Source organism: Microcebus murinus, unplaced genomic scaffold, assembly GCF_040939455.1.
Source record: "Microcebus murinus isolate Inina unplaced genomic scaffold, M.murinus_Inina_mat1.0 scaf009_hap2_Mmur4.0, whole genome shotgun sequence".
Lineage (NCBI taxonomy): Eukaryota > Metazoa > Chordata > Mammalia > Primates > Cheirogaleidae > Microcebus > Microcebus murinus.
The window spans coordinates 840,004-976,836 of NW_027438955.1; the positions used below are offsets into that span (position 1 = coordinate 840,004).

Sequence of the window (136,833 nt, forward strand, 5' to 3'; positions counted from 1 at the left end):
CGCCCCCCCTGCCCAGCAGACCGCGTTGTCCAGCCAGCCCCCGGGCCTCCCTGGGGTGCCCAGCACAAAAGTGCAGACAACCACCGGACCCTCAATCTCAGTTTTCGGATGTTTTTGCCACTCTAAGGACCCGCAGGCCAGCTGGGCCTTCTGGCAGGACAGAGAGCCCCGGAATCCGACGTGGAGAGCTGGGTGTACGTCCCCACGAGGAGGCGGTCCCCACCTCCGCGGCTCTCCCCTTGCGGGGGGGAAAAGCAGCCACGGGGCCTCAGAGAAGACACCAGGCTGGGCGCCCGCCCCACAGTGGGGGCACGTCCCCCGCAGGCCACTTAGCGCCGGCCGCCGGCCGGCGGACGGTTGGGTGGCGCGAGACGCTGCGGCCGCCCTGCTACCGGGTCCCTGGGAGGGCGTCCTGGAACCAGCGTCCACACCAAGCCCTTGGAAGGCCCAGGCGACGGAGGAGCCCCGTCAGGCAGGGGCCGAGGACGGTGACGGCCCGGGCGGGGAGGAGCGTGTCAGGCAGGGGCAGAGGACGGTGACAGGTGACAGGCCGGGCGGGAAGGAGTCAGTCAGGCAGGGGCCGAGGAGGAGACGGGCTGGGTAAGGGTTAGGGTTAGAGTCAGGGCACAAGTCACAATCGCAAAGACCTGGAAGCGACCCGAGTGCCCATCGACCCACGAGTGCGTAAATGAAATGTGGCGCGTGGACACCACGGAGTGCTATTCAGCTAGGAGGAGCAGCGGTGAGAGGGCACCTCTCGTGGTTCTCCTGGCCAGAGCTGGAACCCGTTCCAGTAAGCCAGGTAGCCCAAGAATGGACACACGAGCACCACGTGCTCGCGCTCACCAGCAAATGGGTACGAACCGATGGACACCTAAGTGGACACAGAGGAATCACCTTCATCGGGTGGGTGTCGGGCGGGTGGGGGGAGGGGATGGGCATACACCTCCATTAGGAATGGGGTGGGTGCGCACCGACTGGGGGATGGGCGCACTTGAGGCTCTGACCCGAGGGGGGAGGCTGGGAGAGGGCAACGTACCCGACCTTAACATTGGTACCCCCACAATACGCTGGAACAACATCAGAGGTAAATGAATAAGAACACAGGGGGGAGGGGGGCACGGGCAACACATGTCACCTTAATACTTGGACTCCCATCATCTGCTTGAAAAGAGAGAGAAAAGAAAATGCAATCATAGAGATAAGAGACACTTTTTAAACATAATGAATCCGAAGAGAAAAGTAAAAGGAGGCCTGTGGAGCAGGTCTGGGTGTGACTCCGGATCCCCCAACATCAGGTGCCACCACCAAAGATTCCTACGTGTAGCCCATAGAACCCCAAAAGCAACGGGACGAGTTCTGGTCACATACTCCCTCAAAATGACATCCTGGCCTTCTTCTGGAACTCCCTCCCCTCTCAGACTCTCAAGGTTTCCTCCAGCGTGTCGGTTCCCACAGAGCAGACCTTTGGTCTGAGACCTGACAGTCCAGAAGCCACGCATGCTGCCGCGTGACGGCGGTGTCGCGGCTTGGGACAAGAGGAGGCCCCACGGTGCGGGCTGGGGCGCCAGGCACCGCGGCGGGCGCTGAGGGTGGGGGTGACCCCCACCCCGGGCCGCCGACTCGCTCCCAGAAAGGGGACAGAACAAGAGGCAAAACAAAAAAAAAAAAAAAAGAAGAAGCCTACGGCACCCGGTATTCCCAGGCGGTCTCCCATCCAAGTACTAACCAGGCCCGACCCTGCTTAGCTTCCGAGACCAGACGAGATCGGGCGCGTTCAGGGTGGTGTGGCCCTAGACGGCGGAGGGCGCCCCTGCCCCGCTCAAGAAGCCGAGCCTCTCTGCGCTTCCCCGCCGCCTCCTCCCCCCGCCCCAGGCCCCGCGCCGGCGCTGACCCGCACCGGGCCGGGCCTGTTGAGTTCACCGGCCGGGTCCGGCGGGCTCCGAGGGACGGGGGTGACAGGCGGGGCGGGGCGGGGCGGGGCGGGGCGGGCAGGGAGCGGCGGGCCGGGGTGGGGGGCTGTCTCTCTATACACACACACACACACACACACACACACTCACACTCACACTCACTCACTCACACTCACACAAGATGCGCCTCCACGGCTGGACTCGCCAAGGTGGAGACCTTCCAGCCCCCTTCCTCTCCTCGCCTGGCCCACCCCCAGCTCGTGGCCGCCGCCGCCGCCGCCGCCGCCGCCGCCGATTGCGCACGCGCGGGTCGCCCGCCCTTTGACCCCAGGCAGGGTCCGCCATCCCCGACAACCCCTTTCAGCTGCGCCCCCCACCCTGTGGGTGGGCTGCCGCCTATTCCCCCGGGCCCGGGCTGGGGCACAGCGCATGGGGGAGGGGAGCGAGTGTATGGGGCGTCTCTCTCTCTCTCTAGGGATGTGTCCCATGGGTGGGGTGGCGTGGTTTGTGGGGCGCTGAAGAAATCAGTCCCCTCCATCTCCTACCTCTGGAAAACGCCCAAGCCCTTGGAGAACTGCCGGCAACGCGACCGTGGGGGCCGGGACCCTCCTCTGTGTCCTCCTGTGGCCCAGTCCAAGGGGCCTGGGCCTGGCCGGGGCTGCATTGGACCCCGACCACCCTGGCGTGTGGACTCGCTAAAAATCGGCGATTAGATATTGGATTCCAGCTTCATTGAGGTCATTTCACTAATGAGTGCACCGGAAAGAGTTTCCTAATCCATCTGTGAGGGTGGCAACTGAAAGAGAATTTTAAAGCTGACAGAATAGGCGAGGAAAGGCATAGGAGATTTCCACACCCAGTAAGGAAGCCTTTCCCGAAATGGAAGAAAGAAATGAGCAAACAGAGACACCGGTAGCCCGCCAGGATCAGAGTCTGCCCCCGAGAGAAAGTACCCTGACCAGGTTCACCCGTGGGTGGGTGGCGAGCTAGCGGCATTCAGAAGAGCGAGGCCCGCAGTCTGTGCAGGAGACACCTGCACTCGGGTGTGTGCGGCGGCACGATTCACAAGCAGCTCCAGATGTTAAGCCAAGGAGAAGCCAGGGAGTTCCCAACGCCCCAGGTGTCCTCAGCCCACGACTGGCTGCTGGGGGAATGCGAAGCCCGGCTCCTTTTCTCAGAGCGGGAAACCAGGAGGTGTGACGTACACCCCGGGGTTCCCAGGAGGATCAGGCTGAAGCTGGGACTTGGCCTGAAAGTGTCCCCTCGCATGGCCACCCCCTTCCCCTTCCTGCTCCTCTACTCCTGGTGCCCCTCCATCCAGGGGCCAGACCTTAAAGAGTCACCCGCAAGAGAATCCTGGTCCCAAAGGAGCCTTCTGGGGGACCCGTGCTGAGAGAGGTTGTGGGCATGGCCCGCTGGGGCTCTGCCCGACCCAGGGCTGAGAGATGCAACCTCCCAGCTCTGGGTCCCTGCAGGGGAAGCGTTGGCAAGCACAGGGCCAGTCCTCCAAAGGCCCAGGTGCAGGGAGCCCAGGCCAAGCAGCCTGTGGAAGAAGCCACCCCGGGAACACGACTGCAGGCCACGGCCCTTCCCACCTCCTCCTCCTCCTCCTCTTGCTCCTCCACCCCCCCCCGACCTCCCACCCCCCCACCCCACCCCCCGACATGGCGCAGGGCTCAGAGACACCTCAGACACTTGCTACCCAAAGTGCAAAGGGCATCAGTTGCTCCTCCAAACCGCCCCCCCTGCCCAGCAGACCGCGTTGTCCAGCCAGCCCCCGGGCCTCCCTGGGGTGCCCAGCACAAAAGTGCAGACAACCACCGGACCCTCAATCTCAGTTTTCGGATGTTTTTGCCACTCTAAGGACCCGCAGGCCAGCTGGGCCTTCTGGCAGGACAGAGAGCCCCGGAATCCGACGTGGAGAGCTGGGTGTACGTCCCCACGAGGAGGCGGTCCCCACCTCCGCGGCTCTCCCCTTGCGGGGGGGAAAAGCAGCCACGGGGCCTCAGAGAAGACACCAGGCTGGGCGCCCGCCCCACAGTGGGGGCACGTCCCCCGCAGGCCACTTAGCGCCGGCCGCCGGCCGGCGGACGGTTGGGTGGCGCGAGACGCTGCGGCCGCCCTGCTACCGGGTCCCTGGGAGGGCGTCCTGGAACCAGCGTCCACACCAAGCCCTTGGAAGGCCCAGGCGACGGAGGAGCCCCGTCAGGCAGGGGCCGAGGACGGTGACGGCCCGGGCGGGGAGGAGCGTGTCAGGCAGGGGCAGAGGACGGTGACAGGTGACAGGCCGGGCGGGAAGGAGTCAGTCAGGCAGGGGCCGAGGAGGAGACGGGCTGGGTAAGGGTTAGGGTTAGAGTCAGGGCACAAGTCACAATCGCAAAGACCTGGAAGCGACCCGAGTGCCCATCGACCCACGAGTGCGTAAATGAAATGTGGCGCGTGGACACCACGGAGTGCTATTCAGCTAGGAGGAGCAGCGGTGAGAGGGCACCTCTCGTGGTTCTCCTGGCCAGAGCTGGAACCCGTTCCAGTAAGCCAGGTAGCCCAAGAATGGACACACGAGCACCACGTGCTCGCGCTCACCAGCAAATGGGTACGAACCGATGGACACCTAAGTGGACACAGAGGAATCACCTTCATCGGGTGGGTGTCGGGCGGGTGGGGGGAGGGGATGGGCATACACCTCCATTAGGAATGGGGTGGGTGCGCACCGACTGGGGGATGGGCGCACTTGAGGCTCTGACCCGAGGGGGGAGGCTGGGAGAGGGCAACGTACCCGACCTTAACATTGGTACCCCCACAATACGCTGGAACAACATCAGAGGTAAATGAATAAGAACACAGGGGGGAGGGGGGCACGGGCAACACATGTCACCTTAATACTTGGACTCCCATCATCTGCTTGAAAAGAGAGAGAAAAGAAAATGCAATCATAGAGATAAGAGACACTTTTTAAACATAATGAATCCGAAGAGAAAAGTAAAAGGAGGCCTGTGGAGCAGGTCTGGGTGTGACTCCGGATCCCCCAACATCAGGTGCCACCACCAAAGATTCCTACGTGTAGCCCATAGAACCCCAAAAGCAACGGGACGAGTTCTGGTCACATACTCCCTCAAAATGACATCCTGGCCTTCTTCTGGAACTCCCTCCCCTCTCAGACTCTCAAGGTTTTCCTCCAGCGTGTCGGTTCCCACAGAGCAGACCTTTGGTCTGAGACCTGACAGTCCAGAAGCCACGCATGCTGCCGCGTGACGGCGGTGTCGCGGCTTGGGACAAGAGGAGGCCCCACGGTGCGGGCTGGGGCGCCAGGCACCGCGGCGGGCGCTGAGGGTGGGGGTGACCCCCACCCCGGGCCGCCGACTCGCTCCCAGAAAGGGGACAGAACAAGAGGCAAAACAAAAAAAAAAAAAAGAAGAAGCCTACGGCACCCGGTATTCCCAGGCGGTCTCCCATCCAAGTACTAACCAGGCCCGACCCTGCTTAGCTTCCGAGACCAGACGAGATCGGGCGCGTTCAGGGTGGTGTGGCCCTAGACGGCGGAGGGCGCCCCTGCCCCGCTCAAGAAGCCGAGCCTCTCTGCGCTTCCCCGCCGCCTCCTCCCCCCGCCCCAGGCCCCGCGCCGGCGCTGACCCGCACCGGGCCGGGCCTGTTGAGTTCACCGGCCGGGTCCGGCGGGCTCCGAGGGACGGGGGTGACAGGCGGGGCGGGGCGGGGCGGGGCGGGGCGGGCAGGGAGCGGCGGGCCGGGGTGGGGGGCTGTCTCTCTATACACACACACACACACACACACACACTCACACTCACACTCACTCACTCACACTCACACAAGATGCGCCTCCACGGCTGGACTCGCCAAGGTGGAGACCTTCCAGCCCCCTTCCTCTCCTCGCCTGGCCCACCCCCAGCTCGTGGCCGCCGCCGCCGCCGCCGCCGCCGCCGATTGCGCACGCGCGGGTCGCCCGCCCTTTGACCCCAGGCAGGGTCCGCCATCCCCGACAACCCCTTTCAGCTGCGCCCCCCACCCTGTGGGTGGGCTGCCGCCTATTCCCCCGGGCCCGGGCTGGGGCACAGCGCATGGGGGAGGGGAGCGAGTGTATGGGGCGTCTCTCTCTCTCTCTAGGGATGTGTCCCATGGGTGGGGTGGCGTGGTTTGTGGGGCGCTGAAGAAATCAGTCCCCTCCATCTCCTACCTCTGGAAAACGCCCAAGCCCTTGGAGAACTGCCGGCAACGCGACCGTGGGGGCCGGGACCCTCCTCTGTGTCCTCCTGTGGCCCAGTCCAAGGGGCCTGGGCCTGGCCGGGGCTGCATTGGACCCCGACCACCCTGGCGTGTGGACTCGCTAAAAATCGGCGATTAGATATTGGATTCCAGCTTCATTGAGGTCATTTCACTAATGAGTGCACCGGAAAGAGTTTCCTAATCCATCTGTGAGGGTGGCAACTGAAAGAGAATTTTAAAGCTGACAGAATAGGCGAGGAAAGGCATAGGAGATTTCCACACCCAGTAAGGAAGCCTTTCCCGAAATGGAAGAAAGAAACGAGCAAACAGAAACACCGGTAGCCCGCCAGGATCAGAGTCTGCCCCCGAGAGAAAGTACCCTGACCAGGTTCACCCGTGGGTGGGTGGCGAGCTAGCGGCATTCAGAAGAGCGAGGCCCGCAGTCTGTGCAGAAGACACCTGCACTCGGGTGTGTGTGGCGGCACGATTCACAAGCAGCTCCAGATGTTAAGCCAAGGAGAAGCCAGGGAGTTCCCAACGCCCCAGGTGTCCTCAGCCCACGACTGGCTGCTGGGGGAATGCGCAGCCCGGCTCCTTGTCTCAGAGCCCTTGTCTCAGAGCGGGACAACCAGGAGGTGTGACGTACACCCCGGGGTTCCCAGGAGGATCAGGCTGAAGCTGGGACTTGGCCTGAAAGTGTCCCCTCGCATGGCCACCCCCTTCCCCTTCCTGCTCCTCTACTCCTGGTGCCCCTCCATCCAGGGGCCAGACCTTAAAGAGTCACCCGCAAGAGAATCCTGGTCCCAAAGGAGCCTTCTGGGGGACCCGTGCTGAGAGAGGTTGTGGGCATGGCCCGCTGGGGCTCTGCCCGACCCAGGGCTGAGAGATGCAACCTCCCAGCTCTGGGTCCCTGCAGGGGAAGCGTTGGCAAGCACAGGGCCAGTCCTCCAAAGGCCCAGGTGCAGGGAGCCCAGGCCAAGCAGCCTGTGGAAGAAGCCACCCCGGGAACACGACTGCAGGCCACGGCCCTTCCCACCTCCTCCTCCTCCTCCTCCTGCTCCTCCACCCCCCCCCGACCTCCCACCCCCCCACCCCACCCCCCGACATGGCGCAGGGCTCAGAGACACCTCAGACACTTGCTACCCAAAGTGCAAAGGGCATCAGTTGCTCCTCCAAACCGCCCCCCCTGCCCAGCAGACCGCGTTGTCCAGCTAGCCCCCGGGCCTCCCTGGGGTGCCCAGCACAAAAGTGCAGACAACCACCGGACCCTCAATCTCAGTTTTCGGATGTTTTTGCCACTCTAAGGACCCGCAGGCCAGCTGGGCCTTCTGGCAGGACAGAGAGCCCCGGAATCCGACGTGGAGAGCTGGGTGTACGTCCCCACGAGGAGGCGGTCCCCACCTCCGCGGCTCTCCCCTTGCGGGGGGGAAAAGCAGCCACGGGGCCTCAGAGAAGACACCAGGCTGGGCGCCCGCCCCACAGTGGGGGCACGTCCCCCGCAGGCCACTTAGCGCCGGCCGCCGGCCGGCGGACGGTTGGGTGGCGCGAGACGCTGCGGCCGCCCTGCTACCGGGTCCCTGGGAGGGCGTCCTGGAACCAGCGTCCACACCAAGCCCTTGGAAGGCCCAGGCGACGGAGGAGCCCCGTCAGGCAGGGGCCGAGGACGGTGACGGCCCGGGCGGGGAGGAGCGTGTCAGGCAGGGGCAGAGGACGGTGACAGGTGACAGGCCGGGCGGGAAGGAGTCAGTCAGGCAGGGGCCGAGGAGGAGACGGGCTGGGTAAGGGTTAGGGTTAGAGTCAGGGCACAAGTCACAATCGCAAAGACCTGGAAGCGACCCGAGTGCCCATCGACCCACGAGTGCGTAAATGAAATGTGGCGCGTGGACACCACGGAGTGCTATTCAGCTAGGAGGAGCAGCGGTGAGAGGGCACCTCTCGTGGTTCTCCTGGCCAGAGCTGGAACCCGTTCCAGTAAGCCAGGTAGCCCAAGAATGGACACACGAGCACCACGTGCTCGCGCTCACCAGCAAATGGGTACGAACCGATGGACACCTAAGTGGACACAGAGGAATCACCTTCATCGGGTGGGTGTCGGGCGGGTGGGGGGAGGGGATGGGCATACACCTCCATTAGGAATGGGGTGGGTGCGCACCGACTGGGGGATGGGCGCACTTGAGGCTCTGACCCGAGGGGGGAGGCTGGGAGAGGGCAACGTACCCGACCTTAACATTGGTACCCCCACAATACGCTGGAACAACATCAGAGGTAAATGAATAAGAACACAGGGGGGAGGGGGGCACGGGCAACACATGTCACCTTAATACTTGGACTCCCATCATCTGCTTGAAAAGAGAGAGAAAAGAAAATGCAATCATAGAGATAAGAGACACTTTTTAAACATAATGACGAAGAGAAAAGTAAAAGGAGGCCTGTGGAGCAGGTCTGGGTGTGACTCCGGATCCCCCAACATCAGGTGCCACCACCAAAGATTCCTACGTGTAGCCCATAGAACCCCAAAAGCAACGGGACGAGTTCTGGTCACATACTCCCTCAAAATGACATCCTGGCCTTCTTCTGGAACTCCCTCCCCTCTCAGACTCTCAAGGTTTCCTCCAGCGTGTCGGTTCCCACAGAGCAGACCTTTGGTCTGAGACCTGACAGTCCAGAAGCCACGCATGCTGCCGCGTGACGGCGGTGTCGCGGCTTGGGACAAGAGGAGGCCCCACGGTGCGGGCTGGGGCGCCAGGCACCGCGGCGGGCGCTGAGGGTGGGGGTGACCCCCACCCCGGGCCGCCGACTCGCTCCCAGAAAGGGGACAGAACAAGAGGCAAAACAAAAAAAAAAAAAAGAAGAAGCCTACGGCACCCGGTATTCCCAGGCGGTCTCCCATCCAAGTACTAACCAGGCCCGACCCTGCTTAGCTTCCGAGACCAGACGAGATCGGGCGCGTTCAGGGTGGTGTGGCCCTAGACGGCGGAGGGCGCCCCTGCCCCGCTCAAGAAGCCGAGCCTCTCTGCGCTTCCCCGCCGCCTCCTCCCCCCGCCCCAGGCCCCGCGCCGGCGCTGACCCGCACCGGGCCGGGCCTGTTGAGTTCACCGGCCGGGTCCGGCGGGCTCCGAGGGACGGGGGTGACAGGCGGGGCGGGGCGGGGCGGGGCGGGGCGGGCAGGGAGCGGCGGGCCGGGGTGGGGGGCTGTCTCTCTATACACACACACACACACACACACACACTCACACTCACACTCACTCACTCACACTCACACAAGATGCGCCTCCACGGCTGGACTCGCCAAGGTGGAGACCTTCCAGCCCCCTTCCTCTCCTCGCCTGGCCCACCCCCAGCTCGTGGCCGCCGCCGCCGCCGCCGCCGCCGCCGCCGATTGCGCACGCGCGGGTCGCCCGCCCTTTGACCCCAGGCAGGGTCCGCCATCCCCGACAACCCCTTTCAGCTGCGCCCCCCACCCTGTGGGTGGGCTGCCGCCTATTCCCCCGGGCCCGGGCTGGGGCACAGCGCATGGGGGAGGGGAGCGAGTGTATGGGGCGTCTCTCTCTCTCTCTAGGGATGTGTCCCATGGGTGGGGTGGCGTGGTTTGTGGGGCGCTGAAGAAATCAGTCCCCTCCATCTCCTACCTCTGGAAAACGCCCAAGCCCTTGGAGAACTGCCGGCAACGCGACCGTGGGGGCCGGGACCCTCCTCTGTGTCCTCCTGTGGCCCAGTCCAAGGGGCCTGGGCCTGGCCGGGGCTGCATTGGACCCCGACCACCCTGGCGTGTGGACTCGCTAAAAATCGGCGATTAGATATTGGATTCCAGCTTCATTGAGGTCATTTCACTAATGAGTGCACCGGAAAGAGTTTCCTAATCCATCTGTGAGGGTGGCAACTGAAAGAGAATTTTAAAGCTGACAGAATAGGCGAGGAAAGGCATAGGAGATTTCCACACCCAGTAAGGAAGCCTTTCCCGAAATGGAAGAAAGAAACGAGCAAACAGAAACACCGGTAGCCCGCCAGGATCAGAGTCTGCCCCCGAGAGAAAGTACCCTGACCAGGTTCACCCGTGGGTGGGTGGCGAGCTAGCGGCATTCAGAAGAGCGAGGCCCGCAGTCTGTGCAGAAGACACCTGCACTCGGGTGTGTGTGGCGGCACGATTCACAAGCAGCTCCAGATGTTAAGCCAAGGAGAAGCCAGGGAGTTCCCAACGCCCCAGGTGTCCTCAGCCCACGACTGGCTGCTGGGGGAATGCGCAGCCCGGCTCCTTGTCTCAGAGCCCTTGTCTCAGAGCGGGACAACCAGGAGGTGTGACGTACACCCCGGGGTTCCCAGGAGGATCAGGCTGAAGCTGGGACTTGGCCTGAAAGTGTCCCCTCGCATGGCCACCCCCTTCCCCTTCCTGCTCCTCTACTCCTGGTGCCCCTCCATCCAGGGGCCAGACCTTAAAGAGTCACCCGCAAGAGAATCCTGGTCCCAAAGGAGCCTTCTGGGGGACCCGTGCTGAGAGAGGTTGTGGGCATGGCCCGCTGGGGCTCTGCCCGACCCAGGGCTGAGAGATGCAACCTCCCAGCTCTGGGTCCCTGCAGGGGAAGCGTTGGCAAGCACAGGGCCAGTCCTCCAAAGGCCCAGGTGCAGGGAGCCCAGGCCAAGCAGCCTGTGGAAGAAGCCACCCCGGGAACACGACTGCAGGCCACGGCCCTTCCCACCTCCTCCTCCTCCTCCTCCTGCTCCTCCACCCCCCCCCGACCTCCCACCCCCCCACCCCACCCCCCGACATGGCGCAGGGCTCAGAGACACCTCAGACACTTGCTACCCAAAGTGCAAAGGGCATCAGTTGCTCCTCCAAACCGCCCCCCCTGCCCAGCAGACCGCGTTGTCCAGCTAGCCCCCGGGCCTCCCTGGGGTGCCCAGCACAAAAGTGCAGACAACCACCGGACCCTCAATCTCAGTTTTCGGATGTTTTTGCCACTCTAAGGACCCGCAGGCCAGCTGGGCCTTCTGGCAGGACAGAGAGCCCCGGAATCCGACGTGGAGAGCTGGGTGTACGTCCCCACGAGGAGGCGGTCCCCACCTCCGCGGCTCTCCCCTTGCGGGGGGGAAAAGCAGCCACGGGGCCTCAGAGAAGACACCAGGCTGGGCGCCCGCCCCACAGTGGGGGCACGTCCCCCGCAGGCCACTTAGCGCCGGCCGCCGGCCGGCGGACGGTTGGGTGGCGCGAGACGCTGCGGCCGCCCTGCTACCGGGTCCCTGGGAGGGCGTCCTGGAACCAGCGTCCACACCAAGCCCTTGGAAGGCCCAGGCGACGGAGGAGCCCCGTCAGGCAGGGGCCGAGGACGGTGACGGCCCGGGCGGGGAGGAGCGTGTCAGGCAGGGGCAGAGGACGGTGACAGGTGACAGGCCGGGCGGGAAGGAGTCAGTCAGGCAGGGGCCGAGGAGGAGACGGGCTGGGTAAGGGTTAGGGTTAGAGTCAGGGCACAAGTCACAATCGCAAAGACCTGGAAGCGACCCGAGTGCCCATCGACCCACGAGTGCGTAAATGAAATGTGGCGCGTGGACACCACGGAGTGCTATTCAGCTAGGAGGAGCAGCGGTGAGAGGGCACCTCTCGTGGTTCTCCTGGCCAGAGCTGGAACCCGTTCCAGTAAGCCAGGTAGCCCAAGAATGGACACACGAGCACCACGTGCTCGCGCTCACCAGCAAATGGGTACGAACCGATGGACACCTAAGTGGACACAGAGGAATCACCTTCATCGGGTGGGTGTCGGGCGGGTGGGGGGAGGGGATGGGCATACACCTCCATTAGGAATGGGGTGGGTGCGCACCGACTGGGGGATGGGCGCACTTGAGGCTCTGACCCGAGGGGGGAGGCTGGGAGAGGGCAACGTACCCGACCTTAACATTGGTACCCCCACAATACGCTGGAACAACATCAGAGGTAAATGAATAAGAACACAGGGGGGAGGGGGGCACGGGCAACACATGTCACCTTAATACTTGGACTCCCATCATCTGCTTGAAAAGAGAGAGAAAAGAAAATGCAATCATAGAGATAAGAGACACTTTTTAAACATAATGAATCCGAAGAGAAAAGTAAAAGGAGGCCTGTGGAGCAGGTCTGGGTGTGACTCCGGATCCCCCAACATCAGGTGCCACCACCAAAGATTCCTACGTGTAGCCCATAGAACCCCAAAAGCAACGGGACGAGTTCTGGTCACATACTCCCTCAAAATGACATCCTGGCCTTCTTCTGGAACTCCCTCCCCTCTCAGACTCTCAAGGTTTCCTCCAGCGTGTCGGTTCCCACAGAGCAGACCTTTGGTCTGAGACCTGACAGTCCAGAAGCCACGCATGCTGCCGCGTGACGGCGGTGTCGCGGCTTGGGACAAGAGGAGGCCCCACGGTGCGGGCTGGGGCGCCAGGCACCGCGGCGGGCGCTGAGGGTGGGGGTGACCCCCACCCCGGGCCGCCGACTCGCTCCCAGAAAGGGGACAGAACAAGAGGCAAAACAAAAAAAAAAAAAAGAAGAAGCCTACGGCACCCGGTATTCCCAGGCGGTCTCCCATCCAAGTACTAACCAGGCCCGACCCTGCTTAGCTTCCGAGACCAGACGAGATCGGGCGCGTTCAGGGTGGTGTGGCCCTAGACGGCGGAGGGCGCCCCTGCCCCGCTCAAGAAGCCGAGCCTCTCTGCGCTTCCCCGCCGCCTCCTCCCCCCGCCCCAGGCCCCGCGCCGGCGCTGACCCGCACCGGGCCGGGCCTGTTGAGTTCACCGGCCGGGTCCGGCGGGCTCCGAGGGACGGGGGTGACAGGCGGGGCGGGGCGGGGCGGGGCGGGGCGGGCAGGGAGCGGCGGGCCGGGGTGGGGGGCTGTCTCTCTATACACACACACACACACACACACTCACACTCACACTCACTCACTCACACTCACACAAGATGCGCCTCCACGGCTGGACTCGCCAAGGTGGAGACCTTCCAGCCCCCTTCCTCTCCTCGCCTGGCCCACCCCCAGCTCGTGGCCGCCGCCGCCGCCGCCGCCGCCGCCGATTGCGCACGCGCGGGTCGCCCGCCCTTTGACCCCAGGCAGGGTCCGCCATCCCCGACAACCCCTTTCAGCTGCGCCCCCCACCCTGTGGGTGGGCTGCCGCCTATTCCCCCGGGCCCGGGCTGGGGCACAGCGCATGGGGGAGGGGAGCGAGTGTATGGGGCGTCTCTCTCTCTCTCTAGGGATGTGTCCCATGGGTGGGGTGGCGTGGTTTGTGGGGCGCTGAAGAAATCAGTCCCCTCCATCTCCTACCTCTGGAAAACGCCCAAGCCCTTGGAGAACTGCCGGCAACGCGACCGTGGGGGCCGGGACCCTCCTCTGTGTCCTCCTGTGGCCCAGTCCAAGGGGCCTGGGCCTGGCCGGGGCTGCATTGGACCCCGACCACCCTGGCGTGTGGACTCGCTAAAAATCGGCGATTAGATATTGGATTCCAGCTTCATTGAGGTCATTTCACTAATGAGTGCACCGGAAAGAGTTTCCTAATCCATCTGTGAGGGTGGCAACTGAAAGAGAATTTTAAAGCTGACAGAATAGGCGAGGAAAGGCATAGGAGATTTCCACACCCAGTAAGGAAGCCTTTCCCGAAATGGAAGAAAGAAACGAGCAAACAGAAACACCGGTAGCCCGCCAGGATCAGAGTCTGCCCCCGAGAGAAAGTACCCTGACCAGGTTCACCCGTGGGTGGGTGGCGAGCTAGCGGCATTCAGAAGAGCGAGGCCCGCAGTCTGTGCAGAAGACACCTGCACTCGGGTGTGTGTGGCGGCACGATTCACAAGCAGCTCCAGATGTTAAGCCAAGGAGAAGCCAGGGAGTTCCCAACGCCCCAGGTGTCCTCAGCCCACGACTGGCTGCTGGGGGAATGCGCAGCCCGGCTCCTTGTCTCAGAGCCCTTGTCTCAGAGCGGGACAACCAGGAGGTGTGACGTACACCCCGGGGTTCCCAGGAGGATCAGGCTGAAGCTGGGACTTGGCCTGAAAGTGTCCCCTCGCATGGCCACCCCCTTCCCCTTCCTGCTCCTCTACTCCTGGTGCCCCTCCATCCAGGGGCCAGACCTTAAAGAGTCACCCGCAAGAGAATCCTGGTCCCAAAGGAGCCTTCTGGGGGACCCGTGCTGAGAGAGGTTGTGGGCATGGCCCGCTGGGGCTCTGCCCGACCCAGGGCTGAGAGATGCAACCTCCCAGCTCTGGGTCCCTGCAGGGGAAGCGTTGGCAAGCACAGGGCCAGTCCTCCAAAGGCCCAGGTGCAGGGAGCCCAGGCCAAGCAGCCTGTGGAAGAAGCCACCCCGGGAACACGACTGCAGGCCACGGCCCTTCCCACCTCCTCCTCCTCCTCCTCCTGCTCCTCCACCCCCCCCCCGACCTCCCACCCCCCCACCCCACCCCCCGACATGGCGCAGGGCTCAGAGACACCTCAGACACTTGCTACCCAAAGTGCAAAGGGCATCAGTTGCTCCTCCAAACCGCCCCCCCTGCCCAGCAGACCGCGTTGTCCAGCTAGCCCCCGGGCCTCCCTGGGGTGCCCAGCACAAAAGTGCAGACAACCACCGGACCCTCAATCTCAGTTTTCGGATGTTTTTGCCACTCTAAGGACCCGCAGGCCAGCTGGGCCTTCTGGCAGGACAGAGAGCCCCGGAATCCGACGTGGAGAGCTGGGTGTACGTCCCCACGAGGAGGCGGTCCCCACCTCCGCGGCTCTCCCCTTGCGGGGGGGAAAAGCAGCCACGGGGCCTCAGAGAAGACACCAGGCTGGGCGCCCGCCCCACAGTGGGGGCACGTCCCCCGCAGGCCACTTAGCGCCGGCCGCCGGCCGGCGGACGGTTGGGTGGCGCGAGACGCTGCGGCCGCCCTGCTACCGGGTCCCTGGGAGGGCGTCCTGGAACCAGCGTCCACACCAAGCCCTTGGAAGGCCCAGGCGACGGAGGAGCCCCGTCAGGCAGGGGCCGAGGACGGTGACGGCCCGGGCGGGGAGGAGCGTGTCAGGCAGGGGCAGAGGACGGTGACAGGTGACAGGCCGGGCGGGAAGGAGTCAGTCAGGCAGGGGCCGAGGAGGAGACGGGCTGGGTAAGGGTTAGGGTTAGAGTCAGGGCACAAGTCACAATCGCAAAGACCTGGAAGCGACCCGAGTGCCCATCGACCCACGAGTGCGTAAATGAAATGTGGCGCGTGGACACCACGGAGTGCTATTCAGCTAGGAGGAGCAGCGGTGAGAGGGCACCTCTCGTGGTTCTCCTGGCCAGAGCTGGAACCCGTTCCAGTAAGCCAGGTAGCCCAAGAATGGACACACGAGCACCACGTGCTCGCGCTCACCAGCAAATGGGTACGAACCGATGGACACCTAAGTGGACACAGAGGAATCACCTTCATCGGGTGGGTGTCGGGCGGGTGGGGGGAGGGGATGGGCATACACCTCCATTAGGAATGGGGTGGGTGCGCACCGACTGGGGGATGGGCGCACTTGAGGCTCTGACCCGAGGGGGGAGGCTGGGAGAGGGCAACGTACCCGACCTTAACATTGGTACCCCCACAATACGCTGGAACAACATCAGAGGTAAATGAATAAGAACACAGGGGGGAGGGGGGCACGGGCAACACATGTCACCTTAATACTTGGACTCCCATCATCTGCTTGAAAAGAGAGAGAAAAGAAAATGCAATCATAGAGATAAGAGACACTTTTTAAACATAATGAATCCGAAGAGAAAAGTAAAAGGAGGCCTGTGGAGCAGGTCTGGGTGTGACTCCGGATCCCCCAACATCAGGTGCCACCACCAAAGATTCCTACGTGTAGCCCATAGAACCCCAAAAGCAACGGGACGAGTTCTGGTCACATACTCCCTCAAAATGACATCCTGGCCTTCTTCTGGAACTCCCTCCCCTCTCAGACTCTCAAGGTTTCCTCCAGCGTGTCGGTTCCCACAGAGCAGACCTTTGGTCTGAGACCTGACAGTCCAGAAGCCACGCATGCTGCCGCGTGACGGCGGTGTCGCGGCTTGGGACAAGAGGAGGCCCCACGGTGCGGGCTGGGGCGCCAGGCACCGCGGCGGGCGCTGAGGGTGGGGGTGACCCCCACCCCGGGCCGCCGACTCGCTCCCAGAAAGGGGACAGAACAAGAGGCAAAACAAAAAAAAAAAAAAGAAGAAGCCTACGGCACCCGGTATTCCCAGGCGGTCTCCCATCCAAGTACTAACCAGGCCCGACCCTGCTTAGCTTCCGAGACCAGACGAGATCGGGCGCGTTCAGGGTGGTGTGGCCCTAGACGGCGGAGGGCGCCCCTGCCCCGCTCAAGAAGCCGAGCCTCTCTGCGCTTCCCCGCCGCCTCCTCCCCCCGCCCCAGGCCGCGCGCCGGCGCTGACCCGCACCGGGCCGGGCCTGTTGAGTTCACCGGCCGGGTCCGGCGGGCTCCGAGGGACGGGGGTGACAGGCGGGGCGGGGCGGGGCGGGGCGGGGCGGGCAGGGAGCGGCGGGCCGGGGTGGGGGGCTGTCTCTCTATACACACACACACACACACACACACACACACTCACACTCACACTCACTCACTCACACTCACACAAGATGCGCCTCCACGGCTGGACTCGCCAAGGTGGAGACCTTCCAGCCCCCTTCCTCTCCTCGCCTGGCCCACCCCCAGCTCGTGGCCGCCGCCGCCGCCGCCGCCGCCGCCGATTGCGCACGCGCGGGTCGCCCGCCCTTTGACCCCAGGCAGGGTCCGCCATCCCCGACAACCCCTTTCAGCTGCGCCCCCCACCCTGTGGGTGGGCTGCCGCCTATTCCCCCGGGCCCGGGCTGGGGCACAGCGCATGGGGGAGGGGAGCGAGTGTATGGGGCGTCTCTCTCTCTCTCTAGGGATGTGTCCCATGGGTGGGGTGGCGTGGTTTGTGGGGCGCTGAAGAAATCAGTCCCCTCCATCTCCTACCTCTGGAAAACGCCCAAGCCCTTGGAGAACTGCCGGCAACGCGACCGTGGGGGCCGGGACCCTCCTCTGTGTCCTCCTGTGGCCCAGTCCAAGGGGCCTGGGCCTGGCCGGGGCTGCATTGGACCCCGACCACCCTGGCGTGTGGACTCGCTAAAAATCGGCGATTAGATATTGGATTCCAGCTTCATTGAGGTCATTTCACTAATGAGTGCACCGGAAAGAGTTTCCTAATCCATCTGTGAGGGTGGCAACTGAAAGAGAATTTTAAAGCTGACAGAATAGGCGAGGAAAGGCATAGGAGATTTCCACACCCAGTAAGGAAGCCTTTCCGGAAATGGAAGAAAGAAACGAGCAAACAGAAACACCGGTAGCCCGCCAGGATCAGAGTCTGCCCCCGAGAGAAAGTACCCTGACCAGGTTCACCCGTGGGTGGGTGGCGAGCTAGCGGCATTCAGAAGAGCGAGGCCCGCAGTCTGTGCAGAAGACACCTGCACTCGGGTGTGTGTGGCGGCACGATTCACAAGCAGCTCCAGATGTTAAGCCAAGGAGAAGCCAGGGAGTTCCCAACGCCCCAGGTGTCCTCAGCCCACGACTGGCTGCTGGGGGAATGCGCAGCCCGGCTCCTTGTCTCAGAGCCCTTGTCTCAGAGCGGGACAACCAGGAGGTGTGACGTACACCCCGGGGTTCCCAGGAGGATCAGGCTGAAGCTGGGACTTGGCCTGAAAGTGTCCCCTCGCATGGCCACCCCCTTCCCCTTCCTGCTCCTCTACTCCTGGTGCCCCTCCATCCAGGGGCCAGACCTTAAAGAGTCACCCGCAAGAGAATCCTGGTCCCAAAGGAGCCTTCTGGGGGACCCGTGCTGAGAGAGGTTGTGGGCATGGCCCGCTGGGGCTCTGCCCGACCCAGGGCTGAGAGATGCAACCTCCCAGCTCTGGGTCCCTGCAGGGGAAGCGTTGGCAAGCACAGGGCCAGTCCTCCAAAGGCCCAGGTGCAGGGAGCCCAGGCCAAGCAGCCTGTGGAAGAAGCCACCCCGGGAACACGACTGCAGGCCACGGCCCTTCCCACCTCCTCCTCCTCCTCCTCCTGCTCCTCCACCCCCCCCCGACCTCCCACCCCCCCACCCCACCCCCCGACATGGCGCAGGGCTCAGAGACACCTCAGACACTTGCTACCCAAAGTGCAAAGGGCATCAGTTGCTCCTCCAAACCGCCCCCCCTGCCCAGCAGACCGCGTTGTCCAGCTAGCCCCCGGGCCTCCCTGGGGTGCCCAGCACAAAAGTGCAGACAACCACCGGACCCTCAATCTCAGTTTTCGGATGTTTTTGCCACTCTAAGGACCCGCAGGCCAGCTGGGCCTTCTGGCAGGACAGAGAGCCCCGGAATCCGACGTGGAGAGCTGGGTGTACGTCCCCACGAGGAGGCGGTCCCCACCTCCGCGGCTCTCCCCTTGCGGGGGGGAAAAGCAGCCACGGGGCCTCAGAGAAGACACCAGGCTGGGCGCCCGCCCCACAGTGGGGGCACGTCCCCCGCAGGCCACTTAGCGCCGGCCGCCGGCCGGCGGACGGTTGGGTGGCGCGAGACGCTGCGGCCGCCCTGCTACCGGGTCCCTGGGAGGGCGTCCTGGAACCAGCGTCCACACCAAGCCCTTGGAAGGCCCAGGCGACGGAGGAGCCCCGTCAGGCAGGGGCCGAGGACGGTGACGGCCCGGGCGGGGAGGAGCGTGTCAGGCAGGGGCAGAGGACGGTGACAGGTGACAGGCCGGGCGGGAAGGAGTCAGTCAGGCAGGGGCCGAGGAGGAGACGGGCTGGGTAAGGGTTAGGGTTAGAGTCAGGGCACAAGTCACAATCGCAAAGACCTGGAAGCGACCCGAGTGCCCATCGACCCACGAGTGCGTAAATGAAATGTGGCGCGTGGACACCACGGAGTGCTATTCAGCTAGGAGGAGCAGCGGTGAGAGGGCACCTCTCGTGGTTCTCCTGGCCAGAGCTGGAACCCGTTCCAGTAAGCCAGGTAGCCCAAGAATGGACACACGAGCACCACGTGCTCGCGCTCACCAGCAAATGGGTACGAACCGATGGACACCTAAGTGGACACAGAGGAATCACCTTCATCGGGTGGGTGTCGGGCGGGTGGGGGGAGGGGATGGGCATACACCTCCATTAGGAATGGGGTGGGTGCGCACCGACTGGGGGATGGGCGCACTTGAGGCTCTGACCCGAGGGGGGAGGCTGGGAGAGGGCAACGTACCCGACCTTAACATTGGTACCCCCACAATACGCTGGAACAACATCAGAGGTAAATGAATAAGAACACAGGGGGGAGGGGGGCACGGGCAACACATGTCACCTTAATACTTGGACTCCCATCATCTGCTTGAAAAGAGAGAGAAAAGAAAATGCAATCATAGAGATAAGAGACACTTTTTAAACATAATGAATCCGAAGAGAAAAGTAAAAGGAGGCCTGTGGAGCAGGTCTGGGTGTGACTCCGGATCCCCCAACATCAGGTGCCACCACCAAAGATTCCTACGTGTAGCCCATAGAACCCCAAAAGCAACGGGACGAGTTCTGGTCACATACTCCCTCAAAATGACATCCTGGCCTTCTTCTGGAACTCCCTCCCCTCTCAGACTCTCAAGGTTTCCTCCAGCGTGTCGGTTCCCACAGAGCAGACCTTTGGTCTGAGACCTGACAGTCCAGAAGCCACGCATGCTGCCGCGTGACGGCGGTGTCGCGGCTTGGGACAAGAGGAGGCCCCACGGTGCGGGCTGGGGCGCCAGGCACCGCGGCGGGCGCTGAGGGTGGGGGTGACCCCCACCCCGGGCCGCCGACTCGCTCCCAGAAAGGGGACAGAACAAGAGGCAAAACAAAAAAAAAAAAAAGAAGAAGCCTACGGCACCCGGTATTCCCAGGCGGTCTCCCATCCAAGTACTAACCAGGCCCGACCCTGCTTAGCTTCCGAGACCAGACGAGATCGGGCGCGTTCAGGGTGGTGTGGCCCTAGACGGCGGAGGGCGCCCCTGCCCCGCTCAAGAAGCCGAGCCTCTCTGCGCTTCCCCGCCGCCTCCTCCCCCCGCCCCAGGCCCCGCGCCGGCGCTGACCCGCACCGGGCCGGGCCTGTTGAGTTCACCGGCCGGGTCCGGCGGGCTCCGAGGGACGGGGGTGACAGGCGGGGCGGGGCGGGGCGGGGCGGGGCGGGCAGGGAGCGGCGGGCCGGGGTGGGGGGCTGTCTCTCTATACACACACACACACACACACACTCACACTCACACTCACTCACTCACACTCACACAAGATGCGCCTCCACGGCTGGACTCGCCAAGGTGGAGACCTTCCAGCCCCCTTCCTCTCCTCGCCTGGCCCACCCCCAGCTCGTGGCCGCCGCCGCCGCCGCCGCCGCCGCCGATTGCGCACGCGCGGGTCGCCCGCCCTTTGACCCCAGGCAGGGTCCGCCATCCCCGACAACCCCTTTCAGCTGCGCCCCCCACCCTGTGGGTGGGCTGCCGCCTATTCCCCCGGGCCCGGGCTGGGGCACAGCGCATGGGGGAGGGGAGCGAGTGTATGGGGCGTCTCTCTCTCTCTCTAGGGATGTGTCCCATGGGTGGGGTGGCGTGGTTTGTGGGGCGCTGAAGAAATCAGTCCCCTCCATCTCCTACCTCTGGAAAACGCCCAAGCCCTTGGAGAACTGCCGGCAACGCGACCGTGGGGGCCGGGACCCTCCTCTGTGTCCTCCTGTGGCCCAGTCCAAGGGGCCTGGGCCTGGCCGGGGCTGCATTGGACCCCGACCACCCTGGCGTGTGGACTCGCTAAAAATCGGCGATTAGATATTGGATTCCAGCTTCATTGAGGTCATTTCACTAATGAGTGCACCGGAAAGAGTTTCCTAATCCATCTGTGAGGGTGGCAACTGAAAGAGAATTTTAAAGCTGACAGAATAGGCGAGGAAAGGCATAGGAGATTTCCACACCCAGTAAGGAAGCCTTTCCCGAAATGGAAGAAAGAAACGAGCAAACAGAAACACCGGTAGCCCGCCAGGATCAGAGTCTGCCCCCGAGAGAAAGTACCCTGACCAGGTTCACCCGTGGGTGGGTGGCGAGCTAGCGGCATTCAGAAGAGCGAGGCCCGCAGTCTGTGCAGAAGACACCTGCACTCGGGTGTGTGTGGCGGCACGATTCACAAGCAGCTCCAGATGTTAAGCCAAGGAGAAGCCAGGGAGTTCCCAACGCCCCAGGTGTCCTCAGCCCACGACTGGCTGCTGGGGGAATGCGCAGCCCGGCTCCTTGTCTCAGAGCCCTTGTCTCAGAGCGGGACAACCAGGAGGTGTGACGTACACCCCGGGGTTCCCAGGAGGATCAGGCTGAAGCTGGGACTTGGCCTGAAAGTGTCCCCTCGCATGGCCACCCCCTTCCCCTTCCTGCTCCTCTACTCCTGGTGCCCCTCCATCCAGGGGCCAGACCTTAAAGAGTCACCCGCAAGAGAATCCTGGTCCCAAAGGAGCCTTCTGGGGGACCCGTGCTGAGAGAGGTTGTGGGCATGGCCCGCTGGGGCTCTGCCCGACCCAGGGCTGAGAGATGCAACCTCCCAGCTCTGGGTCCCTGCAGGGGAAGCGTTGGCAAGCACAGGGCCAGTCCTCCAAAGGCCCAGGTGCAGGGAGCCCAGGCCAAGCAGCCTGTGGAAGAAGCCACCCCGGGAACACGACTGCAGGCCACGGCCCTTCCCACCTCCTCCTCCTCCTCCTCCTGCTCCTCCACCCCCCCCCCGACCTCCCACCCCCCCACCCCACCCCCCGACATGGCGCAGGGCTCAGAGACACCTCAGACACTTGCTACCCAAAGTGCAAAGGGCATCAGTTGCTCCTCCAAACCGCCCCCCCTGCCCAGCAGACCGCGTTGTCCAGCTAGCCCCCGGGCCTCCCTGGGGTGCCCAGCACAAAAGTGCAGACAACCACCGGACCCTCAATCTCAGTTTTCGGATGTTTTTGCCACTCTAAGGACCCGCAGGCCAGCTGGGCCTTCTGGCAGGACAGAGAGCCCCGGAATCCGACGTGGAGAGCTGGGTGTACGTCCCCACGAGGAGGCGGTCCCCACCTCCGCGGCTCTCCCCTTGCGGGGGGGAAAAGCAGCCACGGGGCCTCAGAGAAGACACCAGGCTGGGCGCCCGCCCCACAGTGGGGGCACGTCCCCCGCAGGCCACTTAGCGCCGGCCGCCGGCCGGCGGACGGTTGGGTGGCGCGAGACGCTGCGGCCGCCCTGCTACCGGGTCCCTGGGAGGGCGTCCTGGAACCAGCGTCCACACCAAGCCCTTGGAAGGCCCAGGCGACGGAGGAGCCCCGTCAGGCAGGGGCCGAGGACGGTGACGGCCCGGGCGGGGAGGAGCGTGTCAGGCAGGGGCAGAGGACGGTGACAGGTGACAGGCCGGGCGGGAAGGAGTCAGTCAGGCAGGGGCCGAGGAGGAGACGGGCTGGGTAAGGGTTAGGGTTAGAGTCAGGGCACAAGTCACAATCGCAAAGACCTGGAAGCGACCCGAGTGCCCATCGACCCACGAGTGCGTAAATGAAATGTGGCGCGTGGACACCACGGAGTGCTATTCAGCTAGGAGGAGCAGCGGTGAGAGGGCACCTCTCGTGGTTCTCCTGGCCAGAGCTGGAACCCGTTCCAGTAAGCCAGGTAGCCCAAGAATGGACACACGAGCACCACGTGCTCGCGCTCACCAGCAAATGGGTACGAACCGATGGACACCTAAGTGGACACAGAGGAATCACCTTCATCGGGTGGGTGTCGGGCGGGTGGGGGGAGGGGATGGGCATACACCTCCATTAGGAATGGGGTGGGTGCGCACCGACTGGGGGATGGGCGCACTTGAGGCTCTGACCCGAGGGGGGAGGCTGGGAGAGGGCAACGTACCCGACCTTAACATTGGTACCCCCACAATACGCTGGAACAACATCAGAGGTAAATGAATAAGAACACAGGGGGGAGGGGGGCACGGGCAACACATGTCACCTTAATACTTGGACTCCCATCATCTGCTTGAAAAGAGAGAGAAAAGAAAATGCAATCATAGAGATAAGAGACACTTTTTAAACATAATGAATCCGAAGAGAAAAGTAAAAGGAGGCCTGTGGAGCAGGTCTGGGTGTGACTCCGGATCCCCCAACATCAGGTGCCACCACCAAAGATTCCTACGTGTAGCCCATAGAACCCCAAAAGCAACGGGACGAGTTCTGGTCACATACTCCCTCAAAATGACATCCTGGCCTTCTTCTGGAACTCCCTCCCCTCTCAGACTCTCAAGGTTTCCTCCAGCGTGTCGGTTCCCACAGAGCAGACCTTTGGTCTGAGACCTGACAGTCCAGAAGCCACGCATGCTGCCGCGTGACGGCGGTGTCGCGGCTTGGGACAAGAGGAGGCCCCACGGTGCGGGCTGGGGCGCCAGGCACCGCGGCGGGCGCTGAGGGTGGGGGTGACCCCCACCCCGGGCCGCCGACTCGCTCCCAGAAAGGGGACAGAACAAGAGGCAAAACAAAAAAAAAAAAAAGAAGAAGCCTACGGCACCCGGTATTCCCAGGCGGTCTCCCATCCAAGTACTAACCAGGCCCGACCCTGCTTAGCTTCCGAGACCAGACGAGATCGGGCGCGTTCAGGGTGGTGTGGCCCTAGACGGCGGAGGGCGCCCCTGCCCCGCTCAAGAAGCCGAGCCTCTCTGCGCTTCCCCGCCGCCTCCTCCCCCCGCCCCAGGCCGCGCGCCGGCGCTGACCCGCACCGGGCCGGGCCTGTTGAGTTCACCGGCCGGGTCCGGCGGGCTCCGAGGGACGGGGGTGACAGGCGGGGCGGGGCGGGGCGGGGCGGGGCGGGCAGGGAGCGGCGGGCCGGGGTGGGGGGCTGTCTCTCTATACACACACACACACACACACACACACACACTCACACTCACACTCACTCACTCACACTCACACAAGATGCGCCTCCACGGCTGGACTCGCCAAGGTGGAGACCTTCCAGCCCCCTTCCTCTCCTCGCCTGGCCCACCCCCAGCTCGTGGCCGCCGCCGCCGCCGCCGCCGCCGCCGATTGCGCACGCGCGGGTCGCCCGCCCTTTGACCCCAGGCAGGGTCCGCCATCCCCGACAACCCCTTTCAGCTGCGCCCCCCACCCTGTGGGTGGGCTGCCGCCTATTCCCCCGGGCCCGGGCTGGGGCACAGCGCATGGGGGAGGGGAGCGAGTGTATGGGGCGTCTCTCTCTCTCTCTAGGGATGTGTCCCATGGGTGGGGTGGCGTGGTTTGTGGGGCGCTGAAGAAATCAGTCCCCTCCATCTCCTACCTCTGGAAAACGCCCAAGCCCTTGGAGAACTGCCGGCAACGCGACCGTGGGGGCCGGGACCCTCCTCTGTGTCCTCCTGTGGCCCAGTCCAAGGGGCCTGGGCCTGGCCGGGGCTGCATTGGACCCCGACCACCCTGGCGTGTGGACTCGCTAAAAATCGGCGATTAGATATTGGATTCCAGCTTCATTGAGGTCATTTCACTAATGAGTGCACCGGAAAGAGTTTCCTAATCCATCTGTGAGGGTGGCAACTGAAAGAGAATTTTAAAGCTGACAGAATAGGCGAGGAAAGGCATAGGAGATTTCCACACCCAGTAAGGAAGCCTTTCCGGAAATGGAAGAAAGAAACGAGCAAACAGAAACACCGGTAGCCCGCCAGGATCAGAGTCTGCCCCCGAGAGAAAGTACCCTGACCAGGTTCACCCGTGGGTGGGTGGCGAGCTAGCGGCATTCAGAAGAGCGAGGCCCGCAGTCTGTGCAGAAGACACCTGCACTCGGGTGTGTGTGGCGGCACGATTCACAAGCAGCTCCAGATGTTAAGCCAAGGAGAAGCCAGGGAGTTCCCAACGCCCCAGGTGTCCTCAGCCCACGACTGGCTGCTGGGGGAATGCGCAGCCCGGCTCCTTGTCTCAGAGCCCTTGTCTCAGAGCGGGACAACCAGGAGGTGTGACGTACACCCCGGGGTTCCCAGGAGGATCAGGCTGAAGCTGGGACTTGGCCTGAAAGTGTCCCCTCGCATGGCCACCCCCTTCCCCTTCCTGCTCCTCTACTCCTGGTGCCCCTCCATCCAGGGGCCAGACCTTAAAGAGTCACCCGCAAGAGAATCCTGGTCCCAAAGGAGCCTTCTGGGGGACCCGTGCTGAGAGAGGTTGTGGGCATGGCCCGCTGGGGCTCTGCCCGACCCAGGGCTGAGAGATGCAACCTCCCAGCTCTGGGTCCCTGCAGGGGAAGCGTTGGCAAGCACAGGGCCAGTCCTCCAAAGGCCCAGGTGCAGGGAGCCCAGGCCAAGCAGCCTGTGGAAGAAGCCACCCCGGGAACACGACTGCAGGCCACGGCCCTTCCCACCTCCTCCTCCTCCTCCTCCTGCTCCTCCACCCCCCCCCGACCTCCCACCCCCCCACCCCACCCCCCGACATGGCGCAGGGCTCAGAGACACCTCAGACACTTGCTACCCAAAGTGCAAAGGGCATCAGTTGCTCCTCCAAACCGCCCCCCCTGCCCAGCAGACCGCGTTGTCCAGCTAGCCCCCGGGCCTCCCTGGGGTGCCCAGCACAAAAGTGCAGACAACCACCGGACCCTCAATCTCAGTTTTCGGATGTTTTTGCCACTCTAAGGACCCGCAGGCCAGCTGGGCCTTCTGGCAGGACAGAGAGCCCCGGAATCCGACGTGGAGAGCTGGGTGTACGTCCCCACGAGGAGGCGGTCCCCACCTCCGCGGCTCTCCCCTTGCGGGGGGGAAAAGCAGCCACGGGGCCTCAGAGAAGACACCAGGCTGGGCGCCCGCCCCACAGTGGGGGCACGTCCCCCGCAGGCCACTTAGCGCCGGCCGCCGGCCGGCGGACGGTTGGGTGGCGCGAGACGCTGCGGCCGCCCTGCTACCGGGTCCCTGGGAGGGCGTCCTGGAACCAGCGTCCACACCAAGCCCTTGGAAGGCCCAGGCGACGGAGGAGCCCCGTCAGGCAGGGGCCGAGGACGGTGACGGCCCGGGCGGGGAGGAGCGTGTCAGGCAGGGGCAGAGGACGGTGACAGGTGACAGGCCGGGCGGGAAGGAGTCAGTCAGGCAGGGGCCGAGGAGGAGACGGGCTGGGTAAGGGTTAGGGTTAGAGTCAGGGCACAAGTCACAATCGCAAAGACCTGGAAGCGACCCGAGTGCCCATCGACCCACGAGTGCGTAAATGAAATGTGGCGCGTGGACACCACGGAGTGCTATTCAGCTAGGAGGAGCAGCGGTGAGAGGGCACCTCTCGTGGTTCTCCTGGCCAGAGCTGGAACCCGTTCCAGTAAGCCAGGTAGCCCAAGAATGGACACACGAGCACCACGTGCTCGCGCTCACCAGCAAATGGGTACGAACCGATGGACACCTAAGTGGACACAGAGGAATCACCTTCATCGGGTGGGTGTCGGGCGGGTGGGGGGAGGGGATGGGCATACACCTCCATTAGGAATGGGGTGGGTGCGCACCGACTGGGGGATGGGCGCACTTGAGGCTCTGACCCGAGGGGGGAGGCTGGGAGAGGGCAACGTACCCGACCTTAACATTGGTACCCCCACAATACGCTGGAACAACATCAGAGGTAAATGAATAAGAACACAGGGGGGAGGGGGGCACGGGCAACACATGTCACCTTAATACTTGGACTCCCATCATCTGCTTGAAAAGAGAGAGAAAAGAAAATGCAATCATAGAGATAAGAGACACTTTTTAAACATAATGAATCCGAAGAGAAAAGTAAAAGGAGGCCTGTGGAGCAGGTCTGGGTGTGACTCCGGATCCCCCAACATCAGGTGCCACCACCAAAGATTCCTACGTGTAGCCCATAGAACCCCAAAAGCAACGGGACGAGTTCTGGTCACATACTCCCTCAAAATGACATCCTGGCCTTCTTCTGGAACTCCCTCCCCTCTCAGACTCTCAAGGTTTCCTCCAGCGTGTCGGTTCCCACAGAGCAGACCTTTGGTCTGAGACCTGACAGTCCAGAAGCCACGCATGCTGCCGCGTGACGGCGGTGTCGCGGCTTGGGACAAGAGGAGGCCCCACGGTGCGGGCTGGGGCGCCAGGCACCGCGGCGGGCGCTGAGGGTGGGGGTGACCCCCACCCCGGGCCGCCGACTCGCTCCCAGAAAGGGGACAGAACAAGAGGCAAAACAAAAAAAAAAAAAAGAAGAAGCCTACGGCACCCGGTATTCCCAGGCGGTCTCCCATCCAAGTACTAACCAGGCCCGACCCTGCTTAGCTTCCGAGACCAGACGAGATCGGGCGCGTTCAGGGTGGTGTGGCCCTAGACGGCGGAGGGCGCCCCTGCCCCGCTCAAGAAGCCGAGCCTCTCTGCGCTTCCCCGCCGCCTCCTCCCCCCGCCCCAGGCCCCGCGCCGGCGCTGACCCGCACCGGGCCGGGCCTGTTGAGTTCACCGGCCGGGTCCGGCGGGCTCCGAGGGACGGGGGTGACAGGCGGGGCGGGGCGGGGCGGGGCGGGGCGGGCAGGGAGCGGCGGGCCGGGGTGGGGGGCTGTCTCTCTATACACACACACACACACACACACACTCACACTCACTCACTCACACTCACACAAGATGCGCCTCCACGGCTGGACTCGCCAAGGTGGAGACCTTCCAGCCCCCTTCCTCTCCTCGCCTGGCCCACCCCCAGCTCGTGGCCGCCGCCGCCGCCGCCGCCGCCGCCGATTGCGCACGCGCGGGTCGCCCGCCCTTTGACCCCAGGCAGGGTCCGCCATCCCCGACAACCCCTTTCAGCTGCGCCCCCCACCCTGTGGGTGGGCTGCCGCCTATTCCCCCGGGCCCGGGCTGGGGCACAGCGCATGGGGGAGGGGAGCGAGTGTATGGGGCGTCTCTCTCTCTCTCTAGGGATGTGTCCCATGGGTGGGGTGGCGTGGTTTGTGGGGCGCTGAAGAAATCAGTCCCCTCCATCTCCTACCTCTGGAAAACGCCCAAGCCCTTGGAGAACTGCCGGCAACGCGACCGTGGGGGCCGGGACCCTCCTCTGTGTCCTCCTGTGGCCCAGTCCAAGGGGCCTGGGCCTGGCCGGGGCTGCATTGGACCCCGACCACCCTGGCGTGTGGACTCGCTAAAAATCGGCGATTAGATATTGGATTCCAGCTTCATTGAGGTCATTTCACTAATGAGTGCACCGGAAAGAGTTTCCTAATCCATCTGTGAGGGTGGCAACTGAAAGAGAATTTTAAAGCTGACAGAATAGGCGAGGAAAGGCATAGGAGATTTCCACACCCAGTAAGGAAGCCTTTCCGGAAATGGAAGAAAGAAACGAGCAAACAGAAACACCGGTAGCCCGCCAGGATCAGAGTCTGCCCCCGAGAGAAAGTACCCTGACCAGGTTCACCCGTGGGTGGGTGGCGAGCTAGCGGCATTCAGAAGAGCGAGGCCCGCAGTCTGTGCAGAAGACACCTGCACTCGGGTGTGTGTGGCGGCACGATTCACAAGCAGCTCCAGATGTTAAGCCAAGGAGAAGCCAGGGAGTTCCCAACGCCCCAGGTGTCCTCAGCCCACGACTGGCTGCTGGGGGAATGCGCAGCCCGGCTCCTTGTCTCAGAGCCCTTGTCTCAGAGCGGGACAACCAGGAGGTGTGACGTACACCCCGGGGTTCCCAGGAGGATCAGGCTGAAGCTGGGACTTGGCCTGAAAGTGTCCCCTCGCATGGCCACCCCCTTCCCCTTCCTGCTCCTCTACTCCTGGTGCCCCTCCATCCAGGGGCCAGACCTTAAAGAGTCACCCGCAAGAGAATCCTGGTCCCAAAGGAGCCTTCTGGGGGACCCGTGCTGAGAGAGGTTGTGGGCATGGCCCGCTGGGGCTCTGCCCGACCCAGGGCTGAGAGATGCAACCTCCCAGCTCTGGGTCCCTGCAGGGGAAGCGTTGGCAAGCACAGGGCCAGTCCTCCAAAGGCCCAGGTGCAGGGAGCCCAGGCCAAGCAGCCTGTGGAAGAAGCCACCCCGGGAACACGACTGCAGGCCACGGCCCTTCCCACCTCCTCCTCCTCCTCCTCCTGCTCCTCCACCCCCCCCCCGACCTCCCACCCCCCCACCCCACCCCCCGACATGGCGCAGGGCTCAGAGACACCTCAGACACTTGCTACCCAAAGTGCAAAGGGCATCAGTTGCTCCTCCAAACCGCCCCCCCTGCCCAGCAGACCGCGTTGTCCAGCTAGCCCCCGGGCCTCCCTGGGGTGCCCAGCACAAAAGTGCAGACAACCACCGGACCCTCAATCTCAGTTTTCGGATGTTTTTGCCACTCTAAGGACCCGCAGGCCAGCTGGGCCTTCTGGCAGGACAGAGAGCCCCGGAATCCGACGTGGAGAGCTGGGTGTACGTCCCCACGAGGAGGCGGTCCCCACCTCCGCGGCTCTCCCCTTGCGGGGGGGAAAAGCAGCCACGGGGCCTCAGAGAAGACACCAGGCTGGGCGCCCGCCCCACAGTGGGGGCACGTCCCCCGCAGGCCACTTAGCGCCGGCCGCCGGCCGGCGGACGGTTGGGTGGCGCGAGACGCTGCGGCCGCCCTGCTACCGGGTCCCTGGGAGGGCGTCCTGGAACCAGCGTCCACACCAAGCCCTTGGAAGGCCCAGGCGACGGAGGAGCCCCGTCAGGCAGGGGCCGAGGACGGTGACGGCCCGGGCGGGGAGGAGCGTGTCAGGCAGGGGCAGAGGACGGTGACAGGTGACAGGCCGGGCGGGAAGGAGTCAGTCAGGCAGGGGCCGAGGAGGAGACGGGCTGGGTAAGGGTTAGGGTTAGAGTCAGGGCACAAGTCACAATCGCAAAGACCTGGAAGCGACCCGAGTGCCCATCGACCCACGAGTGCGTAAATGAAATGTGGCGCGTGGACACCACGGAGTGCTATTCAGCTAGGAGGAGCAGCGGTGAGAGGGCACCTCTCGTGGTTCTCCTGGCCAGAGCTGGAACCCGTTCCAGTAAGCCAGCAGTAAGCCAGGTAGCCCAAGAATGGACACACGAGCACCACGTGCTCGCGCTCACCAGCAAATGGGTACGAACCGATGGACACCTAAGTGGACACAGAGGAATCACCTTCATCGGGTGGGTGTCGGGCGGGTGGGGGGAGGGGATGGGCATACACCTCCATTAGGAATGGGGTGGGTGCGCACCGACTGGGGGATGGGCGCACTTGAGGCTCTGACCCGAGGGGGGAGGCTGGGAGAGGGCAACGTACCCGACCTTAACATTGGTACCCCCACAATACGCTGGAACAACATCAGAGGTAAATGAATAAGAACACAGGGGGGAGGGGGGCACGGGCAACACATGTCACCTTAATACTTGGACTCCCATCATCTGCTTGAAAAGAGAGAGAAAAGAAAATGCAATCATAGAGATAAGAGACACTTTTTAAACATAATGAATCCGAAGAGAAAAGTAAAAGGAGGCCTGTGGAGCAGGTCTGGGTGTGACTCCGGATCCCCCAACATCAGGTGCCACCACCAAAGATTCCTACGTGTAGCCCATAGAACCCCAAAAGCAACGGGACGAGTTCTGGTCACATACTCCCTCAAAATGACATCCTGGCCTTCTTCTGGAACTCCCTCCCCTCTCAGACTCTCAAGGTTTCCTCCAGCGTGTCGGTTCCCACAGAGCAGACCTTTGGTCTGAGACCTGACAGTCCAGAAGCCACGCATGCTGCCGCGTGACGGCGGTGTCGCGGCTTGGGACAAGAGGAGGCCCCACGGTGCGGGCTGGGGCGCCAGGCACCGCGGCGGGCGCTGAGGGTGGGGGTGACCCCCACCCCGGGCCGCCGACTCGCTCCCAGAAAGGGGACAGAACAAGAGGCAAAACAAAAAAAAAAAAAAGAAGAAGCCTACGGCACCCGGTATTCCCAGGCGGTCTCCCATCCAAGTACTAACCAGGCCCGACCCTGCTTAGCTTCCGAGACCAGACGAGATCGGGCGCGTTCAGGGTGGTGTGGCCCTAGACGGCGGAGGGCGCCCCTGCCCCGCTCAAGAAGCCGAGCCTCTCTGCGCTTCCCCGCCGCCTCCTCCCCCCGCCCCAGGCCCCGCGCCGGCGCTGACCCGCACCGGGCCGGGCCTGTTGAGTTCACCGGCCGGGTCCGGCGGGCTCCGAGGGACGGGGGTGACAGGCGGGGCGGGGCGGGGCGGGGCGGGCAGGGAGCGGCGGGCCGGGGTGGGGGGCTGTCTCTCTATACACACACACACACACACACACTCACACTCACACTCACTCACTCACACTCACACAAGATGCGCCTCCACGGCTGGACTCGCCAAGGTGGAGACCTTCCAGCCCCCTTCCTCTCCTCGCCTGGCCCACCCCCAGCTCGTGGCCGCCGCCGCCGCCGCCGCCGCCGCCGATTGCGCACGCGCGGGTCGCCCGCCCTTTGACCCCAGGCAGGGTCCGCCATCCCCGACAACCCCTTTCAGCTGCGCCCCCCACCCTGTGGGTGGGCTGCCGCCTATTCCCCCGGGCCCGGGCTGGGGCACAGCGCATGGGGGAGGGGAGCGAGTGTATGGGGCGTCTCTCTCTCTCTCTAGGGATGTGTCCCATGGGTGGGGTGGCGTGGTTTGTGGGGCGCTGAAGAAATCAGTCCCCTCCATCTCCTACCTCTGGAAAACGCCCAAGCCCTTGGAGAACTGCCGGCAACGCGACCGTGGGGGCCGGGACCCTCCTCTGTGTCCTCCTGTGGCCCAGTCCAAGGGGCCTGGGCCTGGCCGGGGCTGCATTGGACCCCGACCACCCTGGCGTGTGGACTCGCTAAAAATCGGCGATTAGATATTGGATTCCAGCTTCATTGAGGTCATTTCACTAATGAGTGCACCGGAAAGAGTTTCCTAATCCATCTGTGAGGGTGGCAACTGAAAGAGAATTTTAAAGCTGACAGAATAGGCGAGGAAAGGCATAGGAGATTTCCACACCCAGTAAGGAAGCCTTTCCCGAAATGGAAGAAAGAAACGAGCAAACAGAAACACCGGTAGCCCGCCAGGATCAGAGTCTGCCCCCGAGAGAAAGTACCCTGACCAGGTTCACCCGTGGGTGGGTGGCGAGCTAGCGGCATTCAGAAGAGCGAGGCCCGCAGTCTGTGCAGAAGACACCTGCACTCGGGTGTGTGTGGCGGCACGATTCACAAGCAGCTCCAGATGTTAAGCCAAGGAGAAGCCAGGGAGTTCCCAACGCCCCAGGTGTCCTCAGCCCACGACTGGCTGCTGGGGGAATGCGCAGCCCGGCTCCTTGTCTCAGAGCCCTTGTCTCAGAGCGGGACAACCAGGAGGTGTGACGTACACCCCGGGGTTCCCAGGAGGATCAGGCTGAAGCTGGGACTTGGCCTGAAAGTGTCCCCTCGCATGGCCACCCCCTTCCCCTTCCTGCTCCTCTACTCCTGGTGCCCCTCCATCCAGGGGCCAGACCTTAAAGAGTCACCCGCAAGAGAATCCTGGTCCCAAAGGAGCCTTCTGGGGGACCCGTGCTGAGAGAGGTTGTGGGCATGGCCCGCTGGGGCTCTGCCCGACCCAGGGCTGAGAGATGCAACCTCCCAGCTCTGGGTCCCTGCAGGGGAAGCGTTGGCAAGCACAGGGCCAGTCCTCCAAAGGCCCAGGTGCAGGGAGCCCAGGCCAAGCAGCCTGTGGAAGAAGCCACCCCGGGAACACGACTGCAGGCCACGGCCCTTCCCACCTCCTCCTCCTCCTCCTCCTGCTCCTCCACCCCCCCCCGACCTCCCACCCCCCCACCCCACCCCCCGACATGGCGCAGGGCTCAGAGACACCTCAGACACTTGCTACCCAAAGTGCAAAGGGCATCAGTTGCTCCTCCAAACCGCCCCCCCTGCCCAGCAGACCGCGTTGTCCAGCCAGCCCCCGGGCCTCCCTGGGGTGCCCAGCACAAAAGTGCAGACAACCACCGGACCCTCAATCTCAGTTTTCGGATGTTTTTGCCACTCTAAGGACCCGCAGGCCAGCTGGGCCTTCTGGCAGGACAGAGAGCCCCGGAATCCGACGTGGAGAGCTGGGTGTACGTCCCCACGAGGAGGCGGTCCCCACCTCCGCGGCTCTCCCCTTGCGGGGGGGAAAAGCAGCCACGGGGCCTCAGAGAAGACACCAGGCTGGGCGAAGCAGCCACGGGGCCTCAGAGAAGACACCAGGCTGGGCGCCCGCCCCACAGTGGGGGCACGTCCCCCGCAGGCCACTTAGCGCCGGCCGCCGGCCGGCGGACGGTTGGGTGGCGCGAGACGCTGCGGCCGCCCTGCTACCGGGTCCCTGGGAGGGCGTCCTGGAACCAGCGTCCACACCAAGCCCTTGGAAGGCCCAGGCGACGGAGGAGCCCCGTCAGGCAGGGGCCGAGGACGGTGACGGCCCGGGCGGGGAGGAGCGTGTCAGGCAGGGGCAGAGGACGGTGACAGGTGACAGGCCGGGCGGGAAGGAGTCAGTCAGGCAGGGGCCGAGGAGGAGACGGGCTGGGTAAGGGTTAGGGTTAGAGTCAGGGCACAAGTCACAATCGCAAAGACCTGGAAGCGACCCGAGTGCCCATCGACCCACGAGTGCGTAAATGAAATGTGGCGCGTGGACACCACGGAGTGCTATTCAGCTAGGAGGAGCAGCGGTGAGAGGGCACCTCTCGTGGTTCTCCTGGCCAGAGCTGGAACCCGTTCCAGTAAGCCAGGTAGCCCAAGAATGGACACACGAGCACCACGTGCTCGCGCTCACCAGCAAATGGGTACGAACCGATGGACACCTAAGTGGACACAGAGGAATCACCTTCATCGGGTGGGTGTCGGGCGGGTGGGGGGAGGGGATGGGCATACACCTCCATTAGGAATGGGGTGGGTGCGCACCGACTGGGGGATGGGCGCACTTGAGGCTCTGACCCGAGGGGGGAGGCTGGGAGAGGGCAACGTACCCGACCTTAACATTGGTACCCCCACAATACGCTGGAACAACATCAGAGGTAAATGAATAAGAACACAGGGGGGAGGGGGGCACGGGCAACACATGTCACCTTAATACTTGGACTCCCATCATCTGCTTGAAAAGAGAGAGAAAAGAAAATGCAATCATAGAGATAAGAGACACTTTTTAAACATAATGAATCCGAAGAGAGAAGTAAAAGGAGGCCTGTGGAGCAGGTCTGGGTGTGACTCCGGATCCCCCAACATCAGGTGCCACCACCAAAGATTCCTACGTGTAGCCCATAGAACCCCAAAAGCAACGGGACGAGTTCTGGTCACATACTCCCTCAAAATGACATCCTGGCCTTCTTCTGGAACTCCCTCCCCTCTCAGACTCTCAAGGTTTCCTCCAGCGTGTCGGTTCCCACAGAGCAGACCTTTGGTCTGAGACCTGACAGTCCAGAAGCCACGCATGCTGCCGCGTGACGGCGGTGTCGCGGCTTGGGACAAGAGGAGGCCCCACGGTGCGGGCTGGGGCGCCAGGCACCGCGGCGGGCGCTGAGGGTGGGGGTGACCCCCACCCCGGGCCGCCGACTCGCTCCCAGAAAGGGGACAGAACAAGAGGCAAAACAAAAAAAAAAAAAAGAAGAAGCCTACGGCACCCGGTATTCCCAGGCGGTCTCCCATCCAAGTACTAACCAGGCCCGACCCTGCTTAGCTTCCGAGACCAGACGAGATCGGGCGCGTTCAGGGTGGTGTGGCCCTAGACGGCGGAGGGCGCCCCTGCCCCGCTCAAGAAGCCGAGCCTCTCTGCGCTTCCCCGCCGCCTCCTCCCCCCGCCCCAGGCCCCGCGCCGGCGCTGACCCGCACCGGGCCGGGCCTGTTGAGTTCACCGGCCGGGTCCGGCGGGCTCCGAGGGACGGGGGTGACAGGCGGGGCGGGGCGGGGCGGGGCGGGGCGGGCAGGGAGCGGCGGGCCGGGGTGGGGGGCTGTCTCTCTATACACACACACACACACACACACACACACACTCACACTCACACTCACTCACTCACACTCACACAAGATGCGCCTCCACGGCTGGACTCGCCAAGGTGGAGACCTTCCAGCCCCCTTCCTCTCCTCGCCTGGCCCACCCCCAGCTCGTGGCCGCCGCCGCCGCCGCCGCCGCCGCCGATTGCGCACGCGCGGGTCGCCCGCCCTTTGACCCCAGGCAGGGTCCGCCATCCCCGACAACCCCTTTCAGCTGCGCCCCCCACCCTGTGGGTGGGCTGCCGCCTATTCCCCCGGGCCCGGGCTGGGGCACAGCGCATGGGGGAGGGGAGCGAGTGTATGGGGCGTCTCTCTCTCTCTCTAGGGATGTGTCCCATGGGTGGGGTGGCGTGGTTTGTGGGGCGCTGAAGAAATCAGTCCCCTCCATCTCCTACCTCTGGAAAACGCCCAAGCCCTTGGAGAACTGCCGGCAACGCGACCGTGGGGGCCGGGACCCTCCTCTGTGTCCTCCTGTGGCCCAGTCCAAGGGGCCTGGGCCTGGCCGGGGCTGCATTGGACCCCGACCACCCTGGCGTGTGGACTCGCTAAAAATCGGCGATTAGATATTGGATTCCAGCTTCATTGAGGTCATTTCACTAATGAGTGCACCGGAAAGAGTTTCCTAATCCATCTGTGAGGGTGGCAACTGAAAGAGAATTTTAAAGCTGACAGAATAGGCGAGGAAAGGCATAGGAGATTTCCACACCCAGTAAGGAAGCCTTTCCCGAAATGGAAGAAAGAAACGAGCAAACAGAAACACCGGTAGCCCGCCAGGATCAGAGTCTGCCCCCGAGAGAAAGTACCCTGACCAGGTTCACCCGTGGGTGGGTGGCGAGCTAGCGGCATTCAGAAGAGCGAGGCCCGCAGTCTGTGCAGAAGACACCTGCACTCGGGTGTGTGTGGCGGCACGATTCACAAGCAGCTCCAGATGTTAAGCCAAGGAGAAGCCAGGGAGTTCCCAACGCCCCAGGTGTCCTCAGCCCACGACTGGCTGCTGGGGGAATGCGCAGCCCGGCTCCTTGTCTCAGAGCCCTTGTCTCAGAGCGGGACAACCAGGAGGTGTGACGTACACCCCGGGGTTCCCAGGAGGATCAGGCTGAAGCTGGGACTTGGCCTGAAAGTGTCCCCTCGCATGGCCACCCCCTTCCCCTTCCTGCTCCTCTACTCCTGGTGCCCCTCCATCCAGGGGCCAGACCTTAAAGAGTCACCCGCAAGAGAATCCTGGTCCCAAAGGAGCCTTCTGGGGGACCCGTGCTGAGAGAGGTTGTGGGCATGGCCCGCTGGGGCTCTGCCCGACCCAGGGCTGAGAGATGCAACCTCCCAGCTCTGGGTCCCTGCAGGGGAAGCGTTGGCAAGCACAGGGCCAGTCCTCCAAAGGCCCAGGTGCAGGGAGCCCAGGCCAAGCAGCCTGTGGAAGAAGCCACCCCGGGAACACGACTGCAGGCCACGGCCCTTCCCACCTCCTCCTCCTCCTCCTCCTGCTCCTCCACCCCCCCCCGACCTCCCACCCCCCCACCCCACCCCCCGACATGGCGCAGGGCTCAGAGACACCTCAGACACTTGCTACCCAAAGTGCAAAGGGCATCAGTTGCTCCTCCAAACCGCCCCCCCTGCCCAGCAGACCGCGTTGTCCAGCTAGCCCCCGGGCCTCCCTGGGGTGCCCAGCACAAAAGTGCAGACAACCACCGGACCCTCAATCTCAGTTTTCGGATGTTTTTGCCACTCTAAGGACCCGCAGGCCAGCTGGGCCTTCTGGCAGGACAGAGAGCCCCGGAATCCGACGTGGAGAGCTGGGTGTACGTCCCCACGAGGAGGCGGTCCCCACCTCCGCGGCTCTCCCCTTGCGGGGGGGAAAAGCAGCCACGGGGCCTCAGAGAAGACACCAGGCTGGGCGCCCGCCCCACAGTGGGGGCACGTCCCCCGCAGGCCACTTAGCGCCGGCCGCCGGCCGGCGGACGGTTGGGTGGCGCGAGACGCTGCGGCCGCCCTGCTACCGGGTCCCTGGGAGGGCGTCCTGGAACCAGCGTCCACACCAAGCCCTTGGAAGGCCCAGGCGACGGAGGAGCCCCGTCAGGCAGGGGCCGAGGACGGTGACGGCCCGGGCGGGGAGGAGCGTGTCAGGCAGGGGCAGAGGACGGTGACAGGTGACAGGCCGGGCGGGAAGGAGTCAGTCAGGCAGGGGCCGAGGAGGAGACGGGCTGGGTAAGGGTTAGGGTTAGAGTCAGGGCACAAGTCACAATCGCAAAGACCTGGAAGCGACCCGAGTGCCCATCGACCCACGAGTGCGTAAATGAAATGTGGCGCGTGGACACCACGGAGTGCTATTCAGCTAGGAGGAGCAGCGGTGAGAGGGCACCTCTCGTGGTTCTCCTGGCCAGAGCTGGAACCCGTTCCAGTAAGCCAGGTAGCCCAAGAATGGACACACGAGCACCACGTGCTCGCGCTCACCAGCAAATGGGTACGAACCGATGGACACCTAAGTGGACACAGAGGAATCACCTTCATCGGGTGGGTGTCGGGCGGGTGGGGGGAGGGGATGGGCATACACCTCCATTAGGAATGGGGTGGGTGCGCACCGACTGGGGGATGGGCGCACTTGAGGCTCTGACCCGAGGGGGGAGGCTGGGAGAGGGCAACGTACCCGACCTTAACATTGGTACCCCCACAATACGCTGGAACAACATCAGAGGTAAATGAATAAGAACACAGGGGGGAGGGGGGCACGGGCAACACATGTCACCTTAATACTTGGACTCCCATCATCTGCTTGAAAAGAGAGAGAAAAGAAAATGCAATCATAGAGATAAGAGACACTTTTTAAACATAATGAATCCGAAGAGAAAAGTAAAAGGAGGCCTGTGGAGCAGGTCTGGGTGTGACTCCGGATCCCCCAACATCAGGTGCCACCACCAAAGATTCCTACGTGTAGCCCATAGAACCCCAAAAGCAACGGGACGAGTTCTGGTCACATACTCCCTCAAAATGACATCCTGGCCTTCTTCTGGAACTCCCTCCCCTCTCAGACTCTCAAGGTTTCCTCCAGCGTGTCGGTTCCCACAGAGCAGACCTTTGGTCTGAGACCTGACAGTCCAGAAGCCACGCATGCTGCCGCGTGACGGCGGTGTCGCGGCTTGGGACAAGAGGAGGCCCCACGGTGCGGGCTGGGGCGCCAGGCACCGCGGCGGGCGCTGAGGGTGGGGGTGACCCCCACCCCGGGCCGCCGACTCGCTCCCAGAAAGGGGACAGAACAAGAGGCAAAACAAAAAAAAAAAAAAGAAGAAGCCTACGGCACCCGGTATTCCCAGGCGGTCTCCCATCCAAGTACTAACCAGGCCCGACCCTGCTTAGCTTCCGAGACCAGACGAGATCGGGCGCCTTCAGGGTGGTGTGGCCCTAGACGGCGGAGGGCGCCCCTGCCCCGCTCAAGAAGCCGAGCCTCTCTGCGCTTCCCCGCCGCCTCCTCCCCCCGCCCCAGGCCCCGCGCCGGCGCTGACCCGCACCGGGCCGGGCCTGTTGAGTTCACCGGCCGGGTCCGGCGGGCTCCGAGGGACGGGGGTGACAGGCGGGGCGGGGCGGGGCGGGCAGGGAGCGGCGGGCCGGGGTGGGGGGCTGTCTCTCTATACACACACACACACACACACACACACTCACACTCACACTCACTCACTCACACTCACACAAGATGCGCCTCCACGGCTGGACTCGCCAAGGTGGAGACCTTCCAGCCCCCTTCCTCTCCTCGCCTGGCCCACCCCCAGCTCGTGGCCGCCGCCGCCGCCGCCGCCGCCCGCCGCCGATTGCGCACGCGCGGGTCGCCCGCCCTTTGACCCCAGGCAGGGTCCGCCATCCCCGACAACCCCTTTCAGCTGCGCCCCCCACCCTGTGGGTGGGCTGCCGCCTATTCCCCCGGGCCCGGGCTGGGGCACAGCGCATGGGGGAGGGGAGCGAGTGTATGGGGCGTCTCTCTCTCTCTCTAGGGATGTGTCCCATGGGTGGGGTGGCGTGGTTTGTGGGGCGCTGAAGAAATCAGTCCCCTCCATCTCCTACCTCTGGAAAACGCCCAAGCCCTTGGAGAACTGCCGGCAACGCGACCGTGGGGGCCGGGACCCTCCTCTGTGTCCTCCTGTGGCCCAGTCCAAGGGGCCTGGGCCTGGCCGGGGCTGCATTGGACCCCGACCACCCTGGCGTGTGGACTCGCTAAAAATCGGCGATTAGATATTGGATTCCAGCTTCATTGAGGTCATTTCACTAATGAGTGCACCGGAAAGAGTTTCCTAATCCATCTGTGAGGGTGGCAACTGAAAGAGAATTTTAAAGCTGACAGAATAGGCGAGGAAAGGCATAGGAGATTTCCACACCCAGTAAGGAAGCCTTTCCCGAAATGGAAGAAAGAAACGAGCAAACAGAAACACCGGTAGCCCGCCAGGATCAGAGTCTGCCCCCGAGAGAAAGTACCCTGACCAGGTTCACCCGTGGGTGGGTGGCGAGCTAGCGGCATTCAGAAGAGCGAGGCCCGCAGTCTGTGCAGAAGACACCTGCACTCGGGTGTGTGTGGCGGCACGATTCACAAGCAGCTCCAGATGTTAAGCCAAGGAGAAGCCAGGGAGTTCCCAACGCCCCAGGTGTCCTCAGCCCACGACTGGCTGCTGGGGGAATGCGCAGCCCGGCTCCTTGTCTCAGAGCCCTTGTCTCAGAGCGGGACAACCAGGAGGTGTGACGTACACCCCGGGGTTCCCAGGAGGATCAGGCTGAAGCTGGGACTTGGCCTGAAAGTGTCCCCTCGCATGGCCACCCCCTTCCCCTTCCTGCTCCTCTACTCCTGGTGCCCCTCCATCCAGGGGCCAGACCTTAAAGAGTCACCCGCAAGAGAATCCTGGTCCCAAAGGAGCCTTCTGGGGGACCCGTGCTGAGAGAGGTTGTGGGCATGGCCCGCTGGGGCTCTGCCCGACCCAGGGCTGAGAGATGCAACCTCCCAGCTCTGGGTCCCTGCAGGGGAAGCGTTGGCAAGCACAGGGCCAGTCCTCCAAAGGCCCAGGTGCAGGGAGCCCAGGCCAAGCAGCCTGTGGAAGAAGCCACCCCGGGAACACGACTGCAGGCCACGGCCCTTCCCACCTCCTCCTCCTCCTCCTCCTGCTCCTCCACCCCCCCCCCGACCTCCCACCCCCCCACCCCACCCCCCGACATGGCGCAGGGCTCAGAGACACCTCAGACACTTGCTACCCAAAGTGCAAAGGGCATCAGTTGCTCCTCCAAACCGCCCCCCCTGCCCAGCAGACCGCGTTGTCCAGCTAGCCCCCGGGCCTCCCTGGGGTGCCCAGCACAAAAGTGCAGACAACCACCGGACCCTCAATCTCAGTTTTCGGATGTTTTTGCCACTCTAAGGACCCGCAGGCCAGCTGGGCCTTCTGGCAGGACAGAGAGCCCCGGAATCCGACGTGGAGAGCTGGGTGTACGTCCCCACGAGGAGGCGGTCCCCACCTCCGCGGCTCTCCCCTTGCGGGGGGGAAAAGCAGCCACGGGGCCTCAGAGAAGACACCAGGCTGGGCGCCCGCCCCACAGTGGGGGCACGTCCCCCGCAGGCCACTTAGCGCCGGCCGCCGGCCGGCGGACGGTTGGGTGGCGCGAGACGCTGCGGCCGCCCTGCTACCGGGTCCCTGGGAGGGCGTCCTGGAACCAGCGTCCACACCAAGCCCTTGGAAGGCCCAGGCGACGGAGGAGCCCCGTCAGGCAGGGGCCGAGGACGGTGACGGCCCGGGCGGGGAGGAGCGTGTCAGGCAGGGGCAGAGGACGGTGACAGGTGACAGGCCGGGCGGGAAGGAGTCAGTCAGGCAGGGGCCGAGGAGGAGACGGGCTGGGTAAGGGTTAGGGTTAGAGTCAGGGCACAAGTCACAATCGCAAAGACCTGGAAGCGACCCGAGTGCCCATCGACCCACGAGTGCGTAAATGAAATGTGGCGCGTGGACACCACGGAGTGCTATTCAGCTAGGAGGAGCAGCGGTGAGAGGGCACCTCTCGTGGTTCTCCTGGCCAGAGCTGGAACCCGTTCCAGTAAGCCAGGTAGCCCAAGAATGGACACACGAGCACCACGTGCTCGCGCTCACCAGCAAATGGGTACGAACCGATGGACACCTAAGTGGACACAGAGGAATCACCTTCATCGGGTGGGTGTCGGGCGGGTGGGGGGAGGGGATGGGCATACACCTCCATTAGGAATGGGGTGGGTGCGCACCGACTGGGGGATGGGCGCACTTGAGGCTCTGACCCGAGGGGGGAGGCTGGGAGAGGGCAACGTACCCGACCTTAACATTGGTACCCCCACAATACGCTGGAACAACATCAGAGGTAAATGAATAAGAACACAGGGGGGAGGGGGGCACGGGCAACACATGTCACCTTAATACTTGGACTCCCATCATCTGCTTGAAAAGAGAGAGAAAAGAAAATGCAATCATAGAGATAAGAGACACTTTTTAAACATAATGAATCCGAAGAGAAAAGTAAAAGGAGGCCTGTGGAGCAGGTCTGGGTGTGACTCCGGATCCCCCAACATCAGGTGCCACCACCAAAGATTCCTACGTGTAGCCCATAGAACCCCAAAAGCAACGGGACGAGTTCTGGTCACATACTCCCTCAAAATGACATCCTGGCCTTCTTCTGGAACTCCCTCCCCTCTCAGACTCTCAAGGTTTCCTCCAGCGTGTCGGTTCCCACAGAGCAGACCTTTGGTCTGAGACCTGACAGTCCAGAAGCCACGCATGCTGCCGCGTGACGGCGGTGTCGCGGCTTGGGACAAGAGGAGGCCCCACGGTGCGGGCTGGGGCGCCAGGCACCGCGGCGGGCGCTGAGGGTGGGGGTGACCCCCACCCCGGGCCGCCGACTCGCTCCCAGAAAGGGGACAGAACAAGAGGCAAAACAAAAAAAAAAAAAAGAAGAAGCCTACGGCACCCGGTATTCCCAGGCGGTCTCCCATCCAAGTACTAACCAGGCCCGACCCTGCTTAGCTTCCGAGACCAGACGAGATCGGGCGCCTTCAGGGTGGTGTGGCCCTAGACGGCGGAGGGCGCCCCTGCCCCGCTCAAGAAGCCGAGCCTCTCTGCGCTTCCCCGCCGCCTCCTCCCCCCGCCCCAGGCCCCGCGCCGGCGCTGACCCGCACCGGGCCGGGCCTGTTGAGTTCACCGGCCGGGTCCGGCGGGCTCCGAGGGACGGGGGTGACAGGCGGGGCGGGGCGGGGCGGGCAGGGAGCGGCGGGCCGGGGTGGGGGGCTGTCTCTCTATACACACACACACACACACACACACACTCACACTCACACTCACTCACTCACACTCACACAAGATGCGCCTCCACGGCTGGACTCGCCAAGGTGGAGACCTTCCAGCCCCCTTCCTCTCCTCGCCTGGCCCACCCCCAGCTCGTGGCCGCCGCCGCCGCCGCCGCCGCCCGCCGCCGATTGCGCACGCGCGGGTCGCCCGCCCTTTGACCCCAGGCAGGGTCCGCCATCCCCGACAACCCCTTTCAGCTGCGCCCCCCACCCTGTGGGTGGGCTGCCGCCTATTCCCCCGGGCCCGGGCTGGGGCACAGCGCATGGGGGAGGGGAGCGAGTGTATGGGGCGTCTCTCTCTCTCTCTAGGGATGTGTCCCATGGGTGGGGTGGCGTGGTTTGTGGGGCGCTGAAGAAATCAGTCCCCTCCATCTCCTACCTCTGGAAAACGCCCAAGCCCTTGGAGAACTGCCGGCAACGCGACCGTGGGGGCCGGGACCCTCCTCTGTGTCCTCCTGTGGCCCAGTCCAAGGGGCCTGGGCCTGGCCGGGGCTGCATTGGACCCCGACCACCCTGGCGTGTGGACTCGCTAAAAATCGGCGATTAGATATTGGATTCCAGCTTCATTGAGGTCATTTCACTAATGAGTGCACCGGAAAGAGTTTCCTAATCCATCTGTGAGGGTGGCAACTGAAAGAGAATTTTAAAGCTGACAGAATAGGCGAGGAAAGGCATAGGAGATTTCCACACCCAGTAAGGAAGCCTTTCCCGAAATGGAAGAAAGAAACGAGCAAACAGAAACACCGGTAGCCCGCCAGGATCAGAGTCTGCCCCCGAGAGAAAGTACCCTGACCAGGTTCACCCGTGGGTGGGTGGCGAGCTAGCGGCATTCAGAAGAGCGAGGCCCGCAGTCTGTGCAGAAGACACCTGCACTCGGGTGTGTGTGGCGGCACGATTCACAAGCAGCTCCAGATGTTAAGCCAAGGAGAAGCCAGGGAGTTCCCAACGCCCCAGGTGTCCTCAGCCCACGACTGGCTGCTGGGGGAATGCGCAGCCCGGCTCCTTGTCTCAGAGCCCTTGTCTCAGAGCGGGACAACCAGGAGGTGTGACGTACACCCCGGGGTTCCCAGGAGGATCAGGCTGAAGCTGGGACTTGGCCTGAAAGTGTCCCCTCGCATGGCCACCCCCTTCCCCTTCCTGCTCCTCTACTCCTGGTGCCCCTCCATCCAGGGGCCAGACCTTAAAGAGTCACCCGCAAGAGAATCCTGGTCCCAAAGGAGCCTTCTGGGGGACCCGTGCTGAGAGAGGTTGTGGGCATGGCCCGCTGGGGCTCTGCCCGACCCAGGGCTGAGAGATGCAACCTCCCAGCTCTGGGTCCCTGCAGGGGAAGCGTTGGCAAGCACAGGGCCAGTCCTCCAAAGGCCCAGGTGCAGGGAGCCCAGGCCAAGCAGCCTGTGGAAGAAGCCACCCCGGGAACACGACTGCAGGCCACGGCCCTTCCCACCTCCTCCTCCTCCTCCTCCTGCTCCTCCACCCCCCCCCCGACCTCCCACCCCCCCACCCCACCCCCCGACATGGCGCAGGGCTCAGAGACACCTCAGACACTTGCTACCCAAAGTGCAAAGGGCATCAGTTGCTCCTCCAAACCGCCCCCCCTGCCCAGCAGACCGCGTTGTCCAGCTAGCCCCCGGGCCTCCCTGGGGTGCCCAGCACAAAAGTGCAGACAACCACCGGACCCTCAATCTCAGTTTTCGGATGTTTTTGCCACTCTAAGGACCCGCAGGCCAGCTGGGCCTTCTGGCAGGACAGAGAGCCCCGGAATCCGACGTGGAGAGCTGGGTGTACGTCCCCACGAGGAGGCGGTCCCCACCTCCGCGGCTCTCCCCTTGCGGGGGGGAAAAGCAGCCACGGGGCCTCAGAGAAGACACCAGGCTGGGCGCCCGCCCCACAGTGGGGGCACGTCCCCCGCAGGCCACTTAGCGCCGGCCGCCGGCCGGCGGACGGTTGGGTGGCGCGAGACGCTGCGGCCGCCCTGCTACCGGGTCCCTGGGAGGGCGTCCTGGAACCAGCGTCCACACCAAGCCCTTGGAAGGCCCAGGCGACGGAGGAGCCCCGTCAGGCAGGGGCCGAGGACGGTGACGGCCCGGGCGGGGAGGAGCGTGTCAGGCAGGGGCAGAGGACGGTGACAGGTGACAGGCCGGGCGGGAAGGAGTCAGTCAGGCAGGGGCCGAGGAGGAGACGGGCTGGGTAAGGGTTAGGGTTAGAGTCAGGGCACAAGTCACAATCGCAAAGACCTGGAAGCGACCCGAGTGCCCATCGACCCACGAGTGCGTAAATGAAATGTGGCGCGTGGACACCACGGAGTGCTATTCAGCTAGGAGGAGCAGCGGTGAGAGGGCACCTCTCGTGGTTCTCCTGGCCAGAGCTGGAACCCGTTCCAGTAAGCCAGGTAGCCCAAGAATGGACACACGAGCACCACGTGCTCGCGCTCACCAGCAAATGGGTACGAACCGATGGACACCTAAGTGGACACAGAGGAATCACCTTCATCGGGTGGGTGTCGGGCGGGTGGGGGGAGGGGATGGGCATACACCTCCATTAGGAATGGGGTGGGTGCGCACCGACTGGGGGATGGGCGCACTTGAGGCTCTGACCCGAGGGGGGAGGCTGGGAGAGGGCAACGTACCCGACCTTAACATTGGTACCCCCACAATACGCTGGAACAACATCAGAGGTAAATGAATAAGAACACAGGGGGGAGGGGGGCACGGGCAACACATGTCACCTTAATACTTGGACTCCCATCATCTGCTTGAAAAGAGAGAGAAAAGAAAATGCAATCATAGAGATAAGAGACACTTTTTAAACATAATGAATCCGAAGAGAAAAGTAAAAGGAGGCCTGTGGAGCAGGTCTGGGTGTGACTCCGGATCCCCCAACATCAGGTGCCACCACCAAAGATTCCTACGTGTAGCCCATAGAACCCCAAAAGCAACGGGACGAGTTCTGGTCACATACTCCCTCAAAATGACATCCTGGCCTTCTTCTGGAACTCCCTCCCCTCTCAGACTCTCAAGGTTTCCTCCAGCGTGTCGGTTCCCACAGAGCAGACCTTTGGTCTGAGACCTGACAGTCCAGAAGCCACGCATGCTGCCGCGTGACGGCGGTGTCGCGGCTTGGGACAAGAGGAGGCCCCACGGTGCGGGCTGGGGCGCCAGGCACCGCGGCGGGCGCTGAGGGTGGGGGTGACCCCCACCCCGGGCCGCCGACTCGCTCCCAGAAAGGGGACAGAACAAGAGGCAAAACAAAAAAAAAAAAAAGAAGAAGCCTACGGCACCCGGTATTCCCAGGCGGTCTCCCATCCAAGTACTAACCAGGCCCGACCCTGCTTAGCTTCCGAGACCAGACGAGATCGGGCGCGTTCAGGGTGGTGTGGCCCTAGACGGCGGAGGGCGCCCCTGCCCCGCTCAAGAAGCCGAGCCTCTCTGCGCTTCCCCGCCGCCTCCTCCCCCCGCCCCAGGCCCCGCGCCGGCGCTGACCCGCACCGGGCCGGGCCTGTTGAGTTCACCGGCCGGGTCCGGCGGGCTCCGAGGGACGGGGGTGACAGGCGGGGCGGGGCGGGGCGGGGCGGGGCGGGCAGGGAGCGGCGGGCCGGGGTGGGGGGCTGTCTCTCTATACACACACACACACACACACACACACTCACACTCACACTCACTCACTCACACTCACACAAGATGCGCCTCCACGGCTGGACTCGCCAAGGTGGAGACCTTCCAGCCCCCTTCCTCTCCTCGCCTGGCCCACCCCCAGCTCGTGGCCGCCGCCGCCGCCGCCGCCGCCGCCGATTGCGCACGCGCGGGTCGCCCGCCCTTTGACCCCAGGCAGGGTCCGCCATCCCCGACAACCCCTTTCAGCTGCGCCCCCCACCCTGTGGGTGGGCTGCCGCCTATTCCCCCGGGCCCGGGCTGGGGCACAGCGCATGGGGGAGGGGAGCGAGTGTATGGGGCGTCTCTCTCTCTCTCTAGGGATGTGTCCCATGGGTGGGGTGGCGTGGTTTGTGGGGCGCTGAAGAAATCAGTCCCCTCCATCTCCTACCTCTGGAAAACGCCCAAGCCCTTGGAGAACTGCCGGCAACGCGACCGTGGGGGCCGGGACCCTCCTCTGTGTCCTCCTGTGGCCCAGTCCAAGGGGCCTGGGCCTGGCCGGGGCTGCATTGGACCCCGACCACCCTGGCGTGTGGACTCGCTAAAAATCGGCGATTAGATATTGGATTCCAGCTTCATTGAGGTCATTTCACTAATGAGTGCACCGGAAAGAGTTTCCTAATCCATCTGTGAGGGTGGCAACTGAAAGAGAATTTTAAAGCTGACAGAATAGGCGAGGAAAGGCATAGGAGATTTCCACACCCAGTAAGGAAGCCTTTCCCGAAATGGAAGAAAGAAACGAGCAAACAGAAACACCGGTAGCCCGCCAGGATCAGAGTCTGCCCCCGAGAGAAAGTACCCTGACCAGGTTCACCCGTGGGTGGGTGGCGAGCTAGCGGCATTCAGAAGAGCGAGGCCCGCAGTCTGTGCAGAAGACACCTGCACTCGGGTGTGTGTGGCGGCACGATTCACAAGCAGCTCCAGATGTTAAGCCAAGGAGAAGCCAGGGAGTTCCCAACGCCCCAGGTGTCCTCAGCCCACGACTGGCTGCTGGGGGAATGCGCAGCCCGGCTCCTTGTCTCAGAGCCCTTGTCTCAGAGCGGGACAACCAGGAGGTGTGACGTACACCCCGGGGTTCCCAGGAGGATCAGGCTGAAGCTGGGACTTGGCCTGAAAGTGTCCCCTCGCATGGCCACCCCCTTCCCCTTCCTGCTCCTCTACTCCTGGTGCCCCTCCATCCAGGGGCCAGACCTTAAAGAGTCACCCGCAAGAGAATCCTGGTCCCAAAGGAGCCTTCTGGGGGACCCGTGCTGAGAGAGGTTGTGGGCATGGCCCGCTGGGGCTCTGCCCGACCCAGGGCTGAGAGATGCAACCTCCCAGCTCTGGGTCCCTGCAGGGGAAGCGTTGGCAAGCACAGGGCCAGTCCTCCAAAGGCCCAGGTGCAGGGAGCCCAGGCCAAGCAGCCTGTGGAAGAAGCCACCCCGGGAACACGACTGCAGGCCACGGCCCTTCCCACCTCCTCCTCCTCCTCCTCCTGCTCCTCCACCCCCCCCCGACCTCCCACCCCCCCACCCCACCCCCCGACATGGCGCAGGGCTCAGAGACACCTCAGACACTTGCTACCCAAAGTGCAAAGGGCATCAGTTGCTCCTCCAAACCGCCCCCCCTGCCCAGCAGACCGCGTTGTCCAGCTAGCCCCCGGGCCTCCCTGGGGTGCCCAGCACAAAAGTGCAGACAACCACCGGACCCTCAATCTCAGTTTTCGGATGTTTTTGCCACTCTAAGGACCCGCAGGCCAGCTGGGCCTTCTGGCAGGACAGAGAGCCCCGGAATCCGACGTGGAGAGCTGGGTGTACGTCCCCACGAGGAGGCGGTCCCCACCTCCGCGGCTCTCCCCTTGCGGGGGGGAAAAGCAGCCACGGGGCCTCAGAGAAGACACCAGGCTGGGCGCCCGCCCCACAGTGGGGGCACGTCCCCCGCAGGCCACTTAGCGCCGGCCGCCGGCCGGCGGACGGTTGGGTGGCGCGAGACGCTGCGGCCGCCCTGCTACCGGGTCCCTGGGAGGGCGTCCTGGAACCAGCGTCCACACCAAGCCCTTGGAAGGCCCAGGCGACGGAGGAGCCCCGTCAGGCAGGGGCCGAGGACGGTGACGGCCCGGGCGGGGAGGAGCGTGTCAGGCAGGGGCAGAGGACGGTGACAGGTGACAGGCCGGGCGGGAAGGAGTCAGTCAGGCAGGGGCCGAGGAGGAGACGGGCTGGGTAAGGGTTAGGGTTAGAGTCAGGGCACAAGTCACAATCGCAAAGACCTGGAAGCGACCCGAGTGCCCATCGACCCACGAGTGCGTAAATGAAATGTGGCGCGTGGACACCACGGAGTGCTATTCAGCTAGGAGGAGCAGCGGTGAGAGGGCACCTCTCGTGGTTCTCCTGGCCAGAGCTGGAACCCGTTCCAGTAAGCCAGGTAGCCCAAGAATGGACACACGAGCACCACGTGCTCGCGCTCACCAGCAAATGGGTACGAACCGATGGACACCTAAGTGGACACAGAGGAATCACCTTCATCGGGTGGGTGTCGGGCGGGTGGGGGGAGGGGATGGGCATACACCTCCATTAGGAATGGGGTGGGTGCGCACCGACTGGGGGATGGGCGCACTTGAGGCTCTGACCCGAGGGGGGAGGCTGGGAGAGGGCAACGTACCCGACCTTAACATTGGTACCCCCACAATACGCTGGAACAACATCAGAGGTAAATGAATAAGAACACAGGGGGGAGGGGGGCACGGGCAACACATGTCACCTTAATACTTGGACTCCCATCATCTGCTTGAAAAGAGAGAGAAAAGAAAATGCAATCATAGAGATAAGAGACACTTTTTAAACATAATGAATCCGAAGAGAAAAGTAAAAGGAGGCCTGTGGAGCAGGTCTGGGTGTGACTCCGGATCCCCCAACATCAGGTGCCACCACCAAAGATTCCTACGTGTAGCCCATAGAACCCCAAAAGCAACGGGACGAGTTCTGGTCACATACTCCCTCAAAATGACATCCTGGCCTTCTTCTGGAACTCCCTCCCCTCTCAGACTCTCAAGGTTTCCTCCAGCGTGTCGGTTCCCACAGAGCAGACCTTTGGTCTGAGACCTGACAGTCCAGAAGCCACGCATGCTGCCGCGTGACGGCGGTGTCGCGGCTTGGGACAAGAGGAGGCCCCACGGTGCGGGCTGGGGCGCCAGGCACCGCGGCGGGCGCTGAGGGTGGGGGTGACCCCCACCCCGGGCCGCCGACTCGCTCCCAGAAAGGGGACAGAACAAGAGGCAAAACAAAAAAAAAAAAAAGAAGAAGCCTACGGCACCCGGTATTCCCAGGCGGTCTCCCATCCAAGTACTAACCAGGCCCGACCCTGCTTAGCTTCCGAGACCAGACGAGATCGGGCGCGTTCAGGGTGGTGTGGCCCTAGACGGCGGAGGGCGCCCCTGCCCCGCTCAAGAAGCCGAGCCTCTCTGCGCTTCCCCGCCGCCTCCTCCCCCCGCCCCAGGCCCCGCGCCGGCGCTGACCCGCACCGGGCCGGGCCTGTTGAGTTCACCGGCCGGGTCCGGCGGGCTCCGAGGGACGGGGGTGACAGGCGGGGCGGGGCGGGGCGGGGCGGGGCGGGCAGGGAGCGGCGGGCCGGGGTGGGGGGCTGTCTCTCTATACACACACACACACACACACACACACTCACACTCACACTCACTCACTCACACTCACACAAGATGCGCCTCCACGGCTGGACTCGCCAAGGTGGAGACCTTCCAGCCCCCTTCCTCTCCTCGCCTGGCCCACCCCCAGCTCGTGGCCGCCGCCGCCGCCGCCGCCGCCGCCGATTGCGCACGCGCGGGTCGCCCGCCCTTTGACCCCAGGCAGGGTCCGCCATCCCCGACAACCCCTTTCAGCTGCGCCCCCCACCCTGTGGGTGGGCTGCCGCCTATTCCCCCGGGCCCGGGCTGGGGCACAGCGCATGGGGGAGGGGAGCGAGTGTATGGGGCGTCTCTCTCTCTCTCTAGGGATGTGTCCCATGGGTGGGGTGGCGTGGTTTGTGGGGCGCTGAAGAAATCAGTCCCCTCCATCTCCTACCTCTGGAAAACGCCCAAGCCCTTGGAGAACTGCCGGCAACGCGACCGTGGGGGCCGGGACCCTCCTCTGTGTCCTCCTGTGGCCCAGTCCAAGGGGCCTGGGCCTGGCCGGGGCTGCATTGGACCCCGACCACCCTGGCGTGTGGACTCGCTAAAAATCGGCGATTAGATATTGGATTCCAGCTTCATTGAGGTCATTTCACTAATGAGTGCACCGGAAAGAGTTTCCTAATCCATCTGTGAGGGTGGCAACTGAAAGAGAATTTTAAAGCTGACAGAATAGGCGAGGAAAGGCATAGGAGATTTCCACACCCAGTAAGGAAGCCTTTCCCGAAATGGAAGAAAGAAACGAGCAAACAGAAACACCGGTAGCCCGCCAGGATCAGAGTCTGCCCCCGAGAGAAAGTACCCTGACCAGGTTCACCCGTGGGTGGGTGGCGAGCTAGCGGCATTCAGAAGAGCGAGGCCCGCAGTCTGTGCAGAAGACACCTGCACTCGGGTGTGTGTGGCGGCACGATTCACAAGCAGCTCCAGATGTTAAGCCAAGGAGAAGCCAGGGAGTTCCCAACGCCCCAGGTGTCCTCAGCCCACGACTGGCTGCTGGGGGAATGCGCAGCCCGGCTCCTTGTCTCAGAGCCCTTGTCTCAGAGCGGGACAACCAGGAGGTGTGACGTACACCCCGGGGTTCCCAGGAGGATCAGGCTGAAGCTGGGACTTGGCCTGAAAGTGTCCCCTCGCATGGCCACCCCCTTCCCCTTCCTGCTCCTCTACTCCTGGTGCCCCTCCATCCAGGGGCCAGACCTTAAAGAGTCACCCGCAAGAGAATCCTGGTCCCAAAGGAGCCTTCTGGGGGACCCGTGCTGAGAGAGGTTGTGGGCATGGCCCGCTGGGGCTCTGCCCGACCCAGGGCTGAGAGATGCAACCTCCCAGCTCTGGGTCCCTGCAGGGGAAGCGTTGGCAAGCACAGGGCCAGTCCTCCAAAGGCCCAGGTGCAGGGAGCCCAGGCCAAGCAGCCTGTGGAAGAAGCCACCCCGGGAACACGACTGCAGGCCACGGCCCTTCCCACCTCCTCCTCCTCCTCCTCCTGCTCCTCCACCCCCCCCCGACCTCCCACCCCCCCACCCCACCCCCCGACATGGCGCAGGGCTCAGAGACACCTCAGACACTTGCTACCCAAAGTGCAAAGGGCATCAGTTGCTCCTCCAAACCGCCCCCCCTGCCCAGCAGACCGCGTTGTCCAGCTAGCCCCCGGGCCTCCCTGGGGTGCCCAGCACAAAAGTGCAGACAACCACCGGACCCTCAATCTCAGTTTTCGGATGTTTTTGCCACTCTAAGGACCCGCAGGCCAGCTGGGCCTTCTGGCAGGACAGAGAGCCCCGGAATCCGACGTGGAGAGCTGGGTGTACGTCCCCACGAGGAGGCGGTCCCCACCTCCGCGGCTCTCCCCTTGCGGGGGGGAAAAGCAGCCACGGGGCCTCAGAGAAGACACCAGGCTGGGCGCCCGCCCCACAGTGGGGGCACGTCCCCCGCAGGCCACTTAGCGCCGGCCGCCGGCCGGCGGACGGTTGGGTGGCGCGAGACGCTGCGGCCGCCCTGCTACCGGGTCCCTGGGAGGGCGTCCTGGAACCAGCGTCCACACCAAGCCCTTGGAAGGCCCAGGCGACGGAGGAGCCCCGTCAGGCAGGGGCCGAGGACGGTGACGGCCCGGGCGGGGAGGAGCGTGTCAGGCAGGGGCAGAGGACGGTGACAGGTGACAGGCCGGGCGGGAAGGAGTCAGTCAGGCAGGGGCCGAGGAGGAGACGGGCTGGGTAAGGGTTAGGGTTAGAGTCAGGGCACAAGTCACAATCGCAAAGACCTGGAAGCGACCCGAGTGCCCATCGACCCACGAGTGCGTAAATGAAATGTGGCGCGTGGACACCACGGAGTGCTATTCAGCTAGGAGGAGCAGCGGTGAGAGGGCACCTCTCGTGGTTCTCCTGGCCAGAGCTGGAACCCGTTCCAGTAAGCCAGGTAGCCCAAGAATGGACACACGAGCACCACGTGCTCGCGCTCACCAGCAAATGGGTACGAACCGATGGACACCTAAGTGGACACAGAGGAATCACCTTCATCGGGTGGGTGTCGGGCGGGTGGGGGGAGGGGATGGGCATACACCTCCATTAGGAATGGGGTGGGTGCGCACCGACTGGGGGATGGGCGCACTTGAGGCTCTGACCCGAGGGGGGAGGCTGGGAGAGGGCAACGTACCCGACCTTAACATTGGTACCCCCACAATACGCTGGAACAACATCAGAGGTAAATGAATAAGAACACAGGGGGGAGGGGGGCACGGGCAACACATGTCACCTTAATACTTGGACTCCCATCATCTGCTTGAAAAGAGAGAGAAAAGAAAATGCAATCATAGAGATAAGAGACACTTTTTAAACATAATGAATCCGAAGAGAAAAGTAAAAGGAGGCCTGTGGAGCAGGTCTGGGTGTGACTCCGGATCCCCCAACATCAGGTGCCACCACCAAAGATTCCTACGTGTAGCCCATAGAACCCCAAAAGCAACGGGACGAGTTCTGGTCACATACTCCCTCAAAATGACATCCTGGCCTTCTTCTGGAACTCCCTCCCCTCTCAGACTCTCAAGGTTTCCTCCAGCGTGTCGGTTCCCACAGAGCAGACCTTTGGTCTGAGACCTGACAGTCCAGAAGCCACGCATGCTGCCGCGTGACGGCGGTGTCGCGGCTTGGGACAAGAGGAGGCCCCACGGTGCGGGCTGGGGCGCCAGGCACCGCGGCGGGCGCTGAGGGTGGGGGTGACCCCCACCCCGGGCCGCCGACTCGCTCCCAGAAAGGGGACAGAACAAGAGGCAAAACAAAAAAAAAAAAAAGAAGAAGCCTACGGCACCCGGTATTCCCAGGCGGTCTCCCATCCAAGTACTAACCAGGCCCGACCCTGCTTAGCTTCCGAGACCAGACGAGATCGGGCGCGTTCAGGGTGGTGTGGCCCTAGACGGCGGAGGGCGCCCCTGCCCCGCTCAAGAAGCCGAGCCTCTCTGCGCTTCCCCGCCGCCTCCTCCCCCCGCCCCAGGCCCCGCGCCGGCGCTGACCCGCACCGGGCCGGGCCTGTTGAGTTCACCGGCCGGGTCCGGCGGGCTCCGAGGGACGGGGGTGACAGGCGGGGCGGGGCGGGGCGGGGCGGGGCGGGCAGGGAGCGGCGGGCCGGGGTGGGGGGCTGTCTCTCTATACACACACACACACACACACACACACTCACACTCACACTCACTCACTCACACTCACACAAGATGCGCCTCCACGGCTGGACTCGCCAAGGTGGAGACCTTCCAGCCCCCTTCCTCTCCTCGCCTGGCCCACCCCCAGCTCGTGGCCGCCGCCGCCGCCGCCGCCGCCGCCGCCGATTGCGCACGCGCGGGTCGCCCGCCCTTTGACCCCAGGCAGGGTCCGCCATCCCCGACAACCCCTTTCAGCTGCGCCCCCCACCCTGTGGGTGGGCTGCCGCCTATTCCCCCGGGCCCGGGCTGGGGCACAGCGCATGGGGGAGGGGAGCGAGTGTATGGGGCGTCTCTCTCTCTCTCTAGGGATGTGTCCCATGGGTGGGGTGGCGTGGTTTGTGGGGCGCTGAAGAAATCAGTCCCCTCCATCTCCTACCTCTGGAAAACGCCCAAGCCCTTGGAGAACTGCCGGCAACGCGACCGTGGGGGCCGGGACCCTCCTCTGTGTCCTCCTGTGGCCCAGTCCAAGGGGCCTGGGCCTGGCCGGGGCTGCATTGGACCCCGACCACCCTGGCGTGTGGACTCGCTAAAAATCGGCGATTAGATATTGGATTCCAGCTTCATTGAGGTCATTTCACTAATGAGTGCACCGGAAAGAGTTTCCTAATCCATCTGTGAGGGTGGCAACTGAAAGAGAATTTTAAAGCTGACAGAATAGGCGAGGAAAGGCATAGGAGATTTCCACACCCAGTAAGGAAGCCTTTCCCGAAATGGAAGAAAGAAACGAGCAAACAGAAACACCGGTAGCCCGCCAGGATCAGAGTCTGCCCCCGAGAGAAAGTACCCTGACCAGGTTCACCCGTGGGTGGGTGGCGAGCTAGCGGCATTCAGAAGAGCGAGGCCCGCAGTCTGTGCAGAAGACACCTGCACTCGGGTGTGTGTGGCGGCACGATTCACAAGCAGCTCCAGATGTTAAGCCAAGGAGAAGCCAGGGAGTTCCCAACGCCCCAGGTGTCCTCAGCCCACGACTGGCTGCTGGGGGAATGCGCAGCCCGGCTCCTTGTCTCAGAGCCCTTGTCTCAGAGCGGGACAACCAGGAGGTGTGACGTACACCCCGGGGTTCCCAGGAGGATCAGGCTGAAGCTGGGACTTGGCCTGAAAGTGTCCCCTCGCATGGCCACCCCCTTCCCCTTCCTGCTCCTCTACTCCTGGTGCCCCTCCATCCAGGGGCCAGACCTTAAAGAGTCACCCGCAAGAGAATCCTGGTCCCAAAGGAGCCTTCTGGGGGACCCGTGCTGAGAGAGGTTGTGGGCATGGCCCGCTGGGGCTCTGCCCGACCCAGGGCTGAGAGATGCAACCTCCCAGCTCTGGGTCCCTGCAGGGGAAGCGTTGGCAAGCACAGGGCCAGTCCTCCAAAGGCCCAGGTGCAGGGAGCCCAGGCCAAGCAGCCTGTGGAAGAAGCCACCCCGGGAACACGACTGCAGGCCACGGCCCTTCCCACCTCCTCCTCCTCCTCCTCCTGCTCCTCCACCCCCCCCCGACCTCCCACCCCCCCACCCCACCCCCCGACATGGCGCAGGGCTCAGAGACACCTCAGACACTTGCTACCCAAAGTGCAAAGGGCATCAGTTGCTCCTCCAAACCGCCCCCCCTGCCCAGCAGACCGCGTTGTCCAGCTAGCCCCCGGGCCTCCCTGGGGTGCCCAGCACAAAAGTGCAGACAACCACCGGACCCTCAATCTCAGTTTTCGGATGTTTTTGCCACTCTAAGGACCCGCAGGCCAGCTGGGCCTTCTGGCAGGACAGAGAGCCCCGGAATCCGACGTGGAGAGCTGGGTGTACGTCCCCACGAGGAGGCGGTCCCCACCTCCGCGGCTCTCCCCTTGCGGGGGGGAAAAGCAGCCACGGGGCCTCAGAGAAGACACCAGGCTGGGCGCCCGCCCCACAGTGGGGGCACGTCCCCCGCAGGCCACTTAGCGCCGGCCGCCGGCCGGCGGACGGTTGGGTGGCGCGAGACGCTGCGGCCGCCCTGCTACCGGGTCCCTGGGAGGGCGTCCTGGAACCAGCGTCCACACCAAGCCCTTGGAAGGCCCAGGCGACGGAGGAGCCCCGTCAGGCAGGGGCCGAGGACGGTGACGGCCCGGGCGGGGAGGAGCGTGTCAGGCAGGGGCAGAGGACGGTGACAGGTGACAGGCCGGGCGGGAAGGAGTCAGTCAGGCAGGGGCCGAGGAGGAGACGGGCTGGGTAAGGGTTAGGGTTAGAGTCAGGGCACAAGTCACAATCGCAAAGACCTGGAAGCGACCCGAGTGCCCATCGACCCACGAGTGCGTAAATGAAATGTGGCGCGTGGACACCACGGAGTGCTATTCAGCTAGGAGGAGCAGCGGTGAGAGGGCACCTCTCGTGGTTCTCCTGGCCAGAGCTGGAACCCGTTCCAGTAAGCCAGGTAGCCCAAGAATGGACACACGAGCACCACGTGCTCGCGCTCACCAGCAAATGGGTACGAACCGATGGACACCTAAGTGGACACAGAGGAATCACCTTCATCGGGTGGGTGTCGGGCGGGTGGGGGGAGGGGATGGGCATACACCTCCATTAGGAATGGGGTGGGTGCGCACCGACTGGGGGATGGGCGCACTTGAGGCTCTGACCCGAGGGGGGAGGCTGGGAGAGGGCAACGTACCCGACCTTAACATTGGTACCCCCACAATACGCTGGAACAACATCAGAGGTAAATGAATAAGAACACAGGGGGGAGGGGGGCACGGGCAACACATGTCACCTTAATACTTGGACTCCCATCATCTGCTTGAAAAGAGAGAGAAAAGAAAATGCAATCATAGAGATAAGAGACACTTTTTAAACATAATGAATCCGAAGAGAAAAGTAAAAGGAGGCCTGTGGAGCAGGTCTGGGTGTGACTCCGGATCCCCCAACATCAGGTGCCACCACCAAAGATTCCTACGTGTAGCCCATAGAACCCCAAAAGCAACGGGACGAGTTCTGGTCACATACTCCCTCAAAATGACATCCTGGCCTTCTTCTGGAACTCCCTCCCCTCTCAGACTCTCAAGGTTTCCTCCAGCGTGTCGGTTCCCACAGAGCAGACCTTTGGTCTGAGACCTGACAGTCCAGAAGCCACGCATGCTGCCGCGTGACGGCGGTGTCGCGGCTTGGGACAAGAGGAGGCCCCACGGTGCGGGCTGGGGCGCCAGGCACCGCGGCGGGCGCTGAGGGTGGGGGTGACCCCCACCCCGGGCCGCCGACTCGCTCCCAGAAAGGGGACAGAACAAGAGGCAAAACAAAAAAAAAAAAAAGAAGAAGCCTACGGCACCCGGTATTCCCAGGCGGTCTCCCATCCAAGTACTAACCAGGCCCGACCCTGCTTAGCTTCCGAGACCAGACGAGATCGGGCGCGTTCAGGGTGGTGTGGCCCTAGACGGCGGAGGGCGCCCCTGCCCCGCTCAAGAAGCCGAGCCTCTCTGCGCTTCCCCGCCGCCTCCTCCCCCCGCCCCAGGCCCCGCGCCGGCGCTGACCCGCACCGGGCCGGGCCTGTTGAGTTCACCGGCCGGGTCCGGCGGGCTCCGAGGGACGGGGGTGACAGGCGGGGCGGGGCGGGGCGGGGCGGGGCGGGCAGGGAGCGGCGGGCCGGGGTGGGGGGCTGTCTCTCTATACACACACACACACACACACACACACTCACACTCACACTCACTCACTCACACTCACACAAGATGCGCCTCCACGGCTGGACTCGCCAAGGTGGAGACCTTCCAGCCCCCTTCCTCTCCTCGCCTGGCCCACCCCCAGCTCGTGGCCGCCGCCGCCGCCGCCGCCGCCGCCGATTGCGCACGCGCGGGTCGCCCGCCCTTTGACCCCAGGCAGGGTCCGCCATCCCCGACAACCCCTTTCAGCTGCGCCCCCCACCCTGTGGGTGGGCTGCCGCCTATTCCCCCGGGCCCGGGCTGGGGCACAGCGCATGGGGGAGGGGAGCGAGTGTATGGGGCGTCTCTCTCTCTCTCTAGGGATGTGTCCCATGGGTGGGGTGGCGTGGTTTGTGGGGCGCTGAAGAAATCAGTCCCCTCCATCTCCTACCTCTGGAAAACGCCCAAGCCCTTGGAGAACTGCCGGCAACGCGACCGTGGGGGCCGGGACCCTCCTCTGTGTCCTCCTGTGGCCCAGTCCAAGGGGCCTGGGCCTGGCCGGGGCTGCATTGGACCCCGACCACCCTGGCGTGTGGACTCGCTAAAAATCGGCGATTAGATATTGGATTCCAGCTTCATTGAGGTCATTTCACTAATGAGTGCACCGGAAAGAGTTTCCTAATCCATCTGTGAGGGTGGCAACTGAAAGAGAATTTTAAAGCTGACAGAATAGGCGAGGAAAGGCATAGGAGATTTCCACACCCAGTAAGGAAGCCTTTCCCGAAATGGAAGAAAGAAACGAGCAAACAGAAACACCGGTAGCCCGCCAGGATCAGAGTCTGCCCCCGAGAGAAAGTACCCTGACCAGGTTCACCCGTGGGTGGGTGGCGAGCTAGCGGCATTCAGAAGAGCGAGGCCCGCAGTCTGTGCAGAAGACACCTGCACTCGGGTGTGTGTGGCGGCACGATTCACAAGCAGCTCCAGATGTTAAGCCAAGGAGAAGCCAGGGAGTTCCCAACGCCCCAGGTGTCCTCAGCCCACGACTGGCTGCTGGGGGAATGCGCAGCCCGGCTCCTTGTCTCAGAGCCCTTGTCTCAGAGCGGGACAACCAGGAGGTGTGACGTACACCCCGGGGTTCCCAGGAGGATCAGGCTGAAGCTGGGACTTGGCCTGAAAGTGTCCCCTCGCATGGCCACCCCCTTCCCCTTCCTGCTCCTCTACTCCTGGTGCCCCTCCATCCAGGGGCCAGACCTTAAAGAGTCACCCGCAAGAGAATCCTGGTCCCAAAGGAGCCTTCTGGGGGACCCGTGCTGAGAGAGGTTGTGGGCATGGCCCGCTGGGGCTCTGCCCGACCCAGGGCTGAGAGATGCAACCTCCCAGCTCTGGGTCCCTGCAGGGGAAGCGTTGGCAAGCACAGGGCCAGTCCTCCAAAGGCCCAGGTGCAGGGAGCCCAGGCCAAGCAGCCTGTGGAAGAAGCCACCCCGGGAACACGACTGCAGGCCACGGCCCTTCCCACCTCCTCCTCCTCCTCCTCCTGCTCCTCCACCCCCCCCCGACCTCCCACCCCCCCACCCCACCCCCCGACATGGCGCAGGGCTCAGAGACACCTCAGACACTTGCTACCCAAAGTGCAAAGGGCATCAGTTGCTCCTCCAAACCGCCCCCCCTGCCCAGCAGACCGCGTTGTCCAGCTAGCCCCCGGGCCTCCCTGGGGTGCCCAGCACAAAAGTGCAGACAACCACCGGACCCTCAATCTCAGTTTTCGGATGTTTTTGCCACTCTAAGGACCCGCAGGCCAGCTGGGCCTTCTGGCAGGACAGAGAGCCCCGGAATCCGACGTGGAGAGCTGGGTGTACGTCCCCACGAGGAGGCGGTCCCCACCTCCGCGGCTCTCCCCTTGCGGGGGGGAAAAGCAGCCACGGGGCCTCAGAGAAGACACCAGGCTGGGCGCCCGCCCCACAGTGGGGGCACGTCCCCCGCAGGCCACTTAGCGCCGGCCGCCGGCCGGCGGACGGTTGGGTGGCGCGAGACGCTGCGGCCGCCCTGCTACCGGGTCCCTGGGAGGGCGTCCTGGAACCAGCGTCCACACCAAGCCCTTGGAAGGCCCAGGCGACGGAGGAGCCCCGTCAGGCAGGGGCCGAGGACGGTGACGGCCCGGGCGGGGAGGAGCGTGTCAGGCAGGGGCAGAGGACGGTGACAGGTGACAGGCCGGGCGGGAAGGAGTCAGTCAGGCAGGGGCCGAGGAGGAGACGGGCTGGGTAAGGGTTAGGGTTAGAGTCAGGGCACAAGTCACAATCGCAAAGACCTGGAAGCGACCCGAGTGCCCATCGACCCACGAGTGCGTAAATGAAATGTGGCGCGTGGACACCACGGAGTGCTATTCAGCTAGGAGGAGCAGCGGTGAGAGGGCACCTCTCGTGGTTCTCCTGGCCAGAGCTGGAACCCGTTCCAGTAAGCCAGGTAGCCCAAGAATGGACACACGAGCACCACGTGCTCGCGCTCACCAGCAAATGGGTACGAACCGATGGACACCTAAGTGGACACAGAGGAATCACCTTCATCGGGTGGGTGTCGGGCGGGTGGGGGGAGGGGATGGGCATACACCTCCATTAGGAATGGGGTGGGTGCGCACCGACTGGGGGATGGGCGCACTTGAGGCTCTGACCCGAGGGGGGAGGCTGGGAGAGGGCAACGTACCCGACCTTAACATTGGTACCCCCACAATACGCTGGAACAACATCAGAGGTAAATGAATAAGAACACAGGGGGGAGGGGGGCACGGGCAACACATGTCACCTTAATACTTGGACTCCCATCATCTGCTTGAAAAGAGAGAGAAAAGAAAATGCAATCATAGAGATAAGAGACACTTTTTAAACATAATGAATCCGAAGAGAAAAGTAAAAGGAGGCCTGTGGAGCAGGTCTGGGTGTGACTCCGGATCCCCCAACATCAGGTGCCACCACCAAAGATTCCTACGTGTAGCCCATAGAACCCCAAAAGCAACGGGACGAGTTCTGGTCACATACTCCCTCAAAATGACATCCTGGCCTTCTTCTGGAACTCCCTCCCCTCTCAGACTCTCAAGGTTTCCTCCAGCGTGTCGGTTCCCACAGAGCAGACCTTTGGTCTGAGACCTGACAGTCCAGAAGCCACGCATGCTGCCGCGTGACGGCGGTGTCGCGGCTTGGGACAAGAGGAGGCCCCACGGTGCGGGCTGGGGCGCCAGGCACCGCGGCGGGCGCTGAGGGTGGGGGTGACCCCCACCCCGGGCCGCCGACTCGCTCCCAGAAAGGGGACAGAACAAGAGGCAAAACAAAAAAAAAAAAAAGAAGAAGCCTACGGCACCCGGTATTCCCAGGCGGTCTCCCATCCAAGTACTAACCAGGCCCGACCCTGCTTAGCTTCCGAGACCAGACGAGATCGGGCGCGTTCAGGGTGGTGTGGCCCTAGACGGCGGAGGGCGCCCCTGCCCCGCTCAAGAAGCCGAGCCTCTCTGCGCTTCCCCGCCGCCTCCTCCCCCCGCCCCAGGCCCCGCGCCGGCGCTGACCCGCACCGGGCCGGGCCTGTTGAGTTCACCGGCCGGGTCCGGCGGGCTCCGAGGGACGGGGGTGACAGGCGGGGCGGGGCGGGGCGGGGCGGGGCGGGCAGGGAGCGGCGGGCCGGGGTGGGGGGCTGTCTCTCTATACACACACACACACACACACACACACTCACACTCACACTCACTCACTCACACTCACACAAGATGCGCCTCCACGGCTGGACTCGCCAAGGTGGAGACCTTCCAGCCCCCTTCCTCTCCTCGCCTGGCCCACCCCCAGCTCGTGGCCGCCGCCGCCGCCGCCGCCGCCGCCGATTGCGCACGCGCGGGTCGCCCGCCCTTTGACCCCAGGCAGGGTCCGCCATCCCCGACAACCCCTTTCAGCTGCGCCCCCCACCCTGTGGGTGGGCTGCCGCCTATTCCCCCGGGCCCGGGCTGGGGCACAGCGCATGGGGGAGGGGAGCGAGTGTATGGGGCGTCTCTCTCTCTCTCTAGGGATGTGTCCCATGGGTGGGGTGGCGTGGTTTGTGGGGCGCTGAAGAAATCAGTCCCCTCCATCTCCTACCTCTGGAAAACGCCCAAGCCCTTGGAGAACTGCCGGCAACGCGACCGTGGGGGCCGGGACCCTCCTCTGTGTCCTCCTGTGGCCCAGTCCAAGGGGCCTGGGCCTGGCCGGGGCTGCATTGGACCCCGACCACCCTGGCGTGTGGACTCGCTAAAAATCGGCGATTAGATATTGGATTCCAGCTTCATTGAGGTCATTTCACTAATGAGTGCACCGGAAAGAGTTTCCTAATCCATCTGTGAGGGTGGCAACTGAAAGAGAATTTTAAAGCTGACAGAATAGGCGAGGAAAGGCATAGGAGATTTCCACACCCAGTAAGGAAGCCTTTCCCGAAATGGAAGAAAGAAACGAGCAAACAGAAACACCGGTAGCCCGCCAGGATCAGAGTCTGCCCCCGAGAGAAAGTACCCTGACCAGGTTCACCCGTGGGTGGGTGGCGAGCTAGCGGCATTCAGAAGAGCGAGGCCCGCAGTCTGTGCAGAAGACACCTGCACTCGGGTGTGTGTGGCGGCACGATTCACAAGCAGCTCCAGATGTTAAGCCAAGGAGAAGCCAGGGAGTTCCCAACGCCCCAGGTGTCCTCAGCCCACGACTGGCTGCTGGGGGAATGCGCAGCCCGGCTCCTTGTCTCAGAGCCCTTGTCTCAGAGCGGGACAACCAGGAGGTGTGACGTACACCCCGGGGTTCCCAGGAGGATCAGGCTGAAGCTGGGACTTGGCCTGAAAGTGTCCCCTCGCATGGCCACCCCCTTCCCCTTCCTGCTCCTCTACTCCTGGTGCCCCTCCATCCAGGGGCCAGACCTTAAAGAGTCACCCGCAAGAGAATCCTGGTCCCAAAGGAGCCTTCTGGGGGACCCGTGCTGAGAGAGGTTGTGGGCATGGCCCGCTGGGGCTCTGCCCGACCCAGGGCTGAGAGATGCAACCTCCCAGCTCTGGGTCCCTGCAGGGGAAGCGTTGGCAAGCACAGGGCCAGTCCTCCAAAGGCCCAGGTGCAGGGAGCCCAGGCCAAGCAGCCTGTGGAAGAAGCCACCCCGGGAACACGACTGCAGGCCACGGCCCTTCCCACCTCCTCCTCCTCCTCCTCCTGCTCCTCCACCCCCCCCGACCTCCCACCCCCCCACCCCACCCCCCGACATGGCGCAGGGCTCAGAGACACCTCAGACACTTGCTACCCAAAGTGCAAAGGGCATCAGTTGCTCCTCCAAACCCCCCCGCTGCCCAGCAGACCGCGTTGTCCAGCCAGCCCCCGGGCCTCCCTGGGGTGCCCAGCACAAAAGTGCAGACAACCACCGGACCCTCAATCTCAGTTTTCGGATGTTTTTGCCACTCTAAGGACCCGCAGGCCAGCTGGGCCTTCTGGCAGGACAGAGAGCCCCGGAATCCGACGTGGAGAGCTGGGTGTACGTCCCCACGAGGAGGCGGTCCCCACCTCCGCGGCTCTCCCCTTGCGGGGGGGAAAAGCAGCCACGGGGCCTCAGAGAAGACACCAGGCTGGGCGCCCGCCCCACAGTGGGGGCACGTCCCCCGCAGGCCACTTAGCGCCGGCCGCCGGCCGGCGGACGGTTGGGTGGCGCGAGACGCTGCGGCCGCCCTGCTACCGGGTCCCTGGGAGGGCGTCCTGGAACCAGCGTCCACACCAAGCCCTTGGAAGGCCCAGGCGACGGAGGAGCCCCGTCAGGCAGGGGCCGAGGACGGTGACGGCCCGGGCGGGGAGGAGCGTGTCAGGCAGGGGCAGAGGACGGTGACAGGTGACAGGCCGGGCGGGAAGGAGTCAGTCAGGCAGGGGCCGAGGAGGAGACGGGCTGGGTAAGGGTTAGGGTTAGAGTCAGGGCACAAGTCACAATCGCAAAGACCTGGAAGCGACCCGAGTGCCCATCGACCCACGAGTGCGTAAATGAAATGTGGCGCGTGGACACCACGGAGTGCTATTCAGCTAGGAGGAGCAGCGGTGAGAGGGCACCTCTCGTGGTTCTCCTGGCCAGAGCTGGAACCCGTTCCAGTAAGCCAGGTAGCCCAAGAATGGACACACGAGCACCACGTGCTCGCGCTCACCAGCAAATGGGTACGAACCGATGGACACCTAAGTGGACACAGAGGAATCACCTTCATCGGGTGGGTGTCGGGCGGGTGGGGGGAGGGGATGGGCATACACCTCCATTAGGAATGGGGTGGGTGCGCACCGACTGGGGGATGGGCGCACTTGAGGCTCTGACCCGAGGGGGGAGGCTGGGAGAGGGCAACGTACCCGACCTTAACATTGGTACCCCCACAATACGCTGGAACAACATCAGAGGTAAATGAATAAGAACACAGGGGGGAGGGGGGCACGGGCAACACATGTCACCTTAATACTTGGACTCCCATCATCTGCTTGAAAAGAGAGAGAAAAGAAAATGCAATCATAGAGATAAGAGACACTTTTTAAACATAATGAATCCGAAGAGAAAAGTAAAAGGAGGCCTGTGGAGCAGGTCTGGGTGTGACTCCGGATCCCCCAACATCAGGTGCCACCACCAAAGATTCCTACGTGTAGCCCATAGAACCCCAAAAGCAACGGGACGAGTTCTGGTCACATACTCCCTCAAAATGACATCCTGGCCTTCTTCTGGAACTCCCTCCCCTCTCAGACTCTCAAGGTTTCCTCCAGCGTGTCGGTTCCCACAGAGCAGACCTTTGGTCTGAGACCTGACAGTCCAGAAGCCACGCATGCTGCCGCGTGACGGCGGTGTCGCGGCTTGGGACAAGAGGAGGCCCCACGGTGCGGGCTGGGGCGCCAGGCACCGCGGCGGGCGCTGAGGGTGGGGGTGACCCCCACCCCGGGCCGCCGACTCGCTCCCAGAAAGGGGACAGAACAAGAGGCAAAACAAAAAAAAAAAAAAGAAGAAGCCTACGGCACCCGGTATTCCCAGGCGGTCTCCCATCCAAGTACTAACCAGGCCCGACCCTGCTTAGCTTCCGAGACCAGACGAGATCGGGCGCGTTCAGGGTGGTGTGGCCCTAGACGGCGGAGGGCGCCCCTGCCCCGCTCAAGAAGCCGAGCCTCTCTGCGCTTCCCCGCCGCCTCCTCCCCCCGCCCCAGGCCCCGCGCCGGCGCTGACCCGCACCGGGCCGGGCCTGTTGAGTTCACCGGCCGGGTCCGGCGGGCTCCGAGGGACGGGGGTGACAGGCGGGGCGGGGCGGGGCGGGGCGGGCAGGGAGCGGCGGGCCGGGGTGGGGGGCTGTCTCTCTATACACACACACACACACACACACTCACACTCACACTCACTCACTCACACTCACACAAGATGCGCCTCCACGGCTGGACTCGCCAAGGTGGAGACCTTCCAGCCCCCTTCCTCTCCTCGCCTGGCCCACCCCCAGCTCGTGGCCGCCGCCGCCGCCGCCGCCGCCGCCGCCGATTGCGCACGCGCGGGTCGCCCGCCCTTTGACCCCAGGCAGGGTCCGCCATCCCCGACAACCCCTTTCAGCTGCGCCCCCCACCCTGTGGGTGGGCTGCCGCCTATTCCCCCGGGCCCGGGCTGGGGCACAGCGCATGGGGGAGGGGAGCGAGTGTATGGGGCGTCTCTCTCTCTCTCTAGGGATGTGTCCCATGGGTGGGGTGGCGTGGTTTGTGGGGCGCTGAAGAAATCAGTCCCCTCCATCTCCTACCTCTGGAAAACGCCCAAGCCCTTGGAGAACTGCCGGCAACGCGACCGTGGGGGCCGGGACCCTCCTCTGTGTCCTCCTGTGGCCCAGTCCAAGGGGCCTGGGCCTGGCCGGGGCTGCATTGGACCCCGACCACCCTGGCGTGTGGACTCGCTAAAAATCGGCGATTAGATATTGGATTCCAGCTTCATTGAGGTCATTTCACTAATGAGTGCACCGGAAAGAGTTTCCTAATCCATCTGTGAGGGTGGCAACTGAAAGAGAATTTTAAAGCTGACAGAATAGGCGAGGAAAGGCATAGGAGATTTCCACACCCAGTAAGGAAGCCTTTCCGGAAATGGAAGAAAGAAACGAGCAAACAGAAACACCGGTAGCCCGCCAGGATCAGAGTCTGCCCCCGAGAGAAAGTACCCTGACCAGGTTCACCCGTGGGTGGGTGGCGAGCTAGCGGCATTCAGAAGAGCGAGGCCCGCAGTCTGTGCAGAAGACACCTGCACTCGGGTGTGTGTGGCGGCACGATTCACAAGCAGCTCCAGATGTTAAGCCAAGGAGAAGCCAGGGAGTTCCCAACGCCCCAGGTGTCCTCAGCCCACGACTGGCTGCTGGGGGAATGCGCAGCCCGGCTCCTTGTCTCAGAGCCCTTGTCTCAGAGCGGGACAACCAGGAGGTGTGACGTACACCCCGGGGTTCCCAGGAGGATCAGGCTGAAGCTGGGACTTGGCCTGAAAGTGTCCCCTCGCATGGCCACCCCCTTCCCCTTCCTGCTCCTCTACTCCTGGTGCCCCTCCATCCAGGGGCCAGACCTTAAAGAGTCACCCGCAAGAGAATCCTGGTCCCAAAGGAGCCTTCTGGGGGACCCGTGCTGAGAGAGGTTGTGGGCATGGCCCGCTGGGGCTCTGCCCGACCCAGGGCTGAGAGATGCAACCTCCCAGCTCTGGGTCCCTGCAGGGGAAGCGTTGGCAAGCACAGGGCCAGTCCTCCAAAGGCCCAGGTGCAGGGAGCCCAGGCCAAGCAGCCTGTGGAAGAAGCCACCCCGGGAACACGACTGCAGGCCACGGCCCTTCCCACCTCCTCCTCCTCCTCCTCCTGCTCCTCCACCCCCCCCCGACCTCCCACCCCCCCACCCCACCCCCCGACATGGCGCAGGGCTCAGAGACACCTCAGACACTTGCTACCCAAAGTGCAAAGGGCATCAGTTGCTCCTCCAAACCCCCCCGCTGCCCAGCAGACCGCGTTGTCCAGCCAGCCCCCGGGCCTCCCTGGGGTGCCCAGCACAAAAGTGCAGACAACCACCGGACCCTCAATCTCAGTTTTCGGATGTTTTTGCCACTCTAAGGACCCGCAGGCCAGCTGGGCCTTCTGGCAGGACAGAGAGCCCCGGAATCCGACGTGGAGAGCTGGGTGTACGTCCCCACGAGGAGGCGGTCCCCACCTCCGCGGCTCTCCCCTTGCGGGGGGGAAAAGCAGCCACGGGGCCTCAGAGAAGACACCAGGCTGGGCGCCCGCCCCACAGTGGGGGCACGTCCCCCGCAGGCCACTTAGCGCCGGCCGCCGGCCGGCGGACGGTTGGGTGGCGCGAGACGCTGCGGCCGCCCTGCTACCGGGTCCCTGGGAGGGCGTCCTGGAACCAGCGTCCACACCAAGCCCTTGGAAGGCCCAGGCGACGGAGGAGCCCCGTCAGGCAGGGGCCGAGGACGGTGACGGCCCGGGCGGGGAGGAGCGTGTCAGGCAGGGGCAGAGGACGGTGACAGGTGACAGGCCGGGCGGGAAGGAGTCAGTCAGGCAGGGGCCGAGGAGGAGACGGGCTGGGTAAGGGTTAGGGTTAGAGTCAGGGCACAAGTCACAATCGCAAAGACCTGGAAGCGACCCGAGTGCCCATCGACCCACGAGTGCGTAAATGAAATGTGGCGCGTGGACACCACGGAGTGCTATTCAGCTAGGAGGAGCAGCGGTGAGAGGGCACCTCTCGTGGTTCTCCTGGCCAGAGCTGGAACCCGTTCCAGTAAGCCAGGTAGCCCAAGAATGGACACACGAGCACCACGTGCTCGCGCTCACCAGCAAATGGGTACGAACCGATGGACACCTAAGTGGACACAGAGGAATCACCTTCATCGGGTGGGTGTCGGGCGGGTGGGGGGAGGGGATGGGCATACACCTCCATTAGGAATGGGGTGGGTGCGCACCGACTGGGGGATGGGCGCACTTGAGGCTCTGACCCGAGGGGGGAGGCTGGGAGAGGGCAACGTACCCGACCTTAACATTGGTACCCCCACAATACGCTGGAACAACATCAGAGGTAAATGAATAAGAACACAGGGGGGAGGGGGGCACGGGCAACACATGTCACCTTAATACTTGGACTCCCATCATCTGCTTGAAAAGAGAGAGAAAAGAAAATGCAATCATAGAGATAAGAGACACTTTTTAAACATAATGAATCCGAAGAGAAAAGTAAAAGGAGGCCTGTGGAGCAGGTCTGGGTGTGACTCCGGATCCCCCAACATCAGGTGCCACCACCAAAGATTCCTACGTGTAGCCCATAGAACCCCAAAAGCAACGGGACGAGTTCTGGTCACATACTCCCTCAAAATGACATCCTGGCCTTCTTCTGGAACTCCCTCCCCTCTCAGACTCTCAAGGTTTCCTCCAGCGTGTCGGTTCCCACAGAGCAGACCTTTGGTCTGAGACCTGACAGTCCAGAAGCCACGCATGCTGCCGCGTGACGGCGGTGTCGCGGCTTGGGACAAGAGGAGGCCCCACGGTGCGGGCTGGGGCGCCAGGCACCGCGGCGGGCGCTGAGGGTGGGGGTGACCCCCACCCCGGGCCGCCGACTCGCTCCCAGAAAGGGGACAGAACAAGAGGCAAAACAAAAAAAAAAAAAAGAAGAAGCCTACGGCACCCGGTATTCCCAGGCGGTCTCCCATCCAAGTACTAACCAGGCCCGACCCTGCTTAGCTTCCGAGACCAGACGAGATCGGGCGCGTTCAGGGTGGTGTGGCCCTAGACGGCGGAGGGCGCCCCTGCCCCGCTCAAGAAGCCGAGCCTCTCTGCGCTTCCCCGCCGCCTCCTCCCCCCGCCCCAGGCCCCGCGCCGGCGCTGACCCGCACCGGGCCGGGCCTGTTGAGTTCACCGGCCGGGTCCGGCGGGCTCCGAGGGACGGGGGTGACAGGCGGGGCGGGGCGGGGCGGGGCGGGCAGGGAGCGGCGGGCCGGGGTGGGGGGCTGTCTCTCTATACACACACACACACACACACACTCACACTCACACTCACTCACTCACACTCACACAAGATGCGCCTCCACGGCTGGACTCGCCAAGGTGGAGACCTTCCAGCCCCCTTCCTCTCCTCGCCTGGCCCACCCCCAGCTCGTGGCCGCCGCCGCCGCCGCCGCCGCCGCCGCCGATTGCGCACGCGCGGGTCGCCCGCCCTTTGACCCCAGGCAGGGTCCGCCATCCCCGACAACCCCTTTCAGCTGCGCCCCCCACCCTGTGGGTGGGCTGCCGCCTATTCCCCCGGGCCCGGGCTGGGGCACAGCGCATGGGGGAGGGGAGCGAGTGTATGGGGCGTCTCTCTCTCTCTCTAGGGATGTGTCCCATGGGTGGGGTGGCGTGGTTTGTGGGGCGCTGAAGAAATCAGTCCCCTCCATCTCCTACCTCTGGAAAACGCCCAAGCCCTTGGAGAACTGCCGGCAACGCGACCGTGGGGGCCGGGACCCTCCTCTGTGTCCTCCTGTGGCCCAGTCCAAGGGGCCTGGGCCTGGCCGGGGCTGCATTGGACCCCGACCACCCTGGCGTGTGGACTCGCTAAAAATCGGCGATTAGATATTGGATTCCAGCTTCATTGAGGTCATTTCACTAATGAGTGCACCGGAAAGAGTTTCCTAATCCATCTGTGAGGGTGGCAACTGAAAGAGAATTTTAAAGCTGACAGAATAGGCGAGGAAAGGCATAGGAGATTTCCACACCCAGTAAGGAAGCCTTTCCGGAAATGGAAGAAAGAAACGAGCAAACAGAAACACCGGTAGCCCGCCAGGATCAGAGTCTGCCCCCGAGAGAAAGTACCCTGACCAGGTTCACCCGTGGGTGGGTGGCGAGCTAGCGGCATTCAGAAGAGCGAGGCCCGCAGTCTGTGCAGAAGACACCTGCACTCGGGTGTGTGTGGCGGCACGATTCACAAGCAGCTCCAGATGTTAAGCCAAGGAGAAGCCAGGGAGTTCCCAACGCCCCAGGTGTCCTCAGCCCACGACTGGCTGCTGGGGGAATGCGCAGCCCGGCTCCTTGTCTCAGAGCCCTTGTCTCAGAGCGGGACAACCAGGAGGTGTGACGTACACCCCGGGGTTCCCAGGAGGATCAGGCTGAAGCTGGGACTTGGCCTGAAAGTGTCCCCTCGCATGGCCACCCCCTTCCCCTTCCTGCTCCTCTACTCCTGGTGCCCCTCCATCCAGGGGCCAGACCTTAAAGAGTCACCCGCAAGAGAATCCTGGTCCCAAAGGAGCCTTCTGGGGGACCCGTGCTGAGAGAGGTTGTGGGCATGGCCCGCTGGGGCTCTGCCCGACCCAGGGCTGAGAGATGCAACCTCCCAGCTCTGGGTCCCTGCAGGGGAAGCGTTGGCAAGCACAGGGCCAGTCCTCCAAAGGCCCAGGTGCAGGGAGCCCAGGCCAAGCAGCCTGTGGAAGAAGCCACCCCGGGAACACGACTGCAGGCCACGGCCCTTCCCACCTCCTCCTCCTCCTCCTCCTGCTCCTCCACCCCCCCCCGACCTCCCACCCCCCCACCCCACCCCCCGACATGGCGCAGGGCTCAGAGACACCTCAGACACTTGCTACCCAAAGTGCAAAGGGCATCAGTTGCTCCTCCAAACCCCCCCGCTGCCCAGCAGACCGCGTTGTCCAGCCAGCCCCCGGGCCTCCCTGGGGTGCCCAGCACAAAAGTGCAGACAACCACCGGACCCTCAATCTCAGTTTTCGGATGTTTTTGCCACTCTAAGGACCCGCAGGCCAGCTGGGCCTTCTGGCAGGACAGAGAGCCCCGGAATCCGACGTGGAGAGCTGGGTGTACGTCCCCACGAGGAGGCGGTCCCCACCTCCGCGGCTCTCCCCTTGCGGGGGGGAAAAGCAGCCACGGGGCCTCAGAGAAGACACCAGGCTGGGCGCCCGCCCCACAGTGGGGGCACGTCCCCCGCAGGCCACTTAGCGCCGGCCGCCGGCCGGCGGACGGTTGGGTGGCGCGAGACGCTGCGGCCGCCCTGCTACCGGGTCCCTGGGAGGGCGTCCTGGAACCAGCGTCCACACCAAGCCCTTGGAAGGCCCAGGCGACGGAGGAGCCCCGTCAGGCAGGGGCCGAGGACGGTGACGGCCCGGGCGGGGAGGAGCGTGTCAGGCAGGGGCAGAGGACGGTGACAGGTGACAGGCCGGGCGGGAAGGAGTCAGTCAGGCAGGGGCCGAGGAGGAGACGGGCTGGGTAAGGGTTAGGGTTAGAGTCAGGGCACAAGTCACAATCGCAAAGACCTGGAAGCGACCCGAGTGCCCATCGACCCACGAGTGCGTAAATGAAATGTGGCGCGTGGACACCACGGAGTGCTATTCAGCTAGGAGGAGCAGCGGTGAGAGGGCACCTCTCGTGGTTCTCCTGGCCAGAGCTGGAACCCGTTCCAGTAAGCCAGGTAGCCCAAGAATGGACACACGAGCACCACGTGCTCGCGCTCACCAGCAAATGGGTACGAACCGATGGACACCTAAGTGGACACAGAGGAATCACCTTCATCGGGTGGGTGTCGGGCGGGTGGGGGGAGGGGATGGGCATACACCTCCATTAGGAATGGGGTGGGTGCGCACCGACTGGGGGATGGGCGCACTTGAGGCTCTGACCCGAGGGGGGAGGCTGGGAGAGGGCAACGTACCCGACCTTAACATTGGTACCCCCACAATACGCTGGAACAACATCAGAGGTAAATGAATAAGAACACAGGGGGGAGGGGGGCACGGGCAACACATGTCACCTTAATACTTGGACTCCCATCATCTGCTTGAAAAGAGAGAGAAAAGAAAATGCAATCATAGAGATAAGAGACACTTTTTAAACATAATGAATCCGAAGAGAAAAGTAAAAGGAGGCCTGTGGAGCAGGTCTGGGTGTGACTCCGGATCCCCCAACATCAGGTGCCACCACCAAAGATTCCTACGTGTAGCCCATAGAACCCCAAAAGCAACGGGACGAGTTCTGGTCACATACTCCCTCAAAATGACATCCTGGCCTTCTTCTGGAACTCCCTCCCCTCTCAGACTCTCAAGGTTTCCTCCAGCGTGTCGGTTCCCACAGAGCAGACCTTTGGTCTGAGACCTGACAGTCCAGAAGCCACGCATGCTGCCGCGTGACGGCGGTGTCGCGGCTTGGGACAAGAGGAGGCCCCACGGTGCGGGCTGGGGCGCCAGGCACCGCGGCGGGCGCTGAGGGTGGGGGTGACCCCCACCCCGGGCCGCCGACTCGCTCCCAGAAAGGGGACAGAACAAGAGGCAAAACAAAAAAAAAAAAAAGAAGAAGCCTACGGCACCCGGTATTCCCAGGCGGTCTCCCATCCAAGTACTAACCAGGCCCGACCCTGCTTAGCTTCCGAGACCAGACGAGATCGGGCGCGTTCAGGGTGGTGTGGCCCTAGACGGCGGAGGGCGCCCCTGCCCCGCTCAAGAAGCCGAGCCTCTCTGCGCTTCCCCGCCGCCTCCTCCCCCCGCCCCAGGCCCCGCGCCGGCGCTGACCCGCACCGGGCCGGGCCTGTTGAGTTCACCGGCCGGGTCCGGCGGGCTCCGAGGGACGGGGGTGACAGGCGGGGCGGGGCGGGGCGGGGCGGGGCGGGCAGGGAGCGGCGGGCCGGGGTGGGGGGCTGTCTCTCTATACACACACACACACACACACACTCACACTCACACTCACTCACTCACACTCACACAAGATGCGCCTCCACGGCTGGACTCGCCAAGGTGGAGACCTTCCAGCCCCCTTCCTCTCCTCGCCTGGCCCACCCCCAGCTCGTGGCCGCCGCCGCCGCCGCCGCCGCCGCCGATTGCGCACGCGCGGGTCGCCCGCCCTTTGACCCCAGGCAGGGTCCGCCATCCCCGACAACCCCTTTCAGCTGCGCCCCCCACCCTGTGGGTGGGCTGCCGCCTATTCCCCCGGGCCCGGGCTGGGGCACAGCGCATGGGGGAGGGGAGCGAGTGTATGGGGCGTCTCTCTCTCTCTCTAGGGATGTGTCCCATGGGTGGGGTGGCGTGGTTTGTGGGGCGCTGAAGAAATCAGTCCCCTCCATCTCCTACCTCTGGAAAACGCCCAAGCCCTTGGAGAACTGCCGGCAACGCGACCGTGGGGGCCGGGACCCTCCTCTGTGTCCTCCTGTGGCCCAGTCCAAGGGGCCTGGGCCTGGCCGGGGCTGCATTGGACCCCGACCACCCTGGCGTGTGGACTCGCTAAAAATCGGCGATTAGATATTGGATTCCAGCTTCATTGAGGTCATTTCACTAATGAGTGCACCGGAAAGAGTTTCCTAATCCATCTGTGAGGGTGGCAACTGAAAGAGAATTTTAAAGCTGACAGAATAGGCGAGGAAAGGCATAGGAGATTTCCACACCCAGTAAGGAAGCCTTTCCGGAAATGGAAGAAAGAAACGAGCAAACAGAAACACCGGTAGCCCGCCAGGATCAGAGTCTGCCCCCGAGAGAAAGTACCCTGACCAGGTTCACCCGTGGGTGGGTGGCGAGCTAGCGGCATTCAGAAGAGCGAGGCCCGCAGTCTGTGCAGAAGACACCTGCACTCGGGTGTGTGTGGCGGCACGATTCACAAGCAGCTCCAGATGTTAAGCCAAGGAGAAGCCAGGGAGTTCCCAACGCCCCAGGTGTCCTCAGCCCACGACTGGCTGCTGGGGGAATGCGCAGCCCGGCTCCTTGTCTCAGAGCCCTTGTCTCAGAGCGGGACAACCAGGAGGTGTGACGTACACCCCGGGGTTCCCAGGAGGATCAGGCTGAAGCTGGGACTTGGCCTGAAAGTGTCCCCTCGCATGGCCACCCCCTTCCCCTTCCTGCTCCTCTACTCCTGGTGCCCCTCCATCCAGGGGCCAGACCTTAAAGAGTCACCCGCAAGAGAATCCTGGTCCCAAAGGAGCCTTCTGGGGGACCCGTGCTGAGAGAGGTTGTGGGCATGGCCCGCTGGGGCTCTGCCCGACCCAGGGCTGAGAGATGCAACCTCCCAGCTCTGGGTCCCTGCAGGGGAAGCGTTGGCAAGCACAGGGCCAGTCCTCCAAAGGCCCAGGTGCAGGGAGCCCAGGCCAAGCAGCCTGTGGAAGAAGCCACCCCGGGAACACGACTGCAGGCCACGGCCCTTCCCACCTCCTCCTCCTCCTCCTCCTGCTCCTCCACCCCCCCCCGACCTCCCACCCCCCCACCCCACCCCCCGACATGGCGCAGGGCTCAGAGACACCTCAGACACTTGCTACCCAAAGTGCAAAGGGCATCAGTTGCTCCTCCAAACCCCCCCGCTGCCCAGCAGACCGCGTTGTCCAGCCAGCCCCCGGGCCTCCCTGGGGTGCCCAGCACAAAAGTGCAGACAACCACCGGACCCTCAATCTCAGTTTTCGGATGTTTTTGCCACTCTAAGGACCCGCAGGCCAGCTGGGCCTTCTGGCAGGACAGAGAGCCCCGGAATCCGACGTGGAGAGCTGGGTGTACGTCCCCACGAGGAGGCGGTCCCCACCTCCGCGGCTCTCCCCTTGCGGGGGGGAAAAGCAGCCACGGGGCCTCAGAGAAGACACCAGGCTGGGCGCCCGCCCCACAGTGGGGGCACGTCCCCCGCAGGCCACTTAGCGCCGGCCGCCGGCCGGCGGACGGTTGGGTGGCGCGAGACGCTGCGGCCGCCCTGCTACCGGGTCCCTGGGAGGGCGTCCTGGAACCAGCGTCCACACCAAGCCCTTGGAAGGCCCAGGCGACGGAGGAGCCCCGTCAGGCAGGGGCCGAGGACGGTGACGGCCCGGGCGGGGAGGAGCGTGTCAGGCAGGGGCAGAGGACGGTGACAGGTGACAGGCCGGGCGGGAAGGAGTCAGTCAGGCAGGGGCCGAGGAGGAGACGGGCTGGGTAAGGGTTAGGGTTAGAGTCAGGGCACAAGTCACAATCGCAAAGACCTGGAAGCGACCCGAGTGCCCATCGACCCACGAGTGCGTAAATGAAATGTGGCGCGTGGACACCACGGAGTGCTATTCAGCTAGGAGGAGCAGCGGTGAGAGGGCACCTCTCGTGGTTCTCCTGGCCAGAGCTGGAACCCGTTCCAGTAAGCCAGGTAGCCCAAGAATGGACACACGAGCACCACGTGCTCGCGCTCACCAGCAAATGGGTACGAACCGATGGACACCTAAGTGGACACAGAGGAATCACCTTCATCGGGTGGGTGTCGGGCGGGTGGGGGGAGGGGATGGGCATACACCTCCATTAGGAATGGGGTGGGTGCGCACCGACTGGGGGATGGGCGCACTTGAGGCTCTGACCCGAGGGGGGAGGCTGGGAGAGGGCAACGTACCCGACCTTAACATTGGTACCCCCACAATACGCTGGAACAACATCAGAGGTAAATGAATAAGAACACAGGGGGGAGGGGGGCACGGGCAACACATGTCACCTTAATACTTGGACTCCCATCATCTGCTTGAAAAGAGAGAGAAAAGAAAATGCAATCATAGAGATAAGAGACACTTTTTAAACATAATGAATCCGAAGAGAAAAGTAAAAGGAGGCCTGTGGAGCAGGTCTGGGTGTGACTCCGGATCCCCCAACATCAGGTGCCACCACCAAAGATTCCTACGTGTAGCCCATAGAACCCCAAAAGCAACGGGACGAGTTCTGGTCACATACTCCCTCAAAATGACATCCTGGCCTTCTTCTGGAACTCCCTCCCCTCTCAGACTCTCAAGGTTTCCTCCAGCGTGTCGGTTCCCACAGAGCAGACCTTTGGTCTGAGACCTGACAGTCCAGAAGCCACGCATGCTGCCGCGTGACGGCGGTGTCGCGGCTTGGGACAAGAGGAGGCCCCACGGTGCGGGCTGGGGCGCCAGGCACCGCGGCGGGCGCTGAGGGTGGGGGTGACCCCCACCCCGGGCCGCCGACTCGCTCCCAGAAAGGGGACAGAACAAGAGGCAAAACAAAAAAAAAAAAAAGAAGAAGCCTACGGCACCCGGTATTCCCAGGCGGTCTCCCATCCAAGTACTAACCAGGCCCGACCCTGCTTAGCTTCCGAGACCAGACGAGATCGGGCGCGTTCAGGGTGGTGTGGCCCTAGACGGCGGAGGGCGCCCCTGCCCCGCTCAAGAAGCCGAGCCTCTCTGCGCTTCCCCGCCGCCTCCTCCCCCCGCCCCAGGCCCCGCGCCGGCGCTGACCCGCACCGGGCCGGGCCTGTTGAGTTCACCGGCCGGGTCCGGCGGGCTCCGAGGGACGGGGGTGACAGGCGGGGCGGGGCGGGGCGGGGCGGGCAGGGAGCGGCGGGCCGGGGTGGGGGGCTGTCTCTCTATACACACACACACACACACACACACACTCACACTCACACTCACTCACTCACACTCACACAAGATGCGCCTCCACGGCTGGACTCGCCAAGGTGGAGACCTTCCAGCCCCCTTCCTCTCCTCGCCTGGCCCACCCCCAGCTCGTGGCCGCCGCCGCCGCCGCCGCCGCCGCCGCCGATTGCGCACGCGCGGGTCGCCCGCCCTTTGACCCCAGGCAGGGTCCGCCATCCCCGACAACCCCTTTCAGCTGCGCCCCCCACCCTGTGGGTGGGCTGCCGCCTATTCCCCCGGGCCCGGGCTGGGGCACAGCGCATGGGGGAGGGGAGCGAGTGTATGGGGCGTCTCTCTCTCTCTCTAGGGATGTGTCCCATGGGTGGGGTGGCGTGGTTTGTGGGGCGCTGAAGAAATCAGTCCCCTCCATCTCCTACCTCTGGAAAACGCCCAAGCCCTTGGAGAACTGCCGGCAACGCGACCGTGGGGGCCGGGACCCTCCTCTGTGTCCTCCTGTGGCCCAGTCCAAGGGGCCTGGGCCTGGCCGGGGCTGCATTGGACCCCGACCACCCTGGCGTGTGGACTCGCTAAAAATCGGCGATTAGATATTGGATTCCAGCTTCATTGAGGTCATTTCACTAATGAGTGCACCGGAAAGAGTTTCCTAATCCATCTGTGAGGGTGGCAACTGAAAGAGAATTTTAAAGCTGACAGAATAGGCGAGGAAAGGCATAGGAGATTTCCACACCCAGTAAGGAAGCCTTTCCCGAAATGGAAGAAAGAAACGAGCAAACAGAAACACCGGTAGCCCGCCAGGATCAGAGTCTGCCCCCGAGAGAAAGTACCCTGACCAGGTTCACCCGTGGGTGGGTGGCGAGCTAGCGGCATTCAGAAGAGCGAGGCCCGCAGTCTGTGCAGAAGACACCTGCACTCGGGTGTGTGTGGCGGCACGATTCACAAGCAGCTCCAGATGTTAAGCCAAGGAGAAGCCAGGGAGTTCCCAACGCCCCAGGTGTCCTCAGCCCACGACTGGCTGCTGGGGGAATGCGCAGCCCGGCTCCTTGTCTCAGAGCCCTTGTCTCAGAGCGGGACAACCAGGAGGTGTGACGTACACCCCGGGGTTCCCAGGAGGATCAGGCTGAAGCTGGGACTTGGCCTGAAAGTGTCCCCTCGCATGGCCACCCCCTTCCCCTTCCTGCTCCTCTACTCCTGGTGCCCCTCCATCCAGGGGCCAGACCTTAAAGAGTCACCCGCAAGAGAATCCTGGTCCCAAAGGAGCCTTCTGGGGGACCCGTGCTGAGAGAGGTTGTGGGCATGGCCCGCTGGGGCTCTGCCCGACCCAGGGCTGAGAGATGCAACCTCCCAGCTCTGGGTCCCTGCAGGGGAAGCGTTGGCAAGCACAGGGCCAGTCCTCCAAAGGCCCAGGTGCAGGGAGCCCAGGCCAAGCAGCCTGTGGAAGAAGCCACCCCGGGAACACGACTGCAGGCCACGGCCCTTCCCACCTCCTCCTCCTCCTCCTCCTGCTCCTCCACCCCCCCCCGACCTCCCACCCCCCCACCCCACCCCCCGACATGGCGCAGGGCTCAGAGACACCTCAGACACTTGCTACCCAAAGTGCAAAGGGCATCAGTTGCTCCTCCAAACCGCCCCCCCTGCCCAGCAGACCGCGTTGTCCAGCCAGCCCCCGGGCCTCCCTGGGGTGCCCAGCACAAAAGTGCAGACAACCACCGGACCCTCAATCTCAGTTTTCGGATGTTTTTGCCACTCTAAGGACCCGCAGGCCAGCTGGGCCTTCTGGCAGGACAGAGAGCCCCGGAATCCGACGTGGAGAGCTGGGTGTACGTCCCCACGAGGAGGCGGTCCCCACCTCCGCGGCTCTCCCCTTGCGGGGGGGAAAAGCAGCCACGGGGCCTCAGAGAAGACACCAGGCTGGGCGCCCGCCCCACAGTGGGGGCACGTCCCCCGCAGGCCACTTAGCGCCGGCCGCCGGCCGGCGGACGGTTGGGTGGCGCGAGACGCTGCGGCCGCCCTGCTACCGGGTCCCTGGGAGGGCGTCCTGGAACCAGCGTCCACACCAAGCCCTTGGAAGGCCCAGGCGACGGAGGAGCCCCGTCAGGCAGGGGCCGAGGACGGTGACGGCCCGGGCGGGGAGGAGCGTGTCAGGCAGGGGCAGAGGACGGTGACAGGTGACAGGCCGGGCGGGAAGGAGTCAGTCAGGCAGGGGCCGAGGAGGAGACGGGCTGGGTAAGGGTTAGGGTTAGAGTCAGGGCACAAGTCACAATCGCAAAGACCTGGAAGCGACCCGAGTGCCCATCGACCCACGAGTGCGTAAATGAAATGTGGCGCGTGGACACCACGGAGTGCTATTCAGCTAGGAGGAGCAGCGGTGAGAGGGCACCTCTCGTGGTTCTCCTGGCCAGAGCTGGAACCCGTTCCAGTAAGCCAGGTAGCCCAAGAATGGACACACGAGCACCACGTGCTCGCGCTCACCAGCAAATGGGTACGAACCGATGGACACCTAAGTGGACACAGAGGAATCACCTTCATCGGGTGGGTGTCGGGCGGGTGGGGGGAGGGGATGGGCATACACCTCCATTAGGAATGGGGTGGGTGCGCACCGACTGGGGGATGGGCGCACTTGAGGCTCTGACCCGAGGGGGGAGGCTGGGAGAGGGCAACGTACCCGACCTTAACATTGGTACCCCCACAATACGCTGGAACAACATCAGAGGTAAATGAATAAGAACACAGGGGGGAGGGGGGCACGGGCAACACATGTCACCTTAATACTTGGACTCCCATCATCTGCTTGAAAAGAGAGAGAAAAGAAAATGCAATCATAGAGATAAGAGACACTTTTTAAACATAATGAATCCGAAGAGAAAAGTAAAAGGAGGCCTGTGGAGCAGGTCTGGGTGTGACTCCGGATCCCCCAACATCAGGTGCCACCACCAAAGATTCCTACGTGTAGCCCATAGAACCCCAAAAGCAACGGGACGAGTTCTGGTCACATACTCCCTCAAAATGACATCCTGGCCTTCTTCTGGAACTCCCTCCCCTCTCAGACTCTCAAGGTTTCCTCCAGCGTGTCGGTTCCCACAGAGCAGACCTTTGGTCTGAGACCTGACAGTCCAGAAGCCACGCATGCTGCCGCGTGACGGCGGTGTCGCGGCTTGGGACAAGAGGAGGCCCCACGGTGCGGGCTGGGGCGCCAGGCACCGCGGCGGGCGCTGAGGGTGGGGGTGACCCCCACCCCGGGCCGCCGACTCGCTCCCAGAAAGGGGACAGAACAAGAGGCAAAACAAAAAAAAAAAAAAGAAGAAGCCTACGGCACCCGGTATTCCCAGGCGGTCTCCCATCCAAGTACTAACCAGGCCCGACCCTGCTTAGCTTCCGAGACCAGACGAGATCGGGCGCGTTCAGGGTGGTGTGGCCCTAGACGGCGGAGGGCGCCCCTGCCCCGCTCAAGAAGCCGAGCCTCTCTGCGCTTCCCCGCCGCCTCCTCCCCCCGCCCCAGGCCCCGCGCCGGCGCTGACCCGCACCGGGCCGGGCCTGTTGAGTTCACCGGCCGGGTCCGGCGGGCTCCGAGGGACGGGGGTGACAGGCGGGGCGGGGCGGGGCGGGGCGGGGCGGGCAGGGAGCGGCGGGCCGGGGTGGGGGGCTGTCTCTCTATACACACACACACACACACACACACACACACTCACACTCACACTCACTCACTCACACTCACACAAGATGCGCCTCCACGGCTGGACTCGCCAAGGTGGAGACCTTCCAGCCCCCTTCCTCTCCTCGCCTGGCCCACCCCCAGCTCGTGGCCGCCGCCGCCGCCGCCGCCGCCGCCGATTGCGCACGCGCGGGTCGCCCGCCCTTTGACCCCAGGCAGGGTCCGCCATCCCCGACAACCCCTTTCAGCTGCGCCCCCCACCCTGTGGGTGGGCTGCCGCCTATTCCCCCGGGCCCGGGCTGGGGCACAGCGCATGGGGGAGGGGAGCGAGTGTATGGGGCGTCTCTCTCTCTCTCTAGGGATGTGTCCCATGGGTGGGGTGGCGTGGTTTGTGGGGCGCTGAAGAAATCAGTCCCCTCCATCTCCTACCTCTGGAAAACGCCCAAGCCCTTGGAGAACTGCCGGCAACGCGACCGTGGGGGCCGGGACCCTCCTCTGTGTCCTCCTGTGGCCCAGTCCAAGGGGCCTGGGCCTGGCCGGGGCTGCATTGGACCCCGACCACCCTGGCGTGTGGACTCGCTAAAAATCGGCGATTAGATATTGGATTCCAGCTTCATTGAGGTCATTTCACTAATGAGTGCACCGGAAAGAGTTTCCTAATCCATCTGTGAGGGTGGCAACTGAAAGAGAATTTTAAAGCTGACAGAATAGGCGAGGAAAGGCATAGGAGATTTCCACACCCAGTAAGGAAGCCTTTCCGGAAATGGAAGAAAGAAACGAGCAAACAGAAACACCGGTAGCCCGCCAGGATCAGAGTCTGCCCCCGAGAGAAAGTACCCTGACCAGGTTCACCCGTGGGTGGGTGGCGAGCTAGCGGCATTCAGAAGAGCGAGGCCCGCAGTCTGTGCAGAAGACACCTGCACTCGGGTGTGTGTGGCGGCACGATTCACAAGCAGCTCCAGATGTTAAGCCAAGGAGAAGCCAGGGAGTTCCCAACGCCCCAGGTGTCCTCAGCCCACGACTGGCTGCTGGGGGAATGCGCAGCCCGGCTCCTTGTCTCAGAGCCCTTGTCTCAGAGCGGGACAACCAGGAGGTGTGACGTACACCCCGGGGTTCCCAGGAGGATCAGGCTGAAGCTGGGACTTGGCCTGAAAGTGTCCCCTCGCATGGCCACCCCCTTCCCCTTCCTGCTCCTCTACTCCTGGTGCCCCTCCATCCAGGGGCCAGACCTTAAAGAGTCACCCGCAAGAGAATCCTGGTCCCAAAGGAGCCTTCTGGGGGACCCGTGCTGAGAGAGGTTGTGGGCATGGCCCGCTGGGGCTCTGCCCGACCCAGGGCTGAGAGATGCAACCTCCCAGCTCTGGGTCCCTGCAGGGGAAGCGTTGGCAAGCACAGGGCCAGTCCTCCAAAGGCCCAGGTGCAGGGAGCCCAGGCCAAGCAGCCTGTGGAAGAAGCCACCCCGGGAACACGACTGCAGGCCACGGCCCTTCCCACCTCCTCCTCCTCCTCCTCCTGCTCCTCCACCCCCCCCCGACCTCCCACCCCCCCACCCCACCCCCCGACATGGCGCAGGGCTCAGAGACACCTCAGACACTTGCTACCCAAAGTGCAAAGGGCATCAGTTGCTCCTCCAAACCGCCCCCCCTGCCCAGCAGACCGCGTTGTCCAGCCAGCCCCCGGGCCTCCCTGGGGTGCCCAGCACAAAAGTGCAGACAACCACCGGACCCTCAATCTCAGTTTTCGGATGTTTTTGCCACTCTAAGGACCCGCAGGCCAGCTGGGCCTTCTGGCAGGACAGAGAGCCCCGGAATCCGACGTGGAGAGCTGGGTGTACGTCCCCACGAGGAGGCGGTCCCCACCTCCGCGGCTCTCCCCTTGCGGGGGGGAAAAGCAGCCACGGGGCCTCAGAGAAGACACCAGGCTGGGCGCCCGCCCCACAGTGGGGGCACGTCCCCCGCAGGCCACTTAGCGCCGGCCGCCGGCCGGCGGACGGTTGGGTGGCGCGAGACGCTGCGGCCGCCCTGCTACCGGGTCCCTGGGAGGGCGTCCTGGAACCAGCGTCCACACCAAGCCCTTGGAAGGCCCAGGCGACGGAGGAGCCCCGTCAGGCAGGGGCCGAGGACGGTGACGGCCCGGGCGGGGAGGAGCGTGTCAGGCAGGGGCAGAGGACGGTGACAGGTGACAGGCCGGGCGGGAAGGAGTCAGTCAGGCAGGGGCCGAGGAGGAGACGGGCTGGGTAAGGGTTAGGGTTAGAGTCAGGGCACAAGTCACAATCGCAAAGACCTGGAAGCGACCCGAGTGCCCATCGACCCACGAGTGCGTAAATGAAATGTGGCGCGTGGACACCACGGAGTGCTATTCAGCTAGGAGGAGCAGCGGTGAGAGGGCACCTCTCGTGGTTCTCCTGGCCAGAGCTGGAACCCGTTCCAGTAAGCCAGGTAGCCCAAGAATGGACACACGAGCACCACGTGCTCGCGCTCACCAGCAAATGGGTACGAACCGATGGACACCTAAGTGGACACAGAGGAATCACCTTCATCGGGTGGGTGTCGGGCGGGTGGGGGGAGGGGATGGGCATACACCTCCATTAGGAATGGGGTGGGTGCGCACCGACTGGGGGATGGGCGCACTTGAGGCTCTGACCCGAGGGGGGAGGCTGGGAGAGGGCAACGTACCCGACCTTAACATTGGTACCCCCACAATACGCTGGAACAACATCAGAGGTAAATGAATAAGAACACAGGGGGGAGGGGGGCACGGGCAACACATGTCACCTTAATACTTGGACTCCCATCATCTGCTTGAAAAGAGAGAGAAAAGAAAATGCAATCATAGAGATAAGAGACACTTTTTAAACATAATGAATCCGAAGAGAAAAGTAAAAGGAGGCCTGTGGAGCAGGTCTGGGTGTGACTCCGGATCCCCCAACATCAGGTGCCACCACCAAAGATTCCTACGTGTAGCCCATAGAACCCCAAAAGCAACGGGACGAGTTCTGGTCACATACTCCCTCAAAATGACATCCTGGCCTTCTTCTGGAACTCCCTCCCCTCTCAGACTCTCAAGGTTTCCTCCAGCGTGTCGGTTCCCACAGAGCAGACCTTTGGTCTGAGACCTGACAGTCCAGAAGCCACGCATGCTGCCGCGTGACGGCGGTGTCGCGGCTTGGGACAAGAGGAGGCCCCACGGTGCGGGCTGGGGCGCCAGGCACCGCGGCGGGCGCTGAGGGTGGGGGTGACCCCCACCCCGGGCCGCCGACTCGCTCCCAGAAAGGGGACAGAACAAGAGGCAAAACAAAAAAAAAAAAAAGAAGAAGCCTACGGCACCCGGTATTCCCAGGCGGTCTCCCATCCAAGTACTAACCAGGCCCGACCCTGCTTAGCTTCCGAGACCAGACGAGATCGGGCGCGTTCAGGGTGGTGTGGCCCTAGACGGCGGAGGGCGCCCCTGCCCCGCTCAAGAAGCCGAGCCTCTCTGCGCTTCCCCGCCGCCTCCTCCCCCCGCCCCAGGCCCCGCGCCGGCGCTGACCCGCACCGGGCCGGGCCTGTTGAGTTCACCGGCCGGGTCCGGCGGGCTCCGAGGGACGGGGGTGACAGGCGGGGCGGGGCGGGGCGGGGCGGGCAGGGAGCGGCGGGCCGGGGTGGGGGGCTGTCTCTCTATACACACACACACACACACACACTCACACTCACACTCACTCACTCACACTCACACAAGATGCGCCTCCACGGCTGGACTCGCCAAGGTGGAGACCTTCCAGCCCCCTTCCTCTCCTCGCCTGGCCCACCCCCAGCTCGTGGCCGCCGCCGCCGCCGCCGCCGCCGATTGCGCACGCGCGGGTCGCCCGCCCTTTGACCCCAGGCAGGGTCCGCCATCCCCGACAACCCCTTTCAGCTGCGCCCCCCACCCTGTGGGTGGGCTGCCGCCTATTCCCCCGGGCCCGGGCTGGGGCACAGCGCATGGGGGAGGGGAGCGAGTGTATGGGGCGTCTCTCTCTCTCTCTAGGGATGTGTCCCATGGGTGGGGTGGCGTGGTTTGTGGGGCGCTGAAGAAATCAGTCCCCTCCATCTCCTACCTCTGGAAAACGCCCAAGCCCTTGGAGAACTGCCGGCAACGCGACCGTGGGGGCCGGGACCCTCCTCTGTGTCCTCCTGTGGCCCAGTCCAAGGGGCCTGGGCCTGGCCGGGGCTGCATTGGACCCCGACCACCCTGGCGTGTGGACTCGCTAAAAATCGGCGATTAGATATTGGATTCCAGCTTCATTGAGGTCATTTCACTAATGAGTGCACCGGAAAGAGTTTCCTAATCCATCTGTGAGGGTGGCAACTGAAAGAGAATTTTAAAGCTGACAGAATAGGCGAGGAAAGGCATAGGAGATTTCCACACCCAGTAAGGAAGCCTTTCCCGAAATGGAAGAAAGAAACGAGCAAACAGAAACACCGGTAGCCCGCCAGGATCAGAGTCTGCCCCCGAGAGAAAGTACCCTGACCAGGTTCACCCGTGGGTGGGTGGCGAGCTAGCGGCATTCAGAAGAGCGAGGCCCGCAGTCTGTGCAGAAGACACCTGCACTCGGGTGTGTGTGGCGGCACGATTCACAAGCAGCTCCAGATGTTAAGCCAAGGAGAAGCCAGGGAGTTCCCAACGCCCCAGGTGTCCTCAGCCCACGACTGGCTGCTGGGGGAATGCGCAGCCCGGCTCCTTGTCTCAGAGCCCTTGTCTCAGAGCGGGACAACCAGGAGGTGTGACGTACACCCCGGGGTTCCCAGGAGGATCAGGCTGAAGCTGGGACTTGGCCTGAAAGTGTCCCCTCGCATGGCCACCCCCTTCCCCTTCCTGCTCCTCTACTCCTGGTGCCCCTCCATCCAGGGGCCAGACCTTAAAGAGTCACCCGCAAGAGAATCCTGGTCCCAAAGGAGCCTTCTGGGGGACCCGTGCTGAGAGAGGTTGTGGGCATGGCCCGCTGGGGCTCTGCCCGACCCAGGGCTGAGAGATGCAACCTCCCAGCTCTGGGTCCCTGCAGGGGAAGCGTTGGCAAGCACAGGGCCAGTCCTCCAAAGGCCCAGGTGCAGGGAGCCCAGGCCAAGCAGCCTGTGGAAGAAGCCACCCCGGGAACACGACTGCAGGCCACGGCCCTTCCCACCTCCTCCTCCTCCTCCTCCTGCTCCTCCACCCCCCCCCGACCTCCCACCCCCCCACCCCACCCCCCGACATGGCGCAGGGCTCAGAGACACCTCAGACACTTGCTACCCAAAGTGCAAAGGGCATCAGTTGCTCCTCCAAACCGCCCCCCCTGCCCAGCAGACCGCGTTGTCCAGCCAGCCCCCGGGCCTCCCTGGGGTGCCCAGCACAAAAGTGCAGACAACCACCGGACCCTCAATCTCAGTTTTCGGATGTTTTTGCCACTCTAAGGACCCGCAGGCCAGCTGGGCCTTCTGGCAGGACAGAGAGCCCCGGAATCCGACGTGGAGAGCTGGGTGTACGTCCCCACGAGGAGGCGGTCCCCACCTCCGCGGCTCTCCCCTTGCGGGGGGGAAAAGCAGCCACGGGGCCTCAGAGAAGACACCAGGCTGGGCGCCCGCCCCACAGTGGGGGCACGTCCCCCGCAGGCCACTTAGCGCCGGCCGCCGGCCGGCGGACGGTTGGGTGGCGCGAGACGCTGCGGCCGCCCTGCTACCGGGTCCCTGGGAGGGCGTCCTGGAACCAGCGTCCACACCAAGCCCTTGGAAGGCCCAGGCGACGGAGGAGCCCCGTCAGGCAGGGGCCGAGGACGGTGACGGCCCGGGCGGGGAGGAGCGTGTCAGGCAGGGGCAGAGGACGGTGACAGGTGACAGGCCGGGCGGGAAGGAGTCAGTCAGGCAGGGGCCGAGGAGGAGACGGGCTGGGTAAGGGTTAGGGTTAGAGTCAGGGCACAAGTCACAATCGCAAAGACCTGGAAGCGACCCGAGTGCCCATCGACCCACGAGTGCGTAAATGAAATGTGGCGCGTGGACACCACGGAGTGCTATTCAGCTAGGAGGAGCAGCGGTGAGAGGGCACCTCTCGTGGTTCTCCTGGCCAGAGCTGGAACCCGTTCCAGTAAGCCAGGTAGCCCAAGAATGGACACACGAGCACCACGTGCTCGCGCTCACCAGCAAATGGGTACGAACCGATGGACACCTAAGTGGACACAGAGGAATCACCTTCATCGGGTGGGTGTCGGGCGGGTGGGGGGAGGGGATGGGCATACACCTCCATTAGGAATGGGGTGGGTGCGCACCGACTGGGGGATGGGCGCACTTGAGGCTCTGACCCGAGGGGGGAGGCTGGGAGAGGGCAACGTACCCGACCTTAACATTGGTACCCCCACAATACGCTGGAACAACATCAGAGGTAAATGAATAAGAACACAGGGGGGAGGGGGGCACGGGCAACACATGTCACCTTAATACTTGGACTCCCATCATCTGCTTGAAAAGAGAGAGAAAAGAAAATGCAATCATAGAGATAAGAGACACTTTTTAAACATAATGAATCCGAAGAGAAAAGTAAAAGGAGGCCTGTGGAGCAGGTCTGGGTGTGACTCCGGATCCCCCAACATCAGGTGCCACCACCAAAGATTCCTACGTGTAGCCCATAGAACCCCAAAAGCAACGGGACGAGTTCTGGTCACATACTCCCTCAAAATGACATCCTGGCCTTCTTCTGGAACTCCCTCCCCTCTCAGACTCTCAAGGTTTCCTCCAGCGTGTCGGTTCCCACAGAGCAGACCTTTGGTCTGAGACCTGACAGTCCAGAAGCCACGCATGCTGCCGCGTGACGGCGGTGTCGCGGCTTGGGACAAGAGGAGGCCCCACGGTGCGGGCTGGGGCGCCAGGCACCGCGGCGGGCGCTGAGGGTGGGGGTGACCCCCACCCCGGGCCGCCGACTCGCTCCCAGAAAGGGGACAGAACAAGAGGCAAAACAAAAAAAAAAAAAAGAAGAAGCCTACGGCACCCGGTATTCCCAGGCGGTCTCCCATCCAAGTACTAACCAGGCCCGACCCTGCTTAGCTTCCGAGACCAGACGAGATCGGGCGCGTTCAGGGTGGTGTGGCCCTAGACGGCGGAGGGCGCCCCTGCCCCGCTCAAGAAGCCGAGCCTCTCTGCGCTTCCCCGCCGCCTCCTCCCCCCGCCCCAGGCCCCGCGCCGGCGCTGACCCGCACCGGGCCGGGCCTGTTGAGTTCACCGGCCGGGTCCGGCGGGCTCCGAGGGACGGGGGTGACAGGCGGGGCGGGGCGGGGCGGGGCGGGCAGGGAGCGGCGGGCCGGGGTGGGGGGCTGTCTCTCTATACACACACACACACACACACACTCACACTCACACTCACTCACTCACACTCACACAAGATGCGCCTCCACGGCTGGACTCGCCAAGGTGGAGACCTTCCAGCCCCCTTCCTCTCCTCGCCTGGCCCACCCCCAGCTCGTGGCCGCCGCCGCCGCCGCCGCCGCCGATTGCGCACGCGCGGGTCGCCCGCCCTTTGACCCCAGGCAGGGTCCGCCATCCCCGACAACCCCTTTCAGCTGCGCCCCCCACCCTGTGGGTGGGCTGCCGCCTATTCCCCCGGGCCCGGGCTGGGGCACAGCGCATGGGGGAGGGGAGCGAGTGTATGGGGCGTCTCTCTCTCTCTCTAGGGATGTGTCCCATGGGTGGGGTGGCGTGGTTTGTGGGGCGCTGAAGAAATCAGTCCCCTCCATCTCCTACCTCTGGAAAACGCCCAAGCCCTTGGAGAACTGCCGGCAACGCGACCGTGGGGGCCGGGACCCTCCTCTGTGTCCTCCTGTGGCCCAGTCCAAGGGGCCTGGGCCTGGCCGGGGCTGCATTGGACCCCGACCACCCTGGCGTGTGGACTCGCTAAAAATCGGCGATTAGATATTGGATTCCAGCTTCATTGAGGTCATTTCACTAATGAGTGCACCGGAAAGAGTTTCCTAATCCATCTGTGAGGGTGGCAACTGAAAGAGAATTTTAAAGCTGACAGAATAGGCGAGGAAAGGCATAGGAGATTTCCACACCCAGTAAGGAAGCCTTTCCCGAAATGGAAGAAAGAAACGAGCAAACAGAAACACCGGTAGCCCGCCAGGATCAGAGTCTGCCCCCGAGAGAAAGTACCCTGACCAGGTTCACCCGTGGGTGGGTGGCGAGCTAGCGGCATTCAGAAGAGCGAGGCCCGCAGTCTGTGCAGAAGACACCTGCACTCGGGTGTGTGTGGCGGCACGATTCACAAGCAGCTCCAGATGTTAAGCCAAGGAGAAGCCAGGGAGTTCCCAACGCCCCAGGTGTCCTCAGCCCACGACTGGCTGCTGGGGGAATGCGCAGCCCGGCTCCTTGTCTCAGAGCCCTTGTCTCAGAGCGGGACAACCAGGAGGTGTGACGTACACCCCGGGGTTCCCAGGAGGATCAGGCTGAAGCTGGGACTTGGCCTGAAAGTGTCCCCTCGCATGGCCACCCCCTTCCCCTTCCTGCTCCTCTACTCCTGGTGCCCCTCCATCCAGGGGCCAGACCTTAAAGAGTCACCCGCAAGAGAATCCTGGTCCCAAAGGAGCCTTCTGGGGGACCCGTGCTGAGAGAGGTTGTGGGCATGGCCCGCTGGGGCTCTGCCCGACCCAGGGCTGAGAGATGCAACCTCCCAGCTCTGGGTCCCTGCAGGGGAAGCGTTGGCAAGCACAGGGCCAGTCCTCCAAAGGCCCAGGTGCAGGGAGCCCAGGCCAAGCAGCCTGTGGAAGAAGCCACCCCGGGAACACGACTGCAGGCCACGGCCCTTCCCACCTCCTCCTCCTCCTCCTCCTGCTCCTCCACCCCCCCCCGACCTCCCACCCCCCCACCCCACCCCCCGACATGGCGCAGGGCTCAGAGACACCTCAGACACTTGCTACCCAAAGTGCAAAGGGCATCAGTTGCTCCTCCAAACCGCCCCCCCTGCCCAGCAGACCGCGTTGTCCAGCCAGCCCCCGGGCCTCCCTGGGGTGCCCAGCACAAAAGTGCAGACAACCACCGGACCCTCAATCTCAGTTTTCGGATGTTTTTGCCACTCTAAGGACCCGCAGGCCAGCTGGGCCTTCTGGCAGGACAGAGAGCCCCGGAATCCGACGTGGAGAGCTGGGTGTACGTCCCCACGAGGAGGCGGTCCCCACCTCCGCGGCTCTCCCCTTGCGGGGGGGAAAAGCAGCCACGGGGCCTCAGAGAAGACACCAGGCTGGGCGCCCGCCCCACAGTGGGGGCACGTCCCCCGCAGGCCACTTAGCGCCGGCCGCCGGCCGGCGGACGGTTGGGTGGCGCGAGACGCTGCGGCCGCCCTGCTACCGGGTCCCTGGGAGGGCGTCCTGGAACCAGCGTCCACACCAAGCCCTTGGAAGGCCCAGGCGACGGAGGAGCCCCGTCAGGCAGGGGCCGAGGACGGTGACGGCCCGGGCGGGGAGGAGCGTGTCAGGCAGGGGCAGAGGACGGTGACAGGTGACAGGCCGGGCGGGAAGGAGTCAGTCAGGCAGGGGCCGAGGAGGAGACGGGCTGGGTAAGGGTTAGGGTTAGAGTCAGGGCACAAGTCACAATCGCAAAGACCTGGAAGCGACCCGAGTGCCCATCGACCCACGAGTGCGTAAATGAAATGTGGCGCGTGGACACCACGGAGTGCTATTCAGCTAGGAGGAGCAGCGGTGAGAGGGCACCTCTCGTGGTTCTCCTGGCCAGAGCTGGAACCCGTTCCAGTAAGCCAGGTAGCCCAAGAATGGACACACGAGCACCACGTGCTCGCGCTCACCAGCAAATGGGTACGAACCGATGGACACCTAAGTGGACACAGAGGAATCACCTTCATCGGGTGGGTGTCGGGCGGGTGGGGGGAGGGGATGGGCATACACCTCCATTAGGAATGGGGTGGGTGCGCACCGACTGGGGGATGGGCGCACTTGAGGCTCTGACCCGAGGGGGGAGGCTGGGAGAGGGCAACGTACCCGACCTTAACATTGGTACCCCCACAATACGCTGGAACAACATCAGAGGTAAATGAATAAGAACACAGGGGGGAGGGGGGCACGGGCAACACATGTCACCTTAATACTTGGACTCCCATCATCTGCTTGAAAAGAGAGAGAAAAGAAAATGCAATCATAGAGATAAGAGACACTTTTTAAACATAATGAATCCGAAGAGAAAAGTAAAAGGAGGCCTGTGGAGCAGGTCTGGGTGTGACTCCGGATCCCCCAACATCAGGTGCCACCACCAAAGATTCCTACGTGTAGCCCATAGAACCCCAAAAGCAACGGGACGAGTTCTGGTCACATACTCCCTCAAAATGACATCCTGGCCTTCTTCTGGAACTCCCTCCCCTCTCAGACTCTCAAGGTTTCCTCCAGCGTGTCGGTTCCCACAGAGCAGACCTTTGGTCTGAGACCTGACAGTCCAGAAGCCACGCATGCTGCCGCGTGACGGCGGTGTCGCGGCTTGGGACAAGAGGAGGCCCCACGGTGCGGGCTGGGGCGCCAGGCACCGCGGCGGGCGCTGAGGGTGGGGGTGACCCCCACCCCGGGCCGCCGACTCGCTCCCAGAAAGGGGACAGAACAAGAGGCAAAACAAAAAAAAAAAAAAGAAGAAGCCTACGGCACCCGGTATTCCCAGGCGGTCTCCCATCCAAGTACTAACCAGGCCCGACCCTGCTTAGCTTCCGAGACCAGACGAGATCGGGCGCGTTCAGGGTGGTGTGGCCCTAGACGGCGGAGGGCGCCCCTGCCCCGCTCAAGAAGCCGAGCCTCTCTGCGCTTCCCCGCCGCCTCCTCCCCCCGCCCCAGGCCCCGCGCCGGCGCTGACCCGCACCGGGCCGGGCCTGTTGAGTTCACCGGCCGGGTCCGGCGGGCTCCGAGGGACGGGGGTGACAGGCGGGGCGGGGCGGGGCGGGGCGGGCAGGGAGCGGCGGGCCGGGGTGGGGGGCTGTCTCTCTATACACACACACACACACACACACTCACACTCACACTCACTCACTCACACTCACACAAGATGCGCCTCCACGGCTGGACTCGCCAAGGTGGAGACCTTCCAGCCCCCTTCCTCTCCTCGCCTGGCCCACCCCCAGCTCGTGGCCGCCGCCGCCGCCGCCGCCGCCGCCGATTGCGCACGCGCGGGTCGCCCGCCCTTTGACCCCAGGCAGGGTCCGCCATCCCCGACAACCCCTTTCAGCTGCGCCCCCCACCCTGTGGGTGGGCTGCCGCCTATTCCCCCGGGCCCGGGCTGGGGCACAGCGCATGGGGGAGGGGAGCGAGTGTATGGGGCGTCTCTCTCTCTCTCTAGGGATGTGTCCCATGGGTGGGGTGGCGTGGTTTGTGGGGCGCTGAAGAAATCAGTCCCCTCCATCTCCTACCTCTGGAAAACGCCCAAGCCCTTGGAGAACTGCCGGCAACGCGACCGTGGGGGCCGGGACCCTCCTCTGTGTCCTCCTGTGGCCCAGTCCAAGGGGCCTGGGCCTGGCCGGGGCTGCATTGGACCCCGACCACCCTGGCGTGTGGACTCGCTAAAAATCGGCGATTAGATATTGGATTCCAGCTTCATTGAGGTCATTTCACTAATGAGTGCACCGGAAAGAGTTTCCTAATCCATCTGTGAGGGTGGCAACTGAAAGAGAATTTTAAAGCTGACAGAATAGGCGAGGAAAGGCATAGGAGATTTCCACACCCAGTAAGGAAGCCTTTCCCGAAATGGAAGAAAGAAACGAGCAAACAGAAACACCGGTAGCCCGCCAGGATCAGAGTCTGCCCCCGAGAGAAAGTACCCTGACCAGGTTCACCCGTGGGTGGGTGGCGAGCTAGCGGCATTCAGAAGAGCGAGGCCCGCAGTCTGTGCAGAAGACACCTGCACTCGGGTGTGTGTGGCGGCACGATTCACAAGCAGCTCCAGATGTTAAGCCAAGGAGAAGCCAGGGAGTTCCCAACGCCCCAGGTGTCCTCAGCCCACGACTGGCTGCTGGGGGAATGCGCAGCCCGGCTCCTTGTCTCAGAGCCCTTGTCTCAGAGCGGGACAACCAGGAGGTGTGACGTACACCCCGGGGTTCCCAGGAGGATCAGGCTGAAGCTGGGACTTGGCCTGAAAGTGTCCCCTCGCATGGCCACCCCCTTCCCCTTCCTGCTCCTCTACTCCTGGTGCCCCTCCATCCAGGGGCCAGACCTTAAAGAGTCACCCGCAAGAGAATCCTGGTCCCAAAGGAGCCTTCTGGGGGACCCGTGCTGAGAGAGGTTGTGGGCATGGCCCGCTGGGGCTCTGCCCGACCCAGGGCTGAGAGATGCAACCTCCCAGCTCTGGGTCCCTGCAGGGGAAGCGTTGGCAAGCACAGGGCCAGTCCTCCAAAGGCCCAGGTGCAGGGAGCCCAGGCCAAGCAGCCTGTGGAAGAAGCCACCCCGGGAACACGACTGCAGGCCACGGCCCTTCCCACCTCCTCCTCCTCCTCCTCCTGCTCCTCCACCCCCCCCCGACCTCCCACCCCCCCACCCCACCCCCCGACATGGCGCAGGGCTCAGAGACACCTCAGACACTTGCTACCCAAAGTGCAAAGGGCATCAGTTGCTCCTCCAAACCGCCCCCCCTGCCCAGCAGACCGCGTTGTCCAGCCAGCCCCCGGGCCTCCCTGGGGTGCCCAGCACAAAAGTGCAGACAACCACCGGACCCTCAATCTCAGTTTTCGGATGTTTTTGCCACTCTAAGGACCCGCAGGCCAGCTGGGCCTTCTGGCAGGACAGAGAGCCCCGGAATCCGACGTGGAGAGCTGGGTGTACGTCCCCACGAGGAGGCGGTCCCCACCTCCGCGGCTCTCCCCTTGCGGGGGGGAAAAGCAGCCACGGGGCCTCAGAGAAGACACCAGGCTGGGCGCCCGCCCCACAGTGGGGGCACGTCCCCCGCAGGCCACTTAGCGCCGGCCGCCGGCCGGCGGACGGTTGGGTGGCGCGAGACGCTGTGGCCGCCCTGCTACCGGGTCCCTGGGAGGGCGTCCTGGAACCAGCGTCCACACCAAGCCCTTGGAAGGCCCAGGCGACGGAGGAGCCCCGTCAGGCAGGGGCCGAGGACGGTGACGGCCCGGGCGGGGAGGAGCGTGTCAGGCAGGGGCAGAGGACGGTGACAGGTGACAGGCCGGGCGGGAAGGAGTCAGTCAGGCAGGGGCCGAGGAGGAGACGGGCTGGGTAAGGGTTAGGGTTAGAGTCAGGGCACAAGTCACAATCGCAAAGACCTGGAAGCGACCCGAGTGCCCATCGACCCACGAGTGCGTAAATGAAATGTGGCGCGTGGACACCACGGAGTGCTATTCAGCTAGGAGGAGCAGCGGTGAGAGGGCACCTCTCGTGGTTCTCCTGGCCAGAGCTGGAACCCGTTCCAGTAAGCCAGGTAGCCCAAGAATGGACACACGAGCACCACGTGCTCGCGCTCACCAGCAAATGGGTACGAACCGATGGACACCTAAGTGGACACAGAGGAATCACCTTCATCGGGTGGGTGTCGGGCGGGTGGGGGGAGGGGATGGGCATACACCTCCATTAGGAATGGGGTGGGTGCGCACCGACTGGGGGATGGGCGCACTTGAGGCTCTGACCCGAGGGGGGAGGCTGGGAGAGGGCAACGTACCCGACCTTAACATTGGTACCCCCACAATACGCTGGAACAACATCAGAGGTAAATGAATAAGAACACAGGGGGGAGGGGGGCACGGGCAACACATGTCACCTTAATACTTGGACTCCCATCATCTGCTTGAAAAGAGAGAGAAAAGAAAATGCAATCATAGAGATAAGAGACACTTTTTAAACATAATGAATCCGAAGAGAAAAGTAAAAGGAGGCCTGTGGAGCAGGTCTGGGTGTGACTCCGGATCCCCCAACATCAGGTGCCACCACCAAAGATTCCTACGTGTAGCCCATAGAACCCCAAAAGCAACGGGACGAGTTCTGGTCACATACTCCCTCAAAATGACATCCTGGCCTTCTTCTGGAACTCCCTCCCCTCTCAGACTCTCAAGGTTTCCTCCAGCGTGTCGGTTCCCACAGAGCAGACCTTTGGTCTGAGACCTGACAGTCCAGAAGCCACGCATGCTGCCGCGTGACGGCGGTGTCGCGGCTTGGGACAAGAGGAGGCCCCACGGTGCGGGCTGGGGCGCCAGGCACCGCGGCGGGCGCTGAGGGTGGGGGTGACCCCCACCCCGGGCCGCCGACTCGCTCCCAGAAAGGGGACAGAACAAGAGGCAAAACAAAAAAAAAAAAAAGAAGAAGCCTACGGCACCCGGTATTCCCAGGCGGTCTCCCATCCAAGTACTAACCAGGCCCGACCCTGCTTAGCTTCCGAGACCAGACGAGATCGGGCGCGTTCAGGGTGGTGTGGCCCTAGACGGCGGAGGGCGCCCCTGCCCCGCTCAAGAAGCCGAGCCTCTCTGCGCTTCCCCGCCGCCTCCTCCCCCCGCCCCAGGCCCCGCGCCGGCGCTGACCCGCACCGGGCCGGGCCTGTTGAGTTCACCGGCCGGGTCCGGCGGGCTCCGAGGGACGGGGGTGACAGGCGGGGCGGGGCGGGGCGGGGCGGGGCGGGCAGGGAGCGGCGGGCCAGGGTGGGGGGCTGTCTCTCTATACACACACACACACACACACACACACACACACACACACTCACACTCACTCACTCACACTCACACAAGATGCGCCTCCACGGCTGGACTCGCCAAGGTGGAGACCTTCCAGCCCCCTTCCTCTCCTCGCCTGGCCCACCCCCAGCTCGTGGCCGCGGCCGCCGCCGCCGCCGCCGCCGATTGCGCACGCGCGGGTCGCCCGCCCTTTGACCCCAGGCAGGGTCCGCCATCCCCGACAACCCCTTTCAGCTGCGCCCCCCACCCTGTGGGTGGGCTGCCGCCTATTCCCCCGGGCCCGGGCTGGGGCACAGCGCATGGGGGAGGGGAGCGAGTGTATGGGGCGTCTCTCTCTCTCTCTAGGGATGTGTCCCATGGGTGGGGTGGCGTGGTTTGTGGGGCGCTGAAGAAATCAGTCCCCTCCATCTCCTACCTCTGGAAAACGCCCAAGCCCTTGGAGAACTGCCGGCAACGCGACCGTGGGGGCCGGGACCCTCCTCTGTGTCCTCCTGTGGCCCAGTCCAAGGGGCCTGGGCCTGGCCGGGGCTGCATTGGACCCCGACCACCCTGGCGTGTGGACTCGCTAAAAATCGGCGATTAGATATTGGATTCCAGCTTCATTGAGGTCATTTCACTAATGAGTGCACCGGAAAGAGTTTCCTAATCCATCTGTGAGGGTGGCAACTGAAAGAGAATTTTAAAGCTGACAGAATAGGCGAGGAAAGGCATAGGAGATTTCCACACCCAGTAAGGAAGCCCTTCCCGAAATGGAAGAAAGAAACGAGCAAACAGAAACACCGGTAGCCCGCCAGGATCAGAGTCTGCCCCCGAGAGAAAGTACCCTGACCAGGTTCACCCGTGGGTGGGTGGCGAGCTAGCGGCATTCAGAAGAGCGAGGCCCGCAGTCTGTGCAGAAGACACCTGCACTCGGGTGTGTGTGGCGGCACGATTCACAAGCAGCTCCAGATGTTAAGCCAAGGAGAAGCCAGGGAGTTCCCAACGCCCCAGGTGTCCTCAGCCCACGACTGGCTGCTGGGGGAATGCGAAGCCCGGCTCCTTGTCTCAGAGCCCTTGTCTCAGAGCGGGACAACCAGGAGGTGTGACGTACACCCCGGGGTTCCCAGGAGGATCAGGCTGAAGCTGGGACTTGGCCTGAAAGTGTCCCCTCGCATGGCCACCCCCTTCCCCTTCCTGCTCCTCTACTCCTGGTGCCCCTCCATCCAGGGGCCAGACCTTAAAGAGTCACCCGCAAGAGAATCCTGGTCCCAAAGGAGCCTTCTGGGGGACCCGTGCTGAGAGAGGTTGTGGGCATGGCCCGCTGGGGCTCTGCCCGACCCAGGGCTGAGAGATGCAACCTCCCAGCTCTGGGTCCCTGCAGGGGAAGCGTTGGCAAGCACAGGGCCAGTCCTCCAAAGGCCCAGGTGCAGGGAGCCCAGGCCAAGCAGCCTGTGGAAGAAGCCACCCCGGGAACACGACTGCAGGCCACGGCCCTTCCCACCTCCTCCTCCTCCTCCTCCTGCTCCTCCACCCCCCCCCGACCTCCCACCCCCCCACCCCACCCCCCGACATGGCGCAGGGCTCAGAGACACCTCAGACACTTGCTACCCAAAGTGCAAAGGGCATCAGTTGCTCCTCCAAACCGCCCCCCCTGCCCAGCAGACCGCGTTGTCCAGCCAGCCCCCGGGCCTCCCTGGGGTGCCCAGCACAAAAGTGCAGACAACCACCGGACCCTCAATCTCAGTTTTCGGATGTTTTTGCCACTCTAAGGACCCGCAGGCCAGCTGGGCCTTCTGGCAGGACAGAGAGCCCCGGAATCCGACGTGGAGAGCTGGGTGTACGTCCCCACGAGGAGGCGGTCCCCACCTCCGCGGCTCTCCCCTTGCGGGGGGGAAAAGCAGCCACGGGGCCTCAGAGAAGACACCAGGCTGGGCGCCCGCCCCACAGTGGGGGCACGTCCCCCGCAGGCCACTTAGCGCCGGCCGCCGGCCGGCGGACGGTTGGGTGGCGCGAGACGCTGTGGCCGCCCTGCTACCGGGTCCCTGGGAGGGCGTCCTGGAACCAGCGTCCACACCAAGCCCTTGGAAGGCCCAGGCGACGGAGGAGCCCCGTCAGGCAGGGGCCGAGGACGGTGACGGCCCGGGCGGGGAGGAGCGTGTCAGGCAGGGGCAGAGGACGGTGACAGGTGACAGGCCGGGCGGGAAGGAGTCAGTCAGGCAGGGGCCGAGGAGGAGACGGGCTGGGTAAGGGTTAGGGTTAGAGTCAGGGCACAAGTCACAATCGCAAAGACCTGGAAGCGACCCGAGTGCCCATCGACCCACGAGTGCGTAAATGAAATGTGGCGCGTGGACACCACGGAGTGCTATTCAGCTAGGAGGAGCAGCGGTGAGAGGGCACCTCTCGTGGTTCTCCTGGCCAGAGCTGGAACCCGTTCCAGTAAGCCAGGTAGCCCAAGAATGGACACACGAGCACCACGTGCTCGCGCTCACCAGCAAATGGGTACGAACCGATGGACACCTAAGTGGACACAGAGGAATCACCTTCATCGGGTGGGTGTCGGGCGGGTGGGGGGAGGGGATGGGCATACACCTCCATTAGGAATGGGGTGGGTGCGCACCGACTGGGGGATGGGCGCACTTGAGGCTCTGACCCGAGGGGGGAGGCTGGGAGAGGGCAACGTACCCGACCTTAACATTGGTACCCCCACAATACGCTGGAACAACATCAGAGGTAAATGAATAAGAACACAGGGGGGAGGGGGGCACGGGCAACACATGTCACCTTAATACTTGGACTCCCATCATCTGCTTGAAAAGAGAGAGAAAAGAAAATGCAATCATAGAGATAAGAGACACTTTTTAAACATAATGAATCCGAAGAGAAAAGTAAAAGGAGGCCTGTGGAGCAGGTCTGGGTGTGACTCCGGATCCCCCAACATCAGGTGCCACCACCAAAGATTCCTACGTGTAGCCCATAGAACCCCAAAAGCAACGGGACGAGTTCTGGTCACATACTCCCTCAAAATGACATCCTGGCCTTCTTCTGGAACTCCCTCCCCTCTCAGACTCTCAAGGTTTCCTCCAGCGTGTCGGTTCCCACAGAGCAGACCTTTGGTCTGAGACCTGACAGTCCAGAAGCCACGCATGCTGCCGCGTGACGGCGGTGTCGCGGCTTGGGACAAGAGGAGGCCCCACGGTGCGGGCTGGGGCGCCAGGCACCGCGGCGGGCGCTGAGGGTGGGGGTGACCCCCACCCCGGGCCGCCGACTCGCTCCCAGAAAGGGGACAGAACAAGAGGCAAAACAAAAAAAAAAAAAAGAAGAAGCCTACGGCACCCGGTATTCCCAGGCGGTCTCCCATCCAAGTACTAACCAGGCCCGACCCTGCTTAGCTTCCGAGACCAGACGAGATCGGGCGCGTTCAGGGTGGTGTGGCCCTAGACGGCGGAGGGCGCCCCTGCCCCGCTCAAGAAGCCGAGCCTCTCTGCGCTTCCCCGCCGCCTCCTCCCCCCGCCCCAGGCCCCGCGCCGGCGCTGACCCGCACCGGGCCGGGCCTGTTGAGTTCACCGGCCGGGTCCGGCGGGCTCCGAGGGACGGGGGTGACAGGCGGGGCGGGGCGGGGCGGGGCGGGGCGGGCAGGGAGCGGCGGGCCAGGGTGGGGGGCTGTCTCTCTATACACACACACACACACACACACACACACACACACACACTCACACTCACTCACTCACACTCACACAAGATGCGCCTCCACGGCTGGACTCGCCAAGGTGGAGACCTTCCAGCCCCCTTCCTCTCCTCGCCTGGCCCACCCCCAGCTCGTGGCCGCGGCCGCCGCCGCCGCCGCCGCCGATTGCGCACGCGCGGGTCGCCCGCCCTTTGACCCCAGGCAGGGTCCGCCATCCCCGACAACCCCTTTCAGCTGCGCCCCCCACCCTGTGGGTGGGCTGCCGCCTATTCCCCCGGGCCCGGGCTGGGGCACAGCGCATGGGGGAGGGGAGCGAGTGTATGGGGCGTCTCTCTCTCTCTCTAGGGATGTGTCCCATGGGTGGGGTGGCGTGGTTTGTGGGGCGCTGAAGAAATCAGTCCCCTCCATCTCCTACCTCTGGAAAACGCCCAAGCCCTTGGAGAACTGCCGGCAACGCGACCGTGGGGGCCGGGACCCTCCTCTGTGTCCTCCTGTGGCCCAGTCCAAGGGGCCTGGGCCTGGCCGGGGCTGCATTGGACCCCGACCACCCTGGCGTGTGGACTCGCTAAAAATCGGCGATTAGATATTGGATTCCAGCTTCATTGAGGTCATTTCACTAATGAGTGCACCGGAAAGAGTTTCCTAATCCATCTGTGAGGGTGGCAACTGAAAGAGAATTTTAAAGCTGACAGAATAGGCGAGGAAAGGCATAGGAGATTTCCACACCCAGTAAGGAAGCCCTTCCCGAAATGGAAGAAAGAAACGAGCAAACAGAAACACCGGTAGCCCGCCAGGATCAGAGTCTGCCCCCGAGAGAAAGTACCCTGACCAGGTTCACCCGTGGGTGGGTGGCGAGCTAGCGGCATTCAGAAGAGCGAGGCCCGCAGTCTGTGCAGAAGACACCTGCACTCGGGTGTGTGTGGCGGCACGATTCACAAGCAGCTCCAGATGTTAAGCCAAGGAGAAGCCAGGGAGTTCCCAACGCCCCAGGTGTCCTCAGCCCACGACTGGCTGCTGGGGGAATGCGCAGCCCGGCTCCTTGTCTCAGAGCCCTTGTCTCAGAGCGGGACAACCAGGAGGTGTGACGTACACCCCGGGGTTCCCAGGAGGATCAGGCTGAAGCTGGGACTTGGCCTGAAAGTGTCCCCTCGCATGGCCACCCCCTTCCCCTTCCTGCTCCTCTACTCCTGGTGCCCCTCCATCCAGGGGCCAGACCTTAAAGAGTCACCCGCAAGAGAATCCTGGTCCCAAAGGAGCCTTCTGGGGGACCCGTGCTGAGAGAGGTTGTGGGCATGGCCCGCTGGGGCTCTGCCCGACCCAGGGCTGAGAGATGCAACCTCCCAGCTCTGGGTCCCTGCAGGGGAAGCGTTGGCAAGCACAGGGCCAGTCCTCCAAAGGCCCAGGTGCAGGGAGCCCAGGCCAAGCAGCCTGTGGAAGAAGCCACCCCGGGAACACGACTGCAGGCCACGGCCCTTCCCACCTCCTCCTCCTCCTCCTCCTGCTCCTCCACCCCCCCCCGACCTCCCACCCCCCCACCCCACCCCCCGACATGGCGCAGGGCTCAGAGACACCTCAGACACTTGCTACCCAAAGTGCAAAGGGCATCAGTTGCTCCTCCAAACCGCCCCCCCTGCCCAGCAGACCGCGTTGTCCAGCCAGCCCCCGGGCCTCCCTGGGGTGCCCAGCACAAAAGTGCAGACAACCACCGGACCCTCAATCTCAGTTTTCGGATGTTTTTGCCACTCTAAGGACCCGCAGGCCAGCTGGGCCTTCTGGCAGGACAGAGAGCCCCGGAATCCGACGTGGAGAGCTGGGTGTACGTCCCCACGAGGAGGCGGTCCCCACCTCCGCGGCTCTCCCCTTGCGGGGGAGAAAAGCAGCCACGGGGCCTCAGAGAAGACACCAGGCTGGGCGCCCGCCCCACAGTGGGGGCACGTCCCCCGCAGGCCACTTAGCGCCGGCCGCCGGCCGGCGGACGGTTGGGTGGCGCGAGACGCTGCGGCCGCCCTGCTACCGGGTCCCTGGGAGGGCGTCCTGGAACCAGCGTCCACACCAAGCCCTTGGAAGGCCCAGGCGACGGAGGAGCCCCGTCAGGCAGGGGCCGAGGACGGTGACGGCCCGGGCGGGGAGGAGCGTGTCAGGCAGGGGCAGAGGACGGTGACAGGTGACAGGCCGGGCGGGAAGGAGTCAGTCAGGCAGGGGCCGAGGAGGAGACGGGCTGGGTAAGGGTTAGGGTTAGAGTCAGGGCACAAGTCACAATCACAAAGACCTGGAAGCGACCCGAGTGCCCATCGACCCACGAGTGCGTAAATGAAATGTGGCGCGTGGACACCACGGAGTGCTATTCAGCTAGGAGGAGCAGCGGTGAGAGGGCACCTCTCGTGGTTCTCCTGGCCAGAGCTGGAACCCGTTCCAGTAAGCCAGGTAGCCCAAGAATGGACACACGAGCACCACGTGCTCGCGCTCACCAGCAAATGGGTACGAACCGATGGACACCTAAGTGGACACAGAGGAATCACCTTCATCGGGTGGGTGTCGGGCGGGTGGGGGGAGGGGATGGGCATACACCTCCATTAGGAATGGGGTGGGTGCGCACCGACTGGGGGATGGGCGCACTTGAGGCTCTGACCCGAGGGGGGAGGCTGGGAGAGGGCAACGTACCCGACCTTAACATTGGTACCCCCACAATACGCTGGAACAACATCAGAGGTAAATGAATAAGAACACAGGGGGGAGGGGGGCACGGGCAACACATGTCACCTTAATACTTGGACTCCCATCATCTGCTTGAAAAGAGAGAGAAAAGAAAATGCAATCATAGAGATAAGAGACACTTTTTAAAAATAATGAATCCGAAGAGAAAAGTAAAAGGAGGCCTGTGGAGCAGGTCTGGGTGTGACTCCGGATCCCCCAACATCAGGTGCCACCACCAAAGATTCCTACGTGTAGCCCATAGAACCCCAAAAGCAACGGGACGAGTTCTGGTCACATACTCCCTCAAAATGACATCCTGGCCTTCTTCTGGAACTCCCTCCCCTCTCAGACTCTCAAGGTTTCCTCCAGCGTGTCGGTTCCCACAGAGCAGACCTTTGGTCTGAGACCTGACAGTCCAGAAGCCACGCATGCTGCCGCGTGACGGCGGTGTCGCGGCTTGGGACAAGAGGAGGCCCCACGGTGCGGGCTGGGGCGCCAGGCACCGCGGCGGGCGCTGAGGGTGGGGGTGACCCCCACCCCGGGCCGCCGACTCGCTCCCAGAAAGGGGACAGAACAAGAGGCAAAACAAAAAAAAAAAAAAGAAGAAGCCTACGGCACCCGGTATTCCCAGGCGGTCTCCCATCCAAGTACTAACCAGGCCCGACCCTGCTTAGCTTCCGAGACCAGACGAGGTCGGGCGCGTTCAGGGTGGTGTGGCCCTAGACGGCGGAGGGCGCCCCTGCCCCGCTCAAGAAGCCGAGCCTCTCTGCGCTTCCCCGCCGCCTCCTCCCCCCGCCCCAGGCCCCGCGCCGGCGCTGACCCGCACCGGGCCGGGCCTGTTGAGTTCACCGGCCGGGTCCGGCGGGCTCCGAGGGACGGGGGTGACAGGCGGGGCGGGGCGGGGCGGGGCGGGCAGGGAGCGGCGGGCCGGGGTGGGGGGCTGTCTCTCGATACACACACACACACACACACACACACACTCACACTCACTCACTCACACTCACACAAGATGCGCCTCCACGGCTGGACTCGCCAAGGTGGAGACCTTCCAGCCCCCTTCCTCTCCTCGCCTGGCCCACCCCCAGCTCGTGGCCGCGGCCGCCGCCGCCGCCGCCGCCGATTGCGCACGCGCGGGTCGCCCGCCCTTTGACCCCAGGCAGGGTCCGCCATCCCCGACAACCCCTTTCAGCTGCGCCCCCCACCCTGTGGGTGGGCTGCCGCCTATTCCCCCGGGCCCGGGCTGGGGCACAGCGCATGGGGGAGGGGAGCGAGTGTATGGGGCGTCTCTCTCTCTCTCTAGGGATGTGTCCCATGGGTGGGGTGGCGTGGTTTGTGGGGCGCTGAAGAAATCAGTCCCCTCCATCTCCTACCTCTGGAAAACGCCCAAGCCCTTGGAGAACTGCCGGCAACGCGACCGTGGGGGCCGGGACCCTCCTCTGTGTCCTCCTGTGGCCCAGTCCAAGGGGCCTGGGCCTGGCCGGGGCTGCATTGGACCCCGACCACCCTGGCGTGTGGACTCGCTAAAAATCGGCGATTAGATATTGGATTCCAGCTTCATTGAGGTCATTTCACTAATGAGTGCACCGGAAAGAGTTTCCTAATCCATCTGTGAGGGTGGCAACTGAAAGAGAATTTTAAAGCTGACAGAATAGGCGAGGAAAGGCATAGGAGATTTCCACACCCAGTAAGGAAGCCCTTCCCGAAATGGAAGAAAGAAACGAGCAAACAGAAACACCGGTAGCCCGCCAGGATCAGAGTCTGCCCCCGAGAGAAAGTACCCTGACCAGGTTCACCCGTGGGTGGGTGGCGAGCTAGCGGCATTCAGAAGAGCGAGGCCCGCAGTCTGTGCAGAAGACACCTGCACTCGGGTGTGTGTGGCGGCACGATTCACAAGCAGCTCCAGATGTTAAGCCAAGGAGAAGCCAAGGAGTTCCCAACGCCCCAGGTGTCCTCAGCCCACGACTGGCTGCTGGGGGAATGCGAAGCCCGGCTCCTTGTCTCAGAGCCCTTGTCTCAGAGCGGGACAACCAGGAGGTGTGACGTACACCCCGGGGTTCCCAGGAGGATCAGGCTGAAGCTGGGACTTGGCCTGAAAGTGTCCCCTCGCATGGCCACCCCCTTCCCCTTCCTGCTCCTCTACTCCTGGTGCCCCTCCATCCAGGGGCCAGACCTTAAAGAGTCACCCGCAAGAGAATCCTGGTCCCAAAGGAGCCTTCTGGGGGACCCGTGCTGAGAGAGGTTGTGGGCATGGCCCGCTGGGGCTCTGCCCGACCCAGGGCTGAGAGATGCAACCTCCCAGCTCTGGGTCCCTGCAGGGGAAGCGTTGGCAAGCACAGGGCCAGTCCTCCAAAGGCCCAGGTGCAGGGAGCCCAGGCCAAGCAGCCTGTGGAAGAAGCCACCCCGGGAACACGACTGCAGGCCACGGCCCTTCCCACCTCCTCCTCCTCCTCCTCCTGCTCCTCCACCCCCCCCGACCTCCCACCCCCCCACCCCACCCCCCGACATGGCGCAGGGCTCAGAGACACCTCAGACACTTGCTACCCAAAGTGCAAAGGGCATCAGTTGCTCCTCCAAACCCCCGCCCTGCCCAGCAGACCGCGTTGTCCAGCCAGCCCCCGGGCCTCCCTGGGGTGCCCAGCACAAAAGTGCAGACAACCACCGGACCCTCAATCTCAGTTTTTGGATGTTTTTGCCACTCTAAGGACCCGCAGGCCAGCTGGGCCTTCTGGCAGGACAGAGAGCCCCGGAATCCGACGTGGAGAGCTGGGTGTACGTCCCCACGAGGAGGCGGTCCCCACCTCCGCGGCTCTCCCCTTGCGGGGGAGAAAAGCAGCCACGGGGCCTCAGAGAAGACACCAGGCTGGGCGCCCGCCCCACAGTGGGGGCACGTCCCCCGCAGGCCACTTAGCGCCGGCCGCCGGCCGGCGGACGGTTGGGTGGCGCGAGACGCTGCGGCCGCCCTGCTACCGGGTCCCTGGGAGGGCGTCCTGGAACCAGCGTCCACACCAAGCCCTTGGAAGGCCCAGGCGACGGAGGAGCCCCGTCAGGCAGGGGCCGAGGACGGTGACGGCCCGGGCGGGGAGGAGCGTGTCAGGCAGGGGCAGAGGACGGTGACAGGTGACAGGCCGGGCGGGAAGGAGTCAGTCAGGCAGGGGCCGAGGAGGAGACGGGCTGGGTAAGGGTTAGGGTTAGAGTCAGGGCACAAGTCACAATCACAAAGACCTGGAAGCGACCCGAGTGCCCATCGACCCACGAGTGCGTAAATGAAATGTGGCGCGTGGACACCACGGAGTGCTATTCAGCTAGGAGGAGCAGCGGTGAGAGGGCACCTCTCGTGGTTCTCCTGGCCAGAGCTGGAACCCGTTCCAGTAAGCCAGGTAGCCCAAGAATGGACACACGAGCACCACGTGCTCGCGCTCACCAGCAAATGGGTACGAACCGATGGACACCTAAGTGGACACAGAGGAATCACCTTCATCGGGTGGGTGTCGGGCGGGTGGGGGGAGGGGATGGGCATACACCTCCATTAGGAATGGGGTGGGTGCGCACCGACTGGGGGATGGGCGCACTTGAGGCTCTGACCCGAGGGGGGAGGCTGGGAGAGGGCAACGTACCCGACCTTAACATTGGTACCCCCACAATACGCTGGAACAACATCAGAGGTAAATGAATAAGAACACAGGGGGGAGGGGGGCACGGGCAACACATGTCACCTTAATACTTGGACTCCCATCATCTGCTTGAAAAGAGAGAGAAAAGAAAATGCAATCATAGAGATAAGAGACACTTTTTAAAAATAATGAATCCGAAGAGAAAAGTAAAAGGAGGCCTGTGGAGCAGGTCTGGGTGTGACTCCGGATCCCCCAACATCAGGTGCCACCACCAAAGATTCCTACGTGTAGCCCATAGAACCCCAAAAGCAACGGGACGAGTTCTGGTCACATACTCCCTCAAAATGACATCCTGGCCTTCTTCTGGAACTCCCTCCCCTCTCAGACTCTCAAGGTTTCCTCCAGCGTGTCGGTTCCCACAGAGCAGACCTTTGGTCTGAGACCTGACAGTCCAGAAGCCACGCATGCTGCCGCGTGACGGCGGTGTCGCGGCTTGGGACAAGAGGAGGCCCCACGGTGCGGGCTGGGGCGCCAGGCACCGCGGCGGGCGCTGAGGGTGGGGGTGACCCCCACCCCGGGCCGCCGACTCGCTCCCAGAAAGGGGACAGAACAAGAGGCAAAACAAAAAAAAAAAAAAGAAGAAGCCTACGGCACCCGGTATTCCCAGGCGGTCTCCCATCCAAGTACTAACCAGGCCCGACCCTGCTTAGCTTCCGAGACCAGACGAGGTCGGGCGCGTTCAGGGTGGTGTGGCCCTAGACGGCGGAGGGCGCCCCTGCCCCGCTCAAGAAGCCGAGCCTCTCTGCGCTTCCCCGCCGCCTCCTCCCCCCGCCCCAGGCCCCGCGCCGGCGCTGACCCGCACCGGGCCGGGCCTGTTGAGTTCACCGGCCGGGTCCGGCGGGCTCCGAGGGACGGGGGTGACAGGCGGGGCGGGGCGGGGCGGGGCGGGCAGGGAGCGGCGGGCCGGGGTGGGGGGCTGTCTCTCGATACACACACACACACACACACACACACACTCACACTCACTCACTCACACTCACACAAGATGCGCCTCCACGGCTGGACTCGCCAAGGTGGAGACCTTCCAGCCCCCTTCCTCTCCTCGCCTGGCCCACCCCCAGCTCGTGGCCGCCGCCGCCGCCGCCGCCGCCGCCGCCGCCGCCGATTGCGCACGCGCGGGTCGCCCGCCCTTTGACCCCAGGCAGGGTCCGCCATCCCCGACAACCCCTTTCAGCTGCGCCCCCCACCCTGTGGGTGGGCTGCCGCCTATTCCCCCGGGCCCGGGCTGGGGCACAGCGCATGGGGGAGGGGAGCGAGTGTATGGGGCGTCTCTCTCTCTCTCTAGGGATGTGTCCCATGGGTGGGGTGGCGTGGTTTGTGGGGCGCTGAAGAAATCAGTCCCCTCCATCTCCTACCTCTGGAAAACGCCCAAGCCCTTGGAGAACTGCCGGCAACGCGACCGTGGGGGCCGGGACCCTCCTCTGTGTCCTCCTGTGGCCCAGTCCAAGGGGCCTGGGCCTGGCCGGGGCTGCATTGGACCCCGACCACCCTGGCGTGTGGACTCGCTAAAAATCGGCGATTAGATATTGGATTCCAGCTTCATTGAGGTCATTTCACTAATGAGTGCACCGGAAAGAGTTTCCTAATCCATCTGTGAGGGTGGCAACTGAAAGAGAATTTTAAAGCTGACAGAATAGGTGAGGAAAGGCATAGGAGATTTCCACACCCAGTAAGGAAGCCCTTCCCGAAATGGAAGAAAGAAACGAGCAAACAGAAACACCGGTAGCCCGCCAGGATCAGAGTCTGCCCCCGAGAGAAAGTACCCTGACCAGGTTCACCCGTGGGTGGGTGGCGAGCTAGCGGCATTCAGAAGAGCGAGGCCCGCAGTCTGTGCAGAAGACACCTGCACTCGGGTGTGTGTGGCGGCACGATTCACAAGCAGCTCCAGATGTTAAGCCAAGGAGAAGCCAGGGAGTTCCCAACGCCCCAGGTGTCCTCAGCCCACGACTGGCTGCTGGGGGAATGCGAAGCCCGGCTCCTTGTCTCAGAGCCCTTGTCTCAGAGCGGGACAACCAGGAGGTGTGACGTACACCCCGGGGTTCCCAGGAGGATCAGGCTGAAGCTGGGACTTGGCCTGAAAGTGTCCCCTCGCATGGCCACCCCCTTCCCCTTCCTGCTCCTCTACTCCTGGTGCCCCTCCATCCAGGGGCCAGACCTTAAAGAGTCACCCGCAAGAGAATCCTGGTCCCAAAGGAGCCTTCTGGGGGACCCGTGCTGAGAGAGGTTGTGGGCATGGCCCGCTGGGGCTCTGCCCGACCCAGGGCTGAGAGATGCAACCTCCCAGCTCTGGGTCCCTGCAGGGGAAGCGTTGGCAAGCACAGGGCCAGTCCTCCAAAGGCCCAGGTGCAGGGAGCCCAGGCCAAGCAGCCTGTGGAAGAAGCCACCCCGGGAACACGACTGCAGGCCACGGCCCTTCCCACCTCCTCCTCCTCCTCCTCCTGCTCCTCCACCCCCCCCGACCTCCCACCCCCCCACCCCACCCCCCGACATGGCGCAGGGCTCAGAGACACCTCAGACACTTGCTACCCAAAGTGCAAAGGGCATCAGTTGCTCCTCCAAACCCCCGCCCTGCCCAGCAGACCGCGTTGTCCAGCCAGCCCCCGGGCCTCCCTGGGGTGCCCAGCACAAAAGTGCAGACAACCACCGGACCCTCAATCTCAGTTTTCGGATGTTTTTGCCACTCTAAGGACCCGCAGGCCAGCTGGGCCTTCTGGCAGGACAGAGAGCCCCGGAATCCGACGTGGAGAGCTGGGTGTACGTCCCCACGAGGAGGCGGTCCCCACCTCCGCGGCTCTCCCCTTGCGGGGGGGAAAAGCAGCCACGGGGCCTCAGAGAAGACACCAGGCTGGGCGCCCGCCCCACAGTGGGGGCACGTCCCCCGCAGGCCACTTAGCGCCGGCCGCCGGCCGGCGGACGGTTGGGTGGCGCGAGACGCTGTGGCCGCCCTGCTACCGGGTCCCTGGGAGGGCGTCCTGGAACCAGCGTCCACACCAAGCCCTTGGAAGGCCCAGGCGACGGAGGAGCCCCGTCAGGCAGGGGCCGAGGACGGTGACGGCCCGGGCGGGGAGGAGCGTGTCAGGCAGGGGCAGAGGACGGTGACAGGTGACAGGCCGGGCGGGAAGGAGTCAGTCAGGCAGGGGCCGAGGAGGAGACGGGCTGGGTAAGGGTTAGGGTTAGAGTCAGGGCACAAGTCACAATCGCAAAGACCTGGAAGCGACCCGAGTGCCCATCGACCCACGAGTGCGTAAATGAAATGTGGCGCGTGGACACCACGGAGTGCTATTCAGCTAGGAGGAGCAGCGGTGAGAGGGCACCTCTCGTGGTTCTCCTGGCCAGAGCTGGAACCCGTTCCAGTAAGCCAGGTAGCCCAAGAATGGACACACGAGCACCACGTGCTCGCGCTCACCAGCAAATGGGTACGAACCGATGGACACCTAAGTGGACACAGAGGAATCACCTTCATCGGGTGGGTGTCGGGCGGGTGGGGGGAGGGGATGGGCATACACCTCCATTAGGAATGGGGTGGGTGCGCACCGACTGGGGGATGGGCGCACTTGAGGCTCTGACCCGAGGGGGGAGGCTGGGAGAGGGCAACGTACCCGACCTTAACATTGGTACCCCCACAATACGCTGGAACAACATCAGAGGTAAATGAATAAGAACACAGGGGGGAGGGGGGCACGGGCAACACATGTCACCTTAATACTTGGACTCCCATCATCTGCTTGAAAAGAGAGAGAAAAGAAAATGCAATCATAGAGATAAGAGACACTTTTTAAACATAATGAATCCGAAGAGAAAAGTAAAAGGAGGCCTGTGGAGCAGGTCTGGGTGTGACTCCGGATCCCCCAACATCAGGTGCCACCACCAAAGATTCCTACGTGTAGCCCATAGAACCCCAAAAGCAACGGGACGAGTTCTGGTCACATACTCCCTCAAAATGACATCCTGGCCTTCTTCTGGAACTCCCTCCCCTCTCAGACTCTCAAGGTTTCCTCCAGCGTGTCGGTTCCCACAGAGCAGACCTTTGGTCTGAGACCTGACAGTCCAGAAGCCACGCATGCTGCCGCGTGACGGCGGTGTCGCGGCTTGGGACAAGAGGAGGCCCCACGGTGCGGGCTGGGGCGCCAGGCACCGCGGCGGGCGCTGAGGGTGGGGGTGACCCCCACCCCGGGCCGCCGACTCGCTCCCAGAAAGGGGACAGAACAAGAGGCAAAACAAAAAAAAAAAAAAGAAGAAGCCTACGGCACCCGGTATTCCCAGGCGGTCTCCCATCCAAGTACTAACCAGGCCCGACCCTGCTTAGCTTCCGAGACCAGACGAGATCGGGCGCGTTCAGGGTGGTGTGGCCCTAGACGGCGGAGGGCGCCCCTGCCCCGCTCAAGAAGCCGAGCCTCTCTGCGCTTCCCCGCCGCCTCCTCCCCCCGCCCCAGGCCCCGCGCCGGCGCTGACCCGCACCGGGCCGGGCCTGTTGAGTTCACCGGCCGGGTCCGGCGGGCTCCGAGGGACGGGGGTGACTGGCGGGGCGGGGCGGGGCGGGGCGGGGCGGGCAGGGAGCGGCGGGCCAGGGTGGGGGGCTGTCTCTCTATACACACACACACACACACACACACACACACACACTCACACTCACTCACTCACACTCACACAAGATGCGCCTCCACGGCTGGACTCGCCAAGGTGGAGACCTTCCAGCCCCCTTCCTCTCCTCGCCTGGCCCACCCCCAGCTCGTGGCCGCGGCCGCCGCCGCCGCCGCCGCCGATTGCGCACGCGCGGGTCGCCCGCCCTTTGACCCCAGGCAGGGTCCGCCATCCCCGACAACCCCTTTCAGCTGCGCCCCCCACCCTGTGGGTGGGCTGCCGCCTATTCCCCCGGGCCCGGGCTGGGGCACAGCGCATGGGGGAGGGGAGCGAGTGTATGGGGCGTCTCTCTCTCTCTCTAGGGATGTGTCCCATGGGTGGGGTGGCGTGGTTTGTGGGGCGCTGAAGAAATCAGTCCCCTCCATCTCCTACCTCTGGAAAACGCCCAAGCCCTTGGAGAACTGCCGGCAACGCGACCGTGGGGGCCGGGACCCTCCTCTGTGTCCTCCTGTGGCCCAGTCCAAGGGGCCTGGGCCTGGCCGGGGCTGCATTGGACCCCGACCACCCTGGCGTGTGGACTCGCTAAAAATCGGCGATTAGATATTGGATTCCAGCTTCATTGAGGTCATTTCACTAATGAGTGCACCGGAAAGAGTTTCCTAATCCATCTGTGAGGGTGGCAACTGAAAGAGAATTTTAAAGCTGACAGAATAGGCGAGGAAAGGCATAGGAGATTTCCACACCCAGTAAGGAAGCCCTTCCCGAAATGGAAGAAAGAAACGAGCAAACAGAAACACCGGTAGCCCGCCAGGATCAGAGTCTGCCCCCGAGAGAAAGTACCCTGACCAGGTTCACCCGTGGGTGGGTGGCGAGCTAGCGGCATTCAGAAGAGCGAGGCCCGCAGTCTGTGCAGAAGACACCTGCACTCGGGTGTGTGTGGCGGCACGATTCACAAGCAGCTCCAGATGTTAAGCCAAGGAGAAGCCAGGGAGTTCCCAACGCCCCAGGTGTCCTCAGCCCACGACTGGCTGCTGGGGGAATGCGAAGCCCGGCTCCTTGTCTCAGAGCCCTTGTCTCAGAGCGGGACAACCAGGAGGTGTGACGTACACCCCGGGGTTCCCAGGAGGATCAGGCTGAAGCTGGGACTTGGCCTGAAAGTGTCCCCTCGCATGGCCACCCCCTTCCCCTTCCTGCTCCTCTACTCCTGGTGCCCCTCCATCCAGGGGCCAGACCTTAAAGAGTCACCCGCAAGAGAATCCTGGTCCCAAAGGAGCCTTCTGGGGGACCCGTGCTGAGAGAGGTTGTGGGCATGGCCCGCTGGGGCTCTGCCCGACCCAGGGCTGAGAGATGCAACCTCCCAGCTCTGGGTCCCTGCAGGGGAAGCGTTGGCAAGCACAGGGCCAGTCCTCCAAAGGCCCAGGTGCAGGGAGCCCAGGCCAAGCAGCCTGTGGAAGAAGCCACCCCGGGAACACGACTGCAGGCCACGGCCCTTCCCACCTCCTCCTCCTCCTCCTCCTGCTCCTCCACCCCCCCCGACCTCCCACCCCCCCACCCCACCCCCCGACATGGCGCAGGGCTCAGAGACACCTCAGACACTTGCTACCCAAAGTGCAAAGGGCATCAGTTGCTCCTCCAAACCCCCGCCCTGCCCAGCAGACCGCGTTGTCCAGCCAGCCCCCGGGCCTCCCTGGGGTGCCCAGCACAAAAGTGCAGACAACCACCGGACCCTCAATCTCAGTTTTCGGATGTTTTTGCCACTCTAAGGACCCGCAGGCCAGCTGGGCCTTCTGGCAGGACAGAGAGCCCCGGAATCCGACGTGGAGAGCTGGGTGTACGTCCCCACGAGGAGGCGGTCCCCACCTCCGCGGCTCTCCCCTTGCGGGGGAGAAAAGCAGCCACGGGGCCTCAGAGAAGACACCAGGCTGGGCGCCCGCCCCACAGTGGGGGCACGTCCCCCGCAGGCCACTTAGCGCCGGCCGCCGGCCGGCGGACGGTTGGGTGGCGCGAGACGCTGCGGCCGCCCTGCTACCGGGTCCCTGGGAGGGCGTCCTGGAACCAGCGTCCACACCAAGCCCTTGGAAGGCCCAGGCGACGGAGGAGCCCCGTCAGGCAGGGGCCGAGGACGGTGACGGCCCGGGCGGGGAGGAGCGTGTCAGGCAGGGGCAGAGGACGGTGACAGGTGACAGGCCGGGCGGGAAGGAGTCAGTCAGGCAGGGGCCGAGGAGGAGACGGGCTGGGTAAGGGTTAGGGTTAGAGTCAGGGCACAAGTCACAATCGCAAAGACCTGGAAGCGACCCGAGTGCCCATCGACCCACGAGTGCGTAAATGAAATGTGGCGCGTGGACACCACGGAGTGCTATTCAGCTAGGAGGAGCAGCGGTGAGAGGGCACCTCTCGTGGTTCTCCTGGCCAGAGCTGGAACCCGTTCCAGTAAGCCAGGTAGCCCAAGAATGGACACACGAGCACCACGTGCTCGCGCTCACCAGCAAATGGGTACGAACCGATGGACACCTAAGTGGACACAGAGGAATCACCTTCATCGGGTGGGTGTCGGGCGGGTGGGGGGAGGGGATGGGCATACACCTCCATTAGGAATGGGGTGGGTGCGCACCGACTGGGGGATGGGCGCACTTGAGGCTCTGACCCGAGGGGGGAGGCTGGGAGAGGGCAACGTACCCGACCTTAACATTGGTACCCCCACAATACGCTGGAACAACATCAGAGGTAAATGAATAAGAACACAGGGGGGAGGGGGGCACGGGCAACACATGTCACCTTAATACTTGGACTCCCATCATCTGCTTGAAAAGAGAGAGAAAAGAAAATGCAATCATAGAGATAAGAGACACTTTTTAAACATAATGAATCCGAAGAGAAAAGTAAAAGGAGGCCTGTGGAGCAGGTCTGGGTGTGACTCCGGATCCCCCAACATCAGGTGCCACCACCAAAGATTCCTACGTGTAGCCCATAGAACCCCAAAAGCAACGGGACGAGTTCTGGTCACATACTCCCTCAAAATGACATCCTGGCCTTCTTCTGGAACTCCCTCCCCTCTCAGACTCTCAAGGTTTCCTCCAGCGTGTCGGTTCCCACAGAGCAGACCTTTGGTCTGAGACCTGACAGTCCAGAAGCCACGCATGCTGCCGCGTGACGGCGGTGTCGCGGCTTGGGACAAGAGGAGGCCCCACGGTGCGGGCTGGGGCGCCAGGCACCGCGGCGGGCGCTGAGGGTGGGGGTGACCCCCACCCCGGGCCGCCGACTCGCTCCCAGAAAGGGGACAGAACAAGAGGCAAAACAAAAAAAAAAAAAAGAAGAAGCCTACGGCACCCGGTATTCCCAGGCGGTCTCCCATCCAAGTACTAACCAGGCCCGACGCTGCTTAGCTTCCGAGACCAGACGAGATCGGGCGCGTTCAGGGTGGTGTGGCCCTAGACGGCGGAGGGCGCCCCTGCCCCGCTCAAGAAGCCGAGCCTCTCTGCGCTTCCCCGCCGCCTCCTCCCCCGGCCCCAGGCCCCGCGCCGGCGCTGACCCGCACCGGGCCGGGCCTGTTGAGTTCACCGGCCGGGTCCGGCGGGCTCCGAGGGACGGGGGTGACAGGCGGGGCGGGGCGGGGCGGGAAGGGAGCGGCGGGCCGGGGTGGGGGGCTGTCTCTCTATACACACACACACACACACACACACACACACTCACACTCACACTCACTCACTCACACTCACACAAGATGCGCCTCCACGGCTGGACTCGCCAAGGTGGAGACCTTCCAGCCCCCTTCCTCTCCTCGCCTGGCCCACCCCCAGCTCGTGGCCGCCGCCGCCGCCGCCGCCGCCGCCGATTGCGCACGCGCGGGTCGCCCGCCCTTTGACCCCAGGCAGGGTCCGCCATCCCCGACAACCCCTTTCAGCTGCGCCCCCCACCCTGTGGGTGGGCTGCCGCCTATTCCCCCGGGCCCGGGCTGGGGCACAGCGCATGGGGGAGGGGAGCGAGTGTATGGGGCGTCTCTCTCTCTCTCTAGGGATGTGTCCCATGGGTGGGGTGGCGTGGTTTGTGGGGCGCTGAAGAAATCAGTCCCCTCCATCTCCTACCTCTGGAAAACGCCCAAGCCCTTGGAGAACTGCCGGCAACGCGACCGTGGGGGCCGGGACCCTCCTCTGTGTCCTCCTGTGGCCCAGTCCAAGGGGCCTGGGCCTGGCCGGGGCTGCATTGGACCCCGACCACCCTGGCGTGTGGACTCGCTAAAAATCGGCGATTAGATATTGGATTCCAGCTTCATTGAGGTCATTTCACTAATGAGTGCACTGGAAAGAGTTTCCTAATCCATCTGTGAGGGTGGCAACTGAAAGAGAATTTTAAAGCTGACAGAATAGGCGAGGAAAGGCATAGGAGATTTCCACACCCAGTAAGGAAGCCCTTCCCGAAATGGAAGAAAGAAACGAGCAAACAGAAACACCGGTAGCCCGCCAGGATCAGAGTCTGCCCCCGAGAGAAAGTACCCTGACCAGGTTCACCCGTGGGTGGGTGGCGAGCTAGCGGCATTCAGAAGAGCGAGGCCCGCAGTCTGTGCAGAAGACACCTGCACTCGGGTGTGTGTGGCGGCACGATTCACAAGCAGCTCCAGATGTTAAGCCAAGGAGAAGCCAGGGAGTTCCCAACGCCCCAGGTGTCCTCAGCCCACGACTGGCTGCTGGGGGAATGCGCAGCCCGGCTCCTTGTCTCAGAGCCCTTGTCTCAGAGCGGGACAACCAGGAGGTGTGACGTACACCCCGGGGTTCCCAGGAGGATCAGGCTGAAGCTGGGACTTGGCCTGAAAGTGTCCCCTCGCATGGCCACCCCCTTCCCCTTCCTGCTCCTCTACTCCTGGTGCCCCTCCATCCAGGGGCCAGACCTTAAAGAGTCACCCGCAAGAGAATCCTGGTCCCAAAGGAGCCTTCTGGGGGACCCGTGCTGAGAGAGGTTGTGGGCATGGCCCGCTGGGGCTCTGCCCGACCCAGGGCTGAGAGATGCAACCTCCCAGCTCTGGGTCCCTGCAGGGGAAGCGTTGGCAAGCACAGGGCCAGTCCTCCAAAGGCCCAGGTGCAGGGAGCCCAGGCCAAGCAGCCTGTGGAAGAAGCCACCCCGGGAACACGACTGCAGGCCACGGCCCTTCCCACCTCCTCCTCCTCCTCCTCCTGCTCCTCCACCCCCCCCGACCTCCCACCCCCCCACCCCACCCCCCGACATGGCGCAGGGCTCAGAGACACCTCAGACACTTGCTACCCAAAGTGCAAAGGGCATCAGTTGCTCCTCCAAACCCCCGCCCTGCCCAGCAGACCGCGTTGTCCAGCCAGCCCCCGGGCCTCCCTGGGGTGCCCAGCACAAAAGTGCAGACAACCACCGGACCCTCAATCTCAGTTTTCGGATGTTTTTGCCACTCTAAGGACCCGCAGGCCAGCTGGGCCTTCTGGCAGGACAGAGAGCCCCGGAATCCGACGTGGAGAGCTGGGTGTACGTCCCCACGAGGAGGCGGTCCCCACCTCCGCGGCTCTCCCCTTGCGGGGGGGAAAAGCAGCCACGGGGCCTCAGAGAAGACACCAGGCTGGGCGCCCGCCCCACAGTGGGGGCACGTCCCCCGCAGGCCACTTAGCGCCGGCCGCCGGCCGGCGGACGGTTGGGTGGCGCGAGACGCTGTGGCCGCCCTGCTACCGGGTCCCTGGGAGGGCGTCCTGGAACCAGCATCCACACCAAGCCCTTGGAAGGCCCAGGCGACGGAGGAGCCCCGTCAGGCAGGGGCCGAGGACGGTGACGGCCCGGGCGGGGAGGAGCGTGTCAGGCAGGGGCAGAGGACGGTGACAGGTGACAGGCCGGGCGGGAAGGAGTCAGTCAGGCAGGGGCCGAGGAGGAGACGGGCTGGGTAAGGGTTAGGGTTAGAGTCAGGGCACAAGTCACAATCGCAAAGACCTGGAAGCGACCCGAGTGCCCATCGACCCACGAGTGCGTAAATGAAATGTGGCGCGTGGACACCACGGAGTGCTATTCAGCTAGGAGGAGCAGCGGTGAGAGGGCACCTCTCGTGGTTCTCCTGGCCAGAGCTGGAACCCGTTCCAGTAAGCCAGGTAGCCCAAGAATGGACACACGAGCACCACGTGCTCGCGCTCACCAGCAAATGGGTACGAACCGATGGACACCTAAGTGGACACAGAGGAATCACCTTCATCGGGTGGGTGTCGGGCGGGTGGGGGGAGGGGATGGGCATACACCTCCATTAGGAATGGGGTGGGTGCGCACCGACTGGGGGATGGGCGCACTTGAGGCTCTGACCCGAGGGGGGAGGCTGGGAGAGGGCAACGTACCCGACCTTAACATTGGTACCCCCACAATACGCTGGAACAACATCAGAGGTAAATGAATAAGAACACAGGGGGGAGGGGGGCACGGGCAACACATGTCACCTTAATACTTGGACTCCCATCATCTGCTTGAAAAGAGAGAGAAAAGAAAATGCAATCATAGAGATAAGAGACACTTTTTAAACATAATGAATCCGAAGAGAAAAGTAAAAGGAGGCCTGTGGAGCAGGTCTGGGTGTGACTCCGGATCCCCCAACATCAGGTGCCACCACCAAAGATTCCTACGTGTAGCCCATAGAACCCCAAAAGCAACGGGACGAGTTCTGGTCACATACTCCCTCAAAATGACATCCTGGCCTTCTTCTGGAACTCCCTCCCCTCTCAGACTCTCAAGGTTTCCTCCAGCGTGTCGGTTCCCACAGAGCAGACCTTTGGTCTGAGACCTGACAGTCCAGAAGCCACGCATGCTGCCGCGTGACGGCGGTGTCGCGGCTTGGGACAAGAGGAGGCCCCACGGTGCGGGCTGGGGCGCCAGGCACCGCGGCGGGCGCTGAGGGTGGGGGTGACCCCCACCCCGGGCCGCCGACTCGCTCCCAGAAAGGGGACAGAACAAGAGGCAAAACAAAAAAAAAAAAAAGAAGAAGCCTACGGCACCCGGTATTCCCAGGCGGTCTCCCATCCAAGTACTAATCAGGCCCGACCCTGCTTAGCTTCCGAGACCAGACGAGATCGGGCGCGTTCAGGGTGGTGTGGCCCTAGACGGCGGAGGGCGCCCCTGCCCCGCTCAAGAAGCCGAGCCTCTCTGCGCTTCCCCGCCGCCTCCTCCCCCCGCCCCAGGCCCCGCGCCGGCGCTGACCCGCACCGGGCCGGGCCTGTTGAGTTCACCGGCCGGGTCCGGCGGGCTCCGAGGGACGGGGGTGACAGGCGGGGCGGGGCGGGGCGGGGCGGGGCGGGCAGGGAGCGGCGGGCCGGGGTGGGGGGCTGTCTCTCTATACACACACACACACACACACACACACACACTCACACTCACACTCACTCACTCACACTCACACAAGATGCGCCTCCACGGCTGGACTCGCCAAGGTGGAGACCTTCCAGCCCCCTTCCTCTCCTCGCCTGGCCCACCCCCAGCTCGTGGCCGCCGCCGCCGCCGCCGCCGCCGATTGGGCACGGGCGGGTCGCCCGCCCTTTGACCCCAGGCAGCGGCCGCCCTCCCCGACAACCCCTTTCAGCTGCGCCCCCCACCCTGTGGGTGGGGCCCGGGCTGGGGCACAGTGCATGGGGGAGGGGAGCCAGTGTATGGGGCGTCTCTCTCTCTCTCTAGGGATGTGTCCCATGGGTGGGGTGGCGTGGTTTGTGGGGCGCTGAAGAAATCAGTCCACTCCATCTCCTACCTCTGTGGCCCAGTCCATCGAGACGGGCAGAGCGTGCGCTGTGTTGAACTGGCAGAGTCCACTCACTCACGAGAGACGGGCAGGCAGGTCACTGTGTTTACCTGGCTGTGTCCACTCACGCACGGGACACGGGCAGTCAGGGTGCGGTGTGGAACTGGCAATGTCCACTCAAAGACGATTGACGGGCAGGTTGGGCGCTGTGTGCAACTGGCAGTGTCCACTCACCCACGGGAGACGGGCAGGCAGGGCGAGGTGTGGAACAGCGCTGTCCACTCACCCAAGGTAGAGAGGAAGGTAGTGCGCTCTGTGGGACGGGCTGTGTCCACTGACCGACGGGTGACGGGTAGGTAAGGCACTGTGTGGAACTGGCTTTGTCCACTCACCCACGGGGGACGGGAAGGCAGGGCGCTGTTTTGTACTGGCAATGTCCACTCACCCACGGGACACAAGCAGGCAGGGCGTGGTGTGGAACTGGCAGTGTCAACTCACCCACGGCTGACGGGCAGGTAAGGCGCTGTTGGAACTGGCTGTGTCCACTGACTCACGGGTGACGGGCATGTAAGGCGCTGTGTGGAACTGGCAGTGTCCACTCACACACGGAATACGGGCAGGCAGTGCGCTGTTTTGTACTGGCAGTGTCCACTCACCCACGGGACACAAGCAGACTGGGCGTGGTGTGGAACTTGCGCTGTCCACTCACCCATGGTAGAGAGGCAGGTATGGTTCTGTGTGGGACGGGGTGTGTCCACTGTCCCATGGGTGACAGGTAGGTAAGGCACTGTGTGGAACTGGCTGTGCCCACTCACCCACGGGAGACGGGCAGGCAGGGCGCTGTTTTGTACTGGCAGTGTCCACTCACCCACGGACATGGACAGGCCGGGCGTTGTGTGGAACTGGCAGTGTCCACTAACCCATGGCTGACAGGCAGGTAGGAGGCTGTGTCACCTGGCTCTGTCCACTGACCCACAGGTGACAGGCAAGTAGGGCGCTGTGTGGAACTGGCAGTGTCCACTCACACACGAGAGACGGGCAGGCGGGGCGCTGTGTTGACCTGGCTGTGTCCAGTGACCCACGGGTGAAGGGCAGGTAGGGCGCTGTGTGGAACTGGCAGTGTCCACTAACCCACGGGAGACAGTCCGGCACGTCACTGTGTTGAACTGGCAGTGTCCACTCACCGATGAGAAATGGACAGGCAGGTCACTATGTGGAACAGGCGCTGTCCACTCACCCATGGTAGAGAGGCAGGTAGGGCGCTCTGTGGGAAGTGCTGTGTCCACTGACGAACGGGTGACAGGCAGGTAGGGCGCTGTGTGGAATGGCTGTGTCCACTGACCCACGGGTGATAGGCAGGTAGGGCGCTGTGTGGAACTGGCAGTGTCCACTCACCCATGAGAGACCGCCAGGAAGGTTGCTGTGTTGAACTGGCTATGTCAACTCAGACATGGGAGACGGGCAGGCAGGTCACTGTGTTGACCTGGCTATGTCCACTCACCCACGGGACACGGGTAGGCAGGGCGCGTTGTGGAATTAAGAGTGTCCACTCACCTACCGTTGATGGGGAGGTCGGGCGCTGTGTGGAACTGGCTGTGTCCACTGACCCACGCGTGACGGGCAGGTAAGGCGCTGTGTGGAACTGGCTGTGTCCACTGACCCACGCGTGACGGGCAGTTCGGGTGCTGTGTGGAACTGGCAGTGTCCACTCACCCTGGGGACACGGGCAGGCAGGGCATGGTGTGGAACTTCGCTGGCCACTCACCCATGGTAGAGAGGGAGGTAAGGCGCTCTGTGGGACTGGCTGTGACCACTGACCCACGCGTGACGGGTAGGTAAGGAACTGTGTGAAAGTGGCTTTGTCCACTCACCCACGGGGGACGGGCAGGCAGGGCGCTGTTTTGTACTGGCAGTGTCCACTCACCCACGGGACACGGGCAGGCAGGGCGTGGTGTGGAACTGGCAGGGTCCACTCACCCACGGTTGACGGGCAGGTAGGGCGCTGTGTGGAACTCGCTGTGTCCACTGACCCATGGGTGACGGGCAGGTAGGGCGCTGTGTGGAACTGGCAGTGTCCACTCACGCGCGGGAGATTGGCAGGCAGAACGCGGTGTGGAACTGGCGCTGTCCACTCACCGATGGTAGAGAGGCAGGTAGGGCGCTCTGTGAGACGGGCTGTGTCCACTGACCCACGGGTGACAGGCAGGTAGGGCGCTGTGTGGAACTGGCTGTGTCCCCTGACCCACGGGGGACAGGCAGGTAGGGCGCTGTGTGGAACTGGCAGTGTCCACTCACTCACGGGAGACGGGCAGGCAGGGCGCAGTGTGGAACTGGTGCTGTCCACTCACCCATGGTAGAGAGGCAGGTAGTGCGCTCTGTGGGACGGGCTGTGTCCACTGACCCACGGGTGACGGGTAAGTAAGGCACTGTGTGGAACTGGCTTTGTCCACTCACCCACGGGAGACGGGCAGGCAGGTCGCTGTGTTGATCTGGCTGTGTCCACTCACACACGGGAGACGGGCAGGCAGGGCGCGGTGTGGAACTGGCAGTGTCCACTCACCCACTGCTGACGGGCAGGTAGGGAACTGTGTGGAACTGGCTGTGTACACTGACCCACGGGTGATGGTCAGGTAGGGTGCTGTGTGCAACTGGCAGTGTCCACTCACCAACGGGAGACAGGCAGGCAGGGCGCGGTGTGGAACTGGCAGTGTCCACTCACCCAGTGCTGACGGGCAGGTAGGGAACTGTGTGGAACTGGCTGTGTCCACTGACCCACGGGTGATTGGCAGGTAGGGTGCTGTGTGGAACTGGCAGTGTCCACTCACCCACGGTTGACGGGCAGGTAGGGCGCTGTGTTTAACTGGCTGTGTCCACTCACACACGGGAGACGGGCAGGCAGGGCGCAGTGTGGAACTGTCGCTGTCCACTCACCCATGGTAGAGAGGCAGGTAGGGCGCTCTGTGGTATGGGCAGTGTCCACTGACCCATGGGTGACAGGAAGGTAGGGCGCTGTGTGGAACTGGCAGTGTCCACTCACCCACGGGAGACGGTCAGGCAGGGCTCGGTGTGGAACTGGCGCTGTCCACTCACCCATGGTAGAGAGGCAGGTTGGGCGCTGTGTGGAACTGGCTGTGTCCCCTGAACAACGGTTGACAGGCAGGTAGGGCGCTGTGTGGAACTGGCAGTGTCCACTCACACACGGTTGACGGGCAGGTAGGGCGCTGTGTGAAACTGGCTGTGTCCACTGACTCACGGGTGACGGGCAGGTAGGGCGCTGTGTGCAACTGGCAGTGGTCACTCACCAACAGGAGACGGGCAGGCAGTGCGCGGTATAGATCTGGCGCTGTCCACTCACCCATAGTAGAGAGAATGGTAGGGCGCACTGTGGGACGGGCTGTGTCCACTGACTCACGGGTGACGGGTAGGTAAGGCACTGTGTCCAACAGTCTTTGTACACACACCAACGGGGGACCAGCCATCAGGGTGCTGTTTTGTACTGGCAGTGTCCACTCACCCACAGGACACGGTCAGGCAGGTTGTGGTGTGGAACTGGCAGTGTCCACTCACCCACGGCTGACGGGGAGGTAGGGCACTGTGTGGAACTGGCTGTGTCCACTGACCCACGGGTGACTGGCAGGTAGGGCGCTGTGTAGAACTGGCAGTGTCCACTCACCCACGGTTGACGGGCAATTAGGGCGCTGTGTGGAACTGGCTGTGTCCACTGACCCACGGGTGACGGGAGGTAGGGCGCTGTCTTGAACTGGCTGTGTCCACTCACCCTCGGGAGATGGGCAGACAGGCGCGGTGTGGAACTGGCGCTGTCCACTCACCCATTGTAGAGAGGCAGGTAAGGTGCTCTGTGGGACGGGCTGTGTCCATTGACCCACGGGTGACAGGTAGGTAAGGCACTGTGTGGAACTGGCTTTGTCCACTCACCCACGGGATACGGGCAGACAGGGCGCTGTTTTGTACTGGCAGTGTCCACTCACCCACGGGACACAAGCAGGCAGGGCGTGGTGTGGAACTGGCAGTGTCCACTCACCCACGGGTGACGGGCAGGTAGGGTGCTGTGTGGAACTGGCAGTGTCCACTCACACACGGGACACGGGCAGGCAGGGCACGGTGTGGAACTGGCAGTGTCCACTCACCCACGGCTGACGGGCAGGTAGGGAACTGTGTGGAACTGGCTGTGTCCACTGACCCACGGGTGACGGGCAGGTAGGGCGCTGTTTGGCACTGCAGTGTCCACTCACCCATGGGAGATGGGCAGACAGGTCGCTGTGTTTTTTTTTTTTTTTTTTTTTATTTATTTATTTATTTATTTTTATTTTTTTTTTTTGAGACAGAGTTTCACTTTCTTGCCTAGGCTAGAGTGAGTGCCGTGGCGTCAGCCTAGCTCACAGCAACCTCAAACTCCTGGGCTTAAGCAATCCTACTGCCTCAGCCTCCCGAGTCGCTGGGACTACAGGCACGAGCCACCATGCCCGGCTAATTTTTTATATATATATGTATTAGTTGGCCAATTAATTTATTTCTATTTTTATAGTAGAGACGGTGTCTCGCTCAGGCTGGTTTTGAACTCCTGACCTTGAGCAATCCGCCCGCCTCGGCCTCCCAGAGTGCTAGGATTACAAGCGTGAGCCACCGCGCCCGGCCAGGTCGCTGTGTTGAACTGGCTGAGTCCACTCACACACGGGAGACGGGCAGGCAGGGCCCTGTGTTGAAATGGCAGTGTCCACTCACCCACTGGGGACGGGCAGGCAGGGCGCTGTGTTGAACTGGCATTGTCCACTCACCCACGAGAGACGGGCAGGCAGATCACTGTGTTGACCTGGCTGTGTCTACTCACCCACGGGACACTAGCAGTCAGGGCGTGGTGTGGAACTGGCAGTGTCCACTCACCGACGGTTGACGGGCAGGTAGGGCGCTGTGTGGAACTGGCTGTGTCCACAGACCCATGGGTGACGGGCAGGTAGGGCGCTGTGTGGAACTGGCAGTGTCCACTCACCCACGGGAGACGGGCAGGCAGGGCACTGTGTGGATCTGGCGCTGTCCACTCACCCATGGTAGAGAGGCAGGTAGGGCGCTCTGTGGGACGGGCTGTGTCCACTGACCCACGGGTGACGGGTAGGTAAGGCACTGGGTGGAACTGGCAGTGTCCACTCACCCACGGGAGACGGGCAGGCAGGGCCCTGTGTTGAACTGGCAGTGTCCACTCACCCACGGGGGATGGGCAGGCAGGGCGCTGTGTTGAACTGGCATTGTCCACTCACCCACGAGAGACGGGCAGGCAGGTCACTGAGTTGACCTGGCTGTGTCTACTCACCCACGGGACACGAGCAGTCAGGGCGCGGTGTGGAACTGGCAGTGTCCACTCACCGACGGTTGACGGGCAGGTAGGGCGCTGTGTGGAACTGGCTGTGTCCACAGACCCATGGTTGACGGGCAGGTAGGGCGCTGTGTGGAACTGGCAGTGTCCACTCACCCACGGGAGACGGGCAGGCAGGGCACTGTGTGGATCTGGCGCTGTCCACTCACCCATGGTAGAGAGGCAGGTAGGGCACTCTGTGGGACGGGCTGTGTCCACTGACCCACGGGTGACGGGTAGGTAAGGCACTGTGTGGAAGTGGCTTTGTCCACACACCCACAGAGAACGGGCAGGCAGGGCGCTGTTTTGTACTGGCAGTGTCCACTCACCCACGGGACATGGGCAGGTAGGGCGTGGTGTGGAACTGGCTGTGTCCACTCACCCAAGGCTGACGGGCAGGTAGGGCACTGTGTGGAACTGGCTCTGTCTAATGACCCACGGGTAACTGGCAGATAGGGGGCTGTGTGGAACTGGCTGTGTCCACTGACCCACGGGTAACGGGTAGGCAAGGTGCTGTCTGGAACTGGCAGTGTCCACTCACCCACGGGACATGGTCAGGCAGGGTGTGGTGTGGAACTGGCAGTGTCCACTCACCCATGGCTGACGGGCAGGTAGGGCCCTTTGTGGAACTGGCTGTGTCCACTCACTTAGGAAAGACGGGCAGGCAGGGCACTGTGTTGGACTGGCAGTGTCCACTCACCCATGGGACACAGGCAGGCAGGGCGTGGTGTGGAACTGGCAGTGTCCACTCAACCACTGTAGACGGAAAGGTAGGGTGCTGTGTGGAACTGGCTGTGTCCACTCACCCACAGGAGACGGGCAGGCAGGTCGCTGTGTTGAACTGGCTGTGTCACTCACACACGGGAGATGGCAGGCAGGTCACTGTGTTGACCTTGCTGTGTCCACTCACCCACAGGACACGGGCAGGCAGGGCGCAGTGTGGAACTGGCAGTGTCCACTCACCCACGGTTGACCGGCAGGTAGCGCGCTGTGTGGAACTGGCTGTGTCCACTGACCCATGGGAGAAGGGCAAATAGGGCGCTGTGTGGAACTGGCTGTGTACACTGACCCACGGATGACGGGCAGGTAGGGCGCTGTCTGGAACTGGCTGTGTCCACTCACCCACGGGAGACGGGCAGGCAGGGCACGGTGTGGAACTGGCGCTGTCCATTCACCCATCGTAGAGTGGTAGGTAGGGCGATCTGTGGGATGGGCTGTGTCCACTGACACATGGGTGACGGGTATGTAAGGCACTGTGTGGAACTGGCTTTGTCCACTCACCCACGGGGAATGGGCATGCAGGGCGCTGTTTTGTACTGGCAGTGTCCACTCACCCACGGGACACGTACAGACAGGAGGTGGTGTGGAACTGGCAGTGTCCACTCACCCACGGCTGATGGGCAGGTAGGGCGCTGTGTGGAACTGGCAGTGTCCACTCACCCACTGGAGAAGGGCAGGCAGGTCACTGTGTTGACCTGACTATGTCCACTCACGCACGGGATACGGTCAGGCAGGGCGCGGTGTGGAACTGGCAGTGTCCACTCACCCACGGTTGACGGGCAGGTAGGGCGCTGTGGGGAACTGGCTGTGTCCACTGACCCACGGGTGACAGGCAGGTAGGGCGCTGTGTGGAACTGGCAGTGTCCACTCACCCACGGTTGACGGGCCAGTAGGGCGCTGTGTGGAACTGGCTGTGTCCACTGACCCACGGGTGACGGGCAGGTAGGGCACGGTGTGGAACTGGCAGTGTCCACTCACCCACGGTTGACGGGCAGGTAGGGCGCTGTGGGGAACTGGCTGTTTCCGCTGACCCACGGGTGATGGGCAGGTAGGGCGCTGTGTGGAACTGGCAGTGTCCACTCACCCACGGGAGACGGGCAGGCAGGGCGTGGTGTGGATCTGGCGCTGTCCACTCACCCATGGTAGAGAGGAAGGTAGGGTGCTCTGTGGGACGGGCTGTGTCCACTGACCCACGGTGATGGGTAGGTAAGGCACTGTGTGGAACTGGCTTTGTCCACACACCCACGGGGGACGAGCAGGCAGGACGCTGTTTTGTACTGGCAGTGTCCACTCACCCACGGGACACGGGCAGGCAGGGCGTGGTGTGGAACTGGCAGTGTCCACTCACCCACGGCTGACGGGCAGGTAGGGAACTGTGTGGAACTGGCTGTGTCCACTGACCCATGGGTGACGGGCAGGTAGGGCGCTGTGTGGCACTGGCAGTGTCCACTCACCCATGGGAGTCGGGCAGGCAGGTCGCTGTATTGAACTGGCTGTGTCCACTTACACACAGGAGACGGGCAGGCAGGGCGCTGTGTTGAACTGGCAGTGTCCACTCACCCACGGGAGACGGGCAGGCAGGGGGCTGTGTTGAACTGGCATTGTCCACTCACCCACGAGAGACGGGCAGGCATGTCACTGTGTTGACCTGGCTGTGTCTACTCACCCACGGGACACGAGCAGTCAGGGCGCGGTGTGGAACTGGCAGTGTCCACTCACTGACGGTTGACGGGCAGGTAGGGCGCTGTGTGGAACTGGCTGTGTCCACAGACCCATGGTTGACGGGCAGGTAGGGCGCTGTGTGGAACTGGCAGTTTCCACTCACCCACGGGAGACGGGCAGGCAGGGCACGGTGTGGATCTGGCGCTGTCCACTCACCAATGGTAGAGAGGCAGGTAAGGCGCTCTGTGGGACGGGCTGTGTCCACTGACCCACGGGTGACGGGTAGGTAAGGCACTGTGTGGAAGTGGCTTTCTCCACACACCCACGGGGAACGGGCAGGCAGGGCGCTGTTTTTTACTGGCAGTGTCCACTCACCCACAGGACACGGGCAAGCAGGGCGTGGTGTGGAACAGGCAGTGTCCACTCACCCATGGCTGACGGGCAGGTAGGGCACTGTGTGGAACTGGCTCTGTCCACTGACACACAGGTGACTGGCAGATAGGGGGCTGTGTGGAACTGGCTGTGTCCACTGACCCACGGGTGACGGGCAGGCAGGGCGTGGTGTGGAACTGGCAGTGTCCACTCACCCAGGGCTGACGGGCAGGTAGGGCGCTCTGTGGAACTGGCAGTGTCCACTCACCCACGGTTGACGGGCAGGTAGAGCGCTGTGTGGAACTGGCTGTGTCCACAGACCCATGGGTGACGGGTAGGTAAGGCACTGTGTGGAACTGGTTTTGTCCACTGACCCACGGGAGACGGACAGATTCGGCGCTGTGTGTAACTGGCTGTGTCCACTCACACACAGGAGACGGGCAGGCAGGGCGCAGTGTGGAACTGTCGCTGTCCACTCACCCATGGTAGACAGGCAGGTAGGGCGCTCTGTGGTATGGGCAGTGTCCACTGACCCATGGGTGACAGGAAGGTAGGGCGCTGTGTGGAACTGGCAGTGTCCACTCACCCACGGGAGACGGTCAGGCAGGGCTCGGTGTGGAACTGGTGCTGTCCACTCACCCCTGATAGAGAGGCAGGTTGGGCGCTGTGTAGAACTGGCTGTGTCCCCTGAACAACGGGTGACAGGCAGGTAGGGCGCTGTGTAGAACTGGCAGTGTCCACTCACCCACGGTTGACGGGCAATTAGGGCGCTGTGTGGAACTGGCTGTGTCCACTGACCCACGGGTGACGGGAGGTAGGGCGCTGTCTTGAACTGGCTGTGTCCACTCACCCTCGGGAGATGGGCAGACAGGCGCGGTGTGGAACTGGCGCTGTCCACTCACCCATTGTAGAGAGGCAGGTAAGGTGCTCTGTGTGATGGGCTGTGTCCATTGACCCACGGGTGACGGGTAGGTAAGGCACTGTGTGGAACTGGCTTTGTCCACTCACCCACGGGATACGGGCAGACAGGGCGCTGTTTTGTACTGGCAGTGTCCACTCACCCACGGGACACAAGCAGGCAGGGCGTGGTGTGGAACTGGCAGTGTCCACTCACCCACGGGTGACGGGCAGGTAGGGTGCTGTGTGGAACTGGCAGTGTCCACTCACACACGGGACACGGGCAGGCAGGGCACGGTGTGGAACTGGCAGTGTCCACTCACCCATGGCTGACGGGCAGGTAGGGAACTGTGTGGAACTGGCTGTGTCCACTGACCCACGGGTGACGGGCAGGTAGGGCGCTGTGTGGCACTGTAGTGTCCACACACCCATGGGAGACGGGCAGGCACGGCGCAGTGTGAATGTGGCTGTGTCCACTCACCCACGGGAGACGGGCAGGCAGGGCGCTGTGTGGATCTGGCTGTGTCCACACACCCACAGGAGACGGGCAGGCAGGGCACAGTGTGGATGTGGCTGTGTCCACTCACCCACGGGAGACGGGCAGGTAGGGCACAGTGTGTAACAGGCTGTGTCCACTCACCCACGGGAGACGGGCAGGCAGGGCGCAGTGTGGATCTTGCCGTGTTCACACACCCAAGTCAGACGGGCAAGCAGGTCGCAGTATGGAACTGTCTGTGTCCTCTCATCCGCTGGAGACGTACAGGAAGGTTGCATGTGGATGTGGTTGTGTCCACTCACCTACAGGAGATGGGCAGGCAGGGCAGAGTGTAGAAGTGGCTGTGTCCACTCACCCAAGGGAAACGGGCAGGAAGGGCTCTGTGTGGAACTGGCTGTGTCCACTCACCCACGGGAGACGTACAGGCAGGGCGCAGTGTGAATGTGGCTGTGTCCCCTCACCCACGGGAACTGGGAGGCAGGGTGCAGTGTGGAACTTGCTGTGTCCACACACCCACCGGAGACGTCAGGTAGGGCGCTTTGTGGAACTGGCTGTGTCCACAGACCCATGGGAGACGGTCAGGCAGGGTGCTGTGTGGATGTGGCTGTGTCCACTCACCCACGGGAGACAGGCAGGCTGGGTGCCGTGTGGATCTGGCGGTGTCCACTCACCCACAGTAGACGGGCAGGCAGGCGCTGTTTGGATGTGGCTGTCTCCACTCACCCACGGGAGACGGGCAGGTAGGGTGCAGTGTGTAAAAGGCTGTGTCCACTCACCCACGGTAAACGGGGAGGCAGGGCACAGTGTGGATCTTGCCGTGTCCACACACCCACGGGAGACGGGCAGGCAGGGCGCAGTGTAGATCTGGCTGTGTCCACTCACTCATTGGAGACGGCGAGGCTGGGTGCCGTGTGCATCTGACTGTGTCCACACACCCATGGGAGACGGGCAGGCTGGGCGTTGTGTGGATCCGGCTGTGTGCACACACCCATGGGAGACTGCCAGGCAGGGTTCTGTGTGGAACTCGCTGTGTCCAACACCCACGGGAGACGGGCATGCAGAGTGCAGTGTGGTTCTGGCCGTGTCCACACACCCATGGGAGATGGGCAGGCAGGGCGCTGTGTGTATCTGGCTGTGTCCACTCACCCATGGGAGACGGGCCGGCAGGGTGCAGTGTGGATCTGGCTGTGTCCAGTCACCCACGGGAGACGGGCAGGCAGGGCGCTGTGTGTATCTGGCTGTGTCCACTCACCCATGGGAGACGTGCAGGCAGGGTGCAGTGTGGATCTGGCTGTGTCCACTCACCCACGGGAGACGGGCAGGCAGGGCGCTGTGTGTATCTGGCTATGTCCACACACCCATGGGAGACGTGCAGGCAGGGCACTGTGTGGACCTGGCTATGTCCACTAACCCACGGGAGACGGGCAGGCAGGGCGCTGTGTGTATCTGGCTGTGTCCACTCACCCACGGAAGACGGGCCGGCAAGGTGGAGTGTGGATCTGGCTGTGTCCACTAACCCACGGTAGACGGGCAGAGAGGGTGCTGTGTGGATCTGGCTATGTCCACTAATACACGGCACACGGGCAGGCAGGGCGCAGTGCGGATCTGACTGTGTCTACTCACCCACGGCAGACGGGCAGGCAGGGCGCAGTGCGGATCTGGCTGTGTCCACTCACTCACGGGAGACGGGCAGTCAGGGCGCAGTGTGGATCTCACTGTGTCCAATCATCCACGGGAGACGGGCAGTGAGGGCTCAGTGTGGATCTGGCTGTGTCCACTCACTCACGGGAGATGAGCAGTGAGAGCTCAGTGTGGATCTGGCTGTATCCACTCACTCAAGGGAGACGGGCAGTGAGGGCTCAGTGTGGATCTGACTGTGTCCACTCACTCATGGGAGACGGGCAGTGAGAGCGCAGTGTGGATCTGGCTGTGTCCACTCATCGACGGGTGATGGGCAGGCAAGGCACAGTGTGGAATTGGCTGTGTCCACACTCCCACGGGAGACGGGCAGTGAGGGCTCAGTGTGGATCTGGCTGTGTCCACTCACCCACGGGAGACGGGCAGTGAGGGCGCAGTGTGGATCTGGCCGTGTCCACTCCCCCACGGTAGACGGGCAGTGAGGACGCAGTGTGGATCTGGTTGTGTCCACTGACCCACGGGAAACGGACAGTGAGGGCGCAGTGTGGATCTGGGTGTGTCCAATCACCCACGGGAGAGGGGCAGAGAGGGTGCTGTGTTTATCTTGCTATGTCCACTGACCCACGGCAGACGGGCAGGCAGGGCGCAGTACGGATCTGGCTGTGTCCACTCCCCCACGGCAGACGGGCAGGCAGGATGCAGTGCGGATCCGGCTGTGTCCACTCACCCACGGGAGACGGGTAGGCAAGGCGCAGTGTGGATCTGGCTATGTACACTCACCCACGGGAGACGGGCAGAGAGGGTGCTGTGTGGATCTGGCTATGTCCACTGACCCACGGCAGACGGGCAGGCAAGTCGTAGTGTGGATCTGGCTGTGTCCACTCACCCACGCGAGATGGGCAGGCAAGGCGCAGTGTGGATCTGGCTGTGTCCACTATCCCACGGGAGATGGGCAGGCAGGGCGCAGTTTGGATCTGGCTGTGTCCACTCACCCACGGCAGACGGGCAGGCAGGGCGCATTGCGGATCTGGCTGTGTCCACTTACGAACGGGAGTCAGGCAGGCAAGGCGCAGTGTGGATCTGGCTGTGTCCACTCACCCACGGGAGACGGGCAGAGAGGGTGCTTTGTTGATCTGGCTATGTCCACTAACCCACGGCAGATGGGAAGGCAGGGCGCAGTGCGGATCTGGCTGTATCCACTCACCCACGGCAGAAGGGCAGGCAGGGCGCATTGCGGATCTGGCTGTGTCCACTCATCAACGGGAGACGGGCAGGCAAGGCGCAGTGTGGATCTGGCTGTGACCACTCACCCACGGCAGACGGGCAGGCAGGGCGAATTATGGATCTGGCTGTGTCCACTCACCCACGGGAGACGGGCAGAGAGGGTGATGTGTGGATCTGGCTATGTCCACTGACCCATGGCAGACGGGCAGGCAGGGCGCAGTGCGGATCTGGCTGAGTCCACTCACCCACGGCAGACGGGCAGGCAGGTCGCAGTGCGGATCTGGCTGTGTCCACTAGCCACGGGAGACAGGCAGACAGTGTGCAGTGTGGATCTGGCTATGTCCATTGATGCACGGCAGACGGGCAGGCAGGGCGCAGTGCAGATCTGTCTGTGTTCACTCACCCACCGCAGACGGGCAGACAGGGCACAGTGCGGATCTGGCTGTGTCCACTCACCCACGGGAGATGGGCAGAGAGGGTGCTGTGTGGATCTGGCTATGTCCACTGACCCACGGCAGACGTTCAGGCATGGCACAGTGTGGATCTGGCTGTGTCCACTCAACCACAGCAGAAAGGCAGGCAGGGCGCAGTGCGGATCTGGATGTGTCAACTCACCCAAGTTAGACGGGCAGGCAAGGCGGAGTGTGGATCTGGCTGTGTCCACTCACCCACGGGAGACGGGCAGGAAAGGCGCAGTGTGTATCTGGCTGTGTCCACTGACCCACCGCAGACGGGCAGGCAGGGTGCAGTGCGGATCTGGCTGTCTCCGCTCACCCACGGCAGACGGGCAGGCAGGGCCTGTGCGGATCTGGCTGTGTCCACTACGCATGGGAACCGGGCAGACAGGGAGCAGTGCGGATCTGGCTGTGTCCACTCACCCACGGGAGACGTGCAGAGAGGGTGCTGTGTGGATCTGGCTATGTCCACTGACCCACGGCAGATGGGCAGGCAAGGCAGAGTGTGGATCTGGCTGTGTCCAATCACCCACGAGAGACGGGCAGGCAAGGCCCAGTGTGGATCTGGCTGTGTCCACTCACCCACGGCAGACGGGCAGGCAGGGCGCATGTCAGATCTGGCTGTGTCCACTGACCCACGGCTGACGGGCATGCAGGGCGCAGTGCGGATCTGCCTTTATCCCCTCTCCCATGGCAGACGGGCAGGCAGGGTGCAGTGTGGATCTGGCTGTGTCCACTCACCCATGGGAGACGGGCAGAGAGGGTGCTGTGTGGATCTGGCTATGTCCACTGACCCACGGCAGACGGGCAGGCAGGGCGCAGTGCGGATATGGCTGTGTCCTCTCACCCACGGCAGGTCAACCAGGGCGCAGTGCGGATCTGGCTGTGTCCACTCACACACGGGAGACGGGTAGGCAAGGCGCAGTGTGAATCTGGCTGTGTCCACTCACCCAAGGGAGACGGGCAGAGAGGGTGCTGTGTGGATCTGGCTATGTACACTGACCCTCGGCAGACAGGCAGGCAGGGCGCAGTGCGGATCTGGCTGTGTCCACTCACCCATGGTAGACGGGCAGGCAGGGCGCAGTGCGGATCTGGCTGTGTACACTCACCCACGGTAGACGGGCAGGCAGGGCGCAGTGCGGATCTGGCTGTGTCCACTCACCCAAGGGAGACGGGCAGACAAGGCGCAGTTTGGATCTGGCTATGTCCACTCACCCAGGGGAGACGGGTAGAGAAGGTGCTGTGTGGATCTGGCTATGTCCACTGACCCACGGCAGATGGGCAAGCAGGGCGCAGTGCGAAACTGGCTGTGTCCAATCACCCACGGCAGACGGGCAGGCAGGTCGCAGTGCGGATCTGGCTGTGTCCACTCAACCAAGGGAGATGGGCAGGCAAGGCGCAGTGTGGATCTGGCTGTGGCCACTCACCCACGGGAGACGGGCCGATTGGGTGCTGTGTGGATCTGGTATGTCCACTGACCCACGGCAGTTGGGTAGAGAGGGTGCTGTGTGGATCTGGCTATGTCCACTGACCCACGGCAGACGGGCAGGCAGGGCGCAGTGCGGATCTGGCAGTGTCCACTCCCCCACGGGAGACGGGCAGGCAAGGCGCAGTGTCAATCTGGCCAAGTCCACTCACCCACGGGAGCTGGGCAGAGAGGGTCCTGTGTGGATCTGGCTATGTCCACTGACAGACGGTAGAGGGGCGGGCAGGGCGCAGTGCGGATCTGGCTGTGTCCACTCACCCACGGGAGACGGGCAGGCAGGGCGCCGTGCGGATCTGGCTGTGTCCACTCACCCACGGGAGACGGGCAGGCAAGGCGCAGTGTGGATCTGGCTGTGTCCACTCACCCACGGGAGACGGGCAGAGAGGGTGTTGTGTGGATCTGGCTATGTCCACTGACCCATGGCAGACGGGTAGGCTGGGCGCAGTGCGGATCTTTAAGTGTGCACTCACCCACAGCAGACGGGCAGGTAGGGCGCAGTGCGGTTCTGGGTGTGTCCACTCACCCACGGGAGATGGGCAGGCAAGGCGCAGTGTGGATCTGGCTGTGTCCACGCACCCACGGAGGACGGGCAGAGAGGGTGCTGTGTGGATCTGGCTATGTCCACTGACAGACGGCAGACGGGCTGGCAGGGCGCAGTGCGGATCTGGCTGTGTCCACTAACCCACGGCAGACGGGCAGTCAGTGCGCAGTTCTGATCTGGCTGTGTCCACTCACCAATGGGAGACGGGCAGGCAGGGCGCAGTGCGGATCTCGCTGTGTCCACTCACACACAGGAGACGGTCAGGCAAGGCGCAGTGTGGATCTGGCTGTGTCCACTCACCCACGGGAGACGGGCAGAGAGGGTGCTGTGTGGATCTGGCTATGTCCACTGACCGACGGCAGACGGGTTGGAAGGGAGCAGTGCGGATCTGGCTGTGTCCACTCACCCATGGGAGACGGGCAGGCAGGGCGCGGTGCGGATCTGGCTGTGTCCACTCACCAACGGGAGACGGGCAGGCAAGCCGCAGTGTGGATCTGGCTGTGTCCACTCACCCACAGGAGACAGGCAGAGAGGGTGCTTTGTGGATCTGGCTATGTCCACTGAGAGACGGCAGACGGGCAGGCAGGGCGCAGTGCGGATCTGGTTTTGTCCACTCACCCACGGCAGACAGGCAGGCAGGGCGCAGTGCGGATCTGGCTGTGTCCACACTCCCATGGGAGACGGGCAGTGAGGGCGCAGTGTGTATCTGGCTGTGTCCACTCACTCACGGGAGACGGGCAATGAGGGCGCAGTTTGGATTTGGCTGTGTCCACTCACCCACGTGAGATGGGCAGTGAGGGCGCTGTGTGGATCTGGCTGTGTCCACTCACCCACGTGAGACGGGCAGTGAGGGCGCTGTGTGGATCTGGCTGTGTCCACTCACCCACGGGAGACGGGCAGGCAGGGCGCAGTGCGAATCTTGCTTGGCCACTCATCCAGGGTAGATGGGAAGGCAAGGCGCAGTGTGGATCTGGCTGTGTCCACTCACCCACGGGAGACGGGCAGAGAGGTTGCTGTGTGGATCTGGCTATGTGCACTGACCCATGGCAGACGGGCAGGCAGGGCGCAGTGCGGATCTGGCTGTGTCCACTCACCCACGGCAGACGGGCAGGCAGGGCGCAGTGCGGATCTGGCTGTGTCCACTCACCCACGGGTGACGGGCAGGGAGGGCGCAGTGTGGATCTGGCTGTGTCCACTCACCCACGGGAGATGGCCAGAAAGGGTGCTGTGTGGATCTGGCTATGTCCTCTGACCCACGGCAGACGGGCAGGCAGGGCGCAGTGTGGATCTGGCTGTGTCGAATCACCCACGGCAGACGGGAAGGCAGGGCGCAGTGCGGATCTGTCTGTGTCCACTCACACATGGGAGACGGGGAGGAAGGGCGAATTGTGGATCTGGCTGTGTCCACTCACCCACGGGAGACGGGCAGAGAGGGTGCTGTGTGGATCTGGCTATGTCCTCTGACCCACGGCAGACGGGCAGGCAGGGCACAGTGTGGATCTGGCTGTGTCCACTCACCCACGGCAGACGGGCAGGCAGGGCGCAGTGCGGATCTGTCTGTGTCCACTCACCTACCTGAGACGGGCAGGCAAGGCACAGTGTGGATCTGGCTGTGTCCACTCACCCAGGGAGACGGGCAGTGAGGGCGCAGTGTGGATCTGGCATTGTCCACTCACACACCGGAGACGGGAAAAGAGGGTGCTGTGTGGATCGGGCTATGTCCACTGACCCACGGCAGACGGGCAGGCAGGGCGCAGTGTGGTTCTGGCTGTGTCCACTCACCCACGGGAGACGGGCAGAGAGCGTGCTGTGTGGATCTGGCTATGTCCACTGACCCACGGCACACGGGCAGGCAGGGCCCAGAGCGGATCTGGCTGTGTCCACTGACCCATGGCAGACGGGCAGGCAGGGCGCAGTGCGGCTCTGGCTGTGTCCACTCACCCACGGGGAATGGGCAGGCAAGGCGCAGTGTGGATCTCGCTGTGTCCACTCACCCACGAGGGACGGGCAGGCAAGGCGCAGTGTGGATCTGGCAATGTCCACTTACCCACGGGAGACGGGCAGAGAGGGTGCTGTTTGGATCTGGCTATGTCCACTGACCAACGGCAGACGGGCAGGCAGGGCGCAGTGGACATCTGGCTGCGTCCAATCACCCACGGCAGACGGGCAGGCAGGGCGCAGTGCGGATCTGGCTTTGTCCACTCACCCACGGCAGACGGTCGGGCAGGGCGCAGTGCGGATCTGGCTGTGTCCACTCACCCAAGGGAGACAGGTAGGCAAGGCGCAGTGCGGATCTGGCTGTGTCCACTCACCCACGGCAGACGGTCAGGCAGGGCGCAGTGCGGATCTGGCTGTGTCAACTCACCCACGGGAGTCGGGCAGGCAGGGCGCAGTGCGGATCTGGCTGTGTCCACTCACCCACGGGAGACGGGCAGGCAAGGCGCAGTGTGGATCTGGCTGTGTCCACTCACCCACGGGAGACGGGCAGAGAGGGTGCTGTGTGGATCTGGCTATGTCCACTGACCCACGGCAGACGGGCAGGCAGGGCGCAGTGCAAATCTGGCTGTGTCCACTCACCCACGGCAGACGGTCAGGAAGGGCACAGTGCGGATCTCGCTGTGTCCACTCACCCACGGGAGACGGGCCGGTAATTCGCAGTGCGGATCTGGCTGTGTCCACTCACCCACGGGAGACGGGCAGGCAGGGCGTAGTGCGGATCTGGCTGTGTCCAATCACCCAAGGCAGACGTTCAGGCAGGGCGCAGTGCGGATCTGGCTGAGTCCACTCACCCACGGGAAACGGGCAGGCAAGGCGCAGTGTGGTTCTGGCTGTGTCCACTCACCCACGGGAGACGGGCAGAGAGGGTGCTGTGTGGATCTGGCTATGTCCACTGACCCACGGCAGATGGCCCGGCAGGGCGCAGTGCGGTTCTGGCTGTAACCAATCACCCATGGAGGACGGGCAGGCAGGGCGCAGTGCGGATCTGGCTGTGTCCACTCACCCACGGGAGACGGGCAGGCAAGGCACAGTGTGGATCGGGCTGTGTCCCCTCACCAACGGGAGATGGACAGAGAGGGTGCTGTGTGGATCTGGCCATGTCCACTGACCCACGGCAGTCGGGCAGGCAGGGCGCAGTGCGGATCTGGCTGTGTCCACTCACTCACGGCAGACGGGCAGGCAGGGCGCAGTGCGGATCTGGCTGTGTCCACTCACCCACGGGAGCTGGGCAGGCAGGGCGCAGTGCCGATCTAGCTGTGTCCACTTACCCACGGGAGACAGGCTGTCAAGGTTCAGTGTGGATCTGGCTGTGTCCACTCACCCACGGGAGACGGGTAGAGAGGGGGCTGCTTGGATCTGGCTATCTCCACTGACCAACGGCAGACGGGCAGGCAGGGCGCAGTGCGGATCTGGCTGTGTCCAATCACCCACGGTAGACGGGCAGGCAGGGCGCAGTGCGGATATGGCTGTGTCCACTCACCCACGGCGGACGGTCAGGCAGGTCGCAGTTCGGATCTGGCTGTGTCCACTCACCCACGGGAGACGGGCAGGCAAGGTGCAGTGTGGATCTGGCTGTGGCCACTCACCCATGGGAGATGGGCAGAGAGGGTGCTGTGTGGATCTGGCTATGTCCACTGACCCACGGCTGATGGGCAGGAAGTGCGCAGTGCGGATCTGGCTGTGTCCACTCACCCACGGCAGACGGGCAGGCAGGGCGCAGTGCGGATCTGGCTGTGTCGACTCACCCACGGGAGACGGGCAGGCAAGGCGCAGTGTGGATCTGGCTGTGTCCACTCACCCATGGGAGATGGGCAGAGAGGGTTCTGTGTGGATCTGGCTATGTCAACTGACCAACGGCAGACGGGCAGGCAGGGCGCAGTACGGATCTGGCTGTGTCCACTCACTCACGCAGACGGTCAGGCAGGGCGCAGTACGGATCTGGCTGTGTCCACTCACCCACAGGAGACGGGCAGGCAGGGCGCAGTGCGGATCTGGCTGTGTCCACTCACCCACGGGAAACGGGCAGGCAAGGCGGAGTGTGGATCTTGCTGTGTCCACTCACCCACGGGAGACGGGCAGAGAGTGTGCTGTGTGGATCTGGCTATGTCCGCTGACCCACGGCAGACAGGCATGCAGGGAGCAGTGCGGATCTGGCTGTGTCCAATCACCCACGGCAGACGGGCAGACAGTGCGCAGTGCAGATCTGGCTGTGTCCATTCACTCACTTGAGACGGGTAGGCAAGGCGCAGTGTGGATCTGGCTGTATCCACTCACTCACTGGAGACGGGCAGAGAGAGTGCTGTGTGGATCTGGTTATTACCACTGACCCACGGCAGACGGGCAGGCAGGGCGCAGTGCGGATCTGGCTGTGTCCACTCACCCACGGCAGACGGTCATGCAGGGTGCAGTGCGGATCTGGCTGTGTCCACTCACCCACGGGAGACAAGTAGCCAAGGAGCAGTGTGGATCTGGCTGTGTCCACTCACCCACGGGAGACGGGCAGAGAGAGTGCTGTGTGGATCTGGCTATGTCCACTGACCCACAGCAGACGGGCAGGCAAGGCGCAGTGCGGATCTTGCTGTGTCCTCTCACCCACGGGAGACGGGCAGTCAAGGCGCAGGGCGGATCTGGCTGTGTCCACTCACCCACGGGAGACGGGCAGGCAAGGCGCATTGTGGATCTGGCTGTGTCCACACACCCACGGCAGATGGTCATGCAGGGCGCAGTGCGGATCTGGCTGTGTCCACTCACCCACGGGAGATGGGCAGAGAGTGTGCTGTGTGGATCTGGCTATGTCCACTGACCCACGGCAGACGGGCAGGCAGGGCGAAGTGAGGATCTGGCTGTGTCCACTCAACCACGGCAACGGGCAGGCAGGGCGAAGTGCGGATCTGGCTGTGTCCACTCACCCACGGGAGACGGGTAGGCAGGGCGCAGTGCAGATCTGACTGTGTCCACTCACCCACGGGAGACGGGCAGGCAGGGAGCAGTGCGGATCTGGCTCTGTCCACTCACCCACGGGAGACGGGCAGGCAAGGCGCAGTGTGGATCTGGCTGTGTCGACTCTCCCTCGGGAGACGGGCAGAGAGGGTGCTGTGTGGATCTTGCTCTGTCCACTGACCCACGGCTGATGGGCAGGCAGGGCGCAGTGCGGATCTGGCTGTGTCCACTCACCCACGGGAGACGGCCAGGCAAGGCGCAGTGCGGATCTGGCTGTGTCCACTCACCCAGGGGAGACGGGCAGGCAGGTTGCAGTGCGGATCTGGCTGTGTCCACTGACCCACGGCAGACCGTCAAGCAGGGCGCAGTACGGATCTTGTTGTGTTCACTCACCGAAGTGGACGGGCAGGCAAGGCGCAGTGCGGATCTGGCTGTGTCCACTCACCCACGGGATACGGGCAGAGAGGGTGCTGTGTGGATCTGGCTTTGTCCACTGACCCACGGCAGACGGGCAGGCAGGGCACAGTGCGGATCTGGCTGTGCCCACTCACCCACGGAAGACGGTCTGGAAGGGTGCAGTGCGGATCTGGCTGTGTCCACTCACCCAGGGGAGACGGGCAGAGAGGGTGCTGTGTGGACCTGACTATGTCCACTGTCCCACGGCAGACGGGTAGGCAGGGCGCAGTGCGGATCTGACTGTGTCCACTCACCCACGGGAGACGGGCAGGCAGGGCGCAGTGCGGATCTGGCTGTCTCCACCCACCCACGGGAGACGGGCAGGCAAGACGCAGTGCGGATCTGGCTGTGTCCACTCACCCACGGGAGACGGGCAGGCAGGGCTTGTGCGGATCTGGCTGTGTCCACTCACCCACGGGAGACGGGCAGGCAGGGCGCAGTGCGGATCTGGCTGTGTCCACTCACCCACAGGTGAAGGCAGGCAAGGCGCAGTGTGGACCTGGCTTTGTCCACTCACCCACGGGAGACGGGCAGAGAGCGTGCTGTGTGGATGTGGCTATGTCCACTGACCCACAGCAGACGGGCAGGCAGGGCGCAGTGCGGATCTGGCTGTGTCCAATCACCTACGGCAGACGGTCAGGCAGGGCGCTGTGCGGATCTGGCTGTGTCCACTCACCCACGGGAGACGGGCAGGCAAGGCGCAGTGTGGATCTGGCTGTGTCCCCTCACCCT

The 136,833-nt window shown here is 63.5% G+C and overlaps 32 non-coding genes across 32 annotated transcripts; all 32 read right to left on the reverse strand.

Annotated features, from left to right (window-relative positions):
* Window positions 1–1,680: 1,680 nt before the first annotated feature.
* On the reverse strand, window positions 1,681–1,799 carry LOC142866979 (5S ribosomal RNA). Its single transcript, XR_012916711.1, has one exon. It is a non-coding gene; the product is annotated as a 5S ribosomal RNA (ribosomal RNA).
* A 3,530-nt stretch (window positions 1,800–5,329) lies between these two features.
* Window positions 5,330–5,448, reverse strand: LOC142866980 (5S ribosomal RNA). The gene has a single exon (XR_012916712.1). It is a non-coding gene; the product is annotated as a 5S ribosomal RNA (ribosomal RNA).
* A 3,536-nt stretch (window positions 5,449–8,984) lies between these two features.
* On the reverse strand, window positions 8,985–9,103 carry LOC142866981 (5S ribosomal RNA). Its single transcript, XR_012916713.1, has one exon. It is a non-coding gene; the product is annotated as a 5S ribosomal RNA (ribosomal RNA).
* Window positions 9,104–12,645: 3,542 nt separating this feature from the next.
* Window positions 12,646–12,764, reverse strand: LOC142866982 (5S ribosomal RNA). Its single transcript, XR_012916714.1, has one exon. It is a non-coding gene; the product is annotated as a 5S ribosomal RNA (ribosomal RNA).
* A 3,536-nt stretch (window positions 12,765–16,300) lies between these two features.
* Window positions 16,301–16,419, reverse strand: LOC142866983 (5S ribosomal RNA). Its single transcript, XR_012916715.1, has one exon. It is a non-coding gene; the product is annotated as a 5S ribosomal RNA (ribosomal RNA).
* A 3,543-nt stretch (window positions 16,420–19,962) lies between these two features.
* Window positions 19,963–20,081, reverse strand: LOC142866984 (5S ribosomal RNA). The gene has a single exon (XR_012916716.1). It is a non-coding gene; the product is annotated as a 5S ribosomal RNA (ribosomal RNA).
* Window positions 20,082–23,617: 3,536 nt separating this feature from the next.
* Window positions 23,618–23,736, reverse strand: LOC142866986 (5S ribosomal RNA). The gene has a single exon (XR_012916718.1). It is a non-coding gene; the product is annotated as a 5S ribosomal RNA (ribosomal RNA).
* A 3,543-nt stretch (window positions 23,737–27,279) lies between these two features.
* Window positions 27,280–27,398, reverse strand: LOC142866987 (5S ribosomal RNA). The gene has a single exon (XR_012916719.1). It is a non-coding gene; the product is annotated as a 5S ribosomal RNA (ribosomal RNA).
* A 3,543-nt stretch (window positions 27,399–30,941) lies between these two features.
* On the reverse strand, window positions 30,942–31,060 carry LOC142866988 (5S ribosomal RNA). The gene has a single exon (XR_012916720.1). It is a non-coding gene; the product is annotated as a 5S ribosomal RNA (ribosomal RNA).
* Window positions 31,061–34,630: 3,570 nt separating this feature from the next.
* On the reverse strand, window positions 34,631–34,749 carry LOC142866989 (5S ribosomal RNA). The gene has a single exon (XR_012916721.1). It is a non-coding gene; the product is annotated as a 5S ribosomal RNA (ribosomal RNA).
* A 3,543-nt stretch (window positions 34,750–38,292) lies between these two features.
* Window positions 38,293–38,411, reverse strand: LOC142867010 (5S ribosomal RNA). Its single transcript, XR_012916742.1, has one exon. It is a non-coding gene; the product is annotated as a 5S ribosomal RNA (ribosomal RNA).
* Window positions 38,412–41,945: 3,534 nt separating this feature from the next.
* On the reverse strand, window positions 41,946–42,064 carry LOC142867011 (5S ribosomal RNA). Its single transcript, XR_012916743.1, has one exon. It is a non-coding gene; the product is annotated as a 5S ribosomal RNA (ribosomal RNA).
* Window positions 42,065–45,598: 3,534 nt separating this feature from the next.
* Window positions 45,599–45,717, reverse strand: LOC142866990 (5S ribosomal RNA). Its single transcript, XR_012916722.1, has one exon. It is a non-coding gene; the product is annotated as a 5S ribosomal RNA (ribosomal RNA).
* Window positions 45,718–49,256: 3,539 nt separating this feature from the next.
* On the reverse strand, window positions 49,257–49,375 carry LOC142866991 (5S ribosomal RNA). Its single transcript, XR_012916723.1, has one exon. It is a non-coding gene; the product is annotated as a 5S ribosomal RNA (ribosomal RNA).
* Window positions 49,376–52,914: 3,539 nt separating this feature from the next.
* Window positions 52,915–53,033, reverse strand: LOC142866992 (5S ribosomal RNA). Its single transcript, XR_012916724.1, has one exon. It is a non-coding gene; the product is annotated as a 5S ribosomal RNA (ribosomal RNA).
* A 3,542-nt stretch (window positions 53,034–56,575) lies between these two features.
* On the reverse strand, window positions 56,576–56,694 carry LOC142866993 (5S ribosomal RNA). The gene has a single exon (XR_012916725.1). It is a non-coding gene; the product is annotated as a 5S ribosomal RNA (ribosomal RNA).
* Window positions 56,695–60,233: 3,539 nt separating this feature from the next.
* On the reverse strand, window positions 60,234–60,352 carry LOC142866994 (5S ribosomal RNA). The gene has a single exon (XR_012916726.1). It is a non-coding gene; the product is annotated as a 5S ribosomal RNA (ribosomal RNA).
* A 3,537-nt stretch (window positions 60,353–63,889) lies between these two features.
* On the reverse strand, window positions 63,890–64,008 carry LOC142866995 (5S ribosomal RNA). Its single transcript, XR_012916727.1, has one exon. It is a non-coding gene; the product is annotated as a 5S ribosomal RNA (ribosomal RNA).
* Window positions 64,009–67,540: 3,532 nt separating this feature from the next.
* LOC142866997 (5S ribosomal RNA) lies at window positions 67,541–67,659 on the reverse strand. Its single transcript, XR_012916729.1, has one exon. It is a non-coding gene; the product is annotated as a 5S ribosomal RNA (ribosomal RNA).
* A 3,532-nt stretch (window positions 67,660–71,191) lies between these two features.
* On the reverse strand, window positions 71,192–71,310 carry LOC142866998 (5S ribosomal RNA). The gene has a single exon (XR_012916730.1). It is a non-coding gene; the product is annotated as a 5S ribosomal RNA (ribosomal RNA).
* A 3,534-nt stretch (window positions 71,311–74,844) lies between these two features.
* Window positions 74,845–74,963, reverse strand: LOC142866999 (5S ribosomal RNA). The gene has a single exon (XR_012916731.1). It is a non-coding gene; the product is annotated as a 5S ribosomal RNA (ribosomal RNA).
* A 3,537-nt stretch (window positions 74,964–78,500) lies between these two features.
* LOC142867000 (5S ribosomal RNA) lies at window positions 78,501–78,619 on the reverse strand. Its single transcript, XR_012916732.1, has one exon. It is a non-coding gene; the product is annotated as a 5S ribosomal RNA (ribosomal RNA).
* A 3,543-nt stretch (window positions 78,620–82,162) lies between these two features.
* LOC142867001 (5S ribosomal RNA) lies at window positions 82,163–82,281 on the reverse strand. Its single transcript, XR_012916733.1, has one exon. It is a non-coding gene; the product is annotated as a 5S ribosomal RNA (ribosomal RNA).
* Window positions 82,282–85,808: 3,527 nt separating this feature from the next.
* LOC142867002 (5S ribosomal RNA) lies at window positions 85,809–85,927 on the reverse strand. Its single transcript, XR_012916734.1, has one exon. It is a non-coding gene; the product is annotated as a 5S ribosomal RNA (ribosomal RNA).
* A 3,527-nt stretch (window positions 85,928–89,454) lies between these two features.
* Window positions 89,455–89,573, reverse strand: LOC142867003 (5S ribosomal RNA). Its single transcript, XR_012916735.1, has one exon. It is a non-coding gene; the product is annotated as a 5S ribosomal RNA (ribosomal RNA).
* A 3,530-nt stretch (window positions 89,574–93,103) lies between these two features.
* Window positions 93,104–93,222, reverse strand: LOC142867004 (5S ribosomal RNA). The gene has a single exon (XR_012916736.1). It is a non-coding gene; the product is annotated as a 5S ribosomal RNA (ribosomal RNA).
* Window positions 93,223–96,767: 3,545 nt separating this feature from the next.
* Window positions 96,768–96,886, reverse strand: LOC142867005 (5S ribosomal RNA). Its single transcript, XR_012916737.1, has one exon. It is a non-coding gene; the product is annotated as a 5S ribosomal RNA (ribosomal RNA).
* A 3,545-nt stretch (window positions 96,887–100,431) lies between these two features.
* On the reverse strand, window positions 100,432–100,550 carry LOC142866974 (5S ribosomal RNA). The gene has a single exon (XR_012916706.1). It is a non-coding gene; the product is annotated as a 5S ribosomal RNA (ribosomal RNA).
* A 3,528-nt stretch (window positions 100,551–104,078) lies between these two features.
* On the reverse strand, window positions 104,079–104,197 carry LOC142866985 (5S ribosomal RNA). The gene has a single exon (XR_012916717.1). It is a non-coding gene; the product is annotated as a 5S ribosomal RNA (ribosomal RNA).
* A 3,537-nt stretch (window positions 104,198–107,734) lies between these two features.
* Window positions 107,735–107,853, reverse strand: LOC142867006 (5S ribosomal RNA). The gene has a single exon (XR_012916738.1). It is a non-coding gene; the product is annotated as a 5S ribosomal RNA (ribosomal RNA).
* Window positions 107,854–111,392: 3,539 nt separating this feature from the next.
* Window positions 111,393–111,511, reverse strand: LOC142867013 (5S ribosomal RNA). The gene has a single exon (XR_012916745.1). It is a non-coding gene; the product is annotated as a 5S ribosomal RNA (ribosomal RNA).
* A 3,531-nt stretch (window positions 111,512–115,042) lies between these two features.
* On the reverse strand, window positions 115,043–115,161 carry LOC142867008 (5S ribosomal RNA). The gene has a single exon (XR_012916740.1). It is a non-coding gene; the product is annotated as a 5S ribosomal RNA (ribosomal RNA).
* Window positions 115,162–136,833: the final 21,672 nt, after the last annotated feature.